The following is a 144,179-nucleotide window of genomic DNA, read 5'->3' on the forward strand; positions in this document are numbered from 1 at the left end:
ATGTCATTTTAGTACCCAGAGGTCCCCCTGACAGCCGGCAACGCACCGGAGACACCGCTGGCTGAAAATAAGTTAAGTAAACATTTCTTATGTATTTTTTTTTAATTAAAATCTTTTTTAACACTTTTTTTTTTCTAAAACCCGGGTCGGGCAGGTGCAGTATGAACCCGCCCAACTCGGGAATCTTGTTATCTTTACTGCCCTGTGCCCCGGCAATATCCCGGGTTAACTACCCGGGATATTGCCGGGGCGGCAGTATGAAAGTGGTATTAGTATTCTGACAGTTGCATTGCATGTCCTATTTTTTTTGGTGCTAACATTAAGGGGCATGTTAAAGAAGTAATGCTATTAAACTTTCACACACTTACCGTAACTTAAACACCACTTGTAGTGTCCCGCAGATTTATGAATCGTGCATCGTGAATATCTGTTGCTTTGCATTCTGTTTCGTATTTGGGAGAAGTCACCATTCAATTCTATGGTGACTACTCCCTTCTGCAATCTAACACGTTCCGAAGCTGAAGCTGGCGTACATCATACTTGCCAACCTTTAATACATTTCTTCCGGAATCTGCAAGGGGGAGGTGGGCATATAGGGGGCGGGGCCTCGGAAATCGCGTCATTTTAGTCCCGCTAAACGCTGCGATTCCCGGTGAATCGTGGCGTTTGAACCGATTTCTGCCCACTTCACTAGGAAGTGGGCAGATCAGGGAGATTGCCAGACTCTATCGGGAGTCCGGGAGACTCTGCGAGAGTCTCCCGGACATTCCGGGAGAGTTGGCAAGCATGGCGTACATTAACATAGTGTACGCCACATTAACATTATTGAAAACTTTCATTGCTGTCAGCTCTGCTCCAAAGAGCAGAGCTTCACATCGCATATGTGGAGGGATGATGTCATCCCCCCCTGTCACATGATAACAGTTCCTCGTTAGTCTAGTCTCTGTGCGCATACCCTATACTTTCGGCTGGGCATGCGCAATAGGAGTTCAACGAAGATGTCGGCATCGCAAGTTTCTTCACAGTGACCGGGCAGTGAGACGGTAAGTGTTAAACTTCACAGGGACAGCAGTTTATCGTGTCTGCTGTCCCTGCTGAAGTTTTTTCATAAATATGAGAAATAGTTCAATCAATGCGATAAAGATATTATGCGGTGCTACATGAATATGCCCCCAAATAACCTACACTGGCTTTCACAGTATAATAATCACGGTTCACAAGCAGCCTCATTTAGAGAAACATTGTTATATATTAGAATTACTTTGTACTTAGGACCTGCAGCTTCCCCCCCTGACATTATATGATAATGGTAATTTTAGGCATAGTGTATACCTTTCACAAAGACGACTGGGCCTCTAAGAAGAAAAGTAGAATTAATAAATTAATTGCGAAGGCCAACATTTTCTGGGGAGAAATCTGCAAATTGAATTCCACAGTGGGTCCTGTCCCAACAATGGAGGGAGGCAAATTTTCTTTACACTTTCAGATTTCAGTACTTTAAAAGCAATTCAGTAAAGGTGTGTGTGTGTGTGTGTGTGTGTGTGTGTAAGGGGGGGGGGAGGTGATGAGGCAACTTTAACAAGTGCCTTCTGAGAGTTTTGTGTGGTTTTTACAAAACAGTCATATGTGAATACTGCTTATTTTTCATGCTGACCACCAATGTACATAGGCCTTGTATAGTTCTTTATGGTAACATAACCTTTATATTTCTTTACTTGACAGGTAACATGGCAGGTAAAGATAAAATGCAAAAAAAATATGTATTGTGCTAAAGTAACTGTTATGGAGGTGATTCGCATTCTAGAAATGTGTGAATGGAGGGCTCAAATGTAAAGGGTGTAAACAGTCAATACATGCATTGCAGTTAATAATGGGTAACATTAAATAGCCACAGAAATAATGACTCCCATGCTTTGAAGAAATGTAAATTACTTTTGTAACAAACATGGTGGTTTGTAATGGGAAAAGTCATTAGAGAAAAGAAGTAAGAAAATCTTGTCCTGTTAGCACTTAATGGATAATGCAATATCCTCCATTGCAGTTCATTCCATTCCAGCGGATGCAGTCATTGCATAAAGGTTTGCCATCCACAGCCCTAATGAGCTTTCTGTGGTCTCTGCTTTCCTGTAGTTTACTGAATAACATGTTTAAGAGCCTGCAAACATAGATGTGACCTTTCCATGATAACCTTCCAAAAAAATAATAGGGTCCCCTGTTTTCATTCAAAGGAAAGAGTTTGTGGATAGCCCCTATGGTTTATTTTGCTAATGTAACCACCATCTATAAGCATTTGCTATATCAATACTCTAGTATAGTTTACATAGCACTAAGGTGCCCAACAACTCGTGCCATCTTCAAGAGGGTGGCTGCTATGCGTCCTTGAATGGCCGGAAAGTAACCTGTGCCACTCAATTCAAACGAGATGAGATCATGGTAGTGACAAGAGGGAGAGGGACCATCATAGACAGAGGACTTACAATGTCTGAAAATGGCAAGAGAGGAAAGTACTATGAATACTTTTACCACATCTATCCTAGATTGAAAACATAAATAAGGCAAAACAATTTAGTTTTTCATTTTGTTCATATATATATATATATATATATATATATATATATATATATATATATACATACATACTGTATCTCAAAACTGTTTATTGAAAGCACTAAGAGCACAACAGATAGCTGATACAGTAAGAAAGATGTAGCCACTATGGACAAGAAAGGTTAACAGTAATGCTTAAGGTTATGGGTACAAAATAAGTAACAATAACTATAAAGATAAAATAGAGAATACAAACTACAGCGAGGGCTAGAGAGGCCAACTCTTTTTTTGGAGGTTGGATAATAACTGGGGGGGGGTAAAGAATGGTTAGGGGGGATCTTCTGCATACTCTACAGCTACTGCAGAAAAGTTGTTTACATCAATAAATCCAGCTGGCCTTATTTTGAGGATTCATGGCTAGGACACAAGCAGGATTTGAGTACTACAGGTTTTCAGCCAGTAATTAGTCGAGTTCCTAAAGTGCCCCTTTACCTGGCACATAAAGCATTTTGCTAGCAAAGCACTTAATACGACATGCTGAAAGTGCTGGTGTGTGATTGGACCAGCATTATTTAAATTGATGGACACCCGTCTCGCTCCTCTTCAGTCCGTATTCCATGCTGCAGCAAAACTAATCTTCCTCTCTCATTGGTCTACATCTGCCTTCCCTCTCTGTCAAGCACTGCACTGGCACCCCCTTCATTACAAAGCCCTCTCCAACTCCACTGCTCCTCATGTATCCAACCTCATCTCCATTCATGCTCCCTCTCAACCTCTACGGTCAGCCAGCGACCGCCGGCTCACCTCCCATCACGTCACTCCCGCATTCAAGGTTTCTCCCGTGCTGTCCCCCTTCTCTGGACCATTCTCCCTCGTTCTATTAGGCTATCTCCTAACCTGTAAAACTTCGAACATACCCCTAATCCCACCTGTTCAGGAAAGCCTAACCTTCCTCTATCTAACCTATCTCCTGCCCTCCAAACCCGCCTCTTTATGATCCTTCTTCACTAATCATAGTACACCTCACCCTCATTTTTCCTTTGGTCCTCATACTACCCAATCTTGTTCATCTCTCCCTTCAGATTTCTAGTCACTTTACCCGGACTCCCCACTTTGTGTTTCTTGTTAATCTACCCCTTCTCTCTAGTTTGTAAGCTCCCACAAGCAGGGCTCTCTTTCCTTGTGTCCTCATTTTTGCACCTCTAGACTAGGTCTCATCTTCTCCCTTGCCTTAGCATCTCAAAGGCTCTGATCCTGTTAGTTGCACTCACAATCCTGGCCACTGGTTTAGCTTGCTTTAGTTCACGCCCCCCCTTTTCTCCTAGTTTCTAAGTGTTCTGGACTTCACTTATACCTCTCTGACCTGTGTACCTGCTCTCAGCTGGGTTGCTTTAACTGCACATTGTTTTTGTATTGCACTGTATGCTGTGTTCTGTTTCGTCCTATTCTCTCTATGGCGCTGCAGACCCCTTGTGACACCATATAAATAAAAGATAATAATTGGTGAAGTGCTTTTTACATTTGTAACACACATGTGCCAAATTCATTACAGCTCAGGAACTTGTGGCATAATTACTGGTTCAATCAAATGCATTAGACTTTGCATAAAAAAAAGAAAAGACATATGGTCTGATATGTGATACTTGAGGAAGGCTGGATATACTCTGGTTTACAGCACCACTACTTACAATATCATTAACTTAGGAGATACACAATTCAGGAAGGGGAAACAACGCTATCCATCCAACACAGAGCCAGTCTGGTCATATATATTTGAGTTTAAATATGATTTAAATTTTTGTATTTTTTGTGTTACTGATTTTGAGTAACAAAGTGTCACAAATGAGCGCAAGAAGTATGTAAATCCATGTCAACACTTACAAGGCTGTGATTTTAGAAACAACAACAACAACTGAAGCAGCCATTCAGCTGCTTGCAGCTCTCAGTTACAGTAATAGTTCAGTTCATATTTGCCTACTCTCTCGGAATTTCCGAGAGGCTCCTGAATTTCGGGGAGTTCTCTTGCACTCCCAAAAGAGTAGGATCTTTATGGGGCAGAGCTTAATGAATCAAGTGCACCATTATACTATGCCCCCTGCTTTGCAATTGCGTGAATTTCAGCATTTCATAGTAGAAGGCGGGGCCAAAGTGATGTGATTCACCGAGCCCCAGCCCCACCCCCAGATCTCCTGGAGACCATCTTACCAAAGGTGACAAGATACTTAAATAGTTGTCACCCAGCGCTTGCTGATGAACTGCCTGAACTGATAATGTAAGGCTACATACTGCTGACTCTGACATACATATAACCTGTATTTCTGTTTTTCACAGAGATGGCCTAAGATCTGTGTAATGTTCGGCTTACCCAGTTGCAGGAAGTCACCACTTTAAGGTTATAAAGAACCGAACTTTAGGGTAACCCTATATCTTGGACGGAGGCTCAGGATATCAATAGTGAAATCAGAATATACCACATATATAATCCCCATTATATAATACACAGGACGAAAGTGTCCTCAGGCAGACTGACTGCTGTAGTCAAATGGTTCACTGCTGCAAATGTACTTGTTGCTTGTTGTCACGCCTGAGGATCTGTCTGTACCCAGACTGGGTTATGTCTCTGAAGCTGGACTGGTGTCTACGTGGACAAAGCTGGGTGGCCTGATAATGTTCCTCTGCATGTAGTGAATGGACTGGTGCAGATGGTGATTACACTAGCAGGGGGGAGCAAACAGGAACTTGGTTGCTGGACCAGACTGGAACCAGAATGCTGGAAGAAGATTGCTGTAACCGAAATGGAACCAGATTGCTGGAATCGGACTAGAGCCAGACTGCACTGTCAGAGCTGTATAAATAGCAAGACTATAGCATGATAGATAGCAAGGATGCAAACTGCTGAGAACCAGTTTGTCATCTGAAATATGTTGCACTGGCAACAGGTAAAGGCTCCAGGAAGTCCTTTCATAGTTATTGTTGATTCCTGATTGGAGACTGCAATCAGCTGGGCAGAAGCAGCACTCTGAGTTGCTGAGATGGATCAGTTGACTATATCCAAGATGGCAGCACCCATGGACTGATTTTTAAGAGAATCTGAAATGGAGGCTGTTATCACCTGATTGAGAGAAATCATGTGACTGAACCCAAGATGGCCATGCCCATACTCTGATTCTGGAAGGATTTCTGGAGTGGAGACAGACTGGACAGCATCTTACACAGAGGTTTGAAACCAGCAGAACCTGAGGACCGCAGGGACAACTTAGAAGGGCAGCGAAGAGGTAGGTGGCAGAACCTGAGAGCCTGGTGTGTGACACTTGTTCCTGAAAATAATAAAGAATCAGGTAAGAAGATCATCATCATCAACATTTATTTATATAGCGCCAGCAAATTCCGTAGCGCTTTACAATTGGGAACAAACATTAATAAGACAATACTGGGTAATACATACAGACAGAGAGGTAAGAGAACCCTGCTCGAAAGCTTACAATCTATAAGACAATGGGCGTTTGAAACACAAGGGCATGTGCTACATCATATTGCACAATGGACCAGCCAGACTGCAAAGGTAAAGGTATTGAGTGGGCTGTGTGTGTTGCAATGTTGGTCAGAAGGTTGTTGTCTTGCGTTAGCAGTGTAGAAGATGGTAATAGGGTAATCTAGGGAAATTAAGATGATGGTTGAGGAATATCATAACCTTGTCTGAAGAGGTGGGTTTTCAGTGAACGCTTGAAGGTTTGAAGACTAGAGGAAAGTCTTACTGTGCGAGGGAGGGAATTCCACAAAGTAGGTGCAGCCCGGAAAAAATCCTGTAACAGAGAATAAGAAGATGTGGCATTATGGAGTACACTGGTGTAAAGGAGGCATGTGGGGAATGATCTGATGAGGCATATAAGAGATAAGCTGCTGGGCAGAGGGATATGTGAAGGAAAAACTGGTATGAGGATATAGGTGTATGAGGAGCAGCCATGTGATTTTTTTTTTCCCCTTCACATGCACCCTCTTCCACCATTCTCTGTCTCACATGCCATCCACGCCCACCAGTTTTTTTCTCGCGTTCTCCCTACTCAACAGGCAATCTGAATCACGCTCCCACATCCACTGTGTGTCACACGCTCCCTCTGTCCACCACAGTTTTGCTCACATGAAGCTCCTCCCGCCCCCTGCAGCCCAACCTATTCACCAGCATCCCCCTGTGCTCAATGCTTAGCAGCTTCACCAAAGGCTGCTGTTTTCAATTGCATTTGTCACTTTGTATTCAATGCCTAATACCATTATCAATGCCCAGGAAAGCTGCTGTAACCTCCATCTTGCGGCAATGAAAATGTCCCATACAGACTTTTCAAAATTGCTGCCACAAGAATTATGTCTCTCCGCTTGATTATCTGTCTCTCTCCTGTCTCTCTCTTGAAATCACCTTATCTTCCTATTATTATCATCATCATCATCATTTATTTATATAGCACCACTAATTCCGCAGCGCTGTACAGAGAACTCATTCACATCAGTCCCTGCCCCATTAGGGCTTACAGTCTAAATTCCCTAACACACACAGACGGAGACAGACAGACTAGGGTCAATTTGTTAGCAGCCAATTAACCTACTAGTATGTTTTTGGAGTGTGGGAGGAAACCGGAGCACCCGGAGGAAACCCACGCAAACACGGGGAGAACATACAAACTCCACACAGATAAGGCCATGGTTGGGAATTGAACTCATGACCCCAGTGCTGTAAGGCAGAAGTGCTAACCACTACGCCACCGTGTTGCCCTATTATGTTATGCATTCACTATAAAAGTATTTTCCCACTAGGTAGAGCTAAGCTTACAATCTCACTACATCCCAACTCTCTGCTCTCACCAGCCTTCCTTCTCTTCCTCGGTTACCACAGCTCTCAGGACTACAACCCTTCTCGTATGCTGCCCACTACTCCTAGAACTCTTCATCTGAATGTCTACCAAGTATTTTCTCTCTAACTGCAAGACCCTGCTGAAAGCTCACCTGTTTAAGGAAGCGGCCAAATAGTGCCTGTGACTCCTGGATGGACTTATTTCTGTAACTTGACTTCTCCCACAGCAGTGCTTCATTTAGTGAAGGGAACATTCTGAAGTTTTCTAATGTGGTTTTACTTCTTTAAGGTATCAATTCATCAAGTGATATTACGAATGTCTGATAATGCCAGAAACAGTGGTGAAAAATAATTGAATGCTGAGAGGGATAGTTATGTTGTCACTGGTTATCACAAGGACCAGCAAGTGGAATAATTTACCTGCCGCTATAAACGGACATTACAAGAGCCTTCTGTGGGCTATTTCATACTACAGACTGCTGCTCTGTAATATCTAATATTTGAATAGCACACACTAATATGTGATGTAAACAATACATGTTGTACTTAAAATAGCTTTCACTTATTTTTGAGGTGGGAGGAGGATCAAATTGTTTATTTGACTAGTTAATTTACTACATGTTTAGCTTTAAGTGTTTTTAACCACGGTTTGTTTGTTTTGTTTATCATTTGGCTTAAGAAAAAATTATAAATGTGTTAAAATTGTACTGCCCTTGCTATACAAATATTAAGCTTTTATTGCTTGGCATCAGAGGCGATTTATGACCTGTGGTATCAGTGAAGGTTACCATGGACATCTGTGATTTCTGACTGCTGCTGATTTCAGCTTTGCTGAATGATGGTCTTTGTGTTGTGTCAAACTGATACATCTGTGACATGCATTCATCTTACATGCAGGGGCGGATTGGTAATTGGCCTTATCGGGAGGAATCCCGGTAGGCCGGCACCCTAAAGAGGCCGTCCGGAGGCCGCTTTACTACAGAATTATTGTTTATTTATTTTTTTTCAAAGTACACCCTGCGTACGCCGGCACTGGGTGGATGGTAGTCGGCGGAGGGGGGGCGTCGAGTTGCCAATGGGGTTGTTAGTGAGGGGATCGGGGCGCCGATCAAATACATTGGTGGCCAGTGGAAAGCAACAGGCAGCCAATCGCGAGGCTGCCTGTTGCTTACTGGGGTCCACAATGCTGTGAGGTCGGACAAAAACTTCCTGTCTAAATAGAGGAGCGATGCTGCACGCTGTCAGGTAAGTGAGGGGAGCCTGCTGATATATATATAAAAACTATTATGAGGCTGTGGGCCTCATAATATAGAGGAAGGGGCTGCTCTATATACATATACATATATATATATATATATATATATATATATATATATATATATTATACTATACTATTATAGATGGGAAAGGAAGGAAGCTGTAATGAGAGACATGAAGGGGGCAATGGGAGAGATGTGAGGGAATGGGGAGGCTGCTATATTACTACAATATGCAAGGGATTGGGGGTGCTATGTTACTAAAATGTGTAAAGTAAAGGAAGGGGGGTCTTAATATGTGTGTGGAAGGTTATACATTTAATGGTGGAGTGTTGGTGGGGGCTATTTATTTAACGAGTGCTATTTTATTTTTGAGGCTATTTAATTTAATATTACGGCCTAAAAATTTAAGGCGAAGTGACGGGACATTTAGTTTAATGCTGGAATGGTAGTGTTATTAAATGAGTATGAGGTTGAGGTTGGGTAGGAAGGCTGTTTATTAAATGTGAATATGAATCATTTAATGCCGGGGATGGTTGTGGGAAATGGTTATCTTTTAGATGTAAATACGATTAATTTATTGATGGGGCTGTTTAGAGGGAGATTAGGTTTATTTATTAAATGTGTATACTATTTAATATCAGGTCTGGTTGGAGGGAAATATATCTATCTATTAAATGTGAGTACTATTATTTTAATGTTTGGGCTAGGAGACCTAATTATTGAATATGAGTGCTATTTATTTAATGCTGGGGCTGGTTTGAGTTTTCTACATTTCATATATCCATTTTTTTTCTCCAAATAGAGTCCCCAACATTCCAGGATCCAGACAAGCAGCAACTGATCTAAAGACACCAGCAGCTACAGATGGTGAAAGTGACAAGAACAGGTAGGAGAAAGCAGGACAGTCTGCCACCTGTCCTGAATTTGTCGGGCCAATCCAGAATTTGTGTGACTAAGTGAGACATTCAGGATTTGGTCCGACTGCAGGGACAGTTAGGAGGTATGTTACGCTTCACATTGTACTGCTTGAGAAGGCAGAGCTGCATGTACTTTACAGTAGTGCACACTGTATTGCCTAAAATTAATCCAGCTCTGGTGATACTTTAATGGTTCTTGCATTTATCCCATTGTCTGCCTTCTATCTTGCACTGGTCCCATTCTTAAATCACTTTGTAGAACATATGGCCAGCCCCCATTGTACTGACAATATCATTAATCCTTTCTCCTTTGCACTTACTACATTACCTACATCACCAGCAACCCTGATATTTGCTCTCCCCTTCATTTATGCCATTGTCAGCCCCCACTGTACTGATCTCATTGTCCACGCTCCCTGCACTGTTATTAATTAAAACCATCCCCAAGCACAGGGCACATTTAGAGCTAATAAACAAATGTTACAAGAGTTTTGTTGCAGATGCTTAAAGCATTTCACCTTGATCACACCTAGAAAGCCATTTATTTTAGGAATTACTTTAAATGCATTTTTATGAAACGCACAGTACACATATATATTATATAGAGATTTGACTTTTATCTCATGACGTCAGGGGAAAGATGCAACAGTGCATGAGGTGCTCATATGCTGCTCTGACCGTCTGATCAAATACAATTGTGCCAACATGTATCATAATAGTTAAACTTATTAAACAAAGTCAAGTATGTTTCTACGTAGGGAATATTGGAAGGATGTGTTAGTAGGCAATTAAACAAGTTGGAGCACAGAGGCATAAACCAGTTGCAGATAATGCAAAAGGATTAATGTAATTCTATAACACAGGACTGGCTGCTTTTTCCCTGCATTGCTTTAGAAATGACCCACTGTGTATTAAGTTATCACATCTAGGTTTTCCTACATATTACTACAACCAAATTCCAGTACTTCCAAATATTGCCCACTTTTGTGTTGGCCCGACTACAGTTGATTTGGTCCCGCCCACATGAGGCCACTTACATAATTTTTTCCAGGGCCTCTTTTAGTTCCCAATCCGCCCCTACTTACGTGATAATGTGGGATGTGAAATACAGGACACCTATAATGTTATCTGATTCTTAAATATGGTTAAATCTACAACTCAGATGGAATGTTAATGTGACAGGCTGGGTTTACTTTGCCATCCGGTCTTTGGGTGTGGTCCTTGGGAGACGGACCTTACACAGTTTATCTGGGTTCCTTTCTCACCGTCAGTAACAGACTTTTTTACAGACTGCTCCTACTAGTATTACCTGCCACCAGACACTCACCGACTGCGAATGCCAACTGCACAATAGTTGTAGGAGGATAGTGCTGCCACCACCAGACTTCTTCACTGGCACCTGGAACCGTTTACTTTTGGGCAGCTGTTGGAGCTGCTGCAGCACCTCTTTGCTGTGGGCTGGCTGGTACCTCCTGACCGCTTCCTATGGTTCAGGACTGCTGGCGAGCAGGCAGAGCATTGACACACACACTGGGTTTAACAATGGACAGCCAATCAACAGATAAGAGTGTAAGCTCTTATCTCTTGGTCATAGGATACAGCAAGTTATAGGCATCAGGCAGAACCTTGAAGCAGTGATGTTTATTGCTCATGGGTCCTTTAACACTAGTTATTCCAGGTGAAGCCAACACAGCAAAAAAATTGTTATTTTCAATAGCTAACCCTGAACTATTATGTTGTCATTACTTTTGTAACAAAGAAAGCATTTGGATTCCAATTCCTGAAAAATGTTTTAGAAGTTAAGCTTTGATTTAGAGTTTAAAGTTGAACTAATCCTTGATATAAAGACATCTTAATATTTAGTGATGGATACTTTTTGCTAGATTTTCTTTTCGTTAATGTTAGAATAGCTCAATGGATTGGATATGTTACTGAACTTGCTTGTTGGCAGCATTTATGATACTATGGAGTTTATATTAATTTCACACTTTAACATTAACAAAATAAAAATGAAGCAAACATTAATTTTAATGAATGCATAGACACCGTGCATGCTTTAATTTATTATTATTAAACCATTACTGTAGACTAAAGCTCAAGTTTAATGGTCCACATTTCTACTTTCGGCCTTTTTTTATTTAGTACTGTATGTATTCAATCACAAAACAGTGTGGTATGCCCTAAGACATAAATGGTGCATTAGGGCCAAACTGAATATCATAGAAGATCATATGATTGACAACATGTATAAAATAAGCATGTAGGGTGGGGAAACAAGAGGAGTCTGCAGATGTAAATAACAGGCAGTGCTGTTAAACGTTCACACCCCATTCCTCAGTGTTACACTTTACTTACTTTAGACTGTTCTGAAATGTTCACAACTTGAAATTTCACACATTCCACAAATACACTTAATGGAAGTCATTAGGTACAATCCAGCTATTTATTGACATTTTGTCTTATGATCAATTCATACAGGAATTCCAACAGTAGATGGAGCATTTGTGTTAGGGAATGGTACATTTTTATCATGTTTTTATACAAGCTTGTGTCATTTCATGGAATCATAAGAAATGCAGGCAGAACAGTGAAAACATACATGTGCTCAGCGCGATATGTGAAATATTCTCCACAACCTAGAAGTTCACTTTGTGTCTAGGTGTACTGTAACAGACTATGACACATAATTATAGAGACACAGCTATTGGCAAACTTCATGTTGACATCTTTAAAGTGTTGCACTTCTCCAACTATTCTCCTTTTGGTGAAATGATTGCATCTTTGAAATTTTGACAGCTACCCCAGCTTGTGTGAACCCTAAACAGCCACAATGTCTGACACTAATCTAATTGAAATTAGATTTTTACCGGGCAGGTTAGTTAATTTGTTTTGAAGATGATTACTATTGGCTGTGTGTGGTCATCATCCTACTAACACAAACTCCGGTTATGCCTGAAAGGATACAGCCTGTGTATGCGTCTAAAATTACCCTGTCGCTCAGGCTAAGAAGCAAGATTAGCTCATATGTGACTAGTATAATAGACATTCAATAGTGCAAGTACACTGTAGGATGATCAGATAAACTGATAAAGTATGCATAAAATATAAACGCTCTATAGAGATGGTAGATACACATACAAGGACATTGCCAGTGAGGTCACAGCAAGCTGTATTATACTTAAAGTCAAACGAAACAAGAGATCTCCAATGCTAACTGGACAGGTCTGGAAGCTTAAATAACTGCTGGCTACAATAGCAATCAAAACAAGGTATTAATCCTTTTTAAAAAAACATTCTGGAGTTCACCATCCTATAGAGGATAAGGGAGTATTACGCCCCATTTGTGAACTCGTCTTATTCTGTTATCAATGGTCAGTGTGCTTTGTAAGGTTAAGGGGCATATTTAATAAAGCACGATAGTGCTTTTAACGGGTCATTAAGGTCCCACAGTGTCCTCCGCAAATTTATTAAGGGGGCATCGCAGCAGATATCATGGATATCTGCTGCTTTGCATTCCTCTTCGTTTTTGGGAGCAGTCACCATTCAACAGAATGGCGACTGCTCCTGGCCGCAATCTAACAAGTCCCGAAAAAACATTTTTTTCGGGAACTTGTCATGTTAATGTACGCCAGCTGAAGCTGGCGTACATCATCCGAATTGAAGAAATCTAATGCTGTCAGCTCTGCTCCGGAGAGCAGAGCTGGACAGCGCATGTGTGGAGGGATCACATGATCCCTCCCTGTCACTCAGCGCTCTCTCTCTGCAGAGAGGGGATCTGTGTGCGCATGTCCAGTTCTTGGAACTGGACATGCGCAATTGAAGAGTGAAGAGAAGACCCGAAGACAGCGCTTCCGAAGAGGGGGGTAAGTATGATTTTTTTTATCTCTGAAACAGCAGTTTTTCGGAACTGCTGTTTTTGTGCAGGGCTGTACATAAATGTGAGAAGTAGTTCAATCCTTATCATTGCAATAAGGATTGAAAACTACTTTTCACTTTATGTGAATATTGATAAATGTGCTCCTATGGTTGTACGATGAGGTTTCACATTCTTCCCTGCATTTGGCCTGTTTTCCCATGTTTAGTAGTATTGCAGAGACCATTAAAGCTGCACTCTGATACTATAATACATTGGCCTTTGTACTCTCTTTTATTGTTAGGTTATATTGTAAATAAAGATTAAAAAAAAATACTGGTGTGCTTATGATATTTTATTTTCAGCATATTGTATTTACAACGAACATGCTATACTTTCTGATCTCAGATTTTTTTAAATTAGAATTAACAAAGTTTCAGTAGAAAATCAGGTCTGAACTTTGAATTTGTGAGATATATCGATTACATAAAAAGTTTTGGTTTTCATTATCCTCAAAAACACAAGTTATGTAGATATTAGTTAATAAATAACTCAATAACCTTCCTTTCAGCAGACATATCTGTAGGCCTACATTTCTAGTATTTAATGCTATGTATCACCCAGGAAGGGAAGAGGCTCTCTTGCATCCTGTTGGTTTTCTTTTACCAGCACCACAAGAGGACATCAACAAAGTGAAGTCATGTTTTGCATGGTTCTTGACAGCGCTATTTCTGTAGCCATCACTGTCTGTTACTGTGATTGTACTATGTCACATCGTCAGTGCTCAAGTTACAGTGGAACACATGCTGCATGTAAACTGATCCATTCTCTCGAGTGATTTCTACTACGCAATATGTTGAGAACCAAAATGGATGTTCAGCATAAAACAGGGAAAAATAACAGATCAGCATAAAACAGGGAAAAATAACAGATCAGCATAAAACAGGGAAAAATAACAGATCATCATTTCCAAAGCATGGGTTATATATTCTGTAAAATAAACAAAATAGCAGTAGACTACATGTTATGGAAACTATAACATTACAGTTTGAGACTAAACCCCTCTAGTAATTTGTCAAGTCTTTGGCCTGGGCAGGGACTGTGAAATGGGTTCTCTTCCCCACTTTTTAATTTAATAACTGATCATGCACTGACACACACACACACACACACTCCAGTAATTTTTATTAAAGCTCTGTCTACAAGGAAATAGGTTAAAAATGGGAAAATGAAGTACCAGGAATGTAATGGAATAGATCCATATTAAATAAATTAAATCTTCAGTGTATAAATGTCAGTCGAACTATACATAACATAAAAAACACAACTAAACTAATAAAATATATATTCATTGTAAATGTCGACACTTAACAGTGTTTTTGGAAAAATAAAGACACAAAACTGAGAGAAAAAAGAAAATTATTTTAAATGGCAAAAAATAATTGCACTTAGAAAAAACAGAGTTTAGAGTGTTATTTCATTTAGTCACTTTTTCGCTCTCTCTGTCTAGATCTTGAGCTGGCTATAGGTAGCTCTCAAGAAGATTATCTTTTGGTCTTTGGAACAAAGAGTAATACTAGGGAGTCTGAAGGTAAACACCAAAAATACGGCCTGTGCATAATGTAATCTTTGAGTTGACGTGGATAACTTTTCGGCCAGTGATTAGTTTGACCAGCCGGTCCTGGATGACTTTATATGCCCTGTCCCTCCATTGTGCTGTAATATCATAAGTTTAATGCACAGAGCTAGTGGGATACGCAGAAATTAGTTGTTGACATTTGACTTTTCTTTGCAAATGTACTCTGTGATACACCTGCAAAACGGACAGTCCCCTAAAAATACACTTGTCTTCTGCTAGTCTAGCTCTGTGGCTATATACTTGTAGTGCAAATATAGAAGTGGTGAAATACGCAATGCTTTTTCTAAATTAAAAGAAAGATGTTTAATTAATAGTTCTACCCAAGATTTGGAATTAGGTGGAATAAGTTAAACCAGATCTCACTTACAGACCCTTTAATATGATGGGTCCAGCTATGCCACTAACTGTCCCAAGTAGGTGATCCTCTCATCTACACAAACATGCTTTGTGCAGACTCCTGCCGAGGTTGTCGGAGCCCCTCCCAGTGAGCTTCCTACTGGGATTAATGAGGAGCTTGAGAGGGAGAAATTTAAAAATAAATTTGTCTGAATAGAGGGACGGAGCTCCTGTTTGGTACTATTGGAGACATTGTGGGACCCTGGGTGGAATTCGAATTTAATTTCGGATCTAGTCGAACTTTCCAGGGCACAGTTAACATAAACAAGTCTATCTGTGTTTTGTTAGAAATTTGCACAGTGAAGGCACACAACAATTCCAGTTAGATTTACTAAGATGGATTACAGCTTGCTTTTCTCAGGAAAGACAATACCATAAACAAATCCTACATCAGTTGCATTTATGCCATACAAAACTTTTGTGGTTTTTAGTAGACGTCAATGAGTTAATATGAAAAACAAGATTGCAGTTACCTTGGATGCATTGTTCGCCACATCCACCAGGGTCCCTGATGGCTGTATTGGTCCCATGCCACAGTCTTCTCTCACCTTGCCAGGTGGGTGTTCATGCCCCCCTCCTTGTGTGCTTTACATTAATGCAAACATAAGGCAGGGCCGTAACTAGGGCTGTGCGACAGGGGCCATTGCCCAGGGCGTAACTCTGAAGCGCGCAATTTAGGAATATTTTAGGTTCACTTGGTTAAAATTGAGGGCTAGGGGGGCAGCATTTGTCTTTCTCGCCCCAGGCGCTAGAATTCTAAGTTACGGCTCTGACATAAGGTATATGAGAGATGGGTATTGTCACCTGCTCACTTTGCTTGAACACAGGCTGGGCTTTAAGTTGTGAGAAGAGTATGATGTGGGACCATTACAATCATTGCGGTCACCAGCAGATCTGACTAATAGAACATTCACAGTAAATACAATTTTGTTTTTATATTAAGTCATTCTCAAAATGTGGCTAGTATTTAAAGCACTTCAATTATAATTATTCTGCATTCAGGCCAAATCACAATACCATGAATGGTATTAAAAAGAGGATATTTAAAAAAAAAAAAAAAAAAAAAATCTTATATACAATTACAATCATTACTTCAAATTTTGTTACAACAATTGAAACATTAGCCCAAAATCCTTATGGCTATTAATCCAATACAAGGCCTCACATTGCCATTTTGCTTTGCACAACTAGGAATAATAGACCACAATATTTCTACGTAGGGAAGTCTCAGTGTGGAAAAAAAACGTGACATTTCTACAGGGTCTAAGTTTCTTTATCGTTTATTAATAAGGCATAACTCCACTGCTAATTGCCTTAAACCGAACCCCTCATGTGAACCACAATCAACACTTATTCAAATTGTTTTTTTTCAATTTTGTATAAAAAGCAAGTGGAAAAATGCATGAAATGAAACAGCATATACATGATGATGCTTTATCAATATACCACATGATAAATAAAAGTGCACATAGACGAGAAATGGTTGTGTACAGAAAAAATTGCTCAGTATTACAAATGTGACAACGGTTTGTAAAGTTTTACTCTGCACACACATGTACTTTTACTATGTTACATTAATGTTATTAAAGACCAAATGTATTTTTGCCTATATTTAAATACAATACCTACCAGAATACACATGTCTAGAAGACTTCTAGATTTCAGTGCGGGGTAAATAATGTATGACAACAATTGATTATAGAACGTGGAAGCTCAAATGTGGAGCATCCTGTCCATGAGTTAGTGCTCTAAGAGGTCCAAGACCTAAGTGCGCAAGAGGAGTGTTTTTTACATTTGTGTTTGGAGATTTCCTGCAACACATTGATAGTGTCCTATGTTACACTGGAAAATTCCTTTTCCAATGTGAAGCGATGAAACATCTGACACAGACATGAGCCATCGCTGAAACGTAAACATGATCGTATGGGGGTTAAATAAGGGAAAGTCATTTGGAGACAACTTCTGATGAAGATCGGGATATTTCCATCCATCCTGTACAAAGCTCCGTTCATATACAGTACAGTATATCCCACAAAATGGTGGCCATCCAGTTACTGTAAATACCGGTAAACTTTAAAACAATGGTTTCCAGAGTCTGCTACAACAACATGACCATCTGATGTGAGAGCCAATCCTTGTGGACCATAGAGTGGGTCAGCAGAAGTATTGATATAGGACAAAAAAGATCCACTCCCATCAAAAACCTAAAAGTGATAGAGAAAAGAATAATATTGATTAGTATATTTACATGCCAGATGCCCTCTTCTTGTTTACACGAGATACGTTTCATAGAATGTATTTTTGAATGTTACAGTTTCCATCCACAACATTTCTAGTTAGTACTTTCAAGATATTAAGTCATATTGTACAGTGATAGTGTTAGCACACCACAATCACTAGAACGGCAACTGCCCCTCAAGCACTGGACCAAGCAAGACCATAGTGGTCACTGGGGGCCACAATAAATGTTTAGCATGGCCTGTATACTATGCTGGTGTTAGCATGTTTGGTGTGGTAAAAGGGATGGATATAGTGCAAAAAAAGTGATATGACCTAAACAGTTTACAATGGCACACCTACCACAGGGTTTGTGATGAAAAGTGTTTGATAACACTTTAACCAGTCTGTCCCTCCTTCCTCACAAAATGTGGAATATAACGTGTACTTTTTATAACCCTGTATTTTGTTCCTCAAATCACCAGAGTACAATTGCAGTGTCCAATTACGGGTGGATAATGGGACATTGTAACTTATTGTAAATATGCATATTATTAATATAATATTGTTTAATGTATCTTGTTGATATTGCATGGAAGCTGTTATTCATTGTCCTTAAAGTGAAGCCAGGTGGTTTATGTGTAAGGATCAGGTTGCATGATACAGGTGAGGTGTAACACCAATTAGTATCCATTGATCTCCACAGGACTAGTCCAGACATTTTGTTTAGAACCCAGCAGGGAAGCTTCTATGGAAGCACAGCTCATCTTCACTCCCCCTCAAACCCCTGATCCAGAAAACTCCAAAATTTAAGAGGGACAGACTGAAAATTTGACCCTGCATATAAAGGAACCACTCGAGGGGAGAAGGGGATGTTCATTCTGGGGAATTGATGGCTGGAAGCTGCAGAGTGGCTGGTTTTGATGCCATTCTCTAATAATGTACTACATCTGCAGATCCATGGGTCTTCAAGTCAGGACAGCCAAGTGACTAACACCTTTTGGCTAGTGGGGTAAGGGACAGATAATGTGGTAAACCTGCCTGGCATTTATTTACTGTGTGCATATAATATTCTAGTGATTGTTCTTATTAGAATAAATGTATTGTTATACTTTCTAACTGCATTTGCCTGAGTGACTATATGAACCTTAGAAGGTACTGGGTAGGCTCCCCTGTCATGGTGAGGCACTCCTGGGTGGCCAGCCAGTGTGAAGGGGGTAGAATTGGGCCAGAAAACCCAGTATCTTCACAGGGTGTTTATGTTTTTTTACACAACTGGCTGCTGTAAAGGTTAAGAAGTAATGGTCTCAATGCTGGAACACCATCATCAAACATTGTCAACCTCAAGAAATGCTCAAGTCCTAAATTTTTTGGGCTGGAATTGGGGAACTGGAGTTTAGGGCCACGCTTATTCTGGCCATTAAAGCTGTTAAAATACGGGGATAATTCAAGGAGAATAAATGTGTGTTATTTATGTTCCTAGTTTTAACTACAAGAACACCATCAATCTTCTTTCAAGCTGAATGAATAAATCAAGAGCGTTTCTGAACACAGCCAACCGGAACATGGTGAATCCGCTGCTGCTCACTAAATGTAAATTTTAACAAAATTATATATAAAGGGCTCACCGTGTATGTTACCACAAACTTCACATCAACCTTAACTTTAAACCATAGCATGCAAATAAAGACACGGAGACCTGAATAAGTTATTAAACTTGGCAGGAATTTTATTATAAGGATTTTATATTAACTAACCTATGGTGGCGGAGAAAGAGCACTGCGGGACAGCTCACGAGCTGATCACACACGATTACTTAATGGACTGGCGCAAACCGCCGTAAGTCCGCAAAAAACACGGGGGAACAAATCCCTACATACATAGCGCTGAGTTGGCGTCAGAGTGACTGCCCCTTACAACTCACGCTGCCCTCCCTCACCGAGCCGGACCAAAAGGAGTTACTGTTACATCAAAGGGGGCAGTGACCTACGACCAACTACCTGTGCGCCCACTAATCAGCCGCTGAACGCAGTGCCTTCCTACCCCACCATATGACAAAACCCCTGACTAACTTGAGGGATGGGTGGGTGGGATCTCGTGCTGCAAGTGAAGTAAAGCAGGAAGTACATCCTGCTATATTCTATCAAGGTCCCTCCCACATGGGCCCCCATTGGTCGGTCCCCACCCCATGTTAAAACACACCAGGTCATCATTCAGCTTGTTACAAACCCTGTCGCCCTTTAAGTGCGTTCGTCCTAATAGCCTCACTTGTCATTCTTATTGTTCGTTTGTAGTTTAATTACATCTGTGAATTGCTCACATAAATGACTAATGCATACATGTAGTATTTTTTGTGGAAAGCACAATTATTCATAAATTCTTACTTGTATTCTGCTATTTCCCCAGTCAGCTACAATAATATTTCCATTGGAATCCACAGCCACTCCCGTTGGGGCATTAAACTGTCCGTTCCCTTCTCCATTTGAACCAAACTTCAAAATGAACTCGCCATCTTGGTTAAATACCTGGCATTAAACAAATAAGTGTATGTAAATGTACATTATCTTACATTTATAAAGTACTGACATACTGCGCAGTGCTGTATACCTAGGGGATCATAACATAAACAAATACAATACAATAACATTGAACAAAGGTAAATATAGCACTGCCCAAATAATCTTACAATCTAAGAGATTTGGTATACATTAGGCAGCAGAATAACAATTGTAGCAGCTGGACGGGAAAGTGTGTGTTGTTCTAACAAGGCAGAACCATTATCAGCTGCCAAAAACATTATATCCCAGTGGTAGGTAGCAGGCAGTCTGAGAGCCTCATGAGGTCCTCAGAGAAACACATGCACCTCACCCAACCAGAATAGTTTGTCCCACTTGGTATGAGTAATTATGATGTCTGTGTAGCAGGTTAGTCTGTTAATAGATAGTGTTGTCTTCTTACCAGCTGATGAGAAAACATCACTTTACAGTCACAGACTAACCTTGTTTTTTGACTGCGGATCCAATTAATGTTAGTTCTCTGAGCTTATACTGTGATCAGATGTTTCTCCCTAACTGTAATGTGATACTCCCTTGTGAAACTAATGACCGAGTAAAAGGTCCCTGGAAAATATCTTGTTACACGTCACTGTTTTTATCTTTTCATTTTCTTCATCTGAAAACATGGATGAGTCACAATGTATTATCTGATAGCATTATGAGCAGTCTGGTTATAACCGAGAAGGAATTTATAGTCAATTTATTCCGTCATCTCCCCTAATCCTAAATATCTTATTTGTTTTTCTATTAAAATAACCTATGAATCAAATCTACACCTCTACTTGTTTGTTTTATCTCAAAATTGGAGTCAGTTACATATATTAGTTTTTAACAGTACCTCTGGAATCCATATACACTGCTGCACAGCGTCTCAATGTGGAGGCAGTATGTAAAACATGCTCCGATGTCATTACACATATCCCTTGTAATTGGGCCGTGCCCCTAAGCTACTGTTTGTGAGAGCATTAACATGCCCCTATTAGACAGCGCACTTTAGGAGTATATAAAACAATGCATACTTACTAGTACTGTCATTAAACCTAGGTAGTCTTAAAACAAGGTTTTTTGTTTTGTCTTTTTTATAAGGTCAACTGAAAATATTTCACGTATAAACAAGGTGTAATAGATACAGGTTGTGATTTGCTGTATTTTGTTCAGCAGCCTCAGAATGTAGGACAGGATGTTCTAGATATCAGGTGTCTCAGGAAAGTCTCCAAAAGCTAAGCAGTAGAACTGTTAAACAGCTGAGCTTCAGTACCATGTCAATCAATAAGAGGTATGTTGTTAGTAAACCCTGTCACAAAAATAGGGAAAAGTAGTTGCATCTCCTCTTTGTTCAGTTTGGTGGGACTTATTTTTGTCATAGTATTTTTGTCTTTTTTTTATCAATAAAGTTTATTGTATTCAGATATAAATTGTAAGAGTAAGAAAAGAACCGTCATCAGGAGCAAACTATTATTAACTGCTGAACAATGCGGACGCTCAAAAAGCATCTCATCATATATTAGAATGGCAATAGATGTGTACACACAAAATTATTTGGATAGATGCTTTACTAGTTACAGTAACTGGTAAATATTACATACCTTGACTGAATGGTTATGGAAGTCCGTCACAATTATTTCATTATTGCTGTTTACAGCCGCAAAGTGAGGTCCTAAGGGAACAAAATGGAATATAGGCATTTAACATTTTGCTAAAATATTGGCAAAACTACTTATTCCAAAACATTATGAAAGAAGTAATGTAAAAACAATAACAATTTAATGACAACAATGCACATCCTGAGTCTCCGAGGGATGTGACAGTTGATAAAGTATCACTCATTTATTTCTTTCCCCACAACTATGTGAATGAAGGGAACCAGCTACAAGGGATTATGACATTCCAAAAGCCCCCACATTCTGCATTATCCAGCAGATAGAATGTAGATCTCTGCCCACTCTACAATATACTCCAGGAGGAGAGGTCATCATGGGAACACCATTCTAGGTAATGGCAGGACTAACACGGCACTGCTGGTCTGGGCAGCCAACATGGCAGCACCCTTTCATTAATATTTAGGACAGGACACCATCTCTTCAAACACTGAAGATAAACACCAACATTTTTAAAGGCACACTAAACCTAAACATACAAGTCCTACTCATCATTTGTACACATGCTAGGTTCACAAAGCAGCTCACCATCACCAATGGCACTGCATATCAGTGCCCAAGATGCATGCCATCTACAGGAGGAGTATAACTTATTCTAGTTTTACCAAGTGCAGGACACAGTGATTTATAGCACACACACATAGTACCCCCATATATGATGCAGCACAGTAGTATACCTACTTTATATACTCAAGATGCTTCACATAAAAAAAAACCACAAATATTCACAAATGCATATATATTACATGCTTTAATAGAACTGGAGATGTTTGACATTCTATTTACTTATGCTGTGCGGGTGAATGAAAGCTATAGTCTATCAGCAGCTATTTCCTGTAAAGATGGCTAAAAGTGGCAGATTGTCTGTGTTATTCAATGCCGTTACTGACAGGTTGAAAATTTGCTACACAGACATTACAATCCAATCATTCAATTCCTACTGAATATTTCATTTTTAAAGAATTGATGTGTATGTGTGGCAATAGATCCAATGCAATCAAATGTAGGTAGCCAAATCATTCCATAATCTGATCAAATAAGTGGCTACATTTTCCTTGCAAGCACAGCACATAGTACTTGCATGCAAAATGCCTTTGTGCTCAAAAGTGGTGTGTGTGAAGCAATCATTCATTTGTTTCACTTATGATTGAATTAAAAATGATGGGATTAAAACATATGTGTACAGCACGGTGGCAAAGTGGTTAGCACTTCTGCCTCACAGCGCTGGGGTCATAAGTTAAATTCCCAACCATGGCCTTATCTGTGTGGAGTTTGTATGTTCTCCCTGTGTTTGCGTGGGTTTCCTCCGGGTGCTCCGGTTTCGTCCCACACTCCAAAAACATACTAGTAGGTTAATTGGCTGCTATCAAAAATTGACCCTACTCTCTGTCTGTCTGTCTGTAAGGGAATTTATACTATAAGCTCCAATGGGGCAGGAACAGATGTGAATAAGTTCTCTGTACAGCGCTGCGGAATCAGTGGCGCTATATAAATAAATGATGATGATGATGATGATGATGATGATGATGATGAGTGTATGGATAAGATTTCACAGAAATGCAATAGTTGGTCAGAAACAAAACAAAAACAAGAAAAAAATGAAGCCATTTAAAGTAAAAGTACAACCCTTATGATCAGAAATTTATCTCCATTCTGATAAGCTTCTAAAGTGTTTACATATTACTATTTCACTCTATTTTATAAAGTTAACTTGTATTGTAGGTTTAGCAGTCCTCCAATACCGAATTTATAATAACATTAGTAATAATTATTTAATCTCTTCTTGTATTACAGAAGTAACAGAAAAAATTAAAGTTACATAACAGTATGTTAAATTAGATCACTTTAATGTAACTTAATTCACATATATTAACTGGATTATAAAGAAAGCAATATAAATTAAACAAAAACACAAATCTATTTAAAATAAATATATATGTAGCTATGTCAGAATATTGCCTGGAACCAAGTATGAGACAGGCCGTGTTCCTTGCAACAATGTCTTGAATAGACCCCAGGATCAGCAACACTGAGCTCTAATTTCAATGATTTCATATATCCTTTCACATATATATTTCTGAATGTGGAAAGTTTCCTTTTCATACTTGATTAACTTGCACTCTAGTACATTGTAATTTAATATAAAATAGGAATCATACAGACAGGACAAAGGTGTGCCTTATTCAAATGGAATGTACATGACGAGTGTACACCATGCAATAGGAAATAGACAACAAAAGACGAGAAGGTGGTCTACATATTACCATCAAGTGTACCTGCAAACTGCTTGTCCCCATTTCCTCGACTACCAAACCTGGTTACTATTTTGCCATTGGGCTGGAAGATGAACACACAACACGCTTTGTTGTCTACCACAATGATATGTCCATTGCGATCAACTGAAACACCTTTAGGACCCATCAATTTTCCAGATCCAATTTTTGTCTGTTAAAAAAACGAGAAAAACAAAACAAAACATCAGCATAGTAAAACCAATGAGCTACACACATTGCCAATAATTATGATCTGCGGAGAAGTGTTACTTATTCCTGCTACTTCATAATGGGCAAGTGATTTATTAAAATTGGCTTTCAGGCATGATTAATCTTAGGAACTAAATATGACAAGAAACCCATATGTAAACCAAATATATCTGCAATATAAAGTCTAGGATCAACAACAGATATAAGAAAAAAAATGAATAGTACATTCATTTTACAATATACAAATAATGTAATTATTTTTCAGTAATAGTGATACTCAGTTAGAGCAGGGAGTTAGACACATGTTTATACCAGTGCTAGAGATAACTCAAAGTAAACCGAATATCTATTTAAATGAGTCCTATTTACAAAGTAAAAGTGTATAGGTAATCGGACAATGTAGCATGCAATACTCTGCTGTGTAGTCCATTTTCTGAATCTTGTGTGTGAACAGACATGAACATATTACATATGGGCCATAATCCCCATACATGTTAATTTTTTTTGGGTCCATCCGTGTTCCATGAGGAGCATGACGGAACATTCACACTTTAAGTAGAATTATCTGAATGAACCCAAATCAGTTTCTAGTTTTAAAGACATATGAGCAAACCATGACCTCCTGCAATTCAGTCAACCTATCTGATCCTAATCGTGCCTTTAATTTTAACTGTATGACAAGTAAGCACTATAATTACAAAGCAATCATTCTGGGAAACGTCATTTACTTTGCGGCCCTTTCATTCCATGTTCTGTGCAAGATATAGGTCAGAACCAATACACAAATCCCTCCTAGAGACATACCTTCTCTTTTTATTTGGGCTCATCAGTGCAGGGTAGGGGTTTTCTGCTGAGTATGTGATGTGCTATAGAGCACAACACAATTAGCAGGATATGCAAATAGGCAACTCAAATTTAAAGATCAGTTAATATTGGGAAATGCCATTTACATGCTTACTGCAGGGCCGGATTTACCGCTAGGCAACCTAGGCACCTGCGGTGTTGATGGTGATTGGCACAGAGGTGGTGATGGGCACAGAGGTGATGGTGAAAGGGCACATGTGATATTGTGAAGAGGCAAAAGTGACAATGAAGGGGCACAGTGTGATGATAGAGGAACAAAAGTGACAAGAGCACATATTTGGATTTATGCGTATTATTTTTGCAAACAACTTAAGTATTTATGCCCTGACTTCAATATTTATTAAGTTGTTTTGACCCAACTACTTAAAAAAACGGGACTGCTTGGTAATTATTTAGAGGTGCCTTTTTCTGCAGCAGGGTGGCCTTGCTCTTTTCACATGTAAGGTACGCCCCCAAAGATGCAAGCCACGCCCTCACCTCCTTTGGCGGCGTGCTGCCGCTGCGCGGCGGCACATGCTTTCATATCTACTTAACTATAAGGGTATATGGTAGGCATGCGGCGGCACATGCTTTCACTTCTACGTAACTATAGGGGTATATGGTAGGCATGCGGCGGCACATGCTTTCACTTCTACGTAACTATAGGGGTATATGGTAGGCATGCGGCGGCACATTCTTTCACTTCTACGTAACTATAGGGGTACATGGTAGGCATGCGGCGGCACATGCTTTCACTTCTACGTAACTATAGGGGTATATGGTAGGCATGCGGCGGCACATGCTTTCACTTCTACGTAACTATAGGGGTATATGGTAGGCATGCGGCGGCACATGCTTTCACTTCTACAGAACTATAGGGGTATATGGTAGGCTGCAAAAATATAGTGCTATGGATTGTTTCAGGGAGGGGGCCCAAAAACAGTATCCTGCCTAGGGCCCTATGAGGTCTAAATCCGGCTCTGGCTTACTGGGTATTCAAAGCATGATACAGGCCATTGCTGAGACATCATTTTTATCTACAATATTGCCATTATTACATATTGATGAATATTTAAATTATTTTAAAAATGTCCTTTATTTAATCTATAATAAATATATGGTACAACAAAGAAATATCTTACAGAGCAAAGTTTTATTTAAATGCATGGATGGGATTATGGTACTGCTACTACTTATATAAAAATGTCTTACCTTAAATTTGCCATCAGAGGAGAATATGCTGACCCACTTGTTGTCATAGTCCGCAATGATGATGTCACCATTTGGATGCACTGCCACCCCAGTTGGTCTTTGTAGTTGACCTGGTGACCTTCCTCGAATGCCAAAGCGACTTTTAAACTGTCCATCATTTGAAAAGATCTAACATACAATTAAAGCAAAAACAACATTTTTTTTTGTGTTTTAGCCTAACAATTTTTTTGTAGCAAAGGGTAAATTATATCATAACTTATACAATGGTGTTAATGATTACAGATCTATAAATAAGTCACACCAACACCTTTACTAAACAAATCAGCTGTAGAAGATAGCTTTATTGTAAAGATAGTTTTACACTAAAAGCCAAGGCTTATTATATATTATATTATATTGCTTTATTGCGCTAAAACTTTAAATGATCCCTCAAAACCCATCTTTTTACCATAGCCCAGTCTCCCACCTATCACCCCTCACACAGAGCACAGATTGCTGCTGCTAAAAACTCTATTCTATCCATCCAATTTCCTCCTCTTGTCCCAGATTTGCCCCTTCCCAGTAAACTGTAAACTCTGACAAGAAAGTCCCCCCTCTGTCCAATCGTACTCGTCTCCATTGTCTCCGTGTCATGTTCTCCTTACTGGCCGGTGCTGCGGAGTATTGTGCTGTCATACCAATAAATGTTTATCAATAAGTAATATTGATAAACTGCTGATGCTTATTGGTATGGGTATTGGTATGGGTTGTTTGTTTGATTTTTAAACAAGAAATTGATTACTGGTTCTTAAAAAAATAACCAGTATAATCATCTAATGTAAATTGAAATGACTGAATAAATACAATTTAAATTAAATTGCTTTTTACTGAAAGCTAAAAAATCATAAAAATAATATTTCATTCGTTTTTTGGCCACCATCGAAAACATACAAAATACTCCCAAAAAACAAAAAAAAGATCTTCTAGCCTACTGCCAACAATCTGTTTGTAGGTGTGTATGTGCACTTAAAAATGTACATAGTGTAATGTAGCTGAATGTTAGCTTGTATTTTGTTCTAAAATGACTTGGGACATTGTAATTCAAAACAATATCAACTTTGTCAGCAAGCAAATGACTACAGTGGAAATTTCCACCCATTGTGGTGCGAGATCACAATCTGAATGGGGTCCATATCCTGTGCTGCATTATGAGAGCAGAGCCGCATCTCCAGCAATGAATAAACAAAGTACAGAACGTCAGCGCTTAACACAGCAGCTGGGCATGCTCTAAGAACAATGGAAATACTAAGAAGCTGAGGTTGTATTCACAGACCGTTACCATGTAGCGAACAAAGCTCTTGATTAAACCACAGGTTACAGAATACAATACAAGGCAGAAATACATGATTTGCTATAGGGAATTACACCTTCAATTATTGCCAAGCAATAGTTACACCAGAGTCATTAACTATGCATATGGTGCATAACAAACAAACATCTAAACTGAAAAAGTCTTGCAGACAGAACAGGTAGTGGGACTATATTCTCAATACAACTGCTACTAGCAGCTCTATTCTCTAAGAAAAACAATTACTAACCCCCTGCTTACATCTTACTACACAAAATAGATATTTATTAATTTTATAATAACTTAATAAATAAATACATGCATATGTCAGACCTTTTAACGTTTACAGTGAAGTTGTATTCTATATATAACAGTAGTCCCTCTATACATTATGGGTTAATATCAGGTCTGATTCTTTTAATGCAGCAGTGAATAAAGAGACTCCCCTGTAGTGTTTGCAGTTTCTCGCTAAAAACAAACACAGAAGAAGCTTCCAATACCTGGACGCACTGGTTATTGCTATCTGCAATCAATATTTTTCCATTGGTTGATGCAGCTACTCCTTGGAGATTTGTAAATTCACCCTTATTCCTTCCCTTTGTACCTAGAAGGGATTAGTAAAACACAATAGGACATACAATAATCATTATGGATGACCAAAAAAAAAAGCATTTAATCATTTTATCATGGCTATCACATTTTGTACTTTTGTGGCAGTCTTTTATATTCCACTTCAGAAAAACAACAAACCACACGTTGGCTAATTTTAAGACATTATGGAAAAGGCAAAATTTCTGAAATATTTGTAATTACCACTACATCTGTACTTACAGAACAAGCCCACAGACATCCAGGAGTGATTCTCCAAATAGGAAAGTTAATTAAATCAAGTGGCTTTTGTGTCTTTATAAATTATATGTTTCTACAAAACTCTTTCATATCAAAAGGGTGCGATACATTTTGGATTTAAGAGAATTAAATAAGGTCTGTACACTTGCTGGGGGAAAATTAGTGGGTCTGTTAGGCTATTTGTAGTTTTCAGTGCTATTTAAGATGAAATAAGCATACCTCTGAGAATGACTAATTAATGACTTGTTCTGTAGTAACTGGACGGTTAAATGACACGGTAAGTGGACTGTGTTAGCATCAAGGTAATCGGGTGATGGGTACATAATCAATGGGTATGCGAGTGGAATTGGGATTTTACCTATAGAAGTTATATATCTAAAGTCCTCCAATTGTGTGTCTCATTGAAACAGCTCAGCTTGTCATTTACAAAACGATTGAAATACATTATTATGGGGGATATTCAGTGGTTGAAATGGGCTGGTATACGGTGGTATGCCATACCGCCACTTCTTCTGCTGTCATTGTATCAACCAGTCACTTACACTTTCCATACCGCCACTTCTCCTACTGCTGTCATTGTATCAACCAGTCACTTACACTTTCCATACCGCCACTTCTTCTGCTGTCATTGTATCAACCAGTCACTTACACTTTCCATATCGCCACTTCTACATTTCCACTTTGACCAGTGGGGATATTTATGAAAACTAGTGCACAGAATTCCTGTAGTGCACTCAACAGAAACCCACAAGCCTCTTGCTTTCATTTTCTAAACCAGCAACAGAAAAAGTCCTCGGAACTTACATTCAAAATCATGACCGGCAAATTTGACAAATGCCAGTAGTTGAGGAAGAGTTGTAGAGAAACAACTTGCATATATTTTGTATTCAAACTTATTTGCTCACCCAAAAATAGTTTCGTAAAATGGTTATAAAAATGACTTATTTGTGCTCGAGGACAAGGTTTGTAACATGAAGTCTTAGGAGTTATGTCATTTTGATAAAAAGTCTAAAACATGCAAAATATATTTTAAAAAAAATAGTCAGTTTTTACAATTCCTTCATTAAACTGACATGATAGTATAGGGGACAGAAGTGTCACTTACCAACTCTGAATATCAGATCGTCCTCTATAGGATTCTCTTTCCTTTTCCCAGTGCTGTACATACTGGCTGGCCTCTTCACTGCCTTCTGTTTGACGTGTCCGCTGCCAGGAGATTTCACTCTCCTCTTTACCCCCTCTGTGGTGGGTGACACATCCGCAGACTTCACTACCTTCAGTTTAAAAGGACTTCCTTTAATATGTTGATCATATAGTCTCAGAGAAAGGGTGAAGTCCCCCTCCTTTGGGATTGTATACAAATACTCATAAGTGCCGTTTTTATTGTCTAGTATTTCTCCATCTGTGACACTGCCGTCAGGCGTAAACAACTCGGCTGAAATACAGGCACTCCCAGATTTGCACAGTTCTCCGTCTTTATCCTTTGTGGTAATTGTCACAGACATTGGCTGACCAACCACACTCTGTCTTAACCCTTCACCAGTGGCCACGGTTTCAGAAGCCACAGCATTTGTGGTTAATATTGTTCCAAGATTGTGAATAGACTTCTTCAGTCCTTCAGTCTCCACAATAAAGTCCAACTGGTCGTTCTCATGAGGATGTAATGGGAAATCCTGCTCTGCTAGCTCACTGAGCTTGTCGCTCATCTGTTTCTTTACTAGCAAGACCTCCGTTTCTGTCCCATGGTTAAGTGCTTGTGCCGTAAACGTGCTACAACTTTTAATACTGTCCTGCCCCTCAATTAATGTGTCCAGCTGAGTCTGAAGGACCTAAGGCCAAAGTACAGAATACAGCTGTTAGTTATTAAGTCAGCATAAGTCACCCTACCCTAAGCCTAAAATTCAAGTTATAAAAACAGAAATGAATGCATGCTGCCAGATAAGACTCTATATAAAGTACTGTTAAAGGCTAGGAAGACAATGTTTTTATTTAGCTTGTAAAACTCTAAAATGTGAAATAAGTAAACAATAAGTAGCCAAAAGTCTGCTCTCCTATATGTACTTTTGCTAGTTAACAAAGGATTGAGCAACTTTTCCTCTTAGAAATAATTAACCACTCACTTTATGTTTCAGGCCATAGTTCACTTCCAGTTCCATTAGTAAAACACTTTTGCGCACATTTAGTGTTTTCTGCAAGTCCTCAAAGGTGGAATGAATTTCATCTACAATGCAGGACTTTTGTGCAGCCAGCTGATTGATGATTTCAGACACCACCTGAAGGGCAGAGTCTATTTCTGGTAACCTGAAACAATAGGCGGTTTAGTAAAGCACCTTCCATTCATTTAGTAAATAAAACACAGCAGTGGAATAGTAACAAATATGAACAATGTACATGTATATATGACTTGTGCTATTTTTATTGCTTATTTTTGTTCCACATGTGCTATGTGACAAAATGGTTAAGGCATACAAACCCACTGAATATCCCTCCCTTCTCACTCCGATCTGGATGAACCCACTTTCCCCAATGGGGAACTCCACAAAATTTGCTTCACCCTGGAAACAATTCGAGGTTTTCGCACAGATTAGGAGAATTTGCTCCAACCTCATTTACTGACCTGTGCAAAAAATAAGGGATCTTCTTTCCCTTCAATTTCAATATCTCCACAGGACCTTTTTTCCATATTTAGTGGGAATGCCCCCACATCTCCACTTTTTTTAATCAAACTGCAGATTTTAAAAGAATAGATCATGGGTTCCTGTATAGCACTAGACCCTCTCGTCATGTAGCTCTGCTACCCAATAAAGACGCTCACCTAACTGATGGATAAGTTAACTCAGCATATATCCAATGCAATGAGCTCCAGATAGCTAAAGACTGGAAAAATCCCATTTCAGCCGTTATATCTCCTATCTGGTACATCAGAGGTTTACTTCATTACCGTATTAATACCTTCCACAAAATACAGGAACCTTGGTACTCTGTTCATAAATCCTTCATTCCAGGGTCCCTATAGATTTCTTTTCTTATTTTCTAACGTGTTGACAGGACTAATCATGTTGGTAAATGCTACTGAAAGATGACTACCATCAGCTTGGCATTGCTGTCATCTTCAGAATGCGGACTAATACCAGAAGAGGATTGGCCGGATCCCATCTAATTCTTCTACCCATATACGTGGACAAATCGGAAAGAGATGCGTTTATTCAGGCTGAGCAGCAGGCTCAGCTCCCCAGTAGACTGCCCTGAAGACAGCAGCCCCTTCTGGAATTCTTCTGTACCACTTCCCATTCCGCATCACTGCTTGGCTGTAGAGAGCACAGCTCTGCCAAGCAGCAACTCCTACACACATCACGTTCCAGTCACTGTCACACAGAGCCGAATCTCTTCAGCACCATCTACCTCCTGCACATAAGTAATATAAATGGTCTAGTATTATCTATGTCAGTGTTTCCCAACTCCAGTGCTCGTGCACCCCCAACAGCTCATGTTTTCAGGATTTTGTTAATCATGCACAGGTGACTTAGTCTACTTGACTGGGTCAGTAATTATCCCACCTGTTCCCACCAACAGAAATCCCTTAAAACATGAGCTGTTGGGGGTGGATGAGAACTGGAGTTGGGAAACACTGGTCTATGTAAATGCTTTACATTTCCATGAGCAGTGATGGGCAGAGAGGACCTGAGACAATGAATATACTTCAAAGTGCTTTCTTGGTGGAATGGTGAGTACTACAAGGGTTTTTATTGGTTATTAGGAACCAATATGTACTTTGACATTGTGAATTATTTGCTTTACTGTGGTGACAGATCCTGCTTAATATTGCTTTCCTTTCTAAGAAAATCCTACAACTTGCTGCAATCTTTCGGCATGTGTCACCACAATGGGTGGAATTCTCACCCAGTAGGTCACCTTTGTAGCTTGTGTCACAGTCTCCAAAATACAGCATCTGCTGTGGCCATACATGAATCATTCTGTATGTGGCAGGCTTGGCCAACCTGTGGCTCTCCAGTGTTGTGGAACTACAAGTCCCAGCATGCCATATCAGCTATTATCTGGCTATCTACTGGAAATGCATGCTGGGGTTTGTAGTTTAACAACACCTGGAGAGCCACAGGTTAGCCAGGCCTGTACTAAGAGGTCTATTTATCAACAGGATATATCTGGATTTAGCGCTTTCTCCTATTCCAAGGGCTGTATACATATCATTTATCTTTCAAAAAGACCCCACATCAGCCCCAATTTTCCCAATATTGTGTGTAAGACAAGGGAAACTAGTGATTCTGTATTAGGCATATAAATGTCTATCTAATCATGCCCCATGATATGTATCACTATTTCAGCCATTTGGTCCCAAAACCTGATTGGTTAGATCTATTTACAGTTAAGCAATCTGTACATGAACAAGAGAAAAAAGCACAATGGTACAGAGTAAATGTGCACAAAATTACGCAGCTCTGTATATTATTAGTCCACAGATAGTATTATGTGGTAAATGCTGTACAGTATAATGTAAGCTGTACTCTTCAGTCCTGCTGGTACATCATGTGCAGGCTGCAGTTATTTAACATGCAGTAGTAATGGCTTTGAGAGGGAGCACATTTATGTGTGGCAGAGTACCAAGTCACAATGACCAATTAATTAAGTCATGCTGCATACAGCTACATGGAAAGGCAGCCTCACTGACAGGAGCATTCATCATGGTACCTCTTCTTGACGGCATCCAGCTGAACCTGCAGCGCTGCCTTATGTTGTTCCACCACATCCTTCAGTGGCACAGTGGGGTGCTCAGCATGCTCCCCTCCAGTACAGTCTTGGCACATTGCGGTCTCACATGACTGGCAGTAAAATTCCATCACCTGCAACAAAATACCAAGACCACAATATTCATTGTTCACAATTACCATTTTTTTTTTATTATTTATTTATTTTTTTAAACTTCGGTTTAGTTTATTTTAGATGGCAGACCGTATCACAAAACATTATGGCACAACAGTAACATACAGTGAAAACAAAGACCAATTATGCGCATAATGTAACGGAGTGACGAACAAAACTCAAAGCATGAATTGCATAATAGCAACTGTGATGTAACACAAGAGAGGGAGGATGGGAATGTGTTGGGTTTGGTGGTGGGAAGAGACACAATGTGGGTGAGGTGGGCTTAGAAGAGATCTCGGAAGGAGGTGTTGTGATCAACATACCACAGTCCCAAACCCTGTAAAAGGCACTGACTGTTATTCTAGAGGCTGTTGATGTAGCACATTTTGGAGATGAACCAAATGTGATTTATAACTTCTGCAAGAGAAGGGGGGCTACTTTTCTTCCAATGGAGAGCGATTTGGAATTTCTTAGCGTAGGACATGCAAGATCTGCTTGTCGAGTGGTTTGTTCACGTGCAGAACAGCGGTGCAAAGGAGCAGATTTGACAATGAACTCTGGGTGACCCCAGTGACATTTACAATAAGGGTTCTTATTTCATCTCAGAAGGGTGCAATGCTTGGACAGAATCACCAAATATTTTAAAAGCGGCCCGTCTGGCCATACTCTCTCCAGCACAGTGCAGAAGAGCCCGGGTAGATTTTATGTAGACGATCAGGAATTTTCCTTAGTGGCAATGCTAATAGAACATTTGGAAATTCTAGTGTGAATTTTGTCCCACATCTCCACCCTAAGTGTCAGGTAGCATTTGTTGCGGTGTTTGGACTGAGTGATAAAGGAGGGAGACAGCCTTATTATAGTCGGGATTGTATGTACTTTTCATTAAAAGTGAGGTTACGTTGCAATTACCGTTTGGTATATAGTATAATTCACATACATAATGCAATAAATATGTACATCATCACCAAATTTTACACCAATCCCTGATTCATTACTGGAATTAAGAACATACAGTGCCTTATAAAAAGACAAAACCTAAAATGCTATTTGACTGTACATCCAGTAAGTAGCAGTGACAGTTAATAGTGATTTTAGCTATTATTATAGGTCTCTTATTATGCGTTAAGCATTATCACTTTTTTTTTTATTATTATAGAACAGCATTTATAATGGGACATACAATGAGATAGCCATTCAAACATAAATCTACATCTAAACAAAATGGTGTAGTAACAATTGAGCAAAGTGAAGGGGGGGGGGGGGGTTATTGCCAAGTCTTTTCATAAAGGATGGATGATGGCTGAAGTTAATTCTATAGCTCACGTGTCAGGTTTGTAAAAGAACCACTGAGCTGTTCACATCAACCTCAAACTGAATAGGCAAAGTATGGAACCAGCTAGTACCTTTTATGTTCCAATGCAGGGGTAGTTCAGCATCAGATTTGGTTGTACTGAATACACTGCCTAATGCTGTATATTGGCACAGCACACTTCTAATCATGGACAGAGCCAAGTCTAAAGACTTTAGTGGTCCTCACTAATCTTTAAACATGATATACAAAAGGAATTAGCATTTTGCTCTCAATTAAAGAGGCCAAAGGGATTTGGTAGGTTCAAGTAACAAGATTGTACACATGGTAAATAGAATTAAACACAATCCTATTTAATCAGTTCCTTTCACTTCCTTCTGCTTAGCGCTTTTACAGGAGGGATGGCCATTCACGCAGCAGTATGGATAAGAATCACATAAAAAAACAAATGCTTTCTGAAAGTATAAAAAATAAAATAATCTAATTTTATTTTACGCAATCTGTTCTAATATTACCAGCCAGTCAGGTATCTAAAACATCGTATTTAATAGAGATGGTCACTGACCCCCGTGTTTTGGTTTTGTATTCGGTTTTGGATCTGGATTACCGTCGTGTTTCGGTTTTGGTTTTGCCAAACCGCCATTGCGTGTTTTGGTTTTGTTTTGCTATTTTGTTGTAAAATCAATGTTTTTGGGCATAAAGTAACCAAATTTAGTGCTCCACCTGTTTCTTGGATAATTAAGGTAATTCTAAAGCTAATAAATTAGGAAGAAAACAGTTTAATCCCTGGTAGGCCATCCTTAATTCTTGTCTTCCTTTCCATCTTAGCCTATTGGCAATGCAGCCATCGTCTTTGGGTGTATATTACACCCTACACTTCTAGTTAAATATCTAAAGAAATGGGCAAAGACAGTTTGGTATCTGTCTGCATCAGCCCCCCCCTCCACTTGTATTAAAATAGAACAAAAGCAGCCTGCATAGACTGTAGAACTAGAAATTCAAATATACAAAGAAATGGACAAAGGCAGTTTGGTATCTGTCTGCATCCTAATCATCCACATCATCATTAGCGCCCTCGTCGCCTACACAAATCTCCCCCTCATCCTCTTCTAATTCCAAAGTGGCATCCTCAATTTGTGTATCACCGGCTACACTCGGGCTGTTCAGGCACACATCAGCAGAACTGCTGAAAGGGCCCTTCTTTATGGGTACATTATCAGAATGCTCACGATTAGACATACCACTGTTGGATGGACTCTCCACAGGGATTGGCCTTAGTGTTTACTTGCAGCTCGGCTTTCACACGTAACAGTAGTTGTGCACCACTTTTGGAATTCAAATTACTTGGTCTTGCAAATTCTATAGACAAGCTTGCTTGTCTTCCTCTTCATCAATGACTCTTAGCAATTGAGCACTCGTCTTTGGGTGTATATTACACCCAAACCTTATGACTGTAAATTAGTAAAAATACAGTTTAATCCCTGATAGGCCCTCCACAATCCTTTGCATGTTAATAGTAAGATTGGTTGGAGTTATGGTCAAGGTCACACATTTTTAAAAAAAATCTTTCAAACCAGCCCAGATGTTAATCTGTTGTGCTCTGCTCCCTGCGTCATCCCTGCTTGTGTTTGGAAAGTGCATATTGGTGCCAGAACCTCACGTGCCAGACCTGGTCCCACTGGTGCCACACTGCTGCAGGACTTACACAATCAACCGCATCCTCATCCTCTGATACCCAAATCTCCCCCACATCCTCTTCTAAAGACAAAGTGTCATCCTCACTTGGTGTATCACCGGCTACACTCGGGCTGTTCAGGCACACATCAGCAGAACTGCTGATGGGTACACTAACAGAATACTCACGATTAAACATCCCACTGTTGGATGGACTGTCCACATGGATTGGTGTAATTTCTGATTCAGAGCATACATTATCCTCTAATGCCTTACTGTTTTCTTGCAGCTCGGCTTTGACGCGTAACAGTAGTTGTGCACTACTTGTAGGCTCGGTAACATTTTTGGATCTGCCACTAACAGAGAAAGGCGAAGGCCTCATTCTCTCTTGGCCACTGCGTGTGTAGAATGGCATGTTGGCAATTTTTTTTTTTTATCGGCACTTAACTTTTCCTCACTTAGACTTTGTTTTCGCTTCAACACTGTAAAAAACATTTTGGTGTGTGTTTTTTGGGATGATTTCGAAACACTGTGTAGTTTTACATTGCCTTGCCCAGATGACGTACTGGGAACACTACCATCAGGACTGGTGACAGAACCTGGTTGCTCATTCTGCTCATATGTGGACTGCTTTGAATCCATCCTGAGCCCAAAGCACTTGTAGTGCTACAAATTGTTTTAGATACTGCTGACAAATATGACTTTTGACAGCCAGAAATATTTATGCACAATTATGGGGGACACCCCAAAAGTACTGGGGAGTGCTAAAATTTATTTGCTAAATCTGCTGACAGTAATTTTGACAGCCAGAAATATTTAGGCAAAACAATGGGGGACACCCAAAAAGCACATTGAGTGCCAAATATTGAAAAAAAAAAAGACTCCTCTATCCTCCTCTCTTCTCTAGCGATTTTTGTTAGCACAATTGGAATCAGAATATTGTATTCTTTGTCCCTGCTCTAATCAGCCTGTGACTACACCCTGCTCTCTCCCTCTGTCAAATGGCGATGGATTGCTGTGGAGGCGTGTATTTATAATCTTCAATTATCGCGAGAACCCGAGCCCTGAGATCCGACGATGTCACGATGACGTTTGGCCTCGATTTGGATTCAGAGCGGGCGGAAGAGTACTGAGCCTACTCGGCTCGGTACTCGGATAGCCAAAGTTCGGGTGGGTTCGGTTCTCGGGGAACTGAGCCCGCCCATCTCTAGTATTTAATTGCATTTGTACTTATTGAGCAATTACAATTGTATATACTTTATTTACTGTATATAAATAAAACTTACATTCCTAGCTTAACTCTAAATTGCTGCATTCACATAAAGCTGCCTAGTATGTGTGTGCTACTGGGCAGGAGTATTTCCCTATATGTAATGCAACATGTTGTGCTCATAATGAACCCACAGTGCACCCAGAATAATACATGGGGGAGGGGTGTCTCATAAAATAAAATGTGACAGACCGATGCAACATGACAGCAGAACTGTAGAAAGAAGTGTGCAGTCTAAAATGAGCAAATTTACCTAGAGCAGCACACTTTTAAAAAATTGGCACCAGCTATCAGTTTATCAAATCAGATCATGGTTGAGTTTGAGCTGGATATTACTTCAGTGAATGGATCATGACACTTCATCAGACATTGGGATCCCTTTATTATTAGGAGAAAAGCCGAAACTCTGGTGAAAGTATTTTGCAACAAATTAACGCCTTTAGCCTTGAACATGTTAATAGCCTTTAATGTGGGATCCAGCTGAAGCCTCTCTGGCTTCTCTGGAACCCTCATTGGGTCTAAGCGCTGTGTACAAGCAGCAATGTCAGCCACCCATGTGCATAGTAGTTCCTCCTTACGCCGGCAGCGTTAGGCACATGATCTCCTAAAAGACAACGCCATCTGAGAATAGTGTTATACTTGTATTAGTATACCTTTCAGCCTTGGCCAGAAGAGCGTGGGGAAGGGCATGGAAGTAATTGGCGCTGACATGCGGATCAGAAGAGTGCCAAAGGATCATTTGTTAAGAGAGCACAAGAGCTGTGCTGGGAAATGATTGTGGGATCAGCCTGATGTGATAGGAGGAAGACTTCAGCTGCTGGATTGTGTTTATCAGTTCCAGTACAGATTGCCTGGAAGAGGAGAATAGATTTCTGCTGTTTTGTGGTTAATTAACCTTGTTACAATGTTGTAGGTGCTGCATTGTGCAATTAGCCCAGTTACAATGTACTGATTCTACTAAGGGGAAAGAATTTTAATAATATATCAGTTGTCTTTTCTAAACATTGTTATCAGAAGTTTAAAGCATAGAAGTCATTATTGTTATCTGGTTTCTGACCTTTTAATTGCAGATATACAGTGTGTTTTTTACCATTGATCCTACTGTGCATCAAAATTACATTTAGTATACCACCTAAAAATAAGTGCGAGTGATAGTTGTACAGCATTTTAGCAGCTATCAAATGTAACAAGTTAAAGCAATCCATGTATGAGTGGTCTCACTTGAATTGTACTTATTAGAGTGCACACTAATATAAGCAACCGCTTTAATGCTGTGATACAAAAAAAAAAAAAAAAAATAGTATCCCCAGAATCGGGCTCTCATTAATAAATAAACCCCATTGGGCTATGAATGGGATTAACGATAATGGTCACTGCACCAGTCTATTAAACTATGCATATTTGTCACATGGGGGAATTCAATTAGCCACGGGAATTTTACAGAAATCTCCGCTGATTTTTCCTCACACCCCATAGAGCTGCAAATAAAAATGAGCAGAGGTTTTACCGTAGTAACGGTAAAAATGTACAGCTGCGATGTTCTGAGGAACACCATGGCTAATTAGATTCCCCCCATGGAGTCACTTATTGTATAGATGAATCCTGTTAGAACAATTTGAAAAATTCTAAAAAACAAGGAAGCTAAAAAAATCCTTCTAGAAATCCTTCTTGTGAACTACAAATGTATGATGCATCTTGGATGCAGTACAAAAATCAATGCATAATTATGTTGTTAGGTATCATTTTCAGCTTGTAAACAGTACATAAATGTATGTACGGCAGGGCCGGACTGGCCATCGGGCACTTCTGGCAAATGCCAGAAGGGCCGATGGCTAATTGGGCCGATCCGATGGGGGCACCATGCCCACCCGAGCAGCGCAGCTCACTGTGCGCTGCTCGGCGGAGGGAGTTCAATGTGATGTGCGGTCATGTGATATTAATCACATGGGACAGCACCTGTCACATGGTGCGCATCCCATGTGATCACTGGCAACAGCCGCACATCACATTGAGCTCCCTCCGCCGAGCAACAAGGTGAGTGTGTATTACTGAGGTGGGGCTGTGTATATTACTGAGGGGGGCTGTGTATATTACTGAGGGGGGCTGTGTATATTACTGAGGGGGGGCTGTGTGTATTACTGAGGGGGGGCTGTGTGTATTACTGAGGGGGGGCTGTGTATATTACTGAGGGGGGCTGTGTATATTACTGAGGTGGGGCTGTGTATTACTGAGGGGGGCTGTGTATATTACTGAGGTGGGGCTGTGTATATTACTGAGGTGGGGCTGTGTATATTACTGAGGTGGGGCTGTGTATATTACTGAGGGGGGCTGTGTATATTACTGATGGGGGGCTGTGTATATTACTGAGGTGGGGCTGTGTATATTACTGAGGGGGGCTGTGTATTACTGAGGGGGGCTGTGTATATTACTGAGGGGGGCTGTGTATATTACTGAGGGGGGCTGTGTATATTACTGAGGGGGGCTGTGTATATTACTGAGGGGGGCTGTGTATTACTGAGTGGGGGCTGTGTATATTACTGAGTGGGGGCTGTGTATATTACTGAGGGGGGCTGTGTATATTACTGAGGGGGGCTGTGTATATTACTGAGGGGGGGCTGTGTATATTACTGAGGGGGGCTGTGTATATTACTGAGGGGGGCTGTGTATATTACTGAGGGGGGCTGTGTATATTACTGAGGGGGGCTGTGTATATTACTGAGGGGGGGCTGTGTATATTACTGAGGGGGGCTGTGTATATTACTGAGGGGGGCTGTGTATATTACTGAGGGGGGGCTGTGTATTACTGAGGGGGGCTGTGTATATTACTGAGGGGGGCTGTGTATATTACTGAGGGGGGCTGTGTATATTACTGAGGGGGGGGCTGTGTGTATTACTGAAGGGGGCTGTGTATATTACTGAGGGGGGCTGTGTATATTACTGAGGGGGGGCTGTGTGTATTACTGAGGGGGGGCTGTGTATATTACTGAAGGGGGCTGTGTATATTACTGAGGGGGGCTGTGTATATTACTGAGGGGGGCTGTGTATATTACTGAGGGGGGGCTGTGTATATTACTGAGGGGGGCTGTGTATATTACTGAGGGGGGCTGTGTGTATTACTGAGGGGGGCTGTGTGTATTACTGAGGGGGGCTGTGTGTATTACTGAGGGGGGCTGTGTATATTACTGAGGGGGGCTGTGTATATTACTGAGGGGGACTGTGTATATTACTGAGGGGGGCTGTGTATATTACTGAGGGGGGCTGTGTATATTACTGAGGGGGGCTGTGTATATTACTGAGGGGGGCTGTGTATATTACTGAGGGGGGCTTTGTATATTACTGAGGGGGGCTGTGTGTATTACTGAGGGGGGCTGTGTGTATTACTGAGGGGGGCTGTGTGTATTACTGAGGGGGGCTGTGTATATTACTGAGGGGGGCTGTGTATATTACTGAGGGGGGGCTGTGTATATTACTGAGGGGGGCTGTGTGTATTACTGAGGGGGGCTGTGTGTATTACTGAGGGGGGCTGTGTATATTACTGAGGGGGGGCTGTGTATATTACTGAGGGGGGCTGTGTATATTACTGAGGGGGGCTGTGTATATTACTGAGGGGGGGGCTGTGTGTATTACTGAAGGGGGCTGTGTATATTACTGAGGGGGGCTGTGTATATTACTGAGGGGGGGCTGTGTGTATTACTGAGGGGGGGCTGTGTATATTACTGAAGGGGGCTGTGTATATTACTGAGGGGGGCTGTGTATATTACTGAGGGGGGGCTGTGTATATTACTGAGGGGGGCTGTGTATATTACTGAGGGGGGCTGTGTATATTACTGAGGGGGGCTGTGTATATTACTGAGGGGGGCTGTGTGTATTACTGAGGGGGGCTGTGTATATTACTGAGGGGGGCTGTGTATATTACTGAGGGGGACTGTGTATATTACTGAGGGGGGCTGTGTATATTACTGAGGGGGACTGTGTATATTACTGAGGGGGGCTGTGTATATTACTGAGGGGGGCTGTGTATATTACTGAGGGGGGCTTTGTGTATTACTGAGGGGGGCTGTGTGTATTACTGAGGGGGGCTGTGTATATTACTGAGGGGGGCTGTGTATATTACTGAGGGGGGCTGTGTATATTACTGAGGGGGGGCTGTGTATATTACTGAGGGGGGGCTGTGTATATTACTGAGGGGGGCTGTGTATATTACTGAGGGGGGCTGTGTATTACTGAGGGGGGCTGTGTATTACTGAGGGGGGCTGTGTGTATTACTGAGGGGGGCTGTGTGTATTACTGAGGGGGGCTGTGTATATTACTGAGGGGGGCTGTGTATATTACTGAGGGGGACTGTGTATTACTGAGGGGGGCTGTGTATATTACTGAGGGGGGCTGTGTATATTACTGAGGGGGGGCTGTGTATATTACTGAGGGGGGCTGTGTATATTACTAGGGGGGGCTGTGTATATTACTGAGGGGGGCTGTGTATATTACTGAGGGGGGGCTGTGTATATTACTGAGGGGGGCTGTGTATATTACTGAGGGGGGGCTGTGTATATTACTGAGGGGGGGCTGTGTATATTACTGAGGGGGGCTGTGTATATTACTGAGGGGGGGCTGTGTATATTACTGAGGGGGGGCTGTGTATATTACTGAGGGGGGGCTGTGTATATTACTGAGGGGGGGCTGTGTATATTACTGAGGGGGGCTGTGTGTATTACTGAGGGGGGCTGTGTGTATTACTGAGGGGGGCTGTGTGTATTACTGAGGGGGGCTGTGTGTATTACTGAGGGGGGCTGTGTATATTACTGAGGGGGGCTGTGTATATTACTGAGGGGGACTGTGTATTACTGAGGGGGGCTGTGTATATTACTGAGGGGGGCTGTGTATATTACTGAGGGGGGGCTGTGTATATTACTGAGGGGGGCTGTGTATATTACTGAGGGGGGGCTGTGTATATTACTGAGGGGGGGTTGTGTGTCTCACTGACTCGGGCTGTGTGTATTACTGAGGGGGGCTGTGTGTCTCACTGACTGGGGCTGTGTGTATCTCACTGACTGGGGCTGTGTTTCACTGAGGGGGGCTGTGATAAATGTAATGTTTTATTATAATGTATGTATGAATGCCCCATGTTGGCCACACCCACAAAACAATGAAGTCACGCCCTTTTCGGTGCTGCCGCTACGCGGCGGCACAAAGCTTCTTTCATGCTTGAACTGAGGTGGGCCTCTGTATTTTAAATGCCAGGGCTGATTTTTAGTCCCAGTCCGGCCCTGATGTACGGTATATATGTAGCACCATGGCAGTAAAGCATTTTTCCTTCAGTGTTTTCTCCAAGTTGGTTATTTACAACTGATGCGAAGGCTTAGGAGTAATATCCTAACCACAAGCAATACCACAACTATTGGGTATACAGACCTAGAATGAACACCTCACCAAATGTATCTGCATATTTATTATCAGCACCAACCCCACTGACTGTGCATACTCAAAATCAAAAACACACTAGCTGTATGTATGTGTCAAAATCACTGCATCCAATGAATGTACCATACCTCCTATGATCACAGCATCGAATGCATATAAATATGTCCTACCAGCACCACACAATGTATGTGCACACCTCCCATTAATACCACAACCTCCGCATGTATATGCCACCATACACTACTACACGTACATACCTCTAATCAAAAGAACACGTACATACCTCTGATCAGTACGGCACCCACCACATGTACTTACCTCCAATCAGTACTGCACACACATACGTCTAATCAGTACAGCACACACACACGTCCAATCAGTACTTCACCCTCCAAACAGTACCAACTCTTTTGGTGCTGACTGTAGATATAATCATACACACTCTCATCCTATATGACACATACAATCAGCACCCACTCTTTAACAATTTAACACTAAATATTTAATTCACATCCTCTAAATGATAAAAATAAATTTAACATGTTCGAGGAAAGATTTCCCTTGTATGATAGATGCAACTAATCTGAATTCAACAATTCATTGGTTTCTTACATTTCCATCATGATTGGGACAAGACAAAGGTTTTCCAGCAGCAACAGCATTCACCGTCTCCAAGATGGAGGACTCTTCAATGCCATTATCTGGACTCCTCTGCAGCACGTCCATCAGGTTAGTAATGAAGAAGTTATTCTGTAACGCAGACACACCCTTCTCGGGTAGAATTGAGGTCTGGCGGCAGACTGGGCAAGAGAGCGTCAGGCTGTGAGCTGGAATGTAGTTCTGCAAACACCTGCAATGTCACAGAAAATATATGATGATACACATGGTCTAAAATTAGGGAAAATATAAAGTCATTTTCAAGTTAATCAGCCTAATGGTTTTTTTTTTTTTTTTTTTTAGAGAGATTGAACATGCTCAGTTTTCTTTCTGCCTTATCTGTGAGAAGTTTGTATGTTTGCGTGGGTTTCCTCCGGGTGCTCCGGTTTCCTCCCACACTCCAAAAACATACTAGTAGGTTAATTGGCGGCTATGAAATTGACCTTAGTCTCTCTCAGTATGTGTGTGTGTGTTAGGGGATTTAGACTGTAAGCCCCAATGGGGCAGGGACTGATGTGAGTGAGTTCTCTGTACAGCACTGCGGAATTAGTGGTGCTATATAAATAGCTGATGATGATACATCCAAGTTACACACAGCAGATTAAGCTGCAAGATCTTGGGTCAGTAGGTAGACATGTATGATATGCTTAGAAAAGCTGAATATGAGCAAAGACTGAAAAAGGTGCTTTGTATATATGAACCACTGTAATTGTAATGCCTCCATCAGTGCCTTTGTCTGATTTTCTGTAAACTACAAGCAAAACTGGAATCCGAAAAGTAGATTAATGAACTCTGTGGAATTTCCTGATGAGAACCACAGGACAGAAGAGCAAATTATTGGTCTCATAATGAAACACTTATTTGTAGAGTACTATAAATTTAACTGGTCACTTCTATGTAGTATTAAACTAATTCTCAATCTCAAAAAGTTTAAGCTGCTGTGAACTGTGTCCTGGCTTATCAAATCCCAGAACGACCCTTTTAACCTATTCTACAAGATTACTCCCCCCCCCCCCCTCACCTTTCATGTAAAACCTACATTTATTCTCTTTTTACACTTAAACAACCTACTGACCTCAAGCCAACATTCCTGTGTGACTGCATCATATAGCCACACTAAGCGCTTTTTCCCACTGTAATCCAGTTGGACCAATATGCTATCTGTGGCATTTAACCTCATGTATCAATCTCATATTTTCCTATAGGTTGTAAGCTTGCAAACAGCACACTCTAGTCTCTTTGTTTGTGAATACCTAGTCTTCTTTTATTAGTGTGTTTGTTCCAAATTGTTAAGTGCTACAAAGCATGCTGGTGCTATATAAATAATTGCTGCTAATAATATTTTTATTAATAATAATATCCTTGTTTCATTTAACTTTGCTCACATATAGGAGCTGTTTTTACTATGAAAATTAATTTATTTGTCGATTTGCATTATAATGAGCTAACTTGTAAAATGGTTAAATAACAGAACATAGTCACTCTGTTCTGCAGCAAGTAAATATTTGACTGTGTATTTCAGCGATTTTCCCTTCTACTAATGTGGGCAAGGTGTGATGGAAGTGTACAAAGCTAAGCAATCCCTGCTCTGCAGATACACTTGACAATTTGTGTCAATACTACAAATAACAATAAAACACAAAACGTGGCAAGAAAGCACAAAATAAATGACATCTGAATCCGTTGGAATAAAAATTCTATAGGTGACTCTTATGCGCTAACAGGAAGAAAATGTTTGCAAATAATCATCATCAACATTTATTTATAGAGCGCCAGCAAATTCTGTAGCGCTTTACAATTGGCAAATACCATTTATTATCTTAGATGTGGGCTAGAAATTTTAAAACAACTGGAACTTTTTCCTTATAAATAAAGACGCAAAATGTATATTCACTAATTTACGATAAGAGGTGGTGTGATATACACATTCTGTTTGTAATCCATAGTGATCTGGAAGATCCTTTGTTGGTAAACATAGGGCATTCTTCTTGGTTGTATTTGGGCATACAACTTTGTTTTACAATTTTTTTTGACCACCAAAACACAGACAAAATTGCAAAATACAATGTTTATTTTTACCATACTTACTTTTACACGATTGCAATATGCAACTGACCCTAATATGTAATAGACTTTGTGTTAACTTCAGAGCTAGAAAAATGGGAATAATCTTTTTGTTTTTTTGTTAAGCAGCAACTGGAGACTTCATTAAGTCTCCCTATTATCAGCATTAATACACAAACTATTTTTTAATTAATTCAATGAAATACAGTTCAGCATGGATTGATTAGTGCTGCCTTGCATTGGAGGTCGAAGTCAGGTCTACCCCGCCAGCATAATCTGATAGCAATCTCTTGTTTTGGGAGATTTTGTTTGTTGAAACTTTCTTGGTCTAACAATAGGGGGAAACCATAAACAAACTATTGTTATTATTTTATTACTGTTATTATTAACTGCTAGTTTTTGCTGGTGTATGCATTGCGGCACAGTTTCTGGGAACGGCAACCCGCCACTTTGTTTCATCAAATCTATACATTCTTTAATATTTATTTTACTTTATTTTTTTATTATTGTAATATTACAATTAAACAATAATGTATGATCAGGTTTCTGGATAATTTAGTAGGTGTTGTCCTTGCGTATTTAGGTATCCTGCACTGGGGCTGTATCATATCATAGATTACTGGGGTCACATTTTAAGCCAATTACTGAGAGCACAGCATGGTGGTCACATGACTGTCGCGGGCTATATAATATGCAGTTATGCTAGTATGATGGGTGTTGTCATAAAAGGTCACACTATAAAAAGGTAGCATAACCTAAAAGATATTTATAAAACAAAACAAAAAACATTTTAATAATATATAAAAAAGAATAACCAATAAACATCTCACCTTTCACAAAATGTGTGCAGACAAGGAAGTACTTTGGGATTTTTGTATCGATCGAGGCATATACTGCAAATTAAAAACTGCTTGTCGATCTGACGCACCACAGGGCTAGGGATATTGGAGCCTTCACTGGCCATCCTAGACCACTGACATGTGGGTTAGGTTCCCTTCCACCTTGCACACTAAGGAAGAAATAAAAGGGAAATAATACTTACTTAAAACCAGAGATTACTTTGCAAAGGTGTTATTTATACACATGACAAAAGGAGCACGGCAAATTTGTAGCAGTTCCAGTAGCACAATCGCTATATAAATAAACATTATTCAAGTTACTAAAATGCAAATAAAAGTGAGTAATCATGTACAAAGCATGTAAAAAAAAGGGCACGTGGATGCTTAGATAAGATTTTATCATTGAACAGAGCCCAAAATAGTCTATATCCAATACAGATTTTTCCTATAGAGTAAAACGATCTCTCAACAGCCAATCACATGCTGTCAATCAAATAGTGCAAGTAAATATTAACACTATGCAGGAATACCCCATATTCCAGGGGGGGGGGGGGGGGTGGGGGTTGGGCAGCATTTCAAAACAACCACCACACACGAACACACAGTGAACCAAAAAGGTCTTTGGTCTATACCTTTAACTCTACTGAAAACAAAGTAAAGCAAGTCGTATCCATAATGCAAATCACTCATCCTGCAAATTAAGCACAATTTTCCTGGTAGCAAATCATGCTCTGTTCATTTACAAGTGTTTATTTTTAGTGTATATTTGCATCCTGCAGGTGAGCAATAATTCACAGTATAACATGTCTGGCACAACAGGTGCTGCACAGTCTGCAATCTCAGCCATGGGCTGTGCTGCTCCAGAAATCTATTTGTGACCCCAGCATGATAGCCATCATCTTACAGTGATTCATAATAAAATACTACAGTAATTGTTCATGCCGGGGCTGCTCTTGGACCCCTGGCGAATGTACCCCTCTTCCACTAAGATTTTTTTACGATTCACTAGCAACCTGACGCTGCTGGCGATTGATGATAATGTATCTGAAAAGATGAAGGGGCATATTTAATAAAGCACGATAGTGCTTTTAACGGGTCATTATGGTCCCACAGTGTCCTCCGCAAATTTATTAAGGGGGCATCGCAGCAGATATCATGGATATCTGCTGCTTTGCATTCCTCTTCGTTTTTGGGAGCAGTCACCATTCAAAAGAATGGTGACTGCTCCTGGCCGCAATCTAACAAGTCCCGAAAAAACATTTTTTTCGGGAACTTGTCATGTTAATGTACGCCAGCTGAAGCTGGCGTACATCATCCGAATTGAAGAAATCTAATGCTGTCAGCTCTGCTCCGAAGAGCAGAGCTGGACAGCGCATGTGTGGAGGGATCACATGATCCCTCCCTGTCACTCAGCGCTCTCTCTCTGCAACTATCGTTGCAGAGACAGAGAGGGGATCTGTGTGCGCATGTCCAGTTCTTGGAACTGGACATGCGCAATTGAAGAGTGAAGAGAAGACCCGAAGACAGCGCTTCCGAAGAGTGGGGTAAGTAGGATTTTTTTTTATCACTGAAACAGCAGTTTTTCGGAACTGCTGTTTCTGTGCAGGGCTGTACATAAATGTGAGAAGTAGTTCAATCCCTATCATTGCAATAAGGATTGAAAACTACTTTTCACTTTATGTGAATATTGATAAATGTGCCCCGAAGTATTTATACTCAACTGAATCAGTCTAGTATGCCATGTAACGATGCTTTTAATGGCAACAGTGATAACTTAAAAACGTATTAGAGCATCATGGCTTCTATTATTCATCACTCTAAGGCAATGTAGAACTTTGAGCAAGAGGCCTGCAGTCTGTACAGATTGGTGTACACACACAGGCATGTCCATTGATGCCATAAATGCCATACCTCTGAACAGTCCCAAATTACGTGGGACAGGTGGGATGTATTTGGACTGTGCAGTAGTCCTGTGGACAGGTTCCAGGACAGTTGGTAGGTATGCCCGCTGATGGGTGCCTATTTAATACTATGTTGCATTGAAGGGCTGGTTTTAGAAGCCGGTAAGGGGGTTAGAGTATGCTCACTGCTTCGGAAGCGCTGTGCACGCACCTGGTGCGGCATGGCGTGCTGCCAACCTGATAGCTTTTGTGAGGAGGAGGTTCACAAAGCAAAATTAGTGTTGTTGCAGGTTTTCTGAATCAGCAGTGCTATTTAAATGGGATGGGGAGGTGAAAAGTGGAGGGTTGGAAGAAGGGAGGGGGTGGGTACAGGACTAGTAGGGAGGAAGCAAATTTTAACCAGGCAATATTGAGTCTATTGGTGAATTGCTTGATTTTGTCAGGGACAGAAGGACTAGCGTCTTGGTGCCAGGGGGGAGGGTTTGCATGTAGGGGATCTTCACACCGCACATTGGTCAGCTAGGAAACTCAGGGAAGAGAAGGGCCTGGATCTGCTCTCTACAAAGAGCCAAGGGGCATAATACATGGCCTATATCTTTTAAAGTGTTTTAAATGGCATTTTAATGCTCCATTGCTTAATATTCTCATGTAATCCTTCAGTTTTGTATTTTGTGAAAGCGATGAATGATCTAACGGCCAATGTTCAGTTATGAGAGAGGGGTACAAAACACTTTCAGGAATAAATCTAAAATGATACACAGGTGCTGGAATCTATAGCAGTTTGGTTTCGTCTTGTAGAGCTACTAAAAAAGTGACAATCCACTGCTAACCATGTACTACAGAACCTCATCTTTTACAGAAAAGTCCCCTAATGTAAACAAACAGGACAAAATCAAGAACGGCGTATAGATTAATCATCAGCTGAATAGTACAGAAACACACAGCAGCATATAGCATTAATTACTGTCTCTTTAGGGTGGACTTTACAGTCAATATATTTTTTGCAAACAGCAGAAAGTTCCCTATAGACAGCCTGAATTGTGGTAATTACAGACAAAGATAAGCCAATACCAGAAGAAGGCTGCTTGCGACTCTAGTTGTAGGACTACAGTTTCAGCAGCTCATTTACAAGCATAACATGCAAGTGTCCAGCATTACCACCCTAGACCACGTATATAGTTATTTAGAATGTGTGTTCACTTGTGTTCAGGCTTGAGAGAGTTATAAAAATACCGGCTGACAATTTAAATAGAAAACTTCTTGTGCAGGATTAGTGGTCATCGTTTGCTGGGTGTGTCCGATTAGTGCACCTTGCTTGCTGGATACGAATAGTCATCATCTGGTGTATGATAATATTTATAATCTAACAGGTGTCAAAAAAAAGATCAAGATAAAGACATTATGCAGTATAGTTGCATCCGCCTCATATTTGTGAGTTTACCCATGATTTACCAGATTTTCTTAAGAGCTACAGGATATAATTTTTGCCGTTTGTGATAAGAGGGTACGGAGTACTCCATCACACTTTACAAAATTACATTTCAAATAGGAGTAATAGGTAGAATCTGGTTTCATAGAAAATGTCCACTTTAGTTTTCCAACGTTATAAACATTCACAACTTAACCTGTAGGTCACATAAGCAGTGTCAAATCTGTCCTCACAATCCATTTCTGTATAATAGTTAGTAATAGCAATTAGAAGATTGTAGCAACTCAAAGTATACCTATCCCATGTCACCCATACATCCTTAATGCATCCTCAAACATGTCAATGTGATAGGCTGCCCTGTCTGAGGGATCTTCCACCAGTGACATGCTCAGCATTCACACAGAAGCCAGTACAGTGCCATACAGAGGATCCCAGAATGTGGAAAACAGGCTTGAAAAGATCAAAACGCATTTCCATGGAAACACCCCTAGAAAATACTAGTAATGTGGGAAAATAGCACACAGAAGTACATTGTTATCTAATTATCAATTTGCTCAGAGAAATTATGCTCTGATATTTCACAAGGAAGGTCATGTCATATGTAATGCACAAGCTGCGTGCACATTAATATGAATGCAATGTAATGTTTTCTCTAGTGGCTTTACTAAACAAATGCATGTAAAAGCCTTGTTGTATAAAATACATAATCATTACAAACGTTTTATAAAAGAGAAAAGTGTATTATCTGCACCTGTTTTGCCATTTACAACTAGTTCTTAATTTAGGGATGAATAATAATATGTAGGAAATACTTATAAAAAATAAATGTAACAAATTTTACAGTGAAGGAATTAACATTAAGCATGAACACACTGTTTTATAATATCCTACAACCATTACTGTGAGCTCCACCAGCATCACTGTGCATTCCAAGGACTTTATCTCCATTCTAGCCAGTCCTCAGTGCCAGATTCATTCAAACCTCACGTTGCTCCATATATCTCCTTCACCCTCTTGCCCGATAGATCTACAATGAAAGCAGTAGGAGAAGTGACGGTATGGCACACCACCGTATACCAGCCTAGTTCCACCACTGCTAGCACCCCCATACCCTAAACAGCTTGAAGAACCAAATTTAAAATCTAAGCCACCCATAACTCTGCTTCTCCTTACCCGATCAGTTCTTAATGAACTTCTGCACTCCAAAAAGACGGGCCGGTCATGCTGCTTTGTAGAACCGTATGGATCAAAGTCCACATTTGACTTATACTGGGGCCTACCAATGTAACTGAAAGCTGATCTTAGGCCTATATGTTCTAATAAGCATGAAAAAGATCCATTCATCATGCTGTATTGTAGAGATTGAACAAGGCCTCTTTAGGTTATGGACAGGGTCACCTTTGATTATCAGACAACTAATGTTACATATGGTTGATTAGTCCTCCATTCCCTTGTGCTGCCTATCACTGCAGGTTCCACTACATCAGACAGGATGAAGTGTACTCAGCCAATCACCTTGGGGGAAGGGGGGGGAGGATTCTAAGAACACTACTCTGGGGGAAGGGGGGGGGGGGGGGGAGGCAAAAGGAGGCTATATTGCATCACATATAATTTTTGTCCCACCAGCATGTTCCATTTGACTAGTTATCTCTAATCTAATAAACTCATTTTGCATTGGCAACACACACTGCACGCTAACTTGTTCCAGACATCCTCAATGACAGAGAATGAGAGAGTGAGAATACAAGAGAGAGAAAGAGAGAGACAAAACGTTTGTTGTCTCCAGAGACTGGCTATCGCAGGTCTTATCTTAATTTATCAAGGGGTTAATGCAGGAGAAATCAGAGATTTGGAAACAAGGCATTTAGTGGAACTGACACTAGATTTTGAGAAAACCAGACTCATAAATGAATATCAGCGCAGAAAAGAAATTACACAGGATTACAAGGAAAGTAACACAGAAAAAACCCTTAAAGTTACCTATACTGAATTGCATAATAAGGAAACAAGAGAATGCTTTAGATTGGACATTTAAAGAAAAACTGCTCAATATGAAAAGTGGAATTGCAGAAACTATTTTTGAAAGGGTCCAAGCAGAGAGTTAAAACTACAGACACATGTACAAACAAGTGGAGTGGATCTTTTAAAGCGACAATACCTCATCTGACCAATAGTTGGTATATAGATCAGGATTGACAAGTGACAGCTTTCTTCACTGAACTTGATATAAATCATAAATAAGCAATCTATCTCGCAGATGGAACCAAAATCACTGTGGAAGGTACAGGGCACGGTCTGCTCCTACGCTCCAACACAAACAGCAGTAATTTACAAATACCAATAAAAGATGCATTATATGTTCTCAGATTGGAAGGTGGGCCTTGGTCTGTAAGGTGCATGACGGCTAAAGGACTTACTAACCAAGATAAGATGTGCATTATCCAGAATGGAAGAATAGGATTAGACACAGCTGAAGCGGAAGAACACCTGTATCTTCTTGAAGTGAGAGCAGAGCACTGAGACCACTTGATCTAATACACAGCGACACGTGTAGCCCAATGAAAGTGCTCACACCAGGGGATAACAGATATACAGGGTGGTCCATAAGTGTGGAAACACCCTTTTAAAACAGAAATGAGTAAATAAATATTAATCCAGTGTCTATGGTCTGGGTGTGGTGGAAAGCGTGATCTGCAACAGTAGAAACAGATGTTTCCACATGAGTTTAGGCTTCATAAATAGGCTTCTATATATTTATGATACAAGCACATGAGAGTTTATTATTTCACCCTGATTCATTGAGTTAAAGTGCATTCAGCTAGTACAGTCAGTACACAAGGAGTACAATACAGCTGCAATGAGTATCATGACTGCAGGAGAAGAGTGCACACAACAAAGTCATCCCTCTACTATGGTAAGATGTAGGCTATACCAATCCGCATTCATTTATCACATGCGTGGCGTACACGGTTGTCAAAACATTTGTTCAGCAAAATCCCACGACCCACAAATACCAGTCATTCAGTGAGCTAGAAAGAGGAGTTGGAGTTTTTGTCATTATTCTTAAGCGATCACCTCATTTAATGCCAACAGAGTAAACAGAACACTCCAAATAACAAATGGTTAGATCCATGTCCATTCATACTCCCAACCATAGAAAGAGATTTACTTTTAGTTAAAACACTGGTACCTTGATCTTCTGTTTATTTGGAGAAGTTTTGTAACTAAATGGAGATTTAGAATTGAACTTAATGATGTCACATTTGCATGGGAGAAAAAAAATGTGTGTAACACAACCGTGTCTGTAGTTGGAGTTACATGCATTAAGATAGATGTAAAGATAAATACTGTAGATGCGTGGAGAGCAAATATGTGACAATGATCATCATCTCTAAAAACTTTTTTTTACTTTTAACTTTTTGAAACCATTTTCTGTATATGAAATATTTATGTCTGGCAGATAAAGTATTTCAATATCTGTGTAATTCAACACAAGACATCTGAAAAGGGGTATGTTTAATTTAAGTCTAATCGCTCTTACTGTACTTGCACTTCAATGTTTCTAAAATGCCCCTACAGTCACAAGATATGCGCTGCTCCAAGTAAAAATGTTTAATGCAAGGTAACAATTATGCACCAAGACGTACTTTTACATAACGCGCATAGGCAAACCGAGGGGAGGGGGGGGGGGGGGGGGGGGGGGGGGGGTTTCCTAGTGCCTGGAAACCCCCCTCCAAGCCTGGGGCACTGTATAATTGAGGTGGCTGGACCCTGCCTCCGCTTCACACAGCTCTGCTTGAAAAGGGAGAGCTGCGTGCACCCAACAGTAGTGCATGCAGAATTGCCCATGAATATTATGGGGATAGGAAGAGTTGGAGAACAGCCAAGCACTGTCTAAAATTATAGCCACGTCCCCATGCATGCTGGTCGCGTGGTGTGGAAACCCCCCTCTACAAATCCTCTGTTTGCCCCTGATGCGCATACACTTACTTGCAACTCTAAATCGGGGCCCTAAGTTTGCATATCCAGAAAACCCTATAGAAATTACAGTAAACATTGCTTACTTTTGCCACACTAATTTAAAAAGTTTTGGCTTGTCAGCATTTACCAATGGAAAGTTACTATTCAGAAAAACCAGCAAAGCTAAACAGTAGAAATGTAACAGAAGAATGTCTTCACTGCAATAGCGCAGAGCTCAGAGGTTCCACCGCTATGGATATCTCCAAGAGAGAAAGAGAAATGGGTTACAGGGTTCACCGAGTGAAGATGAAGCAGAAATTAGTATTCTCAGCATTGCCCTTGTGTGCTTTGTATTCATTTGTGAAGGAAAAGCCAGAATGGAAGCTATTAGTCATGGTAAGACTGGAATCTGGCGAGATGTGTAAATCTACACTGAAGTCAGACTTCTTAAATTGTGCTGCTCAATGAATGTGATTATTTAAGCTCTGCACTGTAGGAAGTTAATCAGTGAATAGAATGGTATGGAATGGTCACAACGTCATTCTAAACATTTTAATTGCAGATAAAGCCCTACACATTATGTATTGTATGAATTTCTATGGTGCTTAAGTGGAATTTCCACCATTTAAAGAAATAACAGAAGGGAAAATAATATTCCACTGTATAGGGCATTGGTACGGCCTCATCTAGAATACTGTGTTCAGTTCTGGAGGCCATACCTCCAGAAGGATATAAATACATTACAGACTGTAAAAAGAAGGGCAACTAAAATGGTGCATGGCCTACAGCACAAAACTCACTCGGAAAGACTAAAAGATCCTAATTTGTACAGTTTGGAGCAGAGAAGGGAAAGGAGGGACACGATAGAAACTTTCAAATATATCAAGGGTTTGAACAAGGTACAAGAGGGAAACATTCTTTAAAGGAAGAGAACTATTAGAACATGAGGACATGTACTGAAACTGGAGGGAAGTAGGTTCAGAGGAAATCTAAAAAAAACTACTTCACAGAAAGGGTAGTGGATAAGTGGAATAACCTCCCTTCAGAGGTGGTAGAGGCTAATACAGTAGAGCAGTTTAAACATGCTTTGGATAGACATAAGAATATCCTTATAAAGAATAAAGGATCAAATAGGGTTTGAGGTTACCATAGGTTAATAAAACAATGGGCAGACTAGATGGGCCAAGTGGTTCTTATCTGCCGTCAAATTCTATGTTTCTCTAGACCGGCTTTCACCCATCTCACTGGTATTAGTTCGGGCAGCAGTTTCTATGGTTCTCTGAGAGCTCTGTTCATTGTATTAGGACAAGGTATTATGTAAGTCTGTTTCTGAATAACTATTATTATCCACTCAATTCAGGTGCAGGGTGAAGGGCACTGTCCAAACTTCTAGACAGTCAGGAGGAGCAGCAAAGTTCTTTTTTTTTTTTTTTTTTAAAGTTGATATTCCCTTTAGATCACCTTTTGTATAGCTATCCACATTTGAACACATTTCCAGATTCTACTTTTCCCATGGGCATAAGCAAAGGGCAGCTCTAAAAGGACTTCAGATACTAAAACCTGCAACATACCATGAATAGCCTACATAATCAAATACAAATATTGCCTTTTAATAAATCTTAATGGATACACCATCAAATATTAGAACAGATACAGAGATTTGTATACAAAAAGGGAAAAGTAGAACTATGTAAGTGATCTATATTTAAATCCAAGGATATTGTCATTGACAGTTCATTCAAAGGGAACTTCCCATACACATTACAAAGTTTACCTTTTTGGAGGGCATGGATATTTAGCGGACAACATTAAAACACTTTCCAGGGATAGTTTACTACTGCGCTGAATTTGTGTGTGCCTTTTGCAGACACTTAACATTACACCACCCAGTAAAATATGGCCAGCGTCTGGTCACAATGCAGTTCTTCTGCATTTTAAATAATCACGTGGTGAGGTCTGGTGGCATGCGAGAAGGCTGATGGGTATGTATGGCGCATGTGGGGAGGTCTGATGGGCATGTGGGAATATCTGGTGGGCATTTCCGGGGCATGTGGTTAGATTTGATGACATGTGGGGAGACCGATGTGCATGTATGGGGCATGTGGGAGATCAGATGGGAATGTGAAGAGGTCTGAGGGGCATGACGGTGTCAAAGTCGTATAATTGGGTGAACAAAAGTATATTGGTTAATATTGTTTTACCGTACGATCGCGATCTGTATGCCACGCTACACGTGGCATGGCGCGATCACGCGGTAAAATACGCACGCACACTCTCGCACTCTATTATTTAGTTATTTATACAATTCATATTGGTGTCATTTTAATCCCCAATTCATCAGCAGCTGTCCGGTTCATTCGCCGAAGAGATCGCACATTGCATGCTCTAGTTATTGACGTTAGGGAATAAATGATCAGAGTGATACCAACTGTAAAATGCTAATAGACTAGTTGAAACTGGAGTCCTGGTGGGAAAATCAGGGCACAACTCCTGGAGAGATGACCCCCACCATTGGATATTTTGGTTTGAACTGGCCTATGACCTGCAGCACAATGGACCTTCCTGATACCTGGACCAATAAAAGCAAGCCACACGATCTGCATTGTTTTCACTGTAACACTAAGTGTATATAATACAGCTCTAGCTGGTACCAAGTCAGTCTTTTCTGACCACAGTATTCTGGAGTGAAGTACTGTAAGCGGGTACCAGTGGTGCGCAGCTTAGTGAGCGCATGCGGACGCGGTATGTATGTATCTTTTTGGTATTGGCTGTACTGTATTATAATTATGCACAACACAATCGCTTAGACAATGCTTATTTGAAAACGATGAAATTACTTTAATAATGGCTATTTATGACATTTTTTTATCCCCACTTCAACAGTTTCTTTCACAGCGATTGTATATACAGAAGCAGCGTGAGCTACTGTGAAGAGACTTTAAGTAACCCTTTAAAACCTCCTCCTCTGGACACACCAGCGAGGCAAGAGCTGTGCTGAAGTGAATATTATTCTTAACTTTTTGGCAATGTTGGATATCTTCTTTTTCACTTCACTTTATGTGTGTACGTTATGTATGTTCATATTTATACTGTGTATATGTATATGCACACATATATAAAAGGTAAAGTTGGCCAATTGCCATATCTTATAGATAGGTTTTGGCTCTTGTGCTCCGACTGGTTGGCCACCCCTGCCCCAGTGTTTATGTTGTATGTTCGCTCCAGATTAGTACACCAGTGTCCGTTAGTCCTCTTGACTAAGCTTTGTAGCTTTCAAACTGTTTTACACATCAATAACAAAATATTGAAAACAAGCTATTTTTATAAATGTCAAAAACTAAAATTTACAATATGTATGCCGGCTGGTTACACAATGACACACAGCAATGTCACCATCTCCCCACCAGAACATACTGTTTGCTTCAGACCCCAGTACTGGTATATTTCCAAATGGAATTATACCTGTATTGCATGACTCAATTCCAAGAAGAACGGATTAGCTAGATGATACCTAGATTACAATGCATTTGACAATACCACTATATACATCAATAGACATTTACTCAATTGCAATTTTGTTTTCAAATATTAAAACTTATCCTTTATGTAAAGAAGTCAAGAAGAACATTTCAAAATGTATTCCACTGGCACACTGTATTGCGTATGCTAGTTCATGTGAAAGTGGAAACAGATTAGTGTGCAGAACACAGGGATAATGCAAATGTTTCACAAATTGCTTTTGCCGCTGATCACTCACGTATAAAATTAATCTCTGCCTGGATTCACTAGATGAGGGATAAGAGACCTAATTTTATGAATTACTCATTCCCATCTGTTACTCATGCTGGGGTCATTTAAAGATGCAACTCTATTTGGCTTGCGTAAGCACATGACATTATTTTACATGCAGAAATTTAATTATATTCCTTTGCAATGATTAAAATAAAATCCATCTCTGACCTTTGTTGCACAAATCACTATAATGCATAACGTTTATATATTTCCAACAAAGGCTTTCACAGCTGCCTCTTTGTCCATACGTAAGGTCCTATTTTTGGATGGGGGTGGGGGGACGCAGGAGTGCATAGAAGATGCTAGGAAGATGAAAAATGTTAGCATGCCCAAACACAGCCAATGCACCCAGGACAAAAAATAGTCAGTGTAAAAGACACTAAATCTAAAACCATGATTTAATATGTAGTCTAATGATTTCTTTGATAATATATATGCTCCCAACCACACACACAGCCCTTCATTCTCCTGCCCTGCTCACTGTTCTCCTATTCTTCTCTCACATATACATGATGATGATGATGATATACATACATACGTATATCATCTTCAAAGGTTTTTAGAGCCTCAAACAAGCACAAAAGCACTGCAAGGGAAACCAATGGGACAGAAAGTGTGACACTAGTGTGTGATAATGGTCTTTGGCAGGTGGGCCAAAATGGTCACACATGGTGAGATTGCGCAGATCTGGTCATTCAGTGGTCAGGTGGAACTGGGTCATAGAGATGCCATGTAGTGAGGCTGCCCAATGACGGCATAGATGCATCGTTTTGCGAGTACACATGGTTGGCTAATTTAATTACAAAAAAATAACCTTGTAGGGCTGACTCTGTATGTCTGTAACTCTATGTATTAGAGTTAAACACTAGTTATGTCCACTGAAAACACATTACAATATGAACACAAACTGACTAATGGTAAATATAAATTCCCTGGCATGTACACGTAAACTAGGATATGACAAAGACAAGCGCAGTGGAAGGGGCAGAATTTTATTCTTTGCCTTTCATCAACATGTTCACTATATGCATAATCTACAGATTATATACACCTGTAACACAATAAAGTCTGTAAATGACACTGACAAACAGTGAATACAAGTCAATGCAATGTATCCTGCAGAGCTAGGAATGGTCGTACAGTCGCGTTCTTTTTCAACTCAAACGGCCCACTCAATATGTCAGTGGAGAAGGGGGAAGGGAGATACAGACAAGACACCTGTTATATAGCATGCAGTTCTATACACATTATATCCTAACATATTAACATTCAGCAGAGATGGTGTCTGCCATTCACAGCAGTAGTATAAAAAGTGATGCAGGCAGGCCTCCTTTCAGTGACAATAAAAAGACTAAATTAACATTTTACCACGCATCAATACACCACAGGCATTTGAAACAAGGACATACTTTCACAACATGAAAATTCATATTGGCAACAATATTAAACAATCCAAATCATTGCACCAGAGGAACGCTTGCTAAGTGAATGGGCCCTAACAGCACTAGAAGTTCTGCCCCTATATAATTTAGGCTAAACATTATTATTAATACAATGAACAAATAATATTAGATGCTATATGCAATACAACTATAACATGATCTAATCAAAGAAATTCCACCAGCTTCTTAGAGAATGTAACATAGCTGCCAAGAGCTGTTGGTGCTTTACCATCTGCTTCCCACCCAGGCACATCACTGAGTCAGACTACCAAGGTCAGGGGGCTGCCATCTCCATTCATCTAACAAGCTGTTGTGAATCGGGAGGCTTCCAACAGTCCCCTGTGCTTATATATTCAAGGCAATTAAAAGAGGGAGGGGATCACAATCACCCATGAATACAGCTTTTTTTGTTCATTTCTAATGTATAATGAAAATATATTTTAGAACAGTGCAAATTTAACTGTGCAATATCTTCACTGATGTCTACATTATTTTCTATTGTTTTCTGCCTTGGTCTCCAATCATTGTTCTATAAGCATTCAGCATATGCATCTGGATCCTCTCACACCCACTAGAGCGGCCACTCAGGTGAATATGTAACACAAAATCCCCACAATGCTTTAAAATTGCAAAGTCACTTAAATGACAGTACCTACCCATCGTCGTTGACAAACACTTAGAGTCAGCAATCAGCCAGAGCAGGAATCCCGTTGTAGATGTGATGCATGAAATATCCCAGTGGATTAAGCATAACTGAGATTTTCAGACAGAGCAGGGAGAGGCAGGGAAGCAAGTCACAGTATCAAAGCCATTTCCACACAGCCTGCATCAATGAGTGAGGCTGTATTTCTGGTAGAGGAGTGACGTGCAAAGAAAATATATAGAATAAAGAAAGACAACAGATGCTTAGTCATCAGATGAGGAGGAAAAAAAACCCCATCAATTTCAAAAAAGACCATCAATCCTTATCCAGTGCATCTTTTTCCTCCGTACACTGGTACTGAAAGACTGCAGCAAGCAATGCAAAGCATTGTGGGATTGGGATGCAGCAGTGAGCAGAGAAGAGATTCGTTGTTGTTTTTTTTCCCACCCTCACAGCATCAATCAGCTGTTTGTGGGATGAGTGGGCTAGTGCGAGGGAGGAGGGGATTCAGCAGCTATTACAGGATTAGGAGAATGAGCTGAGTCAAGAGACAATAACCGCACAAGTTCACACAAAAGGGAGGAAAGAAGATTTTTAGGAATTGCTTGCACACCATCATTTTATACACACAAATGTCATGGCGTATGAGCGAGGGCTTTTCATTCCTTACTTAAAATTGGGTCAATTTGGCAAATATATTCTTTAAAAGGTGCTCCTTTATTTACAACAACCAGCCCAATGATGGGGGACCTATCCCTGTATTCTATGCCAGCAGAAAAAGGTAACCTTCCCTACCCCCCAGCCCAGCCTGCCTCTGTACCACACACATTTAAAATACCCAGAACAGCAGGTTGCAAGGGTATCAGTTTATGGACATCATTAATAATTATTGCCATATTTTACCACAACAGTGGCATAGTAATGAGCGTAGCTTCAATATACACTACAGCCTCTTGTCTGCTTCACTCTCTCTTTGGAACCAGGCAAGGTGGTTCTATAAGTGGGGGCACTGTGTAATAATATCATTGCACACCTCTCCTGTCAGTATTCTGACCTTTTGGCCCCTATTTATGTAGCACTGTAACATCGCAAAGATGAGGATTGAAGTATCGTTCCTATTTATTAACAATCTTCAACATTAACAGCAGTCATGAAAAACTGCTGTTCCTGTGAAGACCTCTCTCCTATCTTTCCTATGGTCACTATCGCAAAGTGACCACCTTTGCAATAGTGACCGAAGGGGAGAGCAGTAAGATATGATGAAGGATCCAAAGATCCCTCACCATCAGGGCCGGATTAACCATAGGGCTAACTGGGCTACAGCCCAGGGGCCTATGGCATCCAGGGGGCCCTTGAAAGTGCTCAGCAGCAGTATTGATCGGTTGGGGGCGGGGGCGCCCCCGGCGCGATCAGTGCTGCAGAGCACTTTCACTGTGGTCCTTCTCCGGCGCGCTGTAGTCTCCTTACTGAGGAGATCTCCTGAGTCTCACTCTCACGAGATCTCCTCAGTAAAGAGCATACAGCGCACCGGAGAAGGAGGTAAGTGCCGGGGGGGGGGGGGGGGGAGCTCGGATCACGGGGGGGGGGGCCTCACGGGGGAATGGAGGCCCCCTTAGCCCAGGGGCCTCCATTCCCTTAATCCGGCCCTGCTCACCGTAACAGAGAACGGAGAAGGTGACTATCCAGTACTGTCACAGGCTGATCCATAGCCTGCTAAAAGGCTATTCCTTCATGGAAATCCTGAGGATGAAGAAGAAGACTGAATTCCTTTCCCATCTTCCCCTTCTCCTAGTATCTGTAAGCCTTGGGCCTGTGTACCCACCCCCCTCCCCTCCCCCAGTGAGGGCTGGTAAATTTTAGCCTGGGGGGGAAGGACTTTACTCAGCAGCCTATTAGGAACATTTTAAAGGGACAAAAATGAAGATGGCCCAGTGACTCTGCCAAAGGTAGCCCATTATTGGACCAGGGGATGGGGGGGGTCCCTCAGCCCCTCCTCCACAATGCTTGAAGCTTATTGAATGTCTTACCTTTATTTATGCAGCCTTCCCTTATATTTGTGTGTCCTTCAATAAAGCTTTGGGCCTGTGATCTCCCTCCCTTACCCCCGTCACCTACATGCCCCTCACATCCATTCATGTTGAAACAGTTGTCTTGTTAAAGTGCTTCATGAATAGTGCAGTAATTGCGGTATAGTGTAGAAGGTCATATCTTGTGCCATATGTTTTGTATTGTACTAATATGTATGTCTGATTTGCTTTTCACAATTTGTGTTTCAGTTGTGCTGCCACAGTACACTTGAATTTAATGTCTTGCGGTTGTTTTTTTTATTCAACATAAAAGTGAAATAAAGTTACATTTTTCAATCAAAAAAATTGAAACACACATATGTAAATCCATAATGTATTAATTGCATGCTTTACGTTTGAATTGAATTATTTCCATCTATTTTAAACAGACTAAACAGGAAGGGCGTTGAGGGCCATAGAGTGCTGCAACAGTGGGAGTCTGGTATAAACAAAAACAAAAATAAATGTGAGCCAAAAAGTGTATCTGGACAGACTTATTTCTTGCATTATTATTTATACAATAGAACAATGTTACAGGCAAACAAAATAAAACTAGCTACATAAAATTCTACAACATGAAGGCAAAGTGTGAAATTCTATTGTGTATTGAAAGATTACAACATTTACTCAATAACTGTAATGGGAGAACATTGCACACTTATAAATGAAAATGAACTGTAAAACCTAATGCACCGAGATGGTTTCATTACTTATTCATAAATCCTCTACTTATGGTCGTTCTACATATAAGATTGTAGCAGTCATCTTACAGAGCGAAATGCATCCAGGAAATAAAATCTGATATTCACAGTGAAGTTTATGCCAGGTGGTGTTAGAAGAATGTAGGATTTAAAAAAGAGCAAAATTATGTGATTTTAGCATATTTTAGCATTTTTTCTATAAAAAAATCCAGATCCAAAACCAAAACCAAAACACACAAGGGTGATTTTTCCAAACCCAAAACCAAAACACGAAGCTAATCCAGATCCAAAACCAAAACACGGGGGTCAGTGAGCATCTCTATCCAAAACCAAAACAAAAACACACAATGGTGGTTTTGCCAAAACCAAAACCTAAACACGAAGCTAATTCAGATCCAAAACGAAAACACAGGGGTCAGTGAGCATCTCTAATGAAAACAAAGGGTATGAAGCACCCTGCTCATTAGAGAGCTTACATAGTGTTATTAGGAATATGGTAAGCTCTAAAAAAGAGGTTTTCGGAGAGCATCTAAAGAAGGGTATCGGAAAGCCTGATTGGGTCCAATGCAAGCCTATGCTCCTCCACACACATTGTTTTCTTGCTTCACAAAACCATGCATTTTGGGGTGAATCTAGGCACACAAGTGCGAATAAAGGTGCGTGATATAACTAAAGAGGACTTTACTTTGTTTATCAGTCATTTTGTGCTTTGCAGATTATGTCTATTTTTGCAAAGAAAGTCTGCAAGCCTTTTATTCACACTTTGCTAGCTTAGATTTAGAAGCACCGCCCTCCTAACATGACAGTCTCTGTAGTAAGATGAAAGACAGCACAATAGACAAACCTAGTAAAGTATAAACACTTCACTTATTTCAGGTACATTATTCAGCTCAGTAGTCTTATATACATTAATGCCAAATTGTGGATTTAATTGGTCTGTAACAGTTTAACTGAAGGACTGTTTTTATTATTAAATTGCTCATTAAATTTAGACCGTCAGTTGTCTTTGGGTCACTAAATTATTATTTGCTTTAACTAAGCACACTACAATTTAGCTTGAGTACATAAATAATGTTTTACTTACATAAAATTTAGTGTGGTATATAAATAAGATTAAAACATTATCTCACAGCTCGGCATCAACTACTACATTAATTGATGAAAAATAGTAATTCCTGACTTGCTTTAAAATAATATGAGGACTAGTCATTTTAATTCCAAAAATAATGTCATAATAACATGATCAAATTTCTGTAAATAATGAAGGTTTCACTGCATGAAATATAAGTCCAGTTCTAATACTCTATTATAACGTTGCTCAAAACACTTTATCACTTTTCATATTAATTCAAGTTTTTTGGAAGCATTTTAGGAACATTGTTTTTGATAATTAATAAATGTAGTATAAACAACACATCACATTTATTATTCAGAAATATAGTTTGCAGTTATATATAACAGATGACGTGCCATCATAGTCTCCACAAGTAGGACTTGTGTTTTGAATGTGCATTACCCATAATGTTTTTAATTCACTACTCTGGTAATGTGGATGTCTGTTGATCCCTATGGCTACAACTTAAAAATCACATAGTCCTCATTAAATCACATAGTCCTGGAACCTGCTACAAGGAACTCATAGCTGGAGTGGACCACAGGATACTCAGAACTGGCACCTGGTGGAGCAACCAATGGGAGACTGAACCCACAGTGAAGTGTGTGAGATGGATGCAGGAGGAGGATAGGAGGATGCCGTGGACAAGATCAGAGGCTCTTTGTACCGCTGACTGGAGATACTGCAGTCAGGAACAGAGCACTTGGTAATGCTGGTAGGATATACTGCAGTCAGGAACAGAGCACTTGGTAATGCTGGTAGGATATACAGCAGTCAGGACCAGAGCACTTGGTAATGCTGGTAGGATATACAGCAGTCAGGACCAGAGCACTTGGTAATGCTGGTAGGATATACAGCAGTCAGGACCAGAGCACTTGGTAATGCTGGTAGGAGATACTGCAGTCAGGAACAGAGCACTTGATAATGCTGGTAGGATATACAGCAGTCAGGAACATAGCACTTGTTAATGCTGGTAGGATATACAGCAGTCAGGACCAGAGCACTTGGTAATGCTGGTAGGAGATACTGCAGTCAGGAACAGAGCACTTGGTAATGCTGGTAGGATATACAACAGTCAGGAACAGAGCATTTGGTAATGCTGGTAGGAGATACTGCAGTCAGGAACAGAGCATTTGATAATGCTGGTAGGATATACAGCAGTCAGGAACAGAGCATTTGATAATGCTGGTAGGATATACTGCAGTCAGGAACATAGCACTTGGTAATGCTGGTAGGATATGCTGCAGTCAGGAACAGAGCACTTGGTAATGCTGGTAGGATATACTGCAGTCAGGAACAGAGCACTTGGTAATGCTGGTAGGAGATACTGCAGTCAGGAACAGAGCACTTGGTAATGATGGTAGGAGATACTGCAGTAAGGAACAGGATCAGAGCCAAGAGACCTTCACCTATGGGATGAGAATTGTTCTGGCAATGTTCATATGATTGGAAAGTTCATATGGCAGGGTCTTCTAGCTGTATAAAGGAGACCAGTTCTGGACTGTTGGAAAATCAAGTTGTGGGTGAACATTCCCATTAAATCTAGTTTTACAGAAATGTATAAAAGGGACATCACATTACAATAATACGAGATTACCACACAATACTGACAACATTGTCTATACTTTATATAAGTTATTTATCTCATTCTCCTGTCCTAACAATAAGGAAAATTGCACATTATACTTTTCAGTCAGACAGTGTACGGACCAGTCGCAGCATTAGTAGCTGCGTGCCAGAGTATACAAAGTGCCCAAAGAGCATAATGGAAGGTGACCAGAGGCTCCCTGTTAGTATTAGAGGAGTCTGTGCCCACAACACAGTAATACTACATGGACGTGTAGTATATTAAAGAACCTGCCTGCATTTATACTGTATGAGATAGTCTATACCCCCATATGTATAAGTGTATGCAGAGCCGTAACGACGGCGGTGCGGGCGGTGCCACCGCCCCGGGCGCAAGCCCAAGGGGGCGCAGCCGCCCGATACCTGACTCCGTGCCCAGAGGAATCGCTGCTCTAATTCAGCTCCCCTACAAGCAGCAATTCATTCCCGGCAATGCAGTGAAACGCATGTGCGTTCCACCGAAAGCAGGAAGTTCGGCATTTGGAACGCTTTTGCGTTTCAAATGCAGAACTTCCTGTTGTTGGAACACATGCATTGCCGGGAATGGATTGTTACTTGTAGGTGAGCTGAATTAGAGCAGCGATTCCTCTGGGCACGGAGTCAGGTATCGGGCGGAATGCAGGACGGTAAAAGGCTGAAGACAAAAAACCCAGGATTCTACTAGTCGGAGGTAGGGGCGTGATCTACATAAGGACATATATATTTATATAGGCTTGCATTGGAACACATAGCGAGGAGTCTTTTACCTTGCTCTTCCATTAAACCATAGCAGACAAACCTTCAGCAGTTTTTTTAAAAAGGCTCAGCCACCACCACCTTTACATACAAGGGAAGAGAGCAGCGGCACACACAGAAAAGTGAGTCTATTTACAACAAAAGTATTTTATGTAAACCTCATCCTGTCTTGAAGCTGAACATGTCCTGCATATAGCCTAGGGAGATAGTAAAACCAGACAGAGAATTTATCATTGCTTAGAAACAGATACAGCAATAAAACAATAATATTTTGAGGGAATTAAAGAGATATATGTTGAGCTAGTTTTGTTATGGCTTTGTATATTAATAGAAGTATTTTTAATTGATTTGTGTAAAGCACCGGGAAACAATTGGTAGAGCGGAGATGCAGTAGAGGAACATATCTGGCCTCATTTAAAGGTGAAAGCAATTTTTCGTCCCAAAGGTACAAAATTGCACTCTTACCTAGTTGTTTTGAGTTGCTCATATCTGAAGATTTATTCTATGAATAAAGCATTTTTTTTATGCTTTTGGTCTATTAACAGAACAGGTGTCATGGCATTAGTGTCATAATACTCGTTGAATAGACTTCCCCATGCCAAGGAATAGGGAAGCCTTTGCGAATGATGGGCTGTGAATATCGCTAGTGGTAACTGCTTTATTATCACTTAGTCCTATATTAATACATACTATTGCAATAGGAGTACAAATAAAAATATATTTCCCCCCATAAAGGACAAATTAATAAAGTAAAAATGTTTTGCAAAGAATTAAAAATGCAACGTGTGTGTGTGTGTACATATATATATATATATATATATATATATATATATATATATATATATATATATATATTATAATATACAAATTCTTTCAGTAAAGTGCTAGCCACACCCACACTAGGTTGGCCACACCCACTCGTCAAATGCCACTCCCACTTAGATGGGGGGCGCCGGTGCCCAGTCTCGCCCAGGGCACCAAAATGTCTAGTTACGGCACTGAGTGTATGTGCATACAAGACTGCATAAACTGTTATTGCCTGAATTGCCTGCTGTACTACAAGCAACTGTGAGTAACTGCATTCAACTGTTGCTGTCATCTTTAATAAACAGAAACCTGTTCAAGAAACAAAAGCGTTGTAGCTTAACATCCAGAGTAACACCGTTGAATACCTTTATAAACATCAAAAGGTATGACCAACAATAATGTATTGTTTAAGATTTTAGAAGATGGCCTGTTCTATTGTGTAGTAATAGAGCATTATTCATATACTTTTTATGTGTAAAACTATATTAAAAATGCTTAAAAAAATATTGACTAATGCTTTATAAGCAATTCGATAGTGCCAAAAGGACAGGTCTGTTTTTATGCAAAGACTTAGCATTTATCAACAGTTCATCCCCTGTCTGATCTGAATTGTAAAGGTGAGTGATGTCATAATGGTGCAAATCATCACAATAGCTGCCTATAAAATCCGCTCCCAGCACTTAGCTCCTCAGTTTTAGATGTTATTTCGGATGATACTGAACAAGACGCTGAAGCACCTCTACTAAATTCAGCAAAGTAAAGGTAACTATAACAATCTTTTGTCTGATAACGCTGATATATTGAATCTTTTCCTCTAAGCTTTCTGGCTATGATGATGGGAGGAAGGGTCTGGCCATAGACAGTTTATACAATGGAGAAGGTGGGGAAGTGGTGTATAAACCATAAATGGTAAATAATATTAGAAGTACAGTCCACAATAAGTGGGTATACCACTGGGATGAGCGGGTTACTACGTGACCGGCTGACATGCCTGTTATAATTAATTTCCCATGACAAACCAATGTCAAAATATTGTACAAAATAAATATAGCTCATATTCCATCCCCGCTACATATCTTCTTTTATTTAAAAGTGAAATTCTTAGATCCCATCATACATGATATGATATGCAAATTATTGTTATTTACATTTCTACTGCCCTCTGGTGAAAAGATAAGCATATATTAACATTTTAGCCAGGATATTTATGTGCTAGAAATATTAGACATCAGACATCAAGTGACTTCGAAAAGATAGTAATCTGGGCTCTCACAGCTAATGTAGACTTTTTTAAAGGATATTAAGGATATTAAGTTACCAAGAATTACCGTGACCATATACAGTCAGTATGCCAAAGTGATACTATAACGGTGACAGAAATATGAGGTGACTTCTAATATCTCTAATTTATGGTAGGGGGGCTTATTGCTTATAACACCTGAGTAACTGAAATGATTTTTGCCATCTACTGACCTGCACTAGCTAGTTGTGTTCTGGAGATTTTAGACGACTTAAAGCCCAGTCATATACAGTTCATAGGATATAGATTCTGATGTTCATTGTTAGATTACATAACACTTCCATTTAAATTTTGAAATCTTTAAATATTTTTTATTTTATTATTTCTCCTTAGAAATGACCTCTATGAGCCAGCCAGGGTCTCTCTGCCACCCGCCAAGCTGTATTTTCCATGGCCCTATCCAGCAGGGCTCACTGCGCCATCCCACCAGCTGGGAACTCTGTGTCCCACCCACAGCCATACACAACCAGCTGGACCCTCTGAGACGTACCCCAAGTCGGGCTGTTTGTTCTACACCACCACCTCAGCGCTCTGTGCCAGACCTTCAGCTGGGATCTTTGGGCCACCCTTCAACTGGGCTCTCAGTACATCACCCCCAGCTCGGCCCGCTGTGCTATACCACCATACGAGCTCTCTCTGCTGCACGAAAGGCCAAGATCTCTGCGTCACAGCCCCAATCAGGCCCTTGGAGCCGCACCGGATGCCGGGCTATCTGTGACACACCGCCAGCTGAGGTCTCTGGTTTAGACACCAAGCCAGGTTCAGGGTCTGTTTACCACCAACCAAGCAGAGCTCTCTATAACACAGCCAAAGCTGAGCTCTGTTTGCCACCCCTGAAGCCTCATCCTCCAAGGCAGGTGCCGAGCAACACTTCTCCTTTTAGGCCGTGTGCACCAAGCAGAGCTTTCTATAACTTAGCCAAAGCTGAGCTCTGTTTGCCACCCCTGAAGCTTCATTCTCCAAGGCAGGTGCCGAGCAACACTTCTCCTTTTAGGCCGTGTGCACCAAGCAGAGCTTTCTATAACTTAGCCAAAGCTGAGCTCTGTTTGCCAACCCTGAAGCCTCATCCTCCAAGGCAGGTGCCGAGCAACACTTCTCCTTTTAGGCCATGTGCACCAAGCAGAGCTTTCTATAACTTAGCCAAAGCTGAGCTCTGTTTGCCACCCCTGAAGCCTCATCCACCAAGGCAGGTGCCAATTAACACTTCTCCTTTTAGGCCGTGTGCACCAAGCAGAGCTTTCTATAACTTAGCCAAAGCTGAGCTCTGTTTGCCACCCCTGAAGCCTCATCCTCCAAGGCAGGTGCCGAGCAACACTTCTCCTTTTAGGCCGTGTGCACCAAGCAAAGCTTTCTATAACTTAGCCAAAGCTGAGCTCTGTTTGCCACCCCTGAAGCCTCATCCTCCAAGGCAGGTGCCGAGCAACACTTCTCCTTTTAGGCCGTGTGCACCAAGCAGAGCTCTCTATAATACAACCATAGCTCTGTCCACCAGCCCCCAAATATGGTTATATGCACCACCCACCAAGCCTGCTTCTGTATTCAAACCACCAAGACAGGAACGGATTACAACCTGCCAAGCCGGGCTTCGTGTACCTACTTCCACGCACCGAAGTGGGCTTAATTTTTGACTCTTTTGTAGTTTTCGTTTAACATTTTTGTCAAAAATAAACAAAAATATTATAGATCACTCTTTTGTGTAACAAACCTCATCATTTTATATCCTAACACATGATAAATAACTTTACCAATATCAGTCTAAAGGTATGTTGGTGCAAGAGAAGGGGAGCCAATAGAAATATAGTTCTTGTAAGAGATAATGTGCAAAATAGGTAGCAAAGGAACGTCGTAAACTAAGTTTTGGGGATATTTCTGGTTTCTATAAATGCTTGTTTACAGAAAAAAATTAACTATTTGTTAAGGTGTAGTTGGAAAATGGCAATATACTACAGATCTCTAGAGAAGTTTATAATCTAATAATCCATAAATTAACATTCCAAAAAGCAAAATAGATAAACTATGCACAAAAGATTCGTATCAAGATTCCCAATACCCACATAGAGAATGTGAATGAAACAAAAGTGGTTTATTTTAAACACAGGTCACACAGGTAAAAATGAGATGCAGTAAATAATAAGGCAACTAACACAAGTCTATAAAAACAGTAAAACAGGATCCCAGGATACCGAGGTAGCTGAAGGACTGAAGTACTGGATACCTGGCACAACTGCAGGTACAGTTTAGTTGGAGTAAGCAGATTTGGTTGGGAAGCTGGAGACCAGGCAAAACGGGATGACTGTGGGAGACCCAGGTGATTCCAAGTATGGCAAATGAAAGCAGCTGCAGGGTGTCTGGTTTGGAAGGGTAAGCTGGGAAGCTGGTGACACTGGTTTTCCAAGTTAGACAGATGACTGCAGGTATATGATAGAGATGAGCGCACTCGGATTTCGTGAATCCGAGGCCCACCCAAACCTTGCGGATCCGAGAGATCCGGGTATTTGCGCCAAATGCAACAATGAAAACGAGGCTCCGAGTCATAATCCCGCTGTCGGATCTTGCGATACTCGGAACCTATAAATTTCCCGCTAGTCGCCGCCATCTTCACTCGGGCATTTATCAGGGTAGAGGGAGGGTGTGTTAGGTTAGGTGGTCCTCTGTCCTGCTAGATCTCGTGCTGTGCTGTTTAGTTCTGTGCTGTGCTGTGCTGTTTAGTGCTGTGCTGTGTTCTGCAGTATCAGTCCAGTGGTGCTGTGTCCTGTGCTCTGTCCTGCTGAGTTCAGTAGTGCTGCTGGGTCCTGTGCTGTGTCCTGTTCAGTCCAGTGGTGCTGTGTCCTGTGCTTCTAAGGGCATAGTTATTTCCCCATTATTCCCAAGTTTTTAAAAAAAAAAAAAAAAAAAGTTATAATTTTTTTTTAAATAAAAAGTAATTATAACCAAATTTGCAAAACCAATCCAGCAGTATAAGTCCATTGGTACTGCAATATTACCAAGTTCACACATTCTGCAGTATCTTGTGCTACATATAATGGAGACCAAAAATTTGGAGGATAAAGTAGGGAAAGATCAAGACCCACTTCCTCCTCATGCTGAAGCTGCTGCCACTAGTCATGACATAGACGATGAAATGCAATCAACATTGTCTGCCAAGGCCGATGCCCAATCTCCTAGTAGAGGGCATGTAAAATCAAAAAAGCCCAAGTTCAGTAAAAGTAGCAAAAAGAGAAACTTAAAATCATCTGAGGAGAAACGTAAAGTTGCCAATATGCAATTTACGACACGCAGTGGCAAGGAACGGATTAGGCCCTGGCCCGTGTTCATGACTAGTGGTTCAGCTTCACACAACGATCTAAGCCCTCCTCCTCCCCATCCCCCCTACAAAAAAATTTAAGAGAGTTATGCTGTCAGCAACAACACAGCAAACAACTCTGCCTTCTAAAGAGAAATTATCACAAATCCCCAAGGCGAGTCCAAGGGTGTTGGTGGTTGCGAAGCCTGACCTTCCCATCACTGTACGGGAAGAGGTGGCTCCTTCCACCATTTGCAGCACGCCCTCTGCATATGCTGGAAGGATCACCCACAGTCCAGTTACAGATTTGGCTAATGAAGGTGTCAATGTTGTACACCGGGAGGAGGATATTGATGTAGCTGGCGCTGAGGAGGATGTTGATGATTATGATGCAGACAGATACCAAATTGCCTTTCTCAATTTCTATTTATATTCTAGAGTATATAACAGCTGAATAGTTTTCTATTTTACTCCTAGTGGAGAGGGGATCTGATGCAGACAATTCATTGTTAATTATTTATTAGTAATAATAGTTTATTACTAATTATAGAAATCCAAATAATCACTATTTGTGCAGTACCAAAAAAGAGGAACTGCCATTTTTATTACTAACTTTTTTCTTGCTATAATTAAAAAAAAAAAAATAACTGCCATTTATATTACTAGGTTAATTCTTTGAGCAGTCACAAAAAAGAGGAAGTGCGCCCTTAACAGTTAACAGCTATGTTGGTTTTAGACGTCCATCCGGTGTCCGCCATCTGTTTTGTTTAATTGAGCCCAGTTGATTTTTTTTTAAATTATATTGTGGCCCCGGTACCAAATTGGGTACCGGGGCCACTCCACTACGCAGTCAAGATACTTGTTTGGTGGAATTCAGATCAATTGTTTTTTTTTTATATTGTGGGGACCAACTATGTTTAGATTAGTACGCCAAAGTTCCCTGAGTGCAAATGTGGTTGAAGACCGTAACAGTTAACATGTATGTTGGTTTTTGTTGGAAGTCCATCCGGTGTCCGCCATCTGTTTTGTGGAAATGAGACCAGTTGAAGGTTTTTTTAATTATATTGTGGGGACCACTCCACTACGCAGTCCAGGTACATTTATTGGTGCGAATCATACAAGTTGATGGTTTTCTTATTATATATATTGTGGTGACCCACTCCTCTACGCAGTCCAGATACATTTATTGCTGCGAATCATACAAGTTCAGGGTTTTTAATATATATTGTGGTGACCCACTCCTCTACGCAGTCCAGGTACATTTATTGGTGCGAATCATACAAGTTCAGGGTTTTTAATATATATTGTGGTGAACCACTCCTCTACGCAGTCCAGATACATTTATTGGTGCGAATCATACAAGTTGATGGTTTTCTTAGTATATATATATTGTGGTGACCCACTCCTCTACGCAGTCCAGATACATTTATTGCTGCGAATCATACAAGTTCAGGGTTTTTAATATATATTGTGGTGAACCACTCCTCTACGCAGTCCAGGTACTTTATTCGGTGCGATTCATACCAGTTGATGGTTTTCTTATTATATATATTGTGGTGACCCACTCCACTACGCAGTCCAGAAAGATACCTCGTTGCAACGTTTTGGACTAATAACTATATTTTGAGGTGTTCAGAATACACTGTAAATTAGTGGAAATGCTTGTTATTGAATGTTATTGAGGTTAATAATAGCGTAGGAGTGAAAATAAGCCCAAAAACTTGATTTTTGAACTTTTTATGCTTTTTTCAAAAAAAATCTGAATCCAAAACCTTAAATCCGAACCGAGACCTTTCGTCAAGTGTTTTGCGAGACAAATCTGAACCCCAAAAATAATGAAAATCCGGATCCAAAACACAAAACACGAGACCTCAAAAGTCGCCGGTGCACATCCCTAGTTAGAACCAAAGTGAAAGGTGGTTTAAGGTGATTTGAGGTGATCGCAGCAAAGCAAGGGCCAAATCAGATGCTCGATTCATAGATACTTAATTAGTGAGGACTGAAGTGATAATAGAAATAATATCCTATTTTCTGATCCCAAGCTGACCGAATGGGACACTTACATGGTGCAATCTTTGACCAAACCTGCCAGAGTGGGAACACCATCAGAATTGGTTTTCAGTTTTTATACAGATGGAGCACATATATTTTACATTAATGACTCAATATGGTTCCCCCCGAAATGTGGAAGATGTACCAGATTGCGCTGTAAAAGCCCTACCCCCTCCATTCTATTCCAAAAGTAGCAAGCGTGATTGGCACGCCAACTGGTGTTTAATCTCGCTCTTCTTCTAAACAAAACTTGCTCCATCTGTACTTTTAAAAGGAGACAGTCTTACTACAATAAAAAAATCAAAATTACATCCTATCTTTGTTTTTGGAATTTTGAATCACTATGTGCAAATACACTGTATTTCTACAATAGCAGCTTGGTCTCACTTCATGGGGGGGAATTCAATTCACTGCGTTGTTAACGCAGGCTGCGACTATTACCGTTATTACAGTCATCTCAACTAATTGAATCCCCCCTATGACATCTCTTGTAGCTGGGCTTCCACTATTTAGGCTATATTTATGCTAAACAGCCATCTAAACAAAATATTTTTTTTTATAAAAGTGTCAAATTAACTAGAGTTGGACACAGGGCCTGATTATCCAATAGGCTGACTAGACTGCAGCCTAGGGTGCAAGGCTTTGAGGGGGGGGGGGGGGGGGGGAGTGCAAAATTATGACAGGGAAAGGTATAAACTGAAATTAATTTTAAAATATAAGACATTAATGCAATTAGGTTTTACTCTTGATGTATTCCCACAGGTAGACACTAAAGGATACGCGAGTAGGAAACAAAAAGGAAGGCAGAGTTTTGACAACCCTCTCCCGCCCCCTCCACCCTCAGGAGCACTCATTCACACACCTCCATTCTGCTATATAGTTCTGATTTCAATGAAATTAATGACAAAAAATGTCATGACCCATTTAAAAAGCCAAGTCTATTTCAAAGAAAGGACGAGTTTATTTTTACCTTTACCCTGGCATGGTTGGCGAGGGGGCGCTATGGGCATATTAGCCTAGGGAAGCCTGAACCTTTACTATGACCTTAGCTACAATGATAATTTGCCTAATGTTAAAGTGACAGCAACAGATTCTCTTGGAGTACAGAGTAACAGAGAAGAGACATGGCTATAATCAGGCGCAGCGCTACCATTAGTCTGTTGCCTAGGGCGCCGGGACTTGGGGGGCGCCTCTGAGGTGGCCACTGGGCTTTAAAGTGAAGGCTTTATTTAATTCCATGCTGGTAGCAGCGGCTGCACAGCTTGAGGGTGACCTTGCGCACTCCCTACCACACAAGTTCTGCCTCCAGAGGAGGAGAAGAACATCATCTGGACAGTATAGTTCACAGTGGCTGATCCCTCCCTCTGGGATCAGCCACCTTATAGCAGGCAGATGCTGATCAGCTATATCTTTTTCCCCCCCGCTAAGGGGATTCTAATGTAGTACCACTGGAGACGGGAGGTAACAGTTTAATGGTAGGGTGAGGGTGGCTAATCATTTAATGGTGGGTGGAAGTTATTAATTTATTGGTGGGGGCTATTTATTTGATGATTAGTTACTGGGGTTAAGGTGGGGCTCATTGGTTTAAAATGGGGTGATGGGGCTATTAATTAATGACGCAGTGCTTTAGGGGCTGTTAATAGAACAAGGGCTGAGTACCTACCCCTTTTTTCAAACAGGGCCCAAGCATTCCAGGATCCAGACAAGCAGAAACTGACTTTAAGACACGAGCAGTTACAGATAGTAAAAACTGCAAGAAAAGGTAGGAAGAGCAGGAAGATCTGCCAACTGTCCTGGATCTGGAGCCAAAGTCCCGATTTTGGATGACAAGCATGTTCAGTCAGTAGTTATCCCAACTGCAAGGACAGTGGGAGGTATGTCCTGCTTCACACTGCCCTGCTTGTAAATGGCAAGCTGCGTGCACCTAACAGTAGTGCATGCAGCATTGCCAGTATAATAAATACCTAAAATCATGAAGGGATAGGATAGCAGCCTAGCACTGTTTAAAATGATTGCTACTCCCTTTGCATGATGGTCATATCCACTCTGGTGGAGAAAGCCTGCATTTGTTCCTGAATAATAAATGCAGAATTTTAATTTATTTTCAAAAATGTGTGTACGTGAGACGCTGGGAAGAGGTCATTGATGGGATTGCCTGGCTATTAAGTTGGTGGCTTTCCGAAGCTTAACCCATTATAAAAATTTATTTTATTTCATCACATGGCATTATTATTTATTGAATTCATCACTGGGGCAGCACTTGTAGTGCACTCTTGCGGCACTACAAGTAACAGTACGCAATGGAGCCCTTGTGTATACCGATGCTTGTAATGCCAGGAGTGTATACACTATAATTTATCATCATTTCCCTGGCACCTACTAGGTCAGTGTATACACTATATTTTATCATCATTTCCCTGGCACCTACTAGGTCAGAGTATACACTATATTTTATCATCATTTCCCTGGCACCTACTAGGTCAGTGTTGACTAACTTGTGACACTCCAGGTGTTGTGAAACTACAAGTCCCAGCATATCCTTCCAGCAATAAGCTGCTATATATTGGCAAAGCATGCTGGGACCTGTAGTTTCACAACACCTGGAGTGTCACAGGTTAGTCAACACTGTCCTAGGTCAAGTATCAGGGACTCAAAGCTTCTCCACATCTCCGTGCAGAAGCACAGGTGTAATCATTATGGACTAACACATTGTAAAAGATCCACAGGTGGTATAATTATTTCACATGTGACCTGGAAAACCTGCACTGGGTCTTGGAAACCCTGTCCTGTACCTAACACCAGTGGTCGAAGTGGGCCAGAATAGGGTGGCTTGCCGTTCCGCCACTTCTACTGGGTTGATTGTAAAACTATCAAATTCCAAATAAGCCATTTTACCTGTGCCCGTTTTCACCGATTACATGGAAAAAAACCTCATGTCTAGTTATAGTGCAAAATTTACTTAATATATGTAATTTTAACAAGCAGGACCAGTAAAAACAAAACGAAAGAAAAATCTACAAAACCAAGATTGCTTAACTTTCTTTAGGCAAAGATTTTTAAAAACTACAAAAAGTAATTTTGCCTTTTCATTTTAATTCAATTTGACCAGTGTTTAACAAGTGGGAGCATTTGTTTAATTTATTTTGCAGTTTAAGGTGTACATATAAAAAAGGGTCACGTGAAGCAAATTAATTCAATTTGATGCTAACACTTTACAATACAACTGACAAGCAGATAATATACTAACAGTCATTTACATTGTTAAGCCGGTTAGTTACACAGATGCTATCTGCAAACTCATGAATATCATTATGTCCATCATATGAGCGCACAAGTTATATTTGAGTATCAGTCTTATTTATCCATACAATGGAATTTAACAAGGATGGATGCATAGTAATAACCCTTCCAACCTGCGGCTACCTGGAATACATTAATCAATTGTGAAATTATATTTTAAAATAACCACTATACATTATGGGCCTGATCATGTTCTGATACAGAGTCCGTTTGCATAGCGTATAGCTCTGCTCATGCTCAGAAACGCCCTCAAGCCAATAAATGCACTTACATGCATTTTAGTAACCTATTAGCTGGCAAGAAGCGAAGCTGGACACCGAAGCCATGTCCGGTGGCACCAAGCGGACATGGCACTGAATCTGCACCATAAAATCAACATTTTGTCTATTATAATTGTCTGGCCATCAATTCAACAGCTCATACATTTGGAATCCTAAATATCATAAGAGATCACTGTGAGAGTTGTGTTGATTTTGCCAAAATAGTGATTTTAGCACGGAAAGTTTTTTGCCACCAGAATCCTTCGTTTCTACCACTTAGGCATAGGTTTACTAAAACATCTAAAAAGGAAAGTGAAGGCGTTTCCCATAGTAACCAATTAGATTCTAGATATAACTTATCTCAATGATGTGAATGGGTTCTTCAAGGGCCGCACAGAGGGAGAGCACACTGCACTCCCTCTGCTTCATTGTGTCTCCTGATATGTGTTCCAGCCCGGGAATCCCTACAGATGAAGAGGGAGAGCACATTACACTCCCACCGCTTCATTGTGTCTCCTGATATGTGTACTAGCCCAGGAATCCCTACAGAGGAAGAGGGTGAGCACATTACACTCCCACCGCTTCATTGTGTCTCTTGATAGGTGTACCAGCCCAGGAATCCCTACAGAGGAAGAGGGTGAGCACACTGCACTCCCCCCAATTCATTGCGCCTCCTGATATGTGTACCAGCCCAGGAATCCCTACAGAGGCAGAGGGAGAGCACATTGCACTCCCTTCTCATTTATGCAACGTGACCTCCCTGCGTTGTGCAGAGGAGATCACGCGACACAGAAGTCAGCTGCCCTATTCTCTGCTTTAACAGAGTAGCCGGCTGGGGGCTGCAGTTAAAAGTTTGGCTGGCTGCCTGTTGCCCACCACCGATTTATCTAGTATATTCTAGAAAATGATAGCGAGAAACTGATTGCTATGGGCAACACCTCCACTTTTCCTTTTTGGAAACTTAATTGCTGTTTTTACGTCATCAAAGGAAGGAGCAGAAAATTTAAAGTAAAAAAATATATTTTAGTAGTCTTTGCTACATTTCCCATATATACTGCTTTAAATTTTATACGTCCCTTCTCTTCAGTATGTTAGCTGGTCCCTCTGAAGTTTAGTCATTGATTTAAAAAGGTCTCATTTGAGAACTACCACCAAGTTGTTGTTTTATTTTTAAGTCTCTATGGGGCATATTTAAGAAAGCACGGTCCCACAGTGTCCTTCGGATATTTATGAAAGGTGCATCGCAGCAGATATCATGGATATCTGCTGCTTTGCACTCCTCTTCATTTTTGGGAGCAGTCACCATTCAACAGTATGGTGACTGCTCCCAGCTCAAATCTAACAAGTTCCGAAAAAACATTTTATTCGGAAACTTGTCTTGATAATGTACGCCAGCTTCTTTATCAGAATTGAAAAAATCCAATGCTGTCAGCTCTGCTCTGAAGAGCAGAGCTGGACAGCGCATGTGTGGAGGGATCACATGATCCCTCCCTGTGACTCACAGCTCTCTCTCTGCAACGATAGTTGCAGAGACAGAGCGGTGATCTTTGTGCGCATGTGCAGTTCTTGGAACTGCTCATGTGCAATTGAAGAATGAAGAGAACGAGGAGAAGACCCGGAGACAGCGCTTCCGAAGAGGGGGGCAAGTATGTTTTTTTTTATCACAGAAACGGCAGTTTTTCGGAACTGCTGTTTCTGTGATCTGTTGTTCATAAATTTGAGAAATAATTCAATCCTTATCCATGTGATAAGAATTGATAACTATTTCTCACTTTTGCCGAACATTGATAAATGTGCCCCCAAGTTACATCAGTTAAAATCCCTGATTTGTGTAATATAAGCGTAATCAGTTTGACAACAGAAGCGACCAATCAAGAGATAGCAATCCCCCCCATCAAACCCATGAACTTGATTTTACAATCGTAAAAACCATAAACAAAAAAACGAACGAATAATAGATTAGGTCAAAGATTGATAAGGAGCAACGGATTTCTCCCAATGTCTATAATAAAACGTGCAGTCATCTGGTTTGCACACCACCCTGAACCCAGCTTTACTTCCTGACTGTGATTTAAATAAATGTCATATCCTTATTCCAGCAGAGTCTCCAGAATTCACACAGCACAGATTGCTTGGCTCAGATACAACAGGAAACGTTACTATGCTTTTATCAGTGCTCTAAATTGGAAGCCGCCTAACTGTACTGTATAGAGGTTAATAAGTAAAACACAAAAACAATCTTTACCTATGAAACACATAACCTGCTCTATAAAGTTAAAAAATGACCAAGGACTATATAGTCTATGTTGAAATGTGCTTCAAAATATACTAAACAAACATTCCTTAAAACTAGAACATGACTTCAAAGCATTACTTTGTAAAATACACACGAGTCGTCATATCTAACCCTGCCGCTACATGGAGGGTGAAACTGTTGCTTACCAAAGAGCACAACACAGGGGTTTCTCCTGCAGCTTTCAGTCAGGATCTTGTTTACATACAGACACTCATCCGACATATGATGACAAGAACTACGCTAGTCCTGCCTCTGTTTATCCCTGTCTAGATTAGTCATCTGTGATGAAATACACACACTCTTTCCAATAATATGGGAGGCTGAGCCAATCCATACAGCTCATATAATAAAAATAGCCAACAGATTCCCTCCCACCTTCCCTTACTTTATTTAACTTCTTCAGCGCCAGTTTTGCAGTAAAGAGCAAAAGGTTAAATATGTGGTCTCTCTTGGCTAGTTATTGCTGCATGAAGTCATATGTTTTTCAGCACAATGTATCTATCTAATTATTTCAGGTCCTTGTGTAGTGAAGCAGCTAAAGTAAAAACATGTGTGGGGTACAGAACTTGGAGCAGGACATGAACCTAGGAGAGGTGGGAAGAGTCTCTGTCAGCTTGTACGAGAGTAAAATTAACCAATGACTAGAAACAATTCATAGGGAAGGTGTATGTATAAAGCAGAGGATCATGCAAGATGTCCAAAGACAAGCTCCAATAGCTGCATAGTAAATGTAAATAAACACATCCACATTTTAATAAAAAATGCACTTCCCAAAATTTGAAGACAAAACAAGTCCAGTACAAAATACCCCATCCTGGACTCACACAAACCACTGCAATGATCTCAACTTTGCTTCATTTTCAGATGCCAATCTTTCTCCTGAAAGACGACAGCCCTCTTGCTATGCAAAATTCAGGATGGACCCAGCAAAAATGGCACTAATGGGATTTATTTTTTGGTGCCATGCCAATGACAGGGAAGCTATCTGTCCCTCCGTAACATAAATTCTTAACAAACTAACATTTATAATAATGACACAACATCAAGCCGTGGAGAGAATATAGCCAAAGCCTTTTATTTACTTGTACCACCATAACATTAAAGGGAGGATATACTTGGCAAACAAGTGCCCCCTAGGGCCATGAAACCATGCCCATTAACTAAACCAAGGGTCACGTATCCCATGCCCATCCAACTAGCCACCTGACCTTCTGTCCCATTGACAACCATATACCAGGAGTTCGCCCCCAAAACATAACAATATAGTCCCACCATTTCCTGAGGGATAACCAATAAGCCACCTCCCCTTAACTGCCAGAAAGAGGCCATTTCACCCCTTAAATTGGCCTCTGCTCCCAATCATATCAATGGCCCTCTCCACTGCTTCCCATATGTCCATACTGAAGATATCCAAATTCCATATCTGATAAATATACAGCCTACTAATCCTATGTGTGCGTTTCTCCAAACCACAGTGAAAAGGAGCCTGTCATGCCACTAAAGTCAGACACCTTTCCGTCACTTTGAGGTTTCTACTTAATGCCTGTGTGCTAAAGGCCAGTCTCCATTCCAGAATAGACCAAACAACCAAGCACCCATCTAGCATGTGTGTAAATGGGGAAATATCTGAGCAAATATTGAGTGCCAACTCCAGAAATGTTATTTGCTCCATGCCATTAACCCCCCTCCCCTCCCTTAATGTATAATTAACACAGATGGACATTGCGTTTCTGGATTCTTGCTACTTCCAGGATCACTTGGGCCCACCACATGCGCTCTCAGTGTCAACCTATGTAGCACCACTTGGTCAACATCAGTTTCCAATTATTGCACTGTCCTCAATAGCTGCTCCTATGTGGAATGAATGTGAGCCGAAGAACACTGCTCTGATAGCCTAAATGCTGCCTTTAATGTTACCGCAAGGCTATTCAATTCCAATATCATAGGCATAATAGGGTGCCTGCTATCTAGGGCTAAAGCCCATCTCTTCCGGCCTGCCACCATCTTTCTTACATTAAACTGCAGTGTTATATCAGGTGAGCTAAATGAGTTTATACCTGCCAATATTATTTCCACTGCACTGGCTGCATACCACTGCTCTCTTATATCTAATAAAGATACATATATAGCCCTATTTTACCCACGCGTTCCAGAGCCAGCAGTAGGCGGTTCATGTATTCCAAGCCAATAAGTCACACATTAACTTCAAACTCCTTTGAGCACTAACACCAAGAGAAAAGCAGGGTATCTGTGAAAGGTCACATCTGCCTGTGGAGCCAAGGTGCACAATTTAGGCACTTAAACCTGTGCAGCACATCTGCTAGCTCAACATGAACATAAGTAATGTGCTCCATCCTCATGTTCTTGACCAGCTTCAGACCACTATAGCTCACAATAAATCCACCACTGAAGTTGATCTACTAATCGCTCATTCCATTCTTCCCCTTTATCTTCACTTCCCTTATATGGAAGTGAAGATAAATCAAGTCTTTAAAATGATAGGAGAAAAGTGACAATACCTATACACTCACCACTCTAAACCCTCTCTTTTATTCCTGTCACTAGATGCAAGCCTAGTAGAGCTATAGACATGCAGGCCTCCATGTTATTTTCACCTGAGATCTGTGCTCCGTGGTCACTACCCGGAGACTAATCATGAATCAATTATGGCAAAAGTGCAAACTAATGGCATTAAGGGGGAAGGCGTTATTCACCTATGAATCCTAATGGCAGACATATGTAGAATAGGTTATGTACCGAGAATCAGTATGCAACTGCATCAAGTAATTCAATAAGATGGGAGATCATTGACTTCTAATTCTTAGAAACTAAATGTATGTACACAATGACACAGTAAAATGTAATACTTTCGTTAGAAATCAGGTTAAGCATACACACACACTAGTGTTAATTTTTCAGCAGCCAACTTTCTATTAGGTTTTTTATTTTTAGTGCGGGAGGACACCGGAGCACCTGGAAGAAACCCACGCAAACACAGGGAGAACATACAAACTTCACACAGATAAGTCCATGGTCGGGAATCAAATTCATGACCCCAGTGCTGTGAGGCAGAAGTGGTAACTACTGAGCCCTTGAGAGAGTTAGGAGTAGAGAGAGAGTAGGATGGGCTCTGAAAAAGATGGAAATGATCCTAGAAACATAGATGAGGATGGAGTGTACAGGGGAATCGAGACAGGATGAGCACATGCGTGAAAGGTTGGGTGATGTAGATTAGATTGGGCGATGTAGATTAGATTGTCTTGTTTTGTTTTATCTTCTCGGGAAAATATCAACTATTTACTTACTTCTAGAGGTCTACAGTCACTCTAGTTTGCAGACTCCATATATTACCCATTTAAGCTATTAAAAAGCAGTTTAAAATAGACATGACATCTCATGTACAAATGACAAAAATTTAAAACCGCAGAGAAAATGTTTCTTTAATGACATTGCATGACTTCTTCTGCCGACGTGTGCTAAGTTTGGCAAGGAAGTGTATGGCTTTGAGGATCACAATGGTGGCGACTGCAAACGTTTGTACTGACTGATGAGGGGGGGGGTTAGGCGGCTGACGGACATAACTTGCTACGGGCGGATAAGTCACATGATGTACCTTCCATAGCATGCAAGTGAAAAAACTAAATTTAAATAAGATCGTCACATCCAGTTTCTGTGGGAAAGCAGATTTCTAGGCGCAGTAATGTTATTACATTACTCAAACACACAAATATAAAAAACATGTAATAAACCTGCCCCTTTGGAACAAAATTCTGCTTGCCCATGGATTTAATATACTAATGGAACCGCTCTGCGCAACTAGCAGAAGATAAAACTAGCATATTCCAGCTCATAGCGAACCGTTTGTCTAATTCAATAAATTTAGAAATAGAATTTGCATCCCTGACCCTAGTGATCCTAGAGAATGCTTTTAACCTTGTAGAAAGGCTAATGCCATTATATTGCAAGCTCTGAGGGGCAGGAGCATCTCGTCCTATCTTCATGTCTGACTCTACCTTGTCACTCTTGTATCATACCTCTTGCATGTTCTGTATGTCACTTGTTTGTTATATTGTCTACCTGTTATGTCTTATATACAGTTTTATCTCTTACTTTTTTGCTATTCTTGCATTTATGCTTCTTGAATGTCCCGTCCTCTGCTACTGTACTGTGGAATTTTGTGGCACCATATAAACAATAATGATTATAATGGATTTTTTTCGCTACTTGATGATGTACTATTGAATTTATTAAGAAAGAAAAGTAACTTGGAGACCACTACCATTGTATGGTATATTCTACTATACATGATTGTCTACTGCGGGCGGCAGTTGGAGAAGGCTGCACGTTAGATCAGCTCTGTGTCTTTCCTCCCACACAATTATCTGTCCACAATTATAAAACATCTAAAAACTTGTGAAGACAGTGGGAAATTATTGTGGGGGTACAAAGGAGTGTCATCATCACTCCAAAGACAAGGCCATACCATCTATCCCTGGCTTATCTGCATCAACTGACCTACTGTGTACTGACCCGGCTTGTCAGTTAACCCTTCTCCTGCTGAATCCCTGGCTTATCTGCATCAACTGATCTACTGTGTACCGACCCGGCTTGTCAGTTAACCCTTCTCCTGCTGAATCCCTGGCTTATCTGCATCAACTGATCTACTGTGTACCGACCCGGCTTGTCAGTTAACCCTTCTCCTGCTGAATCCCTGGCTTATCTGCATCAACTGATCTACTGTGTACCGACCCGGCTTGTCAATTAACCCTTCTCCTGCTGAATCCCTGGCTTATCTGCAGCAACTGATCTACTGTGTACCGACCCGGCTTGTCAGTTAACCCTTCTCCTGCTGAATCCCTGGCTTATCTGCATCAACTGATCTACTGTGTACCGACCCGGCTTGTCAATTAACCCTTCTCCTGCTGAATCCCTGGCTTATCTACATCAACTGATCTACTGTGTACCGACCCGGCTTGTCAGTTAACCCTTCTCCTGCTGAATCCCTGGCTTATTTGCATCAACTGACCTACTGTGTACCGACCCAGCTTGTCAGTTGGCCCTTCTCCTGCTGAATCCCTGGCTTATCTACACCAACTGATCTACTGTGTACCGACCCGGCTTGTCAGTTAACCCTTCTCCTGCTGAATCCCTGGCTTATTTGCATCAACTGACCTACTGTGTACCGACCCAGCTTGTCAGTTGGCCCTTCTCCTGCTGAATCCCTGGCTTATCTACATCAACTGATCTACTGTGTACCGACCCGGCTTGTCAGTTGGCCCTTCTCCTGCTGAATCCCTGGCTTATCTGTATCAACTGATCTACTGTGTACCGACCCAGCTTGTCAATTAACCCTTCTCCTGCTGAGTCCCTGGCTTATCTGCACCAACTGATCTACTGTGTACCGACCCGGCTTGTCAATTAACCCTTCTCCTGCTGAATCCCTGGCTTATCTGCATCAACTGATCTACTGTGTACCGACCCGGCTTGTCAATTAACCCTTCTCCTGCTGAATCCCTGGCTTATCTACATCAACTCCATATAAAACATTATTTTATATGCCATTATTTTGTTTTTCCTGATTGTACATTTACAAGCAACTACTTTTTACCTGTTATTATTCTACTATTTATATGCCTTTATCTTGTTTTTCCTGATTTTATATTTACCAGCAACTACTTTTACCTGTTATTATTCTTGCCTATTTCCATTGTCCTCATTACCTCTCCTTCTATTATTCCTTGCCTTCCACGCCCTAATTGGTTATTGTCCTCCATCTTGCTATTGTCTCCCTGCTTATTCTTACCTGTCTTCATTGTCCTTATTATCTCACTGTACTGTTGTTACATGCCCTCCACGCCCTAATTCGTTATTATCTTGCACCTTTTCATTGTCTTCCTGCCATTGTTCTTACCTGTTTTTCACTGTCCCCACTATCTCACTGTTCTGTTACTCTCTCTCCCTACTATGCCTCCCCGCTCTCACTCCATACCCATACTCTCCCCCGCCCTACCTCTCCCATTCCTCCCCGCAATCCCCCGCGCGCTGCTCATCTTGCTAACCTCGTCCCCATTTCCCCCCTCTCCTCTCCCCCTTTCTTATGTGCCCTCTGGAATGCCAGATCCGTCCGCAACAAGCTGACTGCTATCCACGACCTCTTTCTATCCAACTCCTTTAACCTTCTTGCCGTTACTGAAACCTGGCTCTCCGATTCTGATACTACTTCCTCCGCTGCCCTCTCCTATGGTGGCCTCTCCTTCACCCACTCCGCCAGGCCTAGTGCCCGCCCAGGTGGTGGAGTTGGCCTCCTCCTCTCCTCCACCTGTACTTTTCGTGTCATTCCCCCTGAACCCTCCCTCTCCTTCTCCTCTTTTCAAGTTCACTCCATCCGCCTCTTCTACCCCATCCATTTCCGCGTCACTGTCATCTACCGCCCCCCTGGCCCCACCTCCCTCTTCCTTGACAACTTTGCTAGCTGGCTTCCTCACTACCTCTCCTCCAATCTCCCCTCGATCATTCTCGGTGACTTTAATATCCCCATCGACAACCCCACCTACCCTGCTTCCAGCAAACTGCTCACCCTCTCTTCCTCCCTTGGTCTCACCCAATGGACCTCCTCCTCTACCCACTGCCTTGGTCACTCCCTTGATCTTGTCTTCTCCTACCTATGTAATCTCTCCGACTTCTCCATCTCTCCCTTTCCTCTATCCGACCAACATCTCCTCTCCTTCTCTCTCTCCTCTTCTCCTGTTCCCCTCCCCCTGCCCAAACCTACTCTGTCCATACGCAACCTCGACGCTCTTGACCCTGCCTCTCTGTCCTCCTCTCTCGATACCCTCCTTTCTCCCCTTTCCTCCCAGGCCTGCCCCAACCAGGCGGTCTCCCTCTACAATCACACCCTCACCTCCGCTCTCGACGCGGTCGCCCCTGCCCACTCCGTCCACCCCCGCTGCTCCAAACCCCAACCCTGGCACTCCAAATTTACCCGCTTCCTCCAAAAATGCTCCCGTTCCGCCGAACGTCACTGGAGAAAATCCCGCTCCCTGGCTGACTTCCTCCACTTTAAATTCATCCTTTCATCCTACAGCTCTGCCCTCTCACTCGCTAAACAATCTTTCTTTAAATCCCTCATCTCTTCCCAGTCCTCTAACCCCCGCCGCCTCTTTGCCACCTTCAGCACTCTCCTGGCCCCCTCCCCCCCCTCCCTGACTGCCTTCGATTTCGCCTCCTTCTTCTCCTCTAAAATCGAGGCCATCCGACTTGAAATCTCCTCCTCCACTCTCTCTTCCACCCCTCCCACTCTTCTGTCCTCCCCCCCCCCCCCAACCACCTTCCCCTCCACTCCTTCCGTCCCACCACCGGCGAGGAAGTCCACTCTCTCATTTCATCCTCCCCCCCACTACCTGTCTCCTGGATCCCATCCCCTCCCACCTTCTTCGCTCCCTTTCCCCCCACCACCTGCTCCCACCTCGCTCACCTCTTTAATCTCTCCCTCTCCACTGGCATCTTCCCCTCCTCCTTCAAACATGCTCTCGTATCCCCCATTCTTAAGAAACCTAATCTCGACCCCACTTCTCTCTCGAACTATCGCCCCATATCTCTTCTCCCTTTTGCCTCCAAAATTCTCGAGAGGCTCGTCTGCAGCCGTCTTACCTCCTACCTTTCTGAATACTCCCTCCTTGATCCTCTCCAGTCTGGTTTCCGTCCCCTCCACTCCACTGAAACTGCCCTGGCTAAAGTCACCAATGACCTCCTCTCTGCAAAAGCCAGGGGCCACTTCTCCCTTCTCATCCTCCTTGACCTCTCTGCAGCCTTTGACACCGTTGACCACCCCCTCCTCCTTCACACCCTCCAGTCTTTCGGTCTCTCCGGCCCAGTCCTGTCCTGGTTCACCTCTTACCTTACTCACCGTTCCTTCTCTGTCACCACCTCTGGGTCTCTCTCCCCCCCATCCACCCTTCCAGTCGGGGTCCCTCAGGGCTCTGTTCTGGGACCCTTACTCTTCTCTCTATACACCTTCTCCCTGGGTGAACTCATCAGCTCCTTCGACTTCAGGTACCACCTTTACGCTGACGACACTCAACTATACCTCTCCTCTCCTGATCTCTCTCCCTCCTCTCTAGGGTGTCCGCCTGCCTCTCTGCCATCTCCTCCTGGATGTCCTCTCGATTCCTCAAACTTAACCTTGCCAAAACTGAGCTCATAGTTTTTCCTCCCTCTCATACCCCATCCCCTTCTGACCTCTCCATCACTGTCGACAACACCTCTATCTCCCCTGTCCCCCAACTTCGCTGCCTTGGTGTCATCCTCGACTCCTCTCTCTCCTTTGGCCCCCACATCCTCTCTCTTGCTAAATCCTGCCGCTTCCAGCTGCGCAACATCGCTCGCAACCGGCCCTTCCTCTCCCAAGATGCCACCAAATGCCTTATCCACTCTCTGATCATCTCCCGCCTGGACTACTGCAACCTCCTCCTCACTGGCCTCCCCCACTCACATCTCGATCCCCTTCGATCCGTCCTTAACGCTGCAGCTAGGCTTATTTTCCTCTCTCGCCGCTCCTCTTTTGTCTCCCCCCTCTACCTAGCCCTTCACTGTCTCCCATTCCCCTTCAGAATCCTCTTTAAGCTCCTCACACTCACCTACAAGGCCCTCGCCAACTCCACTGCGCCCTACATCTCCACCCTCCTCTCTATTCATGCTCCATCCCGCCCTCTCCGTTCTGCCTCTGACCGTCGCCTCTCTTCCCCCCTTATAACCTCCTCCCATGCGCGTATTCAAGACTTCGCCCGCGCTGCCCCCCTCCACTGGAACAAGCTCCCTCCCTCCATCAGAACTTCCCCTAATCTGTCCAGTTTCAAAAGGGCCCTAAAAACCCATCTTTTTCTTAAAGCCTTTCTGTCTCCCACTTAACTTCCTACCTTATCTTCTGCCTCTGTCCCCCTACTCTCCCTCTCTCCCCTGCGTCTCTCTGTCTGTCCACCCCTCCCCTTAGATTGTACGCTCCTCTGAGCAGGGCCATCTCTCCTCCTGTTTCCACCACTTCTAACTCTGCTCTCCAGCTACTTAGCCCTCCTCCTCGAGGGTCCTCCACCCCACGTCCACTCTCGCTCCCTCCTCCCCCCTGGGGGTCTCCCTGTCTTCCGCACCCTCCTTCTTGGGCCCCGTCGTTTGCGGATCCTCCCTCCCCCTTCCCCGCCCTCTCTAGCTGTGCATTGAGCTTACTGAGTTGCTGTGTTTACTGTACTGTGCTGTCTCCCATTGTATTGTAATTTTGTTTGTCTCTGTACGGCGCTGCGGATGCCTTGTGGCGCCTTTTAAATAAATATTAATAATAATAATAATAATAATAATAATAATAATACTGGGACTTAAAACTGGTTCCACAATACTAAAAATTCCAGTTGACATTGGGTCTGAAACAAGTTCTACTGCATGTTACATACTACCTGGAGTGTATCACGCTTACAAATAGACACATGTACAACAAAACTGCACATTTAGCTTTTTTTAGCATTTTTATTAGTAAAAACTAAAATATGTCCTTATTACCTGCAGTCCACAAATCTTGGACTAGGAATCTGCACAAGTGCACTTTCCTTTTATAAACCACTGTCAGTAGTAAATACTGTTATTTTGGTTACAACAGAGGGACTGTTAATGGTAACAAAAAGTAAAATAAAAATGAAAGACAGTATTAGATGATAGTTGCATCATTTAAATATTCTTACTGAAGTGACAGCTTCATGATTGTGCACCACACAACTACGAATAAAGAGGCCCTATAGCAAGATTTTGAGGGGGCCCGATCCTCTTTTCACTTCCCCATAGAACACTGTTATGTCCCATTTAATAGTCTAGGGAACCACGTCCTAAGATTATATGCTGTTTTCCTGCACAGATCAGGCAGCTTAAGCTGTAATGGTCTTATTACAGATAGGACTTTTTGCCCTATAATAAAGCCCTGGGCTTTCAGTTCAAGCGTGAATCAGCTACGTGGATCAGGCATGCGTCTATCCCCTGAGACTGGCCCAGGGGAAGCAGTAAGTTTACTCAGTTCTGAAAGATTTTATTGAAAAATGATTGCGATAGGTGATTTTGTATCTCCAGCTATTAATAAACAGGCCCACAAAAACATGAATTTGTTCTGTGAATTAGGACATTATCACTAGGGGCCTGAATCTCATGAGCCCTTGTGGGTCCAGACAGCTGCTTGGGCTTCTATGGTTACTCTGACACCTCTTCATTCAACATTTCACAGTATGTCCATGATGAACATACAGGGCCATCTTAACAACATTATGGGCCCCCGGGCAAAGCAGTGTACTGGGGCCCCTGCCTACACAACCACTCACAGGAATACAAATGTAAATTATCAATAAAATTAAGCTTAAATTTAGTTTTACCTGCAAAAAAGAGTCAGTGTTTAAACATTAAAAAACATGCTGTAAAGCAGAGATTAATGCACATAAAAAATAAATAAATCTGTTTGTCCCATTCATCCTGCTTCTGGTCTGCCCCTGCATCAGACACTGTCCCCTCCATTATTCTCCTATTTGTACCCCTTCATCATTCTTCTGGTCCCACCTCCCCTGCACCTACTGTGCCCCCTCTATTATTCTCCTATTTGTACCCATTCATTTATTTTTCTATTGCCGCCTTCTCTTCTTTTCTGTCTTCCTCGCTTGCTTGTCCGTCGTGTTGTGGCTCCTCTCAGTGTGCTTCTCACTGAAAATGTTGGGCGTGATGACGTCAGGCCCAACATTCAGCGCAAGCACAGCAGGGAGAAGGGGAGGAGGGAGAGGGAGGGTGCTGAATTGCCGCCGCTTGACCGCAAAAAGGTAACTTTATTTTGTTTCTCTTAATTATTTTAGAACCCTGGCTATGGGGCCCCTATGCACGTGGAGCCCCCGGGCAGTTGCCCAGCGTGCCCAATGGGAAAGAGAGCCCTGTGAACAACCACATCACAACGCTGGCACCGTTTCAACAATGATCCCACTAATGACAAAGTCTGTGTGTTAGTGAGACTGCATATGATAAACTGTAGGCTGGAAAAACATTAGTGGTCAAATGTCTCCATGCTGACATATGGAACCGAATGGGAAACGCTCATTCCTTGTCACTTGGCAGAAATAATGCTCAGAAAATGTTGCACTCTACGCCTTCAGATATTAACCTACCCTGCCTGAGCATTCCCAATGCACATCAATCAGCACAAAGTTAGTGGGGCGCTATGAACACTAGCTGGAAAAGCGCTAGCATTGAAACCGCTTGTTTGACACAATCGCTTGCTGTTGCATATTACTGTATGCCCGCAAAGCATGCTGGGAGATAAACAGCGGCTGGACAGACCAAATAACATCATGGTTCAAGCAGGGACAGCACTGCTGAGACACAGAATTGACTTGTTCAGCGACTATAATGCAGTGAATAGACTATCTTGTGAATCAGTAATGTGAATGGGGCCTTTTCTCAGAAATTCCCTAGAGTTATGTGGAATTGTTTCCATGTGAACTAAAATGTGCAGATTAGTAACCTGGTCTTTTCTGTGTGGGGGAATAACATAAGGAGGACCGATCTGTCATACTATCCCTCCGCTACTCTGATCTACCAGGATGGGTCTGAATACAATTAGGAGAGCAGAGCTTTTCGGTCACTAATAATTTAGATAAAAATGGTAATTAAATCTCCTTAAAAACAATCGTTGTGCTTTATCTGAAAAGAAAAAATTCAATTGTATAATCATCTTAAATCTAACAAAAGGTGCAAACTAGGGGCGTCGCAATTCACTACAGATTCACATACAACAGTGCTAATAATATGCGGACTTGTGGTGCTTTATTTGAAACCTGATTGCAAGCATTTTTTTTCATGATAACCTGGCCACTAGGTGGCAATATTTTTTTATAAAAAAAATAAAAATCTATATGTTTACATATTGCTAGCAGAGCTGATAGAACTTCAAAATGAAATATACTATATTTAATATATAATTTACAGACATCAACAGAATATTGCCATCCAGATTATCATTAAACAATACTTGCTGGGCAGCACATAACCATTGCGGCTTTGCAGTGCCGGGGCCATGGGTTCTATTCTTACCAGGACATTAAATGTATGGAGCTCCCAGTTGGAAATGATGCTGGCATTGTTGTATGAGCGTTTGCATCCAGTTTCCTCCCACAGCCCAGAAGCACACTAGTAGGTTAATTGGTTCCTTATGATCCTCATTTGACGTGTGTGTGTGTGTCATATATATATATATATATATATATATATATATATATATATATATATATATATATATATATATATATATATATATATATATATATATATTATATGGTAGAGAATTTAGACAGACTGAAACGTCCTATGCGGCAGGGGCTGATGCGAGAGGTTAAAACATTGTTTGTAAAGCAACCAATAATATGTTGGTGCTGTATAAAAGGCGATAATATATTTTTATATTAGATTATTATTTCCTGGTAAGAGTTACCAAAGAACAGATTTCAAATAAAGCACCAGTGCACATATAACAATTGTGGTTTTAATTATTCTTTAATTCTCACTGACAGCTGGCAAGTCACAAGCAGATTTACAGCAACAAATAGAAAATAGCTCCTATTAAAATAGGGTATTGTTCCACTAAAATAAACATTTATAAATAAATGACAACAGATGTATAAATAAAAGAGGAAAGTAGCAAATGCACAATAAAGTTGTACAATAAAATATAAAACATAGTACAAAAACTGAGAGTATTTTAAATTGATAGTCAAACTGTAGACATTTCCCCACCTTTAACCACAACAGGCAATGTGAATTGGCATGCTACATATTTCATACATCACTTTCTTTTTATATTAGCTTTACTACACCAACCTTACATTTTATGATTAGATTGCCAACTTAGCGGTGCAAAGGTTCTGGATCATACAACAATGCCAGCATCATTTCCAACTGGGAGCTCTTCCAGGAAAAAATGTCTATTCCACAATTGAATGAATTAGACATTGAAAGGGGGAATGATTAACAGGTGACCTTTGAATTAAGCAACTCGGGAAAAACAGAGCTGACATTTATGTAACAAGCAAATAATTAAAGAGAAAGTAGACAATAATTCTAAACTGGGATAAGTTTCCCTTATGAATAATAAAACACAGGCACATAGTTTTAGGGAATGTCTCAACAGTTTTGAATCTTTTGTATGCAATTCCAATTTTCTTCTCTCCGATAGGACCAATTATGTTTTTTAGCTATTATTGTGCTTTAAAATATTTAAAAAAACAGGGTGATTATGGCCAATAAACAAAACTAAAATGCAACAACAACCTTTCATTTGTCAATACTTATAATTTAAAAAAATATTACAAAGAGACATGCAGCGCTGTCTAACAATAATGACTATACTTAGTATGTTATTCTGGTTAATCGCATAGTGTTATTGTAATGGTGGCAGGGGCAGGCCGAGCGGGAGGACCCATCCCATAGTGGGCTACCCAGGGCTGGGTCACCTGCATTTTTTAATTTTAAAATGTTGCTAATTTGCTGCTGATTTGCGTCTTGCCCCCAGGGATAAAATTTGCCAGCCCTCCCCTGAATGGTGGTATAAAGTACTCCATGTGATGATAGTAATGTACAGCATATTACTCCCTTTTCAACTAAACTAGTCTTAACTCACTTTCTACACTAGCATTCCATATAGTATAACCAACAGAATACTTTCCTTAATGTGTGACCAGCATCTACAGTAGTACTCTTTTCTTTTACTAATAACATGTGACTTTACATTTACAGAGCTAATTAAGCTATTTAAATGATCAAACATGCAGAGTGGAAATAGTGAGTGACTGTGAACATGCAGTGAGAGTAAGTTGTAGTATTATACATAGTGCATAATTCAGTAGCAGCTGCTAGTCCCAGTTCTATGAATGGAAAGCAGGTCATACAGTAACAGGACAATGCATCGTGCGACACACAAGTAAAGGTACTCACTGGTACTCCATAGCTTCATCCTATTATGTGCATGTCAAATGCCAACGGATGTGACCCTGGTAACAACCATATCAGCCCCAATGTCCTATTTCAGCTGCAGAGTGAACGGCTCCTCTCAGCACAAACAGCTTGTCAGCTGCAGCCAGAAAGGGCGGTGCTTGGGATGAGGGGAGTGTCAGCCAATGAGCAGCTCAGACTCACTGTACTGCTATGCCATAGTAAGGACCCAGTACATGCTCATCTCTCTGCAGCATCTAAGGTGACTGGGGAATGGGAACCATGAGTCAGACTTGTAAAGAGCTGGAATTGAAGAGCAGTAGTATACTGCCACTTTCCAACATGTTGTAAAAGAACTTTACAAAAAACATAATGAACTAAAATAATCCACAGTAACTATTATTATGCTAACCCTTTTTTACAATCACGTGACACGTATTCTAAGTTAATTGGATCACAAAAAAAACCCATACAAATTACAATTACATAAGAATAAAGTTCTCCCTGCACATATGAGCTTACAGTCAAAGAAATCTTGATCTCAGTGAACATTTTTCAAGATCATGTTTTGCCTAATGTCTAAAAACATATATTTAAGAAAAAGTTCTGCCTACTAATATATATATATATATATATATATATATATATATATATATATATATATATACACACACTCATTTAAAAATGTGTACCATGATAATTCACATAGCAGCCTTACTAGAAGCAAAACATAGCTTTATATTAGTGACACTTCAAATACTGTTTAATTATATTCCATCCACAAATACTGCCAGATAAGTTCACTGGTAGACAGCAGGGGCAAACGCAGGATATGTAGAGGGGGGTTTCCACACCTCACCGCCAGTGGGCGTGACCAGTATGCATGGGGGCGTGGCTATAATATTAGACCGTGCTTGGCTGCTCTCCCTATCCCCATAATATACATGGGCAATGCTTTGTGTACTACTGTTAGGTGCATGCAGAGCTGTGTGTAGCAGGAGCAGGGTCCAGCCACCTCAATTATACAGTGCTCCAGGCTTGGAGGGGGTTTCCAGGCACTAGGAAACCCCCCCCCCCCCCCTCGGTTTGCCTATGGACAGGGGTGAAGCTGGCATTTCCAATTTCCCCCTACTGGAGTTTGCGCATGCATAGTGAAGTAATTTCTGTACAGAACAAGGACTCCAAGGCTAAGGGGAAAGGCACACACGCAGCAAAAATATATTTTTTTGACGTGGGTGGCCTCCTTTAACCATATTCTGACAATCCTGCTGGTAGAAGCATGGCATGAACTGTGTGGTGTAGAACATTTATGATTTGTACAGTGGATAACAGGTACAGGACTGTATCATACAAGCTCTGAAGCTATTTTGTGAGCTGAATGTAGCCTACCAATTCACTAGGAACCAGTTACATAGTTGAGGCACTTAAACTATAATTAGACTGTATTATAATAAAATAACCTGTGTGTTCCCAAAAATATCTCCATATTTACCTTTACAGAAAGTTCTGCTCTGGCTACCACAAGATTGGTATTGGCAAGGATGGAGCAACAGGATCAACTTGTTGAAAGAGACCAAGGGGTATATTTACTAAACTGTGGGTTTGAAAAAGTGGATATATTGCCTATAGATTCTAGCTATCATTTATTTAGTACAGTCTACAAAATGACAGCTAGAATCTCATTGGTTGCTATAGGCAACATCTCCACTTTTGCAAACCCGCCGTTTAGTAAATATACCCCATAGTTGGTGAACACTATTAAATTCAGCTAAGGAAACACTGGGCCCAGATAGATCTGTCTTCATATCTATACTGGTCACATGCCTTGTTTGTATTAGTTCTCTAACAGGTCAATTGTGTTACAGTAAAAGGCATAGTAAATTATTATTCATTATCATATAGTACAAATATCTTGTTTGGTACTGACTGTGAAATTTATTGGTTAGTGGTCTTTATATAACAAATACAGGATCAGCCTGCTGGTGTACAGCTAATACTACTAATAATGCTAGACGTTATAACTGAAACTTCTACTTATATCTAAGTACAAAACACCAATATTTGTTGGTTCCATTGTGTTATCAGAAGAGAAGTTTTGGTCCCAGTTTGTGTGTTATTTTTAATATGTTAAGAAAAACATGCTAATTAGCAAGCATCTCCTAATTGATACATTTTTTTTAAAGTATTGTTTTTCTATATATACTACTTAGTTGCTTCTTATGTTTACTAATTTTATAGTCACCGCTCTAGCATATAAGATTTTTGACTGTTAATTTATAAGTCTTGATATATTAGATGTATCCTTTTCAAAATGCAGTTACCATAAATGTGTGGGGAAGATTTTGGTCAATGGCAAAAGCATTTTTTACTATATTATTTAGGGGCTTTAGCATTGCAAGACTAACAGTAGTTATTGTAATGCAGAACATACATGCAACGCTTTGGATGGCCAGATTGGTGATATTAGACAAAACTGGCACCAAGTCACTGCTTGTGTGGGCTCACAGCAATCAGAAATCCCAATCAACATCTGGGGGTAAATGTATCAAGCTGAGAGTTTTTCGGCGAGTTTGAAAAGTGTAGATGTTGCCTACAGCAACCAATCAGATTCTAGCTGTCATTTTGTAGAATGTACTAAATAAATGATAGCTAGAATCTGATTGGCTTTTCAAACCCGCCGAAAAACTCTCAGCTTGATACATTTACCCCCTGGGGTTAAATGTATCAAGCTGAGAGTTTTCCGGCGAGTTTGAAAAGTGGAGATGTTGCCTATAGCAACCAATCAGATTCTAGCTGTCATTTTGTAGAATGTACTAAATAAATGATAGCTAGAATCTGATTGGCTTTTCAAACCCGCCGAAAAACTCTCAGCTTGATACATTTACCCCCTGGGGTTAAATGTATCAAGCTGAGAGTTTTCCGGCGAGTTTGAAAAGTGGAGATGTTGCCTATAGCAACCAATCAGATTCTAGCTGTCATTTTGTAGAATGTACTAAATAAATGATAGCTAGAATCTGATTGGCTTTTCAAACCCGCCGAAAAACTCTCAGCTTGATACATTTACCCCCCGGGGTTAAATGTATCAAGCTGAGAGTTTTGCGGCGAGTTTGAAAAGTGGAGATGTTGCCTATAGCAACCAATCAGATTCTAGCTGTCATTTTGTAGAATGTACTAAATAAATGATAGCTAGAATCTGATTGGTTTTTCAAACCCGCCGGAAAACTCTCAGCTTGATACATTTGATACATTTACCCCCTGGTGGAGATTGCTAAATTGTCATTCGGCACTACTGGAAAAAATGGCCAAAGCCAAATATTTAAAGCCTATGGTGTATAAGTAGGTAGGAAAAGTTACATTTTAAAATAGTAAAAAAAATATATCTTTATATTTTTTAAGTTAGTATATCATAAAGTTCAATTAAGATTCCTTTTATGTATTATATTATAATGTTTGATAGATGTTATGCAAAAAGTATGGAATCCTATTTTAGTTCTCCCAAGCAGAGTCCATGCCTCTTGTGACAGCATTTCCCATGCCTGTTAAATGAGGGCTTGTAGGACACTGTATTTTCTATTGATCATTGTCCACATTCTTGTGTGCGAACGATCCAAACAAATTCTAACGGTGAGATATTGATGGATGGCATGGCCAGTAAAAATGGATTGCTGTTTGTTTAGCTTTTAAAATTTGTGCCAACGCATTACAATAAACTGAAACTGTCAGTTCATTTTCTCAGTAGCTCTACTTATCAGTTTTGCACATTCAGATCCCAAAGCCCTATCAGCAAAGCACACTCTGCTGACTCCTATTATATAAACTGCCCACTCCATGCAGGGCTGAGAAGATAGTGGCATTATATTACAACAATCAATGGATTCTGGAAAATATACAACGTATGTAGTAGGCTTTTTCCAGCAAAGTAAGCCCACGGATTTCTGCATTCTCTTAAAATGCTTACATTAGTGTTTTATTGTATAGTTGTGCACTTTGTATGACATTTTAATATTTTTTTAAATATTTTATAAATATATATATAATTTTTTTTTTTAATGGTGTGTCCTCCCCCTCAAAAAGTGCTCCCAGCACTGGAGCTCATATATTAGGTTAGTAGTGGCAAAATCAGGGGGACAAACAACGTGGGGTCCCCTTGTAAAAGCTGTTACCAGCACTAGGCTGGCTGGTGACACTATAGCAGCGTGGGGTCCCCCTGTATCACCATTACTAGCACTAGGCTATGACAGGCTGGTTGGTAACACTATAGCAGGGACACATGCAGTGGGGTCCCCCTGTATCACCATTACTAGCGCTAGGCTATGACAGGCTGGTTGGTAACACTATAGCAGGGACACATGCAGCGTGGGGTCCCCCTGTATCACCATTACTAGCACTAGGCAATGACAGGCTGGTTGGTAACACTATAGCAGGGACACATGCAGTGGGGTCCCCCTGTATCACCATTACTAGCGCTAGGCTATGACAGGCTGGTTGGTAACACTATAGCAGGGACACATGCAGTGGGGTCCCCCTGTATCACCATTACTAGCGCTAGGCTATGACAGGCTGGTTGGTAACACTATAGCAGGGACACATGCAGTGGGGTCCCCCTGTATCACCATTACTAGCGCTAGGCTATGACAGGTTGGTTGGTAACACTATAGCAGGGACACATGCAGCGTGGGGTCCCCCTGTATCACCATTACTAGCACTAGGCTATGACAGGCTGGTTGGTAACACTATAGCAGGGACACATGCAGCGTGGGGTCCCCCTGTATCACCATTACTAGCACTAGGCTATGACAGGCTGGTTGGTAACACTATAGCAGGGACACATGCAGCGTGGAGTCCCCCTGTATCACCATTACTAGCGCTAGGCTATGACAGGCTGGTTGGTAACACTATAGCAGGGACACATGCAGTGGGGTCCCCCTGTATCACCATTACTAGCACTAGGCTATGACAGGTTGGTTGGTAACACTATAGCAGGGACACATGCAGTGGGGTCCCCCTGTATCACCATTACTAGCGCTAGGCTATGACAGGCTGGTTGGTAACACTATAGCAGGGACACATGCAGTGGGGTCCCCCTGTATCACCATTACTAGCACTAGGCTATGACAGGCTGGTTGGTAACACTATAGCAGGGATACATGCAGTGGGGTCCCCCTGTATCACCATTACTAGCGCTAGGCTATGACAGGTTGGTTGGTAACACTATAGCAGGGACACATGCAGTGGGTCCCACTGTCATAATGTCACACATTCTCAGCCTGTTTAGCAAAGGGCTGAATTCCTTAGGGGAATCAGGCCTGCAAAAAAAAGTGCCCTCCCCCCTCTCAAGGGCTCATCCTAACACCCATTGCTGGTGGATGTTGGGGTAATAATGTATTAGTTTTAGGGGACGTACTATGCTGAGTGGCCCATATCTTTTCAGTCAATGGCCTGGTTTTGGTTAATGCAGTTACATATCTCAGGTTTTTGGGTTTTTTCTTGTGAATACGCTGATACTCTGCATCAGCCCCATTATGTCTGTTCCCCCTTCTCTGCCCATAACACTCTCTAACTCTTCAGTAGGCTCAGGTGTGGTTTACTGAGGACTTGTGGCTGACAATACCGTACCAGTTCTCAAAATACCCAAATGACTATGTCCCGGCCGTCTCCATGATGACCGGGACGTCCCATCCAGTTTCGGCTTGGCCGTCGCTAAGTCACCGGCCGGGACACCAAGCAGTCAAGAGGGGCAGCTGTGCGCGTCAGTTCCTGGCTGCTGACCTGCTCCGAGTATTGTTGTTAGTCCTGGATTGATTGTTCAGCGTATGACCTTTGGCTTGTTTCCTGGTCTGTGATCTATTGCTGGGAGCCCTGACCTTTTGCCTGTAACTCAGATATCTTTGTTTTCTGCCTGCCCTGACTGATCCTCACCTCGCTGCCTGCATCTGTCCTTGGACCACAGCCTGTTCAGACCACGCTTATCTCCTGCCATCACCCTCTATACCACGCTACGGTGATATTCATGAGCTTGCACTACGCTGAGTGTAAGACCTGGGGGCATCTGAGTACCTGTGAGCGCAACTATCTCTACGGGAAAGGCTGCTATAGGTGAAGACCTCTACACCCTTTCTGCAAGTTATGAAAGTCAGCCATTAGCCATAACATTTATAATATTTTATAATATAATGTTATTGTAGGCTTTATCTTCAATCAGGAATGAGAAAGAAGCTCTGAGCTCAAACGAGGAGCAAAATAGCTTAAGCTCGCTTTCTCTGACTATACAATTAATTACCATCTATGTATTTGTGCTACCTCTAATATTGACAGGAGAAAAGGTATATTATGCTAAGGTGATTTTACTGAGGTATATATTCATTTGAATGACAAAGCAAGGCAATATAACATCTATATATTTAACTTGATAACACTTGAATAGCTGCAGAAAGAATTCCCTTATGGATCAATTCACCCATTATTCCACTCAGATCCCTATAATTAAAGAGGTCAAGACCTATAATTATCTGGCTTTTGAAGACACATGATTTTGTTTACAAACCGTTCAAATGTATTAAAAGTGTTTTTTGTTAAACTTTATATACAAACTTAACATCCTCCCTCCGTCATTAGGGTAGTATTATTTTTGACAAAACATGAACAAGTCTCTCTGAGACACTCAGGAAATTGGTCAGTGACATGAAAGAAAGCCATAGTTCTTTATCACCATTGTTAGAGAAAAGGAAATCTAGCAAATAGATCTTCAAAGGACACGGCTTCCTGTTCTTAAAGTGATGTTTATGCACAACTACGGGTTGATAAAGGCAATAATAACAAGGTGAACATGAAGTGTATGCAGTGGGCTAAAACACACAGGTAATAATCCACAGTGTAGTGTATGGTGAGTGTACAGAACCGCAGTGCAGATGGTGAGACAAATGATTTTGTACTTGTGATTTTTAATTGGTTACCGTCAGCATTTGCAGCTCACCCCAGCACACCCATACCTCTGTACTGATGGTTTTGTTTATTTGGAATTGAGCAACATAATCCAATCTACTTTACATCCACAGTATATTTATTTCTCTGTACATGACTTATTATATTATATTACACAATTTTTAAAATCCTACTGTAAAAGCTCTTCATGCAACCAACAGAAGTGTGAGGAAGGCAGTGACCCCTCTGTGATGAAAGCTAAGTGCCAGACTGTCAGAATAAAGGTTAAACCTGCTCTGCATCCCCTATTGTCAGTATATATTATAGGGCTGATGCAGAGTTGGTCGCAATTGCACCCCAAATTGCAGGCTGAAATTGCATTTACTCAGAAGACGCAATTACAGCCATATGCAAAGCTGCAACTGCGTGCAAGTTAGAACCAGAAGCATGTGCGCCTGGTTTACCCCAAGCATACATCACATACACTTACGACACTCTTACGCCCATGCCACATTTGCTAGAGGGCAGGAGCAAATACACGCTGGTGATGGTTGCTATCACTAGCTAGTCACCTCTGATTGGCTGATTGCAAATTCACCTCGAAAGTTGATTTTCTTTTTTAATCGTGCATCTATTATATGGATTTTGTGTGCTTATAACCTGGTTGTGTCTATGAGTATGTGGGCGTATGTATGCCTGATGTAAGTCTGATGTAAATCTGGCATATATGCTACATGGCCACTAGTAAGCAGTTTGAAAGTGATTGGGGGCTAGATTTACTAAGCTGCAGGATTGAAAAAGTGGGGATGTTGCCTATAGCAACCAATCAGATTCTAGCTTTCATTTCTTTAGTACCTCTACAAAATGACAGCTAGAATCTGATTGGTTGCTATAGGCAACATCCCCACTTATTCAAACCCGCAGCTTAGTAAATCTAGCCCTGGGTCTCAGTGGGATATGTTGGTAAATGCAATTGGAAAATGACTGGTACCGGCCTGCATGTGTCTTCTTCTGATTGCACTTACAGGCCCCAGTGATGCCGGAGGTGAACCGACTGCTCAGTACATGTCTGGCCAAATTAGACACCATTCATGTCATTTGGCTCTTGGGACAAACAGTAGGGTTAGCCTGCATAATACCTATTGGCCTGCATAATACCTATTGGCCAGCATAATACCTACTGGCCAGCATAATACCTATTGGCCAGCATAATACCTATTGGCCTGCATAATACCTATTGGCCAGCATAATACCTACTGAAAATTTGCAGCAGAAAAAACAGAGGAGAGATTGGTCATCTTTAACACCAATTTCCCCTCTGACTATTATAACATGCTCCTGTTTATTTACAAGTGACTTCAGAGGTGAAAGTTCTTATGATTTGAAGAGAATCATAAACAGCTTGTGGTGAATTTATCAAGCTGTCAGTTTAAGAAAAGTGGAGATGTTGCCTATAGCAACCAATCAGATTCTAGTTATCATTTATTTAGTACATTCTACAAAATGAAAAGTAGAAATTGATTGGTTGCTCTAGGCAACATCTCCACTTTTTCAAACCTGCAGCTTGATAAATTTACCCCATGTCTCTTTTTATTATTAAGAATTATTGAAATCATACAATACCATGTTAATACCATATCAATATGATTCACGATTTGCTTAGTACTTTTTTATATCTGGTTTAACCAAAGCATTAAGATGCAACTAACCAAATCCAAATACAGATTATCCTGACACGTTAGTGCTTTCAAGAACTAAAATAATAGATACAATTTTATTATTTAAGCTCCTTCTGCTCAATTGTAATGAATAAGGATTCAGATTTGGACAAAGTTGCTTAACCCTTCAAGTTCTGTCTGAGCATATAACAAATGATTCATACAACAAGACTTTCCCCAAGCCTCCAAACCTTCAATCATTCCCTGAAAACTCACCTCTTCAGGCAAACTTAATTCCTGAGCCACCCTCTTAACCTCCTTAGGATATTCCACCCAATTGCCACCTCTCTACACAGTTCATTTAAAACTTAAATGTATTCTCTCCTTCTATACTCAAACAACCCTAATGTAGCTCCAATAAGCACTTTTTTCCCGTTGTAACTGACTGGACCAATATCATGCCAACATCACTTGCCAACTTTGTGACTCTGTCACCCGGGAGATCCTAGAGGACAGGTAATGTGACAGGGGTAGGAGGAGGCGTGGTGACGTCTTTACGTCACCATAGCTCCGCCCCACTATAAAATGCAGAAATGCATGGCATTAAATATAGATGGGCGGGGCTTAATGACTCGATTAAGCCACGGCATCGATATTCATGCTGTGAATTGCTGCATTTTTTAGGATCCGGGAGGTTTGCCTACTCTTCCAGGAGTCCATGAGGACTCCCCAGAAATTCCGGGAAAGTATGCAATATGTGGCACTTACCCTCATCAAACTCCCATTTTCCTATAGATTGTAAGCTTGTGAGCAGGTCCCTCTTACAGCTTTGGCTGTCTATTAATATCCTGTCTTGTTTTATTATAGGCAGTGGATGTAAATATATGTTAAATAAACGTTAATACAGAAAATAAGTAATGTGCTTCTTGCCTTCCAGTGCTTCATCAAGGTTACATTCCTGGAGCATTATATCATGTATTTGTGTAAATAAGTTTAGGCATGTAATGTTTTTCTAACAATTCTCATTTAATTAAAATGTAGCACATAACAATGAGGAATTGTTCCTATTTTTATTTTACAATGTGTTTTAGATAGAGTACGGTTACTGCCTTGTAACACTGTCATGTTGGAATAGATTACACATTTTATCTACAGTAGCCATATGGATCAATGATCGTTATGACTAATGCGGATTTCAACATTGATTACAAACATTTACTCCCCAGCTAAAGTAGCCTACGGGGCACAACATTCAGACCTGGGCCAGTAAGTAAGACAGAACTCAGAGCTTTTTTTATTTTTTTTTAAACTGTAATCCTATTGGAGGATTGCAACCTTCCCAGAAGATCTGTAAAATATATTTTTTAAATGTAAAAAAAGAAAATACATGAAAAACTACTCAAGTTCTTTAAAACAGCACATGACAGTAAAGCTATCCATGTGGATATTGCCTTTAAGGTATCAAAAGTCCACATTTACTGTGTGAAATACCCTTAGATCAGTGGTGGGATTCAGCCGGTTCTCACCGGTTCGCCAGAACCGATACCTAATTTTAGGCTCCTCAGTTCGGAGAACCGGTGACTACAGACTGAGTCTACCCTCCTCGTTTGTGGGGGAGCAGGCTCCTTTAAAAAGAAAAATGCTCACTTGTTTGCGGTGTCGGCACTCCTCCTCCCTGCTCCGTCCGCACTGAATGTTGGGCGTAACGTCACCACGCCCGACATTCAGTGAGGAGCGGCGCAGAGAGGAGTGGGCAAGCAAGAAGCAAGAAGAGAAGAAAAGAGAAGAAAGAAGCCGATAGAAAAGGTAAGTGAAGGAACCGAAGCAAGGGGGGGGGGGCAAAGTCAGCATGACAGAGTGTAAAGAGGGGCAAAAGCAGCATGGCACAGTGTAAAGACGGGCAAAAGCAGCATGGCACAGAGTGAAGAGAGGCAAATGCAGCATGACAGAGTGTGAAGAGGGGCAAAAGCAGCGTGACAGAGTGTGAAGAGGGGCAAAAGCAGCATGGGAGTGTTCTGAGGGGCAAAAGCAGCATGGCAGAGTGCAAAGAGGGGCAAAAGCAGCATGGCACAGAGTGAAGAGGGGCAAAAGCAGCATGGCACAGAGTGAAGAGGGGCAAAAGCAGCATGGCACAGAGTGAAGAGGGGCAAAAGCAGCATGACAGAGTGTGAAGAGGGGCAAAAGCAGCATGGGAGTGTTCTGAGGGGCAAAAGCAGCATTGCAGAGTGTAAAGAGGGACAAAAGCAGCATGGCACAGAGTGAAGAGGGGCAAAAGCAGCATGGCAGAGTGTGAAGAGGGGCAAAAGCAGCATGACAGAGTGTGAAGAGGGGGAAAAGCAGCATGGGAGTGTTCTGAGGGGCAAAAGCAGAAGCAAGAAGAGAAGAAAAGAGAAGAAAGAAGCCGATAGAAAAGGTAAGTGAAGGAACGGAAGCAAAGGGGAGGGGGGGCAAAATCAGCATGGCACAGAGTGAAGAGGGGCAAAAGCAGCATGGCAGAGTGTAAAGAGGGGCAAAAGTAGCATGGCAGAGTGTGAAGAGGGGCAAAAGTAGCATGGCAGAGTGTGAAGAGGGGCAGAAGTAGCATGGCAGTGTGTGAAGAGGGGCAAAAGCAGCATGACAGTGTGTGAAAGGTGTAAAAGCAGCATGGCACAGTGTGAAGGGGTAAAATCAGCATGGCACAGTGTGAAGGGGTAAAATCAGCATGGCACAGTGTAAAGAGGGGCAAAAGCAGCATGGCAGAGTGTGAAGGGGTAAAAGCAGCATGGCACAGTGTGAAGGGGGGTAAAAGCAACATGACACAGTCTGATGAAGAGGGGCATTACTGTGGCATAATATGAACTGGGGGCATTACCATGGCATCATTTGAAATGGGGGCACTACTGTGTAGCATAACATGACTCATTACTATTATTATCTTGATATTAGCAGCATAAAATAAGAAATATTTTATACACACACGCGCACCTGGGTTTGACTAGATAACTGCCTTTTGATATTGTTATAAATAATTTATCATTATGCAGCTTTTAGAATATTTGTTGTTGATTACTTTGCTATTGTTTGTGTAATGTCTTAATAATTTGTACTCTTTCATTGCCTATATTCAAATTCAATTCCTATTGTGATTCAATGTATGTGTTGCCATGTAACTTCCATTGTTGGTACTTTATATTTTTTTTTAGTTTTTTGTCAGGTATTATTTAATATTTTTTCATTAATATTTTAAACTCTTTCTTATAACATATTCTAGTTTTGTGTACCTCTTTTATTGTTCTTATTTTAGTATTAAATTCATGAAATATTAAACTATATCTTTTTATTAGAGATGCTCACTGACCTCCGTGTTTTGGTTTTGTTTTTGGTTTTGGATCTGGATTACCGTCGTGTTTTGGTTTTGGTTTTGCCAAACCGCCATTGCGTGTTTTGGTTTTGTTTGGTTTTGTTTTGCTATTTTGTTCAAAAATCAATGTTTTTGTGTATAAAATAACCAAATTGTTTCTTGGATAAGTAATGTAATTGTAAAGCTAATACTTTTTCCAAAAAACAGTTTAATTCCTGGCAGGCCTTCATTAATTCTACATACAAACCATATTGTCTTCCTCTCCATCTATGCATATTGGCAATGCAGCCATCATCTTTGGGTGTATATTACACCCTACACTTATTGTTAAATATCTAAAGAAATGGAAAAAGGCAGTTTGGTTTCAGTCTCTATAGCCCCCTTCCCCCCCCCCTCCACTTGTAGTTGAATAGAAAAAAAGCAGCCTGGATAGACTGAACAATATAAAAAATAAATGGACCAAGGTAGTTTGGTATCTGTCTGCATCAGATCCCCTCTCCACTAGGAGTAAAATATAAAACTATTCAGCCGTTATATAATCTAGAATATAAATAGAAACTGAGAAAGGCAATTTGGTATCTGTCTGCACTATAATCATCAACATCATCATTAGCGCCCTCGTCGCCTACACAAATCTCCCCCTCATCCTCTTCTAATTCCAAAGTGCAAAAACGAGAGAAAAACTGCACCAGGATGAGTATAAAGAGTACCTAACAAAATAATATAACAATAATTCAGATCAGACCTGGGTCCGATCCTGAGGGTGCACCCAACATTGTATTAGTGTCCATACAAGGGAATGAGGAGCGGAGAAGGGAAAAGACAGTGTAATTAGAGGCACTACTACAGTACTCTAAAACATAACTTTTATTGGGTTACCATATCCTCATGAATATAACTGGTCCGTATATATGAATTTATAATGATATAATGATGTTTATCAAAAAGTGCATAACAGCTTTAATCAAGGAACTAATCCTATCTTGTTGTTCACCTCGGTAAATGCCGAGTGTATGCCCGTAATAAAGATTGCAGCAGAAGATGATTAATAATAATAATGAATTCTTGCTCCAAGCAGCTATATTCATTCATATATACGGACCAGTTATATTCATGAGGATATGGTGGGACGCAGCAATTTATTTGCTTTTTAATCACCTTATCACTTATTTTTATGTAATATTTCGCTCTATTTCTTTCCATTTTAATCAACCCAATAAAAGTTATGTTTTAGAGTACTGTAGGAGTGCCTCTAATTACACTGTCTTTTCCCTTCCCCGCTCCTCATTCCCTTGTATGGACTCTAATTCCAAAGTGTCATCCTCACTTGGTGTATCACCGGCTACACTCTGGCTGTTCAGGTACACATCATCAGAAATGCTGAAAGTGCCCTTCTTTATGGGTACACTATCAGAATGGTCATGATTAGACATCCCACTGTTGGATGGACTCTCCACAGGGATTGGTGTCATTTTTGATTCCGAACATACATTATCCTCTAATGCCTTACTGTTTTCTTGCAGCTTGGCTTTGACGCGTAACAGTAGTTGTGCACCACTTTTAGACTGCAAATTACTTGATCTTGCTTGGTCACGAGTGACCGTACAAGAAGAAGGTTCGGTAACATTTTTGGATCTGCCACTAATAGAGAAAGGCGAAGGCCTCATTCTTTCTTTGCCACTGCGTGTGTAGAATGGCATGTTGGCAATTTTTTTTTTATCGGCAGTTAACTTGTCCTCAGTTACACTTATTTTTCGCTTCAACACGGTAAACTTTTTTTGGGTGTGTGTTTTTTTCCCAGATTTAAAAAGACTATGTACTTTTACATCGCCTTTCCCAGATGACGTACTGGGAACACTACCATCAGGACTGGTGACAGAACCTGGTTGCGGATTCTGCTCAAATGTGGACTGCTTTGAATCCATTTTAATGAGCCCAAATCACTTGTAGTGCAAAATAATGTATTACATAGATATTGCTGAAAAAGATGACTTTTTTTGACAGCCAGAAAAGTTGATATAAAACACTGGGGAATATTGCACACCCCAAATCACTTGCAGTGCAAAATAATGTATGACATAGATATTGCTGGCAAAGATAAGATGACTTTTTTTGACAGCCAGAAAAGTAGTTATAAAACACTGCATAGTATTGCACACCCCAAATCAATTGCAGTGCAAAATAATGTATTAGTTAGATATTGCTGACAAAGATGATTTTTTTGTGACAGCCAGAACAATTTAGTGTAAAACACTGCAGAATATGAGACACCCCAAAAGCACTTGGAGTGCCCACAAAAGAAAAAAAACCTCCTCTATCCTCCTCTATTACTGCTCTAATAATTGCAAATGGTATTAATATTGTAATTGTAGAGATTAGTATAGAAACAGTTATGTGTACACTACTTGCTCTGTCCCTGCGCTAATATAGCCTGTGACCTAACCCTGCTCTCTCCCTCTGTCAAATGGCGATGGATTGCTGTGGAGGCGGGTATTTATGCTTTTCAAATCTCGCGAGAACCGAGCTCAGAAAAACGAATACGTCACGATGACGTTTTGCCTCGATTTGGAATCCGAATGGGCGGGAGAGTACCGAGCGTGCTCAGCTCGGTACTCGGATAGGCTAAATTCGGTAGGATTCGGATCTCGGGGAACCGAGCCCGCCCATCTCTACTTTTTATATACTTAAAACGGTCATTAGGGCAGAGAACTGATTGTTAATTTATTTGAATCTCACCACTGGCCTTAGATGCACTAATGTTAGAGGAAATTAGCTGGAGGGGGGATGACAAAAAAATGATAAGAGAGTTGGTGATAGATGAGTTGGTGTAGGTGTGCTGTGCTGTGCTGTGATATGACCTGGAGAGATGGCAGCATATGGTGGTATTAGCAGGTAATTCTGCCCACTGGTACTATGCTCACCAACTGGCTGCACGCTCGTTTTCTAAGAGGAATTTACTCCCATTTTGCATCCGATTCTGCATCAGCCAGAATGCCTGTATTGCAAAGTATTATTTTTAAGTATCCAGAGGGGGTGGAAACCTCATGCTACATTACACTATTTATTTGTCTCAATGCTTCAATTTGATCCCTCCCATAACAGAAGGTTTATCATGATTTATAACTTCAGGCCCATATATGTAATTGTCTGCCCCCAATCCATAAAGAGCTCCGGTCGCTGCGAGTAAGATAAGGTTATGTATATATATATAAAACCTTATCTAACGTATTTATATATTCACCTCACTTTCAATCGTGACTGTTACATTTATGCTATTAAGGGGGCAATGCGAGAACCTGGGAGGTGTGTAATGTGTTTTAGGAAGGGCTGGACAGTAGACACCTGTCGGGTCCTCGCATTGCCGCCTTAATAGCATAAATATTACAGTTGCTATTGAAAGTGATGTGAATCTCACTGAGGCTATGTTCTAATGCCGGAAATCTTCTCAGTCGGTTTTTCAGCAACTCGGAATTGACTCCTGCTCAGAATTACAGCAACCGGAATTATACTGTCGCTGTTTATGGTGTCGGTATAATCGTGTTCGCAGTAATGACTACCACCGGAAGAGTCAATGTATTTCCATGTGAATATCTATCTGTGCTCAAACTTAGAATCAAGGCACAAACAGATTTTTAACCACTTGTTTATGCTTGGTGCAAATCACCCAGTGTGTTTATAATAAATTGAATATTAGCACTCAACAAATATATTACTTTACAGATTTTCCCAATATCTGCCAGATATTAAAGTATAAAAAAAAGGTACCATCTATTTTGGACAGGTGTGTTATTCAGGTACATGTCTATATTTGGAGGCTGTTAGTATCTGAGGTGAACAGTGAATTAAAAAAATATTCATAGGATTCACATATGTCAGTGTCAGAGGAAATAATAGCTTCCATCTCATCAATCTGTTTTATGTCCCCGGAAATGCATTTATCATCTTTAGCTCAAGCAGCTTGCAGAATGAAAGGGCCAAATGCTCAGTTCAAATGCATTTGCGTGCAAAATGTAGATGTAAAATGCTTTAAAACAGATGTAATTACATTTATATTCTGAGTTGCACATATCTTAAGATATGTGTGCCAAAGCATAATAACTTAAATGTGTCTGAATAATTGTGATGAATGTGATGATCTTTAAACGTTAATAATAATTTGAATACCAGGAGCTAAAGGACCAATCCTGGGTCCAGTTACAATCGAGAATAGGAGTCCTGACCACATATGTAGATATAGGGGAAATGCCAGCCCCTAATAAATAGATCTCATGCACCCCAAAAGACGAACAACACAGGTGAAGAACTCAAAAGATGTACAAATAATTGTATTCAAAGTCATGGCAGAAAGCTTATCAAGGAGAACCGAATAGCTGAGCAATTACTCTTTATTAAAACAATAAACAAAAAAACACATATATGTATCAAATCAGTTCAATTCAAGAGTAATACAAACAATAAATGCTTAATTACTAGATCAGACAACAGTTAGCTATAAAAAGCATCTGTTGTTGATAAATATGTGGAAGTCATATGAAAGTAAATAAACCAAATGATAATAGTACATGCAGGAGCTTACCACTACCGGTCACAATTAGGAGCTAGGTAGTTTATTCGGAAACATAAAATACCCAAAAATAAGTTCTTGTAAGAGCTAGTACCAAAGTTTATGATCAATAGTGACACTTTGTGGTAGTTTGTCCTGAACAGCGATTCTCTAAATAAACTCAGGAGACAGCTTCCCCCAGACCTTAGCACAGGTTTGTATATTAACGTGAATCACTCACCATACATCCGATATTCCGGAACCAAATAACAATCCTGTTACACAAATAGTTTGAATAATAGCGCTGTAAAGCAGGGCTGTGATAAATATATCTCTCACAATCACAGGACTTTATGCATCTCTCCTTTTGGTAGTGTGCCATGATCTTTACACATATCATAATGTTGTTGAGACACCTGATGATGACTGGCATTTTTTTAAAAAATAAATAAATGATTAAATAAAAAAATGGTGTGCCTCCCCCCTCCCTCTATAAGTGATATAGGCACCAGTCTTCATAGCTGGGTCTGGCTGGCACTCCTGTGGGCATTGTGAGGATGGTGCAACAGCATAGGGTCCCCCCACAAAAGTCCACAACCAGCACCAGGCTATGACAGATTTGGGTGGTCACACTATAGTACGGAAATACACAGAGTGGAGTCCCACTGTCATAATGTGACACAGCCTCAGCATATACAGTAGGGACTGAATTCCCTTAGGGGAATAAGACTGGCAAAAAAAAATGCATGCTCCTTTACAGTAATTTCTGAATGCACTAGGGCTCTTCCCAAGACCTGTGCCTGGTGAGTGTTGTGGTAATAAAGAGTTAAACGGTAGAAATCAGCATTTTTGTTGATGGCACTACTAATCCCAGCACGTCCTTGCAGACATAAACTGACTGGGTATGCTGGGCTTGAAGAACTACAAGCACCAGCATGCTCTGGCATTGTAGTGTCACATAGAAAAATACTGTAAAACAAAACTTCTGTCTTCATGCTTGTAATTAGTGAGGCACAGGGCCATCTTTTCCATTGGGCACGATGGGCAGGTGCCCGGGGGCCCCATAGGTATGGCTCTTAATTAGAATAAATAATCCTGCAAAAGAAAAAACCTGCAAAAAAACCCTTCAAGGGTCACTGAGCAAGTACATCTATCTATCTCTATATATCTATATCTGTATCTCTATCTCTATATATCTATATCTGTATCTCTATACATCTATATCTATTTTTCTCTCTCTCTCTCTATCTATCTATATATATATATATATATATATATTATAAACAAATAAAAGATATATCTGGCGCTGATCACCACAGCGTAACTACTTCAAAATAGTAAGATGGAAAATGTATGAATATACAATATATAACACTTGAGTCCCGTATCCACATTACATAAAAAAATCACTTGACTCTTGTAAAAGTGGCAGCCTCGATAGCCTGACGCCAGATGGTTAGTCCGGACGGAATGGATTGCTGCAACAGAAAAACAAGCAGGGCGCCTCTCAGTGATATATCAAATATACAACGTGGAATAGAGCAATAACATGCGTACCGTGAGGTAAAAAATGATGGGTCTTTTAGGAGATAGTGGAGTGGTCTTTGCTGTACTTGTAGTCCTCCAGATCTCCACCGATCAGTACCGAAATGCAGAAAAAGCAACCATAGTATAACTCTATAGTATTTTAGTGAGGGCAATATCACCAAAATCCTATGGGGTGTGTGGGATTGGTATCCCAAGATTATCAATTAGATGACACCCATATAAGTGCAACAAAAAATATCTAAATCTGCGTACCAGATGTCATGGAGTATCCCACTTCTGGAGAATATTAAAACATGTGCAACACCAATGACTTCACAGTCACAACCTCATCCAGATGGCGAAAATGCATAAGAGTGAAAAAAGGAAGATATTTTGGTATGCATTTAAAAATTTATATATATATATATTTATATATATATATATATATATATATATATACATGTAGGGGCCCCGGTGCACTGCTTTGCCCGGGGGCCCATAATGTAGTTAAGATGGCCCTGGTGAGGCATAAGCACAAACAAACATGTGCTCCTGGCAGAACTGCAATGCATATGACATTAATTAAATAGAGTGCTTTTGCTTGATTGGTCAGAGCATGAGAAAACAGCTTTGATTGGTTAGTAGCAGTTAGAGCCTGTGAGGAGAATAACTGCTATAATCCACATTGTTACAATGTAGTGCATTGATAGTACGTGCTGTCTGTTCACCTCTGCCTCAGCCCAGGCTATGGGTGCTGGTGCTTAGATCACTGTGGGTGGGAAAAAAATCTTTATTAAAACTTTTTTATACCGCCAAGGTCCAAGCTGATGATGATCATCACGATCATTGCACCAGTGATGGAGCCCCCAGAACAGATGCACTTCCTAACAGATATATCCATGATTGATACTACTATGATAATAGTAATACTGTACTGTAGTACTCTATACACTATAGGATCTACTTCATAATGAAGGAAAACACTATCTACATTGAAAACAGGTACTTTTGCCGGACATACATCAAGGGGTCATTAGCGCGCGAGGTGATCTTTATCGCCAGCAAAAAACCCATATGATTTACCAGAAATAGGGTTTTTAGCCCTTTAATAACATTCCCCAAGTCTCACCATTCTGCTCTCTGTTCCGCATCCCAGCTTATTTTTTTTTAAAAAAAAGGGATGTTAGGAGAAGGAAACGGGTACCAGCTTTTGTCAGTGCTCACGTCTTTGTTTATTAACCTGGAAAATGTGTAAACATTTTATAAAATAGGGAATCTTAGCGCTCTGTTTAATCCCAATGACCTAAATTTTTCCTAAATGCCCATTCCCCTCCTCTAACGCTTTATTCTGTCCTTCCTTCAACATATGTCTCATGTGAGTCCCCAGTGACCTCAGCATTGCAGTGCAGTCAGACAGCAGCACACAGGCCTGCAGGGTATACATCACTAAATCCCATCTGCTCACTCTTCCCATTTCCAAAAAGCCTCTTTAGTGTGTTCAAACATTTATAGTACGTCTTCTCAGAGGCATGCACAATATGTTGACAGGGGGATTAGCCAAAATATTAATATTCTATTTATATAGATACTCTGTGATTTCTGAATACAGAATATACAGTATATGACATTTCTATCTACGTCTTAGCAATGGAAAAGTCTACAGATCATCGTGCCCTACATACAGGAGACAGCATTTATGCAGTGTGAGAAATGGCTGTTCTGTAGCAGTTCTTCATATTATTATTCCTGGTGTAGAGGGAGGGTCCCTGATACCTGCAATCCTCTCTGTACTCTGTCTAAGCTTATATAACCGTTAAAAACACCTTAACAATGTTAATATATATTGGGGATAGATTGTAAACTTGTTGGCAGGTCCCTATTACCTCTATGTCCATTTGTTAATATACATGTAATACTGTGTTTGTTCCCAATTGAGAGTATGCGCTGCAGAGTATGCTGGAGCTATATAAATAAATGGTCAAAATTAAGTTAATAACCTAACATATTTTTACAGGGCGATAATGGTGGCCTTGGGCACTGCAATCATTGGACACAGCCTGTTAGTACCAGTCCAAGGGCCCCTGAAGAGGCCAGAGCTGATGCATTTTGTTTCAGTCCCTCTAATGTAAGCACAGTGTTCAAAGTGAATGTTATGTACACTGAATGTAAAAGTGACTGGTATTACTAGGACTTCCAAAGTTGTGGGGACAGCCAAATGCGTGTAGTGGAAGTTCTGGCCAGATCTTCACTGCCACTAATACTATTAGAACCAAATAAACGGAATCTAATGGCAGCTTAAATATAAGCCTCTATTTGATCCAAGTAACTGGATCAAATAGTGTAAATATGAGAACCATTAGTGAAATAAATAAATAGAAAATATTTTTTTTCAACAACTAAATTAAAATAAAAATGTTAGTAAATAAAGTTGTAACTAGTACATTTGAGAAAAACGTATCTTCCTTCCTTAACCCTCTCCCCATCATACATAAAGCACATCATGTATTGTGTTTGAAATAGAGCCGGCCATTGCCCTCTGGGTGCCTGTAGTGCCAGGTGTGGCGCCCATCCAACTTCTTACTTTGTGTGGAGTGGGGGGAGAAGCAGCATGTTCTCCTCTTGGAAGTGTGGTGCCATGCTGTGACATCATAGTGACCATAGGTCTCTCTCAGGTTGTGTGTGTGTGTTAGGGAATTTAGACTGTAAGCTCCAATGGGGCAGGGAAGGATGTGAATGAGTTCTCTGTACAGCGCTGTGGAATTAGTGACGCTATATAAGTAGAAGATGATGATGCCACACTTCCAGTCTTATACCAACATGCAGGAGCAGCAGTCGAAAGCTTCACATGTAAGTAGATGCCAGCTGTTGTCCCTCTTACTGACCGTGGCATAGAGAGAGGAAGCCGCATTGACAATAAATTCACTGATGGTGCCTGGGTCTGCCTAATGATAGAACCAGCCCTGGTGGAGGAACTAAAACTAAAATATATACCTTATACAGTATACTACAAATGTGTTTGCATCACATGAATCAAATTAATTTGCTGTGGTGCTCATCTACAGCTCAAACTGCTTTGGGTTGCTCCAATAGAAAGTGCAAAAAGAGGTTCACAGTTTTATTAGCTATACAACTCAGGCTTAGCTGATGGAATATATTTCATACTTGCCTACTTTTGGCAAGTCCTATCTGGGAGAGGGGTCTAGAGGGCAAGAGGGGGTGGGCGCGACCAAACGCGTCATTTGGCCCCGCCCCCGCAACAAAGATGCCATTTTGTTGCGGGGCAGGGCCAAAATGACGCAAATTGCGTCATTTTAGCCCCACAATTGCAGGATGCGGGAGACTTGCCAGCTCTCCCGGGAGTCCGTGAGACCGACCCGAATTTCGGGAGTCTCCTGGACATTCCGGGAGGGTTGGCAAGTATAATATATTTCCAGTGATTAAGGACCACTGTTGTGGCTATAATGAATTCAACAATGAACTTGAAGGATATCTTAATGGTTATGATGCATATATTATTACACTTTATATTACATATTATACTTTTATTGCAGAAAGTGGTACAAATTCCTGGGTAAATTAGTTGAGTACCAAGGGACAGGTGTAGAATATTAATGGGAATATACCTTTTTCACAAATGTAGTGAAACCTCCTCATATAATAATAGTGTTATTCAACATATCTGCCAAAGGTCCATGGAGTTGGGGCTGTCCTGTTTAAATTGGGACAGCTGGGGGGCATGTACTAACATTACAGAAACAAAGGCTAGTAGGGGCATATATTTAATTACAGATCTCTAATAAGCAACCAGATGTTTTTTTTTTATTAATTATCATTTACAAAATGTAAAGTCTGTGGACCCACTGTACTTCTTTATTTGTTGCATGTCAAGGCACACGTCCACTTCCTGGTCTTTGGAAGCACCTCCATAAAAGCAATCTGTGCGCAGTTTTGCAGCTTGATGGAAACTCATGAAATGGGCAGGGTGGAAGCAGTAAAAACATCACATCAAATCCAACCTACCACCGCTTCAGGAACACCACTTATTCATTTAAAATGTTCAGTTCTTCTTATTACAATGATGAAAATTAACCTAGACATGCATAGACACTAGTCTTGCCTGCAGTAGTACAAATTGAAGGTGCAAAGTGTGACCCATTGTAAGGCTGGGTACTCGCTACCAGAAAATTCTAATGATGCGATAGCTGAGCGATGTTACCAAGAACAGGAAAAAGAAAAGTCTCGATGAGCATGCGAATTCATGTGTACACACTGTAAACGATTACCTGCAGATCTATGCTCTTCATCTGTCATAACCATCTTATAGAGGGTAAATGTATCAAGCTGAGAGTTTTCCGGCGGGTTTGAAAAACCAATCAGATTCTATCTATCATTTATTTAGTACTTTCTACAAAATGATAGCTAGAATCTGATTGGTTGCTATAGGCAACATCTCCACTTTTCAAACCCACCGGAAAGCTCTCAGCTTGATACATTTGCCCCCATGGTCTCCTCTCTGCCTCTCCTCTCTCTCCTCTCAGTGACAGCACTCTGTCACAAAGCGTAAAGAGGAAGTCAAAGTCAAGGGTAGGCTTGAAGCTCCTGAGCAATCCCCCTGCCGAAATCAACATTATTTTAGCTAAATGTAAAAAAGGTTCCCTATATGTGAGCTGCGGGCAGAAATCAGGGGCAGAAACAGATTGCACAGAGTGGGTTTTAACTGCTCCGCCTCCACACAGAATTTAGCCAGCAAAAACACAGCCCATTTTTTTAAACTGCTCATATATTTCACCCTTATTCTCGGAATGCAGTTGTCCCCAACACTTTGTTTCAAGCTTGTACCGGTTGGATCTATATCAATTAAAGGAAGGGGTGTGCATATACCAGGCATAGCCATGTCTTGCATTCCAAATTGGAACCACATTGCTGCATTCCTTCCCTGCCAAGACAGAATAGGAGACTGGGAAAGTTAATGTTGATGGAGGGGTGCCTACACCTGGGGCTATAGCTGGCTAGCGTAGCGTTACCTGAACAACTGTTGGAGCTATCATCATCATCAGTTATTTATATAGCGCCACTTATTCTGCAGCATTGTACAGAGAACTCATTCACATCAGTCCCTGTCCCATTGGAGCTTACAGTCTAAATGCAACAGGTTGCTGTCAGAGCAGCGGACATAATGTTTCCTGGAGTGCAGGGACTGTGCGGCACTTGCACCCCTTCACATATTCCACCCGGCCACACTACAGTCTTCCATTCACTGTGCCCAATTCTGCAGAGTGCATACACACTGCAGAATTGCAACAACATCTTTCCATTGTTGAATGAGAGTTTTAGTTCAGTTTAAAAATCTCGTTCAACGATACAAAGTGCTTTGGAACAATAATCAGTCCTCGTAGAAGGGTACACACTACTGTGATATCACAGTAGTGTGTACTGTGATATCAGTACACACTACTGTGATATCACAGTAGTGTGTACTGATATCACAGTACACACTACTGTGATATCAGTCGTTTATCAGCTGATTGGCCTGCTGAAATACTGTAGTCTACTCAGTCTAAGTACAGGGACAAGATCTGCTCATTAGGACCTTAGGGTCAGCAGACAATTTAAGTCCTTTTGCTGTGCTCTATACCACAAAGCAGAAAATGTCCCTGTAAATGGGCCCTCCCCACTCTTATTTCATTTAAATAATCCTGTTCAGGCAAATTAAATCTCGTTCCTACATTCCCATGCAGAAGTAATGTTGATCTGATCGCCTCCTCCCAATAGCAGTGCAAACATTTATAACCTACAGCTGCCACCTTCATGGCCCACAAGTCTATGCACTATCCCATAAAACCATTGATTGTAAAAAGTAGGTGTGTGACAACACAAAATAGCATTTATGATGCTGTTTTATATGTATGTGGTTTGTAAGTTACCCTTATTGTGCACTAAACAGATAAAAGCTAATTACTGAATGGCTGCTGTGGATTTAGTGCAGCGCTACATCTTTGACAAATGTTAGTAAAGAATTCTCTCTGAAATATTTTATATTTTATATAGCACTTAACCTATCTGCATAGACCCTTCTCTATAACATATTTGCTTTATAAAATATGTCTCTAGTATACATAGAGTCATATTTACGGTTGGAGCAGCCCTACATTCACCCTAAATAAGTAATTGTGCAAATACACCTGCTCACTATTTTTGGCGGGCAGTGGGAAGGGGGAGGGGGATATGTAGTTCATAAATATCAAGGGGTATATTGACTAATCTGCGGGTTTGAAAAAGTAGAGATGTTGTCTACAAAATGACAGCTAGAATCTGATTGGTTGCTATAGACAACATCTCCACTTTTTCAAAACCACAGTTTAGTAAATATACCCCAAGTATCCAAAAAGAAACAAAACTAAATAAGTATAAAGAATGCTATGCTGCTCGCATAACAGTGGAGATGACACTTCTTATTCAGTCAGTGAGACCATTCTCTGTGGTTCCAGCTAACCAGTGAGAGAATCCCCTTCTATCTCTAAGCAGTCTTCCCTATCTGTACTATGGGACTCTCCTGAGCTCTTGTCTGGCAAAACCCAGCACTCTGGGAACACACTCTTTTCCAACTTATCCCAGGCCTGGGTCTGTAGCATCTTTTTCTCTGTAGCACAGGACCCTCATGTATCTAGCAGAATCCAGTTCTCCTGGGACAGACCTCTTGTCCGTCTTCACCTTTTGTCCAGGTTCCCTGCTTTTTGTAGTGAATACCACAGCTCTCCCACTGAGCTGTCTCCTGAGCACCCTTCTCCCTGTCGCTGGGGGGGAGGTCACATGTTTTTTCAATGCCAAGGATTCCAAATTAGGCATCAACAGGTTGCAAACTAGCACCACCAAGTCCAATGGTGGGCAACATGCAGACTGTCCGAGCCTTCACCAGAGGCTCAGCAGTCAGCTGTTCCCAATCTTATTCTCTGTTTTGTTGAAGCAGAGAATAAGACAGTCTGGGGGATGGCCGCCTTCTAGGTAACGTGACTTCCTCTGTACAACACAGGTAGGTCCCACTGCAACCAGAGGAGGAGGGATTGCAGTGTCTCTCCTTCCTCTGTGGAGAGTCCTGGGCTGGCACACACAAGAGACACAAGGAGGAGGAGCAGTAGGAGAGAGTGCAGTGTGCTCTCTATCATTCCTCTGTGTGGCCCTGCTGATGTCAGAGGGTCACTAACCTAGCTCTAACCACTACAGCAGATTATCAGATATACAACACACATTATTAATTGTATTAAATGATATATAATGCTATGCAATTGATGGAAATGAATAATGTAGCACTTGAGCATAAAGTTAAATGGTTTATTATTATTCTACAAAATATACAAATGGAGCACATGACAAGTAGAACATATTGTATTTTATTTTCATTGCTCTTCATTATAAAAAAGAGATTAAACATGTATTATTTGGCACTCACTGTCAGCAGATATACTAACAGGTTTACTAGAATAGAAGGGATTTATGTAATGCTTCCAAATAAGACTTTAGGTGGGAGACTGAAGCATGTATGTTCATCCTGCATGAGGTTACATCTACATTTACACATCTAGAAAACTACTTTGTACAGTATAGAAAACAACACTATGTGTAGCACAATACACTAATACAATGAAACTTTGAAACACCCCCTGTCAGTCTGACTAGATGCTTCAAGTGAATATGCATTGTCCTGCGGTATAGCAAACCCTGAAGGGTATACAAGGCAATTCAATCAAACAAGTCTAGACTTCAAAGCTAAAACCCATATATAGTGTAATTTAAACTGTATGCAAAGAACCAGTAAGAGGAATTATATACATGTGTTACAAGGTCATATCCTAGAATAAATTCACCTTGGAAACTGAACTTGGTTATTTACAACAGAACATCACAATAAAATAACCATCAATATGAGTTGTTCATTCAGTTCTCACTGGCCTTGTAGGAAGCTGTAACTCATATAAAAGACATACATCCATTTTTACAGCATTTTTTCTATAAAGGATTGACAATAGACCCATATATTACATTTATAGTACAGCTTGCAAATACAGTGATTTAAACCTTAACAGAGCCACAAATCGTATAAAGAATAGATGAAGCGTTGCTATGTTCACCATTGAATGATCAGAAAAATAAGGATAAATCCAGTACTTACGTTTAAAAGGGACTGGGATCCAGTGGCTGCTGATGGAAGAGAAGAGAGAGGTGATTTAGGTTCCGTCGCTGGCACAGTGAATGGAAGACTGCAGTGTGGTTACTGATCACTGTCTCTATGCGATGCCCTGAATGCTGCCTGCATCCACTGCATCTGTCAGATGTGACCTCTGCGCTGCCTCAGGGCTCCTCACACACATATGATGTGCAGCTATGTGCCTCACCACCTCCTGGTAGCTAACCGTGACATCAGGCAGAACAATAATGATGCATATTTATCAAAGCTTCCCAGCTGCAGGCTACAGAAAGCAGCTTCATCAAAGAAAAAGATTAACAATATCACATTGCATAGAGTGTGGGGAATTTGCCATTTGCCTTGTTCTGCGCTTACTTTTGCAGCTGTTTTATGTGTGTATTAACCCACAGGAGGACCTCATGGACCATAAAATGGAATGGTTCTGAGAGTTAATTGTTTTTAAATAAGATGCAGAGGCTTATATAATGAATGCATTTAAAAGTAATTATTATTTTGTTATCAAAACTGTATGCATTGCTGTAATTCTATGTACTGGAAGCATCTTGCAACTTTGGTACCAGCACTGTAACAGCACATTGTTGTTTTCATTAAGTATCAATCAAGATTCTTTTTATCACAGTAGTTGAGTTATCCTAAACATATGGCTTTATGAGCATGAATATATAGAGATTGACCCTATACTGAAGCATGTATGGATGAATATGAGTCTAATGCCCCATAATAATCCTATTGATATCAATAGGATCATTCAAGAGAGAGAGAGAATACAAGTGATTGTTCTTTAAGTTACACTTTATAAATGTGTTGCCTTCAGCAAAATCTCTGTCACAAAATATTTTGTATAACCAGAAAAAAGAAAAAAAAAAATCTAACCATCTCCAGAACAGTCCGCGGGGGCACACCACATCAGACTTTTATTAAAATCTTCACTCATTTTCCGTGTCCCATAGATATGCGCGGGAAAATGAGTGGAGATTCATTATCATATTTGGCCGGTTATGTGCACAGCTGGACATCAAGGCGATGTCTGGCGGCACCTTGCGGCCAATTGAATACCCCCCAAACTATCTTAAATACAAGAAAAAAATCTTTTTAATTAAGAAATGGGCACTTTTAACAGTGTTTTGTCACCAATAAAGTTATTATTGGCATTGATGTTTTATATTGTGAAACACCTGGTAAAACATCAATTACTTCCATTAATTTGTAAAATTGTTCATTGAATAAAGAAATATGGTACATTTTAAAAAAGCATTATGACAATTTTTGGTTGAATCATTACATTTCTAATGAAAATATGGTTCACTTTAATGCCCATTGCATAAGCTCAACTTGTTTTAAGACATTTCTCTAATAATATCTAGTTTCTCAGAACACATGTAGCCTGTAGTGGAGACATAAAAATTTGGCTTGATACACTGGTTGGGAAACACTGAATTAAATTGTACACCAAGGGGGGTATTCAATTGTTTCTTTTAACGCGCTAAAACAAAAAAAAAACGAGCGCTCTAAAAATATTACCGTTAATACGGTAATTACTCGCTAAATTTCATCTCGCAGCTCCCTGAGCAGCGAGCTGAAATTCAGCCCGCTGGCAGCGAGTAAGTACCGTATTAACTGTTTACGAGCACAAAATTACAGTATAATATGAAGTTTTTTTCGAGCGCTCATTTTTTTTTGTTTTAGCGCGTTAAAAGAAACAATTGAATACCCCCCTAAGGGTAAGAGAACCCTGCTCGCAAGCTTGGCACAATGGAAGTTTGAAACAGAAGAACACGTGCTACATCATATTGCACAATGGACCAGCTAGATTGCAAAGGTAAAAGTATTGAGTGGACTGTGTGATCAGTCACAAAGCAATGTTGGTCAGAGGGTTGTTGTCTTGTGTTAGTTGTGTAGAGGGTGGTAATAGGGTAACCTAGGGAGATTAAGATGGGGGTTGAGGAATATCATAAACTTGCCTGAAGAGGATAGGGATGGAAGGTTATATTTTCAGACTTATTGTCATGAGCAAAGCTAGCAATAACACATTATTTATAAATAATGTGAGACATTCTGTAATACAAAGGGACAATTTGATTTGATTTTTATTAACAAACAATTATAGCCATTATCTATAAATAATGTGACATTGTAGCTATATTTCACATGAATAAGCGACTACATCCTTCTGCTTCTACTACATTCCACACTATTAATAATAGTATTTAATAGAGATGCTTGGGCTCGGTTTTCTGAAAACCGAAACCAACCCGAACTTAGCGGTACGAATAGGCTTGCGAGCTGGCTCGGTACTTTTGCGCATCCTCGAATCTGAATCGAGGCAAAACGTCATTGTTGCATTGTCGGATCTCGCGGGTTTTGGATTCCATAAGTACCTCCCTCCCCAAGAGATCCAGCACCATTTCTCACACAGAAACAGGGGTAGCAGTGTTCTTGTCACTCTCCAGTCTCCAGTGCCATTGCTCAGTGCCATTGCTTATACAGAAACAGGAGGGGTAGCAGTGTTCTTGTCACTTGACAAAAATTGACTGGAAATTAATGTTATTGAGGTTAATAATAATATAGGAACAAAAAAAGAGCCAAATTATGTGATTTTAGAAAAAAGAAAATAGGGATTTTAGGAAAAAATAGGCATCCAAACCCAAAACCAAAACACGCGAGGGTGGTTTTGCCAAAACCAAAACACGAAGTTAATCCAGATCTAAAACCAAAACATGGGGATCAGTGAACATCTCTAGTATTTAGCAGATGAACACATCATCTGTCTATAGATGAGAAAAGTATACGTGCTCTATACTAACTTACATAAGTTCTATAAACTGCTTTGTGTTTCTCATAAACAGGGCAGTACTCTACTATATATACTCAGAGCAATGAAGATTATTTGATAGAAAATGTAATTTGTGATAAGAAGTTCAAATACAGCAATATTCTGTAGCTCACAGTGCTTTTATGGAAGCAGTTTATTTATTTGATCCAAATCAATGACACTGAATTAGAGATAGGTTTTCATAGGAATATGGCAGTTAAAGTTAACCTTTACTTTTCTGAGTAAGTATGGTAGTCATATAAGGGAAAGTAATAAAGTATAGCTCACAAACACATTTAAAATCAAAATATATTTTTCAAGTTCAACTTGTATATAGATGCTGAAGATACACAGCTAAACAGTGATGTCTGCTGCCCCATGCTACAGTAATGAAAACTGTATTAATGTCTAATACCTTTATGTGCTATGGTATGATGCCATATCCTGTCCTGTCCCTGCACCCCTTACACAGACCCAGAAATCTCTAGAAATAAAATAGAGCTATGGTGCAGTGCCACTATTTACATTCAAAATCAAATTTACTCTAAATTGAATAAATATAATTAAAATACAACTTCTGAGCGCATTACACTGATTTCTACATATCTGATTACATCACAGATGCCAGCTTTGTGACTCTTCCTCCTGGAGATCCCAGAGTGGGGAGGTCAAGTGCGGATGGCGGTGTGACACAGCGTATCGTGACATTTGGCCCCGGTTGTGCCACTAAATGTCATGAATGTGTCATTGTGTTGCGGAAGGAGTGGTTTGTGGGGGGGGACATGATGCGATTTACTACTAATCGTGCCAGTGAGGTCCCCGTAAAGCCCACTTTGTTAGGAAATGGCCAGGATGCGGGAAGACAGCCTGCGCTTCCGGGTGTCTGAAAGAGATACCCAGAATTCGAGAGTCACCCAGAAATTCCAGGATAGTGGACAAGTATATATTACTTACATATTCTCCTGCCTCTGAAGAGGTGTCACTGACTAAAACAATGTATGGGCCACATAAATAAATATGTTTAAGATTCGAACACAGAATCTTCCTATGACATCTAAACATTGATATTAATTTAGATATCAATCTTCAGAGAAGGACTTATTTATAACATGACTCTAGCTAAGGGTAAAACTGACAGCACAGAGTTAAAGCTGTATAGGAACACAATACAAAGCAAACACATAACTATTCTACTTAAAATTAAATAGGAATAAATATGACACTTGAAGTAAAAGTGTTCTCTATGTCACGGGCATTCCTTCATTATAAATAAATTAATAAAGTTCAATTGATGGGGAAGACCAATTATGATTGTGTGTGTATATATGCAAAATAATTATACAAACATGCAGACACACATATATAATACAAAATAGTATAGAATCAAACCATTCATCAATATTGTACTACTTAATTATATGCACAAGAAAATAATGGAAACGTATTTACCGTTAGCTATACTGTATGCAATACAAAGCAATATTCAGAATATTGATGATTGTGTTCTGGAGAGCTCATTTGTAATGCTCTGTGGATCTGAAGCATCTGAAAAAGCGAGAGCACGCAAACTTTGCTTTCATTGAAAGGGTACATTACATATTCAGTTATCTGCAGCTGACTGCTCTGCCTCCCTTAAAATGCACCAAAGAGAATGGCAGGATTGCCTTAGTGACATCCAATCCCATGCAAGATGCCTGTTCCACTCTTATTGCCATTCACCGCATATTCCTTCAAGGCACCTGTCTCAGTGGGGAATTGTTTCCAGGGAAACTGCAGATGGAGATTTTTCCTCCCAGAAACAATTACCATGGAAACAGTCTAATGCATATGAGCCAGACTGTCAGATCTACACAATATATATATATATATATATCTAATATATAAAAGAAGTTTGTTTGTTTGTGAATGTCTTCCACAGCACTCAAGGTAAAACTGACAAATCTTACATTTACCCCATTTAGTATAGAAAAAGTAACCTATTAGACCACATAACGACAACGCGACAATGCAACAAGATGACAGAGCGAGAAATATTGAAAACGTCGTATTTGGGTTGTAAACAATTGTTTGATTGCTGGAAGGAAACCTCAACACAGCATGACAAAACAGCAACGCAACAAAGCAATAAATCTTATTTTCTAAATAGCATTTTTGGTCTATTTACCAAATAATTTGCTAAGATATCAAAACTGCTACACGTTTCAAATCGGACCCGCGCAACCCCCGGTGACCCTGCTAATGTACGAGTGTGTGTGTATATATACATATATATATATATATTATATGTAATTCGTGATGGGACAGGCCAAGAAAAAAATTAATAAAAGCAGACATGCAGACATTTTATGTTAATTTTATTCAATAGGAAACATTTTCAGGCTTATTTTTCAGTGTTGGGGGAAAAAAAAATCAAGGCCTGTATAAAACACTTGTGATGTAATCTCCATTCATGTCAACATATTTTTTCTACTGTTACAATGATCTAATAATGTTAGAAAAGGCAGCATAAAGCTTATGTTAGGAATGTTGCAGATTATACTTCTATGTTCAAGCATTGACACACAGGAAAAGATTGTGGGAAAAACTTTACTGTGACAAGTACAAGTGTAAATCTCAACATGGAGAATTTACTTGAATAAATTGAAGAATGTACACTATCACATTAAAGAGAGAGAAAATAGGGACAATGCAAGATATAGGGCCACCTACTGTCCTGCCAGTAAGTAATACTTGGCCTATAGCTGTTGTTATACTCTAACACACCTTCTCACAGCTGAGACTTATTCCACTAAACCCATTTTCATGGCTAGCTTGTGATCTCTTTCCCCAGGTATAGGCTTTGTAAAGACTGCAATCTCGCCATCTGTGTTACACTTAACTTTGAATGTCCATTTGCAGCCTATGGCTTTTATCCCTGCTGGCAGCTCAGTGAGTATCCAGGTTTGGTCGTCATGCATGGACTTTATTTCCTCCTCAGATGTTTTAGTCCATTTGTTTACTTCCGCTTCTGAGAAATGTCTTCCCAAGATGTGGGTTTATATTTACTAATTGCACTTGCTTTGTATGAGAGGAGGGGTGGTTTACCCTTGGTTTTCCTTCTTGAATGCTTACTTCATCCTCTTTACTGTGTGCTCTCATTTATGGTGCATGATTTTGTACTGAACTCATTTATTTCTTTGTACAAGATGTACTGGAGTGTTAGGGCAATCGCATCAGTCCTTAGGTCTGCAACAGAAGTCACGCTGTTGCTGTCACTTTGCCTGTTCTTGGGTCTAACTACTTCCAACAAGAATCACCCAAAATTACAGTTTTATTTTGTAACTAATGTTTTTCTTCTGGAATAAATACAAATGCATTGTACTCAAAACCTCTGATGTGTCCTGCGCTAGGTTTCTCACCATGCCAAAGTTTATATGTTCATGTGTTTGTTTTGGAAGTTAGCAGCTGTCAATGCTGGTTCACTGTAGTATTTTTCATATGGTCCTGAGTCTGCTAACATGCATCTGATCATTTCAGCCAGGGTTCTGTTATTCCTCTCAGTTACTCCATATTGGTCTGGTGTATAAGGACCTGTCTTTTGATGCTTTATGCCATGTTGTCTTAGAAAATCCTGTATTACTGTCACCTGTAAATTCACCTCTACTGTCACTTTGAAATATGAATGACTTTCACAGAAATGTTTTATTTATCATTGTTACATAGTCCTGTAATCTGTCCAATACTTCATCTTTCTTCATTAGATAGTGACTATATATCTTGAATGGTCATCTATAAAACTCACTAAAATCTGTTGCCTTCTGACTTGGGTAACTTCATAGGACCATACACGTCACTGTGTATAAGTAGTTTTGATGATTTACTCCTGCTTATTTCTGGAATTGATGCTTTTGTGGCTTTAGCCCTTATGTAACAACCACATCCAGTGTTGGCAAGAGGAATCTTGGGCCCCGGTACTACAACTTCTTGGTGGCCCTTCCATAGCTGCCAAAGGGGGCGTGATTACAACAGGTTGTTGGCTCCTCCCACTACAGAAGCAGACATTGGGCCCCTATGCAAGCACAGGCCCAGAAAATTAGTGTCAGGATTCCCAATATAAAAACCTCTGAGAGAGTGCAAACGGAATGAAGTGTTTTTTATTTAGCACGGGGTTGACAGGTAAAGGATGCAATAAATGGTAAGGCATCAAATACAAGTCAGCAGAGTATGGCAGATATAGCATGGATTACTCAGGAAACCAGAGATGAAGAGGCAGTGCTGAAAAGCCAGAGAAACAATAGGTGTCAGGATACTTGGTTTACTCTGGAGGCCTGAGGCACTAGATGAGTTTCACGTGCCAGAACTGCAGGTTAATCTGGAGGCATGAGCAATCGGATGCATCACAGGTAGCAGGACTCCAGGTAACTCAGGAGGCATGAGGCACAGGATGATCAGCAAGCTGAGAAAGTGTAGGGGTCTGGGGAGGCGTTATCACTAGATAGTGGAGATAACGCACAAGATGCAATGGTCTGCGGACCGATACACAGGAAATAATGGAGACAGGATGCAATGGTCTGTGGAGCGTTACCTCTAGACAGTGAAGATGACACACAGGGTGCAATGGAATGTAGACACAGGAGCTGCATATGCCACAGAGTGTAGGTGCAGGATTACTAGTAGTGCAATGGAATGCAGACACCGTAAATCAGAAGGGTCAAACAAGCCAGAGGTCAAAGCCACACGGTCCACCACAATACCAGGGAGAAAGCAGAAGAGAAGTCACAACAAACCAATTATGGGTCTTAAGATGAGGTGAAAAACAAGGAGCCAAGCAGAAGTCAAAACCAGGAAATAAAACAGAATTCATAAACAGGAAAACCAGCAGCAGTAAAGGCAACAGATGAACTGGCCAAGGCTGCTGGGACAGGCAGGCTTTTATAGGCCAAGGACAGGTGCTAAGCATCCTGGAGTAACGAGCTTAGGTCTGGCAGGTAGGAACAGTGGTATTGCAAGCTGGATACATATAAATACAAAAGTCCAACATTATACCTGGTAGACAGGAGCTGCAAGAGGCAGATTGTGACAAATAGTACCTGCTTCCCATCCTCTCAGGGCTCCTGACCACACTTCATTAGTGCTGGACAAGCTGATAGCATGAGACATTGTCAGGTCCCACTTTTGCAGTTTTATTATTTTATTACCACAAGCATTATTTGATACTTGGAGAAGGGCCAGAGTGAGGTTTAAAAAGGGCTGCTAATGAGTAGGAGCGGTCAGCAGGGTCAGTTGAGCATTCCATGGGCGGGTTGCCTGGAAGGGGAAGACGTCCCAGTGCGTGCAAGGAAGAGCAGTATTAAACAATGATTTGTAAGGAGCTATACTGCTCTGCAGCACCAGAAAATGGGGGAAACTGTAGACAAAATAAATGCAGACATGAAAACAAAGAGTAGGGATTACCCTGATGATGAGAGAGCTTACAATCAAGAGGAAAGAGGCACAGATGGGACAAAAAAATGAGTGTGAAGTTGAGACAGTTGTGTATTTATATTGGTGTATGTAGTATAAGTGGGAGTAGGGTAAGGTCTAATAAAGAGAAAGGTTTTCAGAGCATGTTAAAAGGTTTGAAGGCTGGGGTAAGTCTGATCGGATGTAGTAGAGAATTCCATAAGTAGGTATTGGCAGTGGACTAGTCTTGTTGGTAGGAGTGAGCAGTAGATACCAGAGGCAAGGAGAAGGACTTTGCTATCATATTTCCAACAATTGCCAATGTATTTATTATATAATTTCAGCAAGTCCCAATTTATTTATTAAGGGATTTGAAATAAGTGGCAACATATTATCTCATAATCAACAAGTGCTAACATATTTATTATATCATTCCAACATGTACCAATGTATTTATCTTATTACAGGTCGTCAATGTATTTATTGTACTATTCCAACAAGCATGAATGCATTACTATATTCTTACTATATTATTTTTAACCAGTGCCAATGTATTTGTTATACTATTTTCCTTTTAACATCAATATTTTTTATTTAAGGTTTAAAGGTATGGGGAGGGGCTACAGAAAAAAGACAGGGGAAAAAAAGGAGGCGGTAAATAGTGGGGAGCAGACAAACAATAAGTACTTAGCCACAAAACATTATCTTATTTGAAGAGTAATGAAAGTCTATCATCATCATCATTTATTTCTATAATGCCAACATATTCTGTAGCGCTTTACAATTGGGGACAAACACAGTAAACTAATTAACAAACTGGGTAAAACAGACTGCTCGCAAGCTTACAATCTATGGGTCTTTCGGGGTATCTAAAGTTAGTATGACTGTGGGGACTCAACTAGGAAGCAAGGGAGTAACAATCAGATCAGGAGTGGTGGAGTCAGATTTCTCTGGTATGAACCTGGACCCCTCTCCGTCAGTAGTGAACATATGCCATGGCATCCATTTAATGAGTGGGGAGGTTGGTGCACAGAATATGGGACGTCCAGCGTCTCCGTACCAAAACTTAAGTGCATTTTTGCAATAATTTTATGAAGAGAAGGGGGCGACGGCTGTTTCCAGAGCTGTGCTATTGCCGCCCTTGTTATACTATTTTCAACAATTGCCAAATAATTTATTATATTATTTAACAAGTGCCAAAATATTTAGAATATTATTCCAACAGTGCCAATGTATTTTTTATATCATTACAAGAACTAGTGTATTTACTACATTCAATTTAACACATTATAATGTATCTATATTATTCCAAGTGCTATTGCATTCATTATATTATTTTCGATCAGTGTCAATGCATTTATTATATTATTCCAGCAAATGCCCATGTATTTATTATCTCATTCCAGCAAGTGCCAGTGGATTTATTCACTTATTCCAACCAGTGTCAATGTAGTTAACATTTAATTTCAACATGTGCCCGTGTGTTTATTATCTTATTTTTTTTAACAATTGGCAATGTATTTAATCTGCGATTCCAACCAGTGATAATGTATTATTTATATCATTTCAACAAGTGCCAAATCTATTCTTTGCAACTAGAAGAACCAAATATTTACTGTATTTAAAAGTTTTGCAATTAAATCTATTTTTATATTGTCAAGCTCATGAGCTTCATATATGTTCTAATTGGGACCAAATACGTTAATGCACTGGTTCCCAAACTTTTCCAGTTTGCGGCACCCTTAGAGTCTCCATAATTTTTTCAAGGCAGCCCTCCAAAATAATTACCGAACAGTCCTGTTTTATAAGTAGTTGGGTCAAAATAACGTAATAAGTATTTAGGTCAGGACAGAAATACTTAGTAAGTTCTTTGCAAAAATAATACACATAAATCCAAGGGAAACAAATATTTTTATATATTTTTTTCAATTATATTTCTGTCAAAGAATAATTTACAGCTAATATTAAGAGGAATAAGATTAAACAAAATAAAACAACATGTCCAAAAATCATCACACTGTGCCCCTTCACGATTACACTGTGCCCCTTCATTCACACAGTGTACTCCTTCATCCACACAGTGTGCCCCTTCATCCACACACTGTGTGCCCCTTCATTCACACACTGTGTGCCCCTTCATCCACACACTGTGTGCCCCTTCATCCACACAGTGTGTGCCCTCCTTCATCCACACAGTGTGCCCCTTCATCCACACACTGTGTGCCCCTTCATCCACACACTGTGTGCCCCTTCATCCACACACTGTGTGCCCCTTCATCCACACACTCTGTGCCCTCCTTCATCCACACACTCTGTGCCCTCCTTCATCCACACACTCTGTGCCCTCCTTCATCCACACGCTCTGTGCCCTCCTTCATCCACACGCTCTGTGCCCTCCTTCATCCTCACGCTCTGTGCCCTCCTTCATCCACACGCTCTGTGCCCTCCTTCATCCACACGCTCTGTGCCCTCCTTCATCCACACGCTCTGTGCCCTCCTTCATCCACACACTCTGTGCCCTCCTTCATCCACACACTCTGTGCCCTCCTTCATCTACACACTCTGTGCCCTCCTTCATCCACAATCTCTACCCCCTTCATTCTCACTCTGTACCCTCTTCATTCTTACTCTGCACTCTCTTCTTCCTCTCTCTGCCCCTCTTCATCCTCACTCACACAATCTGGCGGCGCCCGGGTCCCAGCATCCTCCTCTCTCCTACCGCTTCTCACTGAAGGGAGGAGGATGCTGGGTCCCATGTGCTGCCGGATTGGTAAGAAGACAGAAGAAAAGACAGTAGTAAGTAAAGAAACGGAGGGGAAATAGTGATAGGATTAGTAAATATTTATTTATTTTTTCCTAGCCACGGTACCCCTGTGACAGCACCGCGGCACCCCTGGGAGATGTGATGCACACTTTGGGAACCACTGCGTTAATATATATGTATTTGGGTACATAATCTTTATTTTGCAAATTGTTACATTTCCTTTGTCCTTATTTATGCTGTTGTGGAGCAGACCTAGGGGTATATTTACTAAACTGCGGGTTTGAAAAGGTGGAGATGTTGCCTATAACAACCAATCAGATTCTAGCTGTCATTTATTTAGTACATTCTACAAAACGACAGCTAGAATCTGATTGGTTGCTATAGGCAACATCTCCACTCCAAAGGCGCAGTTTAGTAAATATACCCCATGGTCTATTCAGTAATGCTCACCCACACAATACTTCTAATTCTGCAAGTATTTCAGGCTTTACAAGTAACCTGACGTTTTCACACAGACCAACAGAAACTAGTCTATATGAAAGAAAAGCACCCATTTTATATATAACTTTCTCAATAAGTCCTTTACTTTATAATACTGATTAGAGATAGAGATAGATATATTCCATACACTATATGGAATCTTCAATTTGAAGAATTGAAGCATTATTAAGCATATTAATATTTTACATTAACAAAGGTAATTACTTCAGGCACTTACTTCAGTTGTCATCATTGCTTCTGGTTCAATAACTTCTGTTCCACTTACAGTCTGCTGACTGTGCAGCAGCCATTACATATTATATCTGAATTACGTGCATCGGCAGTAAACTGGTTTCTCCCTTTAATCTGTACCAGGTTAGTCTGCTAGGGAGCTTGGCAGCATCCTGATAAAGAAGCATGTCTCCGAGCAGGGCAGGATGTGCTAAAACACGCTGCCCCCCTCTTGGCATGACATAGAAGTTTCTGTGTTGTGGTTCTGAGACTCTTCCATTGCCCGCAGGACACTGATCTGCCAACTAGAGCTAATGGCACCAGGCACTTGATAGGATTTCAAGCTAATCTGTGCATATTGTGAGTATAGCAGGGTGTGTTTACTAATCCACACATAATATAATCTTGGTGAAGCAGCCTTCAGCTTCCAGATAATTATTAAGTAGAAAAATAATCTTTCTTTTTCAGGTATGAAACTTAGAGATAAAGGCATGAGATCATGGAATATTTGCAATAGAAGCTTTATTGAAATTATCATTGGGAATGCTGTATTTTGGACTTGATCTTGGGCTCTTGTGCATTGATGTCAGTGGGGCTGTGATAAGATGTACGAGTTAGTCCAGAAATCAGTCTTATCAGCTCATTAATTGCTTTTTATTTAGCTACCCATTTTTTTCACCGACATACACTGGAGGACAGAACACTACTTGTTTACTGTTTTTTTCTGAGTATTAGAAACCAACAAGTCTTAGGTTTTATATAGAATGAAAAGATTTTAATTTGAAACCAGAGCAAATGAACACAATGGACCTGTTTCATTAGTGGACGTATTCTGAGTGCAACTTGCATTAATATACGCACGTGAGTGCAAACAACTAACATGCGAATTCATCAAGCAACAGATCTGCAGATACTTACCAAGATGAATTTGGTCGCAAGTCACTTACGCAACGCAAAAAGTGACGTAGCAGAAAGTTAATAATCATCCGCTGTGGGCAGCAAGGACCACGGCCTTTAGAGAACTCAATGAAATGTCCATATTCAAATAGATTTGCTCCGTGGACTTCCCTAGTGTTGACAAGGCTTGAGTGTATTTTGTAATAATTAGTATAGCGAGTGTACTGTGCAGAACCTTTCTTAGGTACATACAACATTATTTGGATTAGCATTTTATATATATATATATATATATGTATATATATATATATATATATATATATATACATATATATATATATATATATATATATATATATATACATAAATTACTAATGTATTTACGGACTTTACTTTGCAGGGGAGCTGATTTTGCATCATCTACCAGGATTTTTTGGTCACCTACATGTTGTGTGTCATTGTTTGCATTAACAATTATGTTTACACTTGTGTCTGTATTGTATTTAAATGCTTCTGTGGGACATTAAGGGTCCCAGCATGTCTTTGCAGCCATGGATTATGCTTGTGCTTATAGTAATACTGCTATTTAAAAATTTAGGGACTTAAAACCTGGTTGAAAGCGACTAATATATATTAGATATTAGTTTATGTTCAAATTGTTCCTTCAGATTTTGGGGATACCAAACCTACAAACGATCTTCTGGATAATTTTCTTAGCAGCAAAAACACCAGAATTAGTAGTAGCTGGATCAGCCTCTACCCAGTTAGAGAAAACATCGATACATACTAATACATACTTCATATTCCTGCAGGCTGGCAATTAGATGAAGTTGATTTGTATGACCTGGAAAGGTCCATCTGTAGGAGGAATGTGGGATGGCTCTGAGGATATCACTATTCCCGTATTCTTTTTCAGACAAGTAAGACAAAACATTGCCTTCTTACTAGCCTGTGAAGAAAGTCCCGGTCTTCCTTGCCCAGATAAGTCAAACCATAGGTTGCCTCTGCTAAGCTTAGAAGATATGCCCTGGGTGCCACTGGCCTACCTTGTCCATCTTTCCAGAGTCCAGAGGACTCTTGCCCTTCAAATTCCAGACAGCCTTCTCCTGTAGAGGACACATATCTTGTATCTTTATCAATTTCTGTACACTAAGAGCTTCAGAAATCATTAATTTGGTCACATTTGTTTTTACCAGTGAGCCTGTTGCTCTCTTAGCAGCCTCATCCACTCTGTCATTACCAAGCAATATGGGGTCCCTGTCATATGTGTGTACTTTACACTTGATGACGGCTACTTCCTTGGGTAGTTGTATCGCTGTCAGAAGTCCTTTTATGTGATGTGAGTGCATTACTGGTGTGCCTGCCTAAGTTGCCAGATGGCCCTAAAGTCATGCACTACCCCAAAAAGCGTATCTAGCATCAGTGTATATACTAACTGATATACCCTCTGCCAACTCACGTGCCCTTCTTAATGCCATGAGTTTGGCTATTTGTGCTGAGTGAGATGGGCCAAGGGATTCAGCTTCTATAACACTTTTGTCGTCTACAACAGCATAACCAGTACATAACTATCCTTTGTCTGTCTGTTTGTGACAACTCCCATGCATGTAACATCTACCTTTTCTAAGGGGGTGTCATGTATGTCAGGTCTTGTGGAAAAGGTTCGATTCAAATATTCCACACAATAATGCGTCTCTGTACACCTGCCAAGTTCAACTCATGTTATAGTCTCCACCCCTTCCACCCTTTCTGCATCTCGAGGCACATATGGTAGGTATGTAGTTGGATTTGGCATATTACACCTCTTAATTGTGATATTTGCAGGTGCCATTAGTGCCAATTCCCATTTTGTGAATTTGGCTGAGGAGACCTGCCTTGTTTGGGCAGAATTTAGGTGGGCAGATACCACATGTGGTGTATAGACAGTTGAGTCATATCCTAGAACTATGTCCTCGCTCTCACTTACAAGAAGAATTGCTGCTGCCTCACTTCTCAAACACGTAGGGAGAGATTTTGCTACATTGTCCAATTGCGCACTATAATAGGTTACCGGCTGCTAGCGTCACCCTGTTTCTGCTTCAAAACTCTGGCTGCACAACCATCAGCTTCCGTACAGTATAACTCCAAATTTTTTTTATAATCAGGTATTCCCAGGGCAGGTGCTTTAGTCAGACTCTTTAAGGTTATAGAATGCTTGCTCTGACTTCTAAGTATGTACGACAAGTTCAGGTTTAGAGAATGAGAGTAACTCCTGCAGTCTTAAAGCCATCATTGAAAAACCTGGTATCCAGGATCTACAGTACCCACACATCCCTAAGAAAGTATGAATATGTTGCTGGTTCTGCAGAACTGTCATGTCCTGTATAACCAGAATCATGTCCATTATCAAATGTCTTAGCCCCTGGGTGAGACAGTGCACCAAGTATTTGACTTTTGTCTGGCATGGCTGTAATATACTTACTGCCATTAATTTATCATTTGCATTTCTTTCTTCCTGGCAATATTTTTGTCATGACTAACAGCAGACTCCCTGAGACCATCCACTGCTACTCCTCTACAATTTGAAATGGCTATCTGCACCCTAGAATTCAAATTTGCCATAAGCCCATCCTTTAAGACAGATACTACCACTTCCTTATGGTGAACATTATCTTTGATGTCCTGAATTCCACTATATGTGGCCATGTCTAACATTGCTCTTGTAAAGTAATCTGTAGCACTCTCACTATCCTTTTATTTGATGGTAAATATTTTGTGCCAATTACTTACCACAGGAAAATATGTTCTTACTGGGCATTAATATTTTTTATATTTACTTGGTTATCTTCATAAATTAAAGTTCTGTCTTCCCTAAGTTGACTATCATTGATAAAACTTTGGATATCAGTATTTGGAGGAAGACAAGCTCTTAACACTACTCGCCAATCCTTATTGGTGGGTTCATTTGGATTCCCCAAGTGTCACTCACCGGACTGTGAGTGCTATTTCTCCTGTGTTCAGGAACCGTGGCCGTCCGCCATCCTGAGGGTCTGCGCATGCGCAGCCCTTATCAAACCTTCAGTACCTGTTGCTTTTAATTGATTGGATGATCAGGCAACCCTCCCTATTTAAACCACCTGTGATCATTACCTGGTTGCCTGATCTTGGAGTCTCATTCCCCATGAGCCTCTGAAGGTGTTCCTGTGTTTCCTCGTGTATTCAGCTCCTGCTGATTCCTGTTTACTGCTATTGTGGTTTCCAGACCACTCCAACTCTCCTGTGTTCATCGTGCCTGCACTCAGCTGATTCCTATCTGCTTTTACTACCGGACTCCTGTTCGTTTCAACTCTCCTGTGTTCATCGTGCCTGCACTCAGCTGATTCCTATCCGCTGCCTCCGTTACTACTACAGAGTTCCTGATCGTCTCAACTCTCCTGGGTTTATCGTGTCAGCTCTCCGCTGCCTCCGTTACTACTACAGAGTTCCCTGTTCGTCTCAACGCTCCTGTGTTTATCGTGTCAGCTCTCCGCTGCCTCCGTTACTACTACAGGGTTCCAGATCGCCTCTACTCTCCCGTGTTCAGCGTGCCTTCTTTCCGCTGCCTCCACCACTACTACTGGATACCAGACAGCCTCAACTCTCCCGTGTTCTTCATGTTTCCAGTTCCACTTACTACTGCTTCCTGAGTATTGCTTCGTTGATTCTGGATTACCTGCCGTGCGCTGCACCAACCTGATTACCGCTTCCACCCTCCAGTGGTCTCTCCTCCTGCCGGCCTTCAGCCGTTCAGGTATCCCTGCACGTCTCTCTGACAGCCTGCTCTCCTGAACCGCGGTATGCATACTTTCCATTGACTTTGCTTTTGTATTGCATATCCATCTGGACTGAGTTGTGTTCTCCTCCGGAGTCTCCTATCCACTGAAGCTATTGTTACCATTGACTTTGTTTCCTATTGCCTGGATAGCTATTGTGACTTTGTATACTTCAAGCAGTGCTTGTCAGTTATCGTTGTATTGTGGATATCATCGTGGGATCAAGTTCTGTGTGCCCCGTGTATACTCTGCTTTACATTCATCTCCTCGTGCCCCTCCTCACATATATATAGCAGTGGTACAACTTGCTGATGCAGACCACTGACTCCTGTTCCCTGTGACACCAGTTTCAAGTATCCTCTCACATAAGCAGTGGTACAACTTGCTATACGCAGACCACTGACTTCCCCGTTACCTACTTACACCTGGATTCCATTCCTTCACTATAGACAGCGGTACAACTTGCTATATGCAGACCGCTGACTCTCACTACCTCCTCGCTACTCCTGGACATTCCTCCTCACTATAGCAGTGGTACAACTTGCTATACGCAGACCACTGACTTTCCTCACGTTTCCCTGTCCATCTGGTTCCTCGTGTACATTCATCTACTCATTACCAGTTGCTGCTAGTCATAGACTTTCCTCGAGCATTCTCTCACCATCTGCTGTTTCTCCTGTTCCCATGTCACCCTGCTACCAGAGAACCATAGTACCAGCTATATTACTCTGGTAAGTACATCATCTGGTGATATCCTGGGCAAAGACTCCTAGTGCCCGTGACACCAAGTCCTTAATAAATTTTTGACATTTAGTTAAATCTTTCCTAGGATCAGGGAAATCAGTGATAATAGGGGGCAGTTCAGGCCTACTCAAAGGACAATGCATAGCCACATTCCTGACTGGAACCACTTCATCCTTATATGCTTTACCATTAGGTACTGATATTGTTCTTACTGAGTTTAGTTCTACAATTTTACTACACCCAGGGTCAATAGCTGGAACTATTGTTTCTGAACAATGGATATTTCTGTTCTTACTGGTATGTGGGATAGGTTTGTGGGTGTCTGCAGCAGTAAATGAGGGTGGGTCAGTGTCCTCGCTCCCTGATCTCTGTGAACTGCAGAGATGATGATGATGATCTCTGCAGCTGTAATGAATGAGATACAGTAGCAATGAATATAGTTTCATAATTGACTCTTTCACAAAAATCAATACACTTATTTTTTTCCAAAACATGATATAGATTACAGGGTTATGATGTACAGCTTCTAGATCTTTATATATGTCCATTTGTGCTGAGAAATTTATGTGAATAAGATTAGATGTTTGCATAATTATCGCTATACCGGAAGTGAAGCGCCGGATGTGATGTATCGGGGGTTAGAGATCACCGCCCACTTTCCGGTATCGTGTTTGGATTGGCCCTTCAACAGGAGGACTCAAGTATATAGGAGTCCGTGGTCATGCTGGATTTATTACTCCTTGATAAAGTCTTATTTACCAGACGAAACGCGTCGGAGAATTACCTGGTTCCTGTGCTCATTGTTGGATGTCTGAGGTGTTGCCGGCTGTTACCCTTATTATCCACGATTGTGCCAGAGGACAGATAAGCTTGTTTTTATTGTGCTTAATGTACAGGCATTGATTTTACTTTATGCTGCTATTAAACCTGCTATTTTGAGACTTGATGGTCTCTTTTTCTTTATGGTATCACACTATTGTGGCTATATTTGAGTTTGCAGATCCTCATCTACCACGTGGTTTATGATTGGAGGTATTTCCCGATATCCAGTCTTGATGTGGATTTCCAGTACGGTCAGAAAGATCTCCATATTGGCTCTATTAAATTGAATATCTGGTACGGGGATTTCCTATCTGTGGAGATATTTTTACACTGTATATCACTTGTAATACACTATGTGGGGCGCCCCCTGTCTCTTTTTGTAGATTACAGGGTTTACTGTTTTCTCTGGCTGCACTTTTCTAACCATCCACACTTTGCGTTCACACTGCCACAAATTTAAACACATGATATGTTAAAGTGGCAACTTTTTTCAACTTAATATACAAATCTGATCTTTAACTGTATTTAATATATCAGGATCAAAACTGCCAATAATATGAAAGGGTCGTACACACTCAGACATTATTTTCATCCACTTCTCACAATACATAGTGGCACTCTTACCATATTTGTTACTCATAATATACATTGCAGACCCTTGGGGTTCTGCAATTTTCTTAGCAGGCCCTTGAGTTTCTGCCATTTTTAATGTGACCCCTGTAGTGTGTGCCTGGCTCCCATAGTCTGTAAACCTTCAGAACTCTTAAGTTAGGTCAAGAGAATAATGATTCTTATTTATAGGAGCCCCAGATGTTATCTCCTTTGGTATAGCCAATACAGGCATGCACCCATGATCTGTGGAGTTAAATATTTCTAAAGCAACATTCCCTAACTCTTCTAACTGGCTTTAGCGCTTAATTTCCATTAAGGACTTTTTAATGGTTAACCGATAAAATCGCTAGGGTAGACGTTACTTTGAACCAACCGTGTTGCATACTCTCACAACATCTAGCCAGGCTAGAGGCACTAAAAACCATCCACGTAGCATACAAAAACAAATGCAAAACACAAGACAGTGCAATCAACTATAAAGGTCCTTATTCATAGGCTGAAGAGTCTTGAACTCCTAAGAACTCGATACAGCATTGGTGGATTCTTCTGATCATTGTTCCTTGGAATTGCCAGGTGTCGTTCTCCAGGTTCCCGCCTCTAGACCAGTTTAAACTGTTTTGTAATGATCCCTGTGGACATTTAGTGTATGAAAAAGTGATATTAATAGTAATATTAATAGATATTAATATTAAAGTGATCTTAATTGGTAATCATTAACATGTGTATCGCTAAAATGTTATATCATTATTTTTTCTTGGATATTTTCTTTTTTTGGTATAACTTTTAGCAATATTTATTTATAATAAAACATTATTCTAAAAGAAACTTTTCTTTTCTATACATTTTGGATTTTATTTTACTGTATTCAGTTATTATATTAATTGACTTGCGGTATAAATAATAATCCATGAAAAACCTCTACAGACAAAACTGGTGGAAGGTAGTTTCAGTCCTACTATGCTGCACCTGTTTGTTCTCTGAAGTGTGATCGCGATTTCTACGACATTCTTTTACAACTTTGTACTATGGTGAATACTACGCACTGTAAGTACAATATTTTTCTATGTATGTGAGCAGCTTAATTAAAGGTTACTATAATATACAGCATGTTGTTTGCTTTTCTTTTGAGCATCACATTTGCAGATCGTGTTCTGATTATTATGTTAGTATTTGTTTGACCTGCATTGTGGTCCTTACACCTCCCACCCATAGCATAATTTCAATGATCCATTTCTAGATGACCCCTTACAGCAACACTGTACCCTCAACTCGGGACTGTCCAGTGAAATTGGGACAGTTGGGAGGTATACTCTACGTCATTGTCAGTAGTCATGTTTTGCAACAATAGCTGCATTTGTTTGCATGTTGATATAAACAATTCTTGTGGGATGGCGGTCTGTATCTGCTGCTTGAGTTGCAGACTGTTGCATTACTTGCAGTCCTCATTGTCTCCTGTATTTTCAGACAATGATTGGCACTTGCCTGGATGAGACTGTGAGTGATTGATGTTGCCTCTGTCAGATTAACTCATTCATTTTAACAAGTCTCTGGCAGTTCTTATTAAATTTATATTTGTCACTTGCAGATATGTACAGATGTCCAACATACGGCAGCCTGCCAACCTGCTACTAAGAATGAGCAGCAGAGATATTATTAACCTTTTCTGTGCTGCCATTCTATGCACATGATTTAAATTTCATATATTTAAAAAAAAACAACCTACAAATATCGATTATAATTTTATGACAATTGCCTATTGTATTTTGTACAATATTACAACAATAATGATTATGAACTAGACACATTACTCTTTTGCTGTCCATACATTTACATTATAATTGGGACATTGCAACCCAATTAGATTTATGTGATAGTGGATGGCTTAAAAGAATGAGATTCGATCCTTTTAGTACAACTTTGAAAAAGATCACATGCACAGGCCAATAGCGGTCATCTTCCAAGTGTGTATTCCGCCATACCACGTAATGATTCTATCAACTTTAATAGGACACACACTACAATATGGTAATTAAGACTTGTCATATTTTGATTGCTTAGGATTGAGCTACACACTGTACCCTGACTGGTCAATTTAGTTCAAATTTATTAAAGCACAATGTTACTGTCTGACACCAATTTTAAGAGTATAATAGTAAAGTTGTATGTTAAAAACCATCTCTTACTTACAACTGGGCACATATATAAAAGTAGAGAATATTAGGAAGTTAGAGGCAAGGACATAAATACCACCATGGTAACACATTTGGCTGCATGCACTGGCCCCTGAACATGCTCTGAAGACCAGAAGAAGGGCATTCTGTATAATGAATAGGTATGTATCTTTAACCCCTCCCACCCTGAAAACATTTTTTTGCTATCAGGCCCAATGACTTCTAGTTACACCACTGGATATAGGTGACATAAACTGAAGTAAAATCATTAACCAAATCTAAAAGGGTATTTGCAAATAAAACAATATGCATTAAAATTTATGTTGTATACATAGCAACAAAAGCACATGTGACTGTTTTAAGGCACAGCAACAAAGGTGCCCTAGTCCACCCCACTCCATAAAACCATGTGCCTTTGTGATTCTCTCCAGTTCAGCTGTATATTGGTTCTTTTAGACAGCCACTAAAGAGGAATAAATATTTCCAGGTAAGGGAAGAAACTCATACTTACCTACTCTCCCGGTAGTTTCTAACCCTGCTATGCAATGCCATGAATTTTGGTATTTCATAGCAAGGGGGTAGGGCTATGGTGACGCCTCCTAATTCCTCATACACTTGTCACATGACCTCCTCCCCGGGAGATCCCGATGTGGAGTCCCTGTTAATGCCTCACATGTATGTGAGTTTTTCATCAATGAGCAGTATGCCATCACCAAATTTTTGTTATGGGACCCACAATTGTCTAGTCATTCCCCTATTTACTGTACAGGCCAATTTCAGATTAGGATATGTATCGACATATACAGTATGCAATATACCTTAGTGAGCACTATGCATTATGAGATGCAGCAGCCGCAAGGCTGGAAGGGACCAGTTCTATTACAACATTGTAAACACAGTTGTAATTTGCATCATTTTTAAGACCAATTTTAAGAAAGATAAAAAAGAACTTCTAAAAACCCATTGTGGTCTGGAAACAAATAGATAAGATTGCATAAAAAATAGATGTTGCTTATAAATAAATCACAATACAATCATTTAACCAAAAGTAAAATGGCATAACAATTCAATCTTTAAATATATGTGATATGTGAAAGTCTCAACTTAGAGATTTCTAACCTTTATTCCAGTAGAAATCATTCCTAATTAAAAATAAATTCCATGGTCAAATTCCTAATGATTTTGAGCAAACTGAACTCAGTCTATGTCACAGGTTTGTTTATAAATGGATGGTGATATTTTATCACCAGCTTTAAAAGCCAACCTTAGGATAACCTGGGGCCTGATTCATTAAGGATCTGAAATGAAGAGGTATCTTATTTCAGTCTCCTGGACAAAACCATGTTACAATGCAAGGGGTGCATATTAGCATTCTGTTTTGCACATAAGTTAAATACTGACTGTTTTTTCGTGTAGCACACAAATATCAACTTTAAATTTCAGTGTACAAATAAGCTATCAAGTATTTGTGTGCTACATGAAAAAACAGTCAGTATTTAACTTATGTGCAAAACAGAAAACTAGTTTGCACCCCTTGCATTGTAACATGGTTTTGTCCAGGGGACTGAAATAAGATACTTCTTAATTTAAGATCCTTAATGAATCAGGCCCCTATTGCTTGGGCTGCAGACTTCACAATGTCTAGGAAGTTGAGCTGTTTTAATGGAGACCAGTAACCGGCCTGCTAAGATGTACCACAAACATAATGTAAACATAGTAATAGTGCTTGTTATGACATATATGTTCTTATAGTGTCAAATGTACACGCTCTTCTAGAATAAGTTGCATGGAAATTAGGGTACCATGATTTGTGGTGTCCTGTCCATTGTTCAGAATACCGTCTGGGTCTTGGTGACTTTGAAAACTGGGCCCTGTGAGGTGATGGTGAGATTAACAAGGAAGGGGAGCAGAAATATTCCAAAATACAGACAGGAAGTCAATTGTTCCAAATAGGATTGTCTTTTCTTGAGCCATTTTCATCTAATACTCATGAAAACAGCAAAGAAAATAGTTTAATAGAAAATTAACTAGGATGGGTTAAGTAAATAAGACTCTGAAACACAGACCATGAAATAATCCTCTATTTGGTATGTGAGCCTCCCACATGCTTGTGGTAACCTCTAGGTGAGATTTTATGTGCTTTTTAAAGGTTTTCCTTTTGTCCTCATTCAGTACAGCACAGATTTATGAATTGTCAGGGCCATTGTTGTCCTATCGCTACTGTGGAAAACTGTAAGTCTGTCAAAATTGTCATAGGCCACTTGTTGGTTTTCCTAAAAAGTGCACTTCTTGCAAGGATGCTCAGTTTTGGAGGCAGTCCTGTTCTAGTCTGCTGACAGTTCTGCCATATTATCTCCTTTATGATAGACTTGACATTCCTCTGGTGGATAGTAAAAGTCTTTGAACTCTAATTATATCCTTACACTATTACTTTTCTATGATATGCTTTGAAGGTTATTCTATCTTTATGATGAAGCTCGTGTTTGGAAACACGTTCGCAAACTTTTGGAACCTCTTACAGGTGTATTTGTTTTAAACCAAGATGGACTCCAAATAATTAATTATGTGACCTCAGAAAACCAGGATTTGTTGGGGATATTTTAGTAAAAAAAGAATAAAAATGCTTTAGGGGAGAATTATTTTTGACCACTATATAACCTTAGCATTTGCCTTGAATAATTTGTTCTAAGAACTGGCTATAGGTTGTGGTCTCACAAACTTTTATATATGATATCGGGCCCTAAAAGTAAATTGCAAAATTGAGGGAAAAAATAATGTCTAACGCAGGGTTTCCCAAACCCAGTCCTCAGGGCTCCCCAACAGTGCAGGTTTTCCATATCTCCTTGCTGGAGCACAGGTGTATTCATTAATGACTGACACATTGTAACAGATCCACAGGTGGTCCTAATTATGTCACATGTGATCCAGAAAACCTGCACTGTTGAGGAGCCCTGAGGACTGGGTTTGGGAAACCCTGGTCTAACCTTTACAGTTCTCAGACTATAATAGCTATATTACACTTGGGTCAATTCATCAGTGAGATTTGTATTTTATATCAGGAAAGGATAATTGGGGGGCATTTGATTGAACTGTGATGACATGTTTAATCTATATTGCTCTGTCAAATTGCACTGATTTGAAAGAAGAGACATTCTACAAATATAAAATGGTAAAATATACCTGATGTTTACACCAATAACCCCTTTCCTCCACCCACTTCAAGTGCTGCAAAATTATATAAATATGGAGAAGAACTTGAATTGGAATTAAGATACTTTTCCCATTTTTCCTTATAACTTTTTCCATTGTAACCCAAATAAAATAAAATATTTATTCCAAAATGTTATCACAAAACATGTAGAATTCATGGAGATACCATGAAAAAAAATCAAAAATAAACTTATTATCAGGTTTACAAATACATTGTAGTGTCGAAAACGCTTAAAGCAAATTTGCAAAATTGTATTTGAGATATAACTTCAGTTCTTTTAACATGTTTTAAGAATGGTTCAGTTCATAATTTTTTTCATACCATACTTTTTAGCAACACTTAATTAAAAAATTATAAAAAAATGTGAAATTCTTCCACTTTTTATCCTAGAATTGCTTTGTCACATACAATGTTGTTCAATGATTCTTGTGTTATTCTCCAGTCAGTCCAGAAGGTGTCACTACAACAGTGTTAGTTTATTTCTGCACACAAAATATATATGTGTCATGCAGTCATTTTACATTATTTACATTAGAATTTCTATATAAAGATACATTTACCCTACAAAAAATAAATACATACTTGAACAGTGTGGAATTTTCATTAGCAAAAAAGAATATTT

General features: G+C 40.6%; 1 protein-coding gene across 6 annotated transcripts; it reads right to left on the reverse strand.

The window, feature by feature from the left end:
* Positions 1–11,990: 11,990 nt before the first annotated feature.
* On the reverse strand, positions 11,991–119,774 carry TRIM2 (tripartite motif containing 2). Of its 6 annotated transcripts, none has more exons than XM_075198592.1 (12): positions 119,566–119,774; positions 46,702–46,880; positions 43,763–44,000; positions 33,306–33,457; positions 30,719–30,899; positions 29,704–30,427; positions 28,250–28,353; positions 26,423–26,590; positions 24,149–24,329; positions 21,813–21,883; positions 20,056–20,196; positions 11,991–17,658 (listed from the first exon to the last, which is right to left on the reverse strand). In XM_075198592.1, the coding sequence occupies exons 2-12, from the start codon at positions 46,833–46,835 to the stop codon at positions 17,506–17,508; spliced, it is 2,247 nt and encodes a 748-aa protein (XP_075054693.1). In that variant the 5' UTR covers positions 46,836–46,880; positions 119,566–119,774; the 3' UTR covers positions 11,991–17,505. The 6 variants fall into 6 exon arrangements, with proteins under 6 accessions (XP_075054693.1, XP_075054719.1, XP_075054703.1 ...); XM_075198618.1 differs by having other exon boundaries at positions 119,562–119,774; XM_075198602.1 differs by lacking the exon at positions 119,566–119,774 and adding an exon at positions 93,413–93,551.
* Positions 119,775–144,179: the final 24,405 nt, after the last annotated feature.

The sequence above is a fragment of the Mixophyes fleayi genome, chromosome 1 (genome assembly GCF_038048845.1).
Source record: "Mixophyes fleayi isolate aMixFle1 chromosome 1, aMixFle1.hap1, whole genome shotgun sequence".
Taxonomy (NCBI): domain Eukaryota; kingdom Metazoa; phylum Chordata; class Amphibia; order Anura; family Limnodynastidae; genus Mixophyes; species Mixophyes fleayi.

Excerpts from the sequence above, each read along its gene's own strand:
- TRIM2 (XM_075198592.1), bottom strand. The coding sequence starts at position 46,835 with ATGGCCAGTGAAGGCTCCAATATCCCTAGCCCTGTGGTGCGTCAGATC. Across the intron at positions 30,428-30,718 it reads ACTATGGCCTGAAACATAAA|GTCCTTCAGACTCAGCTGGA; the intron begins GTGAGTGGTTAA and ends CTTTGGCCTTAG. Across the intron at positions 20,197-21,812 it reads TCCATAACCATTCAGTCAAG|GTATTTAACCAAGATGGCGA; the intron begins GTATGTAATATT and ends GTTTAATGCCAG.